This window comes from Heteronotia binoei, chromosome 2 (assembly GCF_032191835.1).
Source record: "Heteronotia binoei isolate CCM8104 ecotype False Entrance Well chromosome 2, APGP_CSIRO_Hbin_v1, whole genome shotgun sequence".
NCBI lineage: Eukaryota > Metazoa > Chordata > Lepidosauria > Squamata > Gekkonidae > Heteronotia > Heteronotia binoei.
The window spans coordinates 13,229,640-13,373,818 of NC_083224.1; the positions used below are offsets into that span (position 1 = coordinate 13,229,640).

The following is a 144,179-nucleotide window of genomic DNA, read 5'->3' on the forward strand; positions in this document are numbered from 1 at the left end:
TGTCTGGGGAGAGGCCAAGGCTAAGCAGCACAGCAGTTTCCAGGTTCAGCCCCTTTCGTCTCCAGTATGGGTCAGGTGATGTGAAAGACCTTTTTTCCTGAGACTCTGGAGAGCCACTGCCGGTCTGAGTAGATAAGACTGGCTTTGAAGAACCAAGGGTCCAAGTCAGCGTAAGGCAACTTCGTGTGTGTTCTAGTGAAGTGGAGATTCTGAGTCCAGTTAAAAGATTAGGTGAGGGGCCATGGTGCAGTGGAACAATCTCAGCTTTGCCTGTGGTAGGTCCCAGGTTCAAGCCCAGCATCTCCAGCTAAAAGAGACCAGGAAGCAGCGATATGACAGACCTCCATCACTGCTACTACTGCCAGTCTAATAGACAAGACTGATCTTGATGGACCGATGGTCTGATTCAGTATGGCAGCTTCATGCTTTCATGTGTCTCCCTCTCCCTTGATCTCCTTTAAGCCCCTCTGTGTCTGCACAGCTGCATGCAATCCATGAAAAGGATCAAAAACTGGATCGACAGTGAAAAGCCAGATGATTCTAGCAGCAGTATCCCCATTTATTGAAACAGATTGTTGCTTTTTGCAAGGATGTTAGACTCATGACAAAGGAAAATATAATCAAATAGATAAGATCTCTGGCATGCCCTAGACAGGGAAGTGATTGTGACCAGTGTTCCCTCTAAGCTGAGTTAGTGTGAGCTAGCTCACAGTTTTTTAGCCTCTGGCTCACACATTTTTGTCTTAGCTCAGGAAAAATGACCCCAAAGCAAATTAATTTATGCAGCAGCTCACAATTTTAATGCCAGGAGCTCACAAAGTAGAATTTTTGCTCTCAAGACTAAACAGCTTAGAGGGAGCATTGATTGTGACATCATCTAGAAAAAGTCAGTTATCCAAAGTGTAATGAAAGGGAGGGGGGATCAGTACAACACATTTTTTTCCTGAACTGACTTTTGGGTAGCAAAATCTTCCTGTGGCCCACCGCACAAAATATTAAACATCATCCATACAAACACAGGTTTATAATAATATATATAAAGTCAGTATAATATAGAATATTTTCAGCCAATAATAACAATGTTCAAACACAATCCTTTTCTTTTTGACTGCCTCGGTTTCTTTAATAGACAGGTTTAAAAGCATGTTGAAAAATAAATATATATATATATGTGAAAGTACATACTCGCACATGCGTACGCGCCCCACACAGCACCCTTACTATGAAGGAAATTTTTTAAAAAACAACGGCAGAAGTCCAAAACCACACAAGAAAAGAGAATCTAAAACTTCTTTAAAAATCCATTAAATATGGCTTAAAAGTCGCACATGTCACAGAATGAGCCTTTAAATAAGGTTATATTGCAAAAAAAGGTATTCCAGTTTTTGTATTTTTTCCCCCTTGAATTAAAAAAAAAATTAAATAAGGAAGATGTGCAATGTTGGAAACACGGAAAGGGTGGCCAGCCCAAGATCTGGCTGTGTATTGCCTGAGTTACGAATCCAAATGGAACACAAGAGTCCTATAATCCAGTGCAAAGCTCCCCCTCTGCCCACACTCCCTCAAAATTGGGGAGTCGTGCTACATTCTTGCATACGTGACAGCCTTGGGTAGAAGACTGCAGGAGTGAGTGGCCTGCGTGGATTTCTCTTCTTGATGCAGAAGACGACGACTACAGATTTATACCCTGCCCTTCTCTCTGAATCAGATACTCTAAACGACTTACAATCTCCTATATCTTCTCCCCCCACAACAGGTGGGACTGAGAGGGCTCTCACAGCAGCTGCCCTTTCAAGGACAATTCTGCGAGAGCTATGGCTGACCCAAGGCCATTCCAGCAGGTGCAAGCGGAGGAGTGGGGAATCAAACCCGGTTCTCCCAGATAAGAGTCCGCACACTTCACCACTACACCAAACTGGCTCTCTGTATAACTGCTACAGCTTGGAACCTCCCATTGGCCTGAAAGGAGGGGGGATGGAGAGAGAGTTCAGCAGCTTCTACAGAGTCTTACTGCCGGAGATGCATGAAGGTAGCACTGGTTAAAGTGTGTCTGAGTGAGAAGGGGGGCAGCCGCAGACCACTGGGAGTGTTGCGAGGGAGTTGCTCGGTTTAGTGGTGGAGCGTCTGGTTAGCATGCAGAGGGTGCCAGGTTCAGTCCCCGGTGTTTCCCTCTGTGGGAAGGAACAGACCTTTCTCTTCCTAAGCACCGGAGAACTGCCACAGTTCAGTAGGGCAGTGCTGACCTAGAGAGACTGTAGGGTTTGATTTCGTCAAGGCCACTAGGGTTGCCAGCTCTGGGTTGGGGAATTCCTGGAGATTTGGGGGTGGGGTCTGGGGAGGGGCCTCAGAGAGCCCATCCTCCAAAGCAACTGTTTACTCCAGGCCAGGTGTAACTGGCTTAATATAAGAGCCACACAGAATGAACATCCGATGTTTGAGAGCCAGAAAGGCAGGCAAATGGATAGGAGAGAGAGGTGGAAAGAAAGCAACTTTAAAATGTATTCCCCAATCATGTCACAGTGAAAATGTAAACCTGGGGTCTTCCTATTTCAAAATTCTTATCGCTCTAACCATTACATTACCCAGCTTCTTGAAGGGCCTTTCAACAAATACAAACACATTAAAGCAGAATCTTTTTTGTCATTGAGAATCACTAAAAACAAAGCAGTGGTCAAATGAAGGAAAGGATATTAAAAGTAAACCCTATAATGATGTTAAATCCCTGATTTGTCTGTTTTAACAAACAGAAATAAGAACTTCTAGCTGTTCCTTCTTGGCAACACTGAACACAAGTCTTCAGGGTAGGAAGGAGATGTAAAATCTGCAGTAAAGCAAACCATGGACTTCATGTGCAGGAAAGCGCCAGTTCAGTTGTGGAAACTTCCCCCAGAAGAGAGTTCCTAACCAGAAGAGACAGCGCAGGCCTTAATGGATTCAGGATAAGGCAGATTCATATATTAACAAACAAAAAACCAGAAATAAGGTTTTTTTTTAAATGGGGGGGGGGGGGCAACAAGATGAAATGTGGGGGAAAAAACCCCTCCCAGATTGCCTAGCATGGTTTAAAAAGACTGAAAAAAACTGATAGAAATGCCGGGTTGCAAACAGGCCCAAGTTTTAGCTTTCTTGGCAATGCTGAAAATCAACAGCATTTTTAAAAAATGAACTGCTAATTGACTAATTATCTGAGTGAAGCATGTGGGCTTCAAGAGACACCTGCAGAGTTTTGACGACAAAGAGGGTTATACCTTTCACATGTCTCTGGAAGAATTGGGCACCCAAGTCACAGGTGATAATGGAGGGATAAGAAGAGAAAGAAGAGCAGAGGAAGAATTGGTGCGTGGACAACCTGATCCACCCTAGAGACAGCCTTTGAATCACATCAGACCACTGAGGCACCCCACTAGCATCTGATCCTTCTCCAGGTCTTTTGTTGTAGCTCAAAGTGGCTGACAGGTACTGGTTTGGAGGCCATGGCTCTGAGGTAGAGTGTCTGGGTGGCTTGCAGAAGGTCCCAGCTTCAATCCCACTCAAAAGGGCCAGGAAGCAGGTGATACAAAAGACCTCCCATACAATCTCAAGCCGGAAGGGTGGAGAAATGGTAAAACATGCCTCAGAACCAGCTGGCTTCTTAGGCACAATTTTTGTAAAGAAAAAAAACCTCTTCAAAACAAAGTGAAGCACCCAGGAGAAAATATACAAAATCAACTTTAGCTAAGAAGATTCAGCAGCAAGGGAGGGGTGGGGGTGGAAATCAATAAAGGTCAAACTGTACTTCTGTTTTCAACTAGAATATTAAAGAAGATGATGATATTGGATTTGTATCTCGCCCTTCACTCTGAGTTTCAGACTGGCTCACAATCTCCTTTATCTTCCTCCCCCACAACAGACACCCTGTGAGGTGGGTGGGGCTGAGAGAGCACTGCCATAAGCTGCCCTTTCAAGGATCTCCAGTGAGAGCTATGGCTGACCCAAGGCCATTCCAGCAGCTGCAAGTGAGGAGTGGGGAATCAAACCTGGTTCTCCCAGATAAGGGTCCGCACACTTAACCACTACACCAAACTGGCTCTCAAGAAGATGGAAGATTTATACCCCACCCTCCACTTTGAATCTAGAGTCTCAGAATGGCTCACAATCTCCTTTACCTTCCTCACCCACAACAGACACCCTGTGAGGTGGGTGGGGCTGAGAGGGCTCTCACAGCAGCTGCCTTTTCAAGGACAACCTCTGCAAGAGCCATGGCTGACCCAAGGCCATTTCAGCAGCTGCAAGTGGAGGAGTGGGGAATCAAACCCAGTTCTCCCAGATAAGAGTGCACACTTAACTACTACGCCCAACTGGCTCTCACCAAGCCTCATCTACATTTTAGAACAGGATCAAGAAATTTAGATGGGCTTCCGACCTCTGGAAACTGCAGGTACTTGCGCCGCCAGTGGCCTCTCTGTCTCCCCTACATGCCACAATACAGGCGTGAACACTGTTCCAGGAAAGGGCACGGCCAGTTTTACAGGCTGGGCAGGGAAGAGAAAAAGAGGGCCAGAAAGACTTGTGGTTGAGAGATAACAGGCCGAACAGAGCGCAGAATCTAACGGTCCAGTGCATGAAGGACGGAAAGGAAGCCGAATGTTTTAGAAAAGAGCATTTCCTCCCCCCTCCTTTTCAATAGCTGTTAAACGTCAAGCTGCCAGGATTTTCAAAACTTGACGCATTTGGTGCCAGACCAGAGGGGATGTGCGGAAGGAGAGCAAAGAAAAAGCCTCAGCTCCGGAATTTGCAGCGTCAATCAGCGTGTTGCCATTTCAAGAGGCAAAGGCAACCAAACTGGGATTCAAGACACTTTGCATCCTGCCTTTTTTTTTTGCTATGATCGCAGCCAGACTTAAGGCACCCCATCCGTAAGGTTTTTGAGGCAAGAGACATTCAGAGGTTGTTTGCCACTGCCTGCCTCTGCACAGGAGACCCTGGGCTTAGGTGGTAGTCTCCCATCCAAATACTAACCAAAAACTGACCCTTGCTTAGCTTCTGAGATCTGATGAGAGCAGGCTAGCTTGGGCCCTCCAGGTCAGGTCAAACAGAGGTGGTTTGTCATTGCTTGGCTTTGCATAGCAACCTTGGACTTCCTCGGTTGGTTTCCCCATCCAAGGACTAACCAGGGCCGATCCTGGTTAGTTTCCAAGATCTGACGAGATCAGGGATTGTGTCCGTTCCTCCTGCACCAAAGGAAAGCACTTTGAGGTCCAGTCTTACAACTCGGTTTTCTAATTTCAGTACATTAAAGTTGGATAATCATGGTCAAACGCAATAAAACCTGTCTGAAGACTGGTAAAAATGACCCCCTCTCCTCCACGCCTGGCGAGCCAGTCATTCTCTTGATCGGGCTAAACAAAACGACTGCACTTTTTCAAGGGTGTTTTTAGCCTAAACTAATGGCGCAGCACACCACTATCATGTCAGGTAGCCAACTCTGGGTTGGAAGATCAGTTGGAATTCTGGGAGATTCCTGGAGATCAGTTGGAATTCTGGGAGATCTCCGGAGAGGAGGAGATCCCTGGCCCCTTTTACCAGTTAAATTGCACGTTCTTTGAGAATTGCGTTTTTCTGCAGGCTGCGTATAGCATAGTGGTTGACAACTCTACCACCATGGGATAAAGCCTCTGTCAGTGCTAATTCGGTGCCCAATAAACTGGAGTGTGGAGTGACTTCTGGAAAAACAGTATGGGCCCATGACCCTGGCTAGAAGTGAGTTCTGAGTGGCAGGAAGTGCAACAGTCTCTGTGGGATGCAGACAACAACTGGGAGGAAATACCACGTGGATGAAGTGAGGGGACAGGCAAATTGATGCATGCTTCTCCCCATTCCTTTTTTGGGGATAAATTCTACAACCAGGAAAGCGAAAGGTGCAAACCTAAAACAATGCTCTGATTCTCTTTGTAAAGCACTGGACATCATTTAGATTTCATTAAAGTGACAAACTTTACTCAAGTAAAGCCCTTTAGTTGGCTGCCAAGCCTAGAGGCCCCCTGCCATCTCCCTTAGATCTGGGAAAGTTCTTTTAGGAGAGAAGGACACTGGCCCCTTTTACAGATTAAATTGCACACCCTTTGAGAATTCCATTTTTCTGCAGGCTGTGTACAGAAGGTGTCTTTTCAGAGAATCCCAAGCAGTATTGTCCAGCCCCCCAGCGGTCACAATATAGGTTCGTGTTTCTGCCCCATTCCCCAGCAGCCTATTGATTTTTGATTTCCCAGAAGCCATGTTTCTGTAATGCTTCAGGGGCACATCTAGCACCGAGTAGTTTGAACAACAAATAAGGCATGTGTACTTTTTGGTGTGGCTGAGGCAGGCACCTATTGGACAATGACCGTGGCGAGCAGCACCACTATTTCCATACCCCTAGATCAGTGAACCCAGTTTTTAAAAAGTTGTTTGGGGAGTATATTAAATGAGTGCTTATCCCTGTGGCTGCACATACACCCATTCAGTTTTTTTTTTAAAGACAGTACAAGATTATCTGGCAGCAAGACTCTGAAATTCTTTTAGGAATAAATTGATGACGGAGGTTTTTGCTTGCTAATCCCTCCCCTGACTGATGGAGGCATTGCCTGCAATCCATACACCCTTCCTCCCTTCTCTGTGATGTCTCTGCCCTCTGTGTTAGCACAGTTACCGAGACATCACTGCTGGATTGAGGCAAATGCCACAGTAGGCTTTAGTGGGAAGACACACTGCAGAGAAATAATCGTCGGTACACAGCTTTGGAGACTGTTAGCAGCAGTGTTCCCTCTAAACTGAGTTAGTGCAAGCTAGCTCACAGTTTCTGAGCTCACAAATTTTTGCCTTAACTCAGGAAAAATGGCCCCAGAGCAAACTAATTTGTACAGCAGCCAATGGCTCACTCACAACTTTAATGTCAGTAGCTCACAAAGCAGAATTTCTGCTCTCAAGACTCCACAGTTTAGAGGGAGCATTGGTTAGCAGTGCTACATTTTTTGTTTGTTTGTTTTAAAGCACCTTTTGATATGCGACTCCCTAGGTCTGGCAGGACTCAAGCCTGAATCTCGAGCACCTGTGTCCTGTATAAAAACTTGTTCCACAGCACAGAACACTGATTTGGGGAATTTTTCCACCTACAGGCATGGGAAGCTGAGAGAAAATATAGGGATTGGTGGACTGTTTTAGGATCCCCCTAGGAAAGCAAGAGCCCCGTGGCACAGAGTGGTAAAGCTGCAGTACTCCAGTCGGAGCCCTCTGCTCAGGACCTGAGTTCGACCCCAGAGGAAGCTGGTTCAGGTAGCCGGCTCCAGGTTCTCAGCCTTCCATCCTTCCGAGGTCGGTCAAATGAGTCCCCAGCTTGCTGGGGAGGAAGTGTAGATGACTGGGGAAGGCAATGGCAAACCACCCTGTAAAAAGTCTGCCGTGGAAACGGGAAAGCAACGTCACCCCAGAGTCGAAAACGACTGGTACTTGCACCTTTACCTTTACGAAAGCAAGAGCAGCCAGCTGTAAGCCAAATGTTCCTAGCATCAAGACCCCAAACGCTTCTCTGTCAACGCTGGGAGAAATAAAGGGCTCAGGTTGACTCAGCCTTCCATCCTTCCGAGGTCGGTCAAATGAGTCCCCAGCTTGCTGGGGGGGGGGGGGGGGAGATGACTGGGGAAGGCAATGGCAAACCACCCCGTAAAAAAGTCTGCCGTGAAAACGTCGCGATGCGACGTCACTCCAGAGTCGGAAACAACTGGTGCTTGCACAGGGGACCTTTCCTTTCCTCCACTACGTGAAGGAGTCTCAGAGCGGCTTACAAATCTCCTTTTCCTTCCCCCTCCCCACAACAGACATCCTGTGAGGTAGGCAGGGCCTGTGGAGAGGCCTCCCTCGTTGCTTCTCCATGTTTATGGCAGGAGTCCCCAGTGGGGCACTCTGATGCCCACCAAGTGTTTTTAGGAAGTAGGGAGGGCTGTTGTCCAGCAAGGCTTCTGATTGGCTACTGGGTATTTGATTGGTTGTGCATATTTTTTTTACTGCCGCCACAGTACAAGGATCTATACTAGGGGTGGCCAAACTTGCTTAGCATAACAGCCACATGGAATAAATGTCAGATGTTTGAGAGCCAGAAGACATGAACATCTGACGTTTGAGAGCTGGGAGGGAGGGAGGCAAATAGATGGGGGAGGGAGGGAGAGGTGGAAAGAAAGCAACTTTGGCTTTAAATGCATTCTCCAAGTTGCTGGCTGGCTTGGAGAAGTTAGACAAATGCCTTCTCCACGCTGGCCAAAGGGGTGGTGGAGGCTTCAAAAGCCACACAGTATGTGTGAAAGAGCCACATGTGGCTCCCAAGCCACAGTTTGGCCACCCCTGATTTATTCTGTGTTTCTTGGTTTCTCACTATTCAGGGGCTGCATATGTCAGGGGTGGCCAACGGTAGCTCTCCAGATGTTTTTTGCCCACAACTCCCATCAGCCCCAGCCATTGGCCATGCTGGCTGGGGCTGATGGGAGTTGTAGACAAAAAAAAAATATCTGGAGAGCTACCGTTGGCCACCCCTGGCATATACCACTGCACAAGTGTGTGGGGGGGGACAGATATGCAGTTCTGTAGTGTGGCCACAAGGGGGTACGTCTGCATTAGAGAAATCCCTGCATCTTTAAGACACACTCAAGAGAGCTGAACAGATCAAGGAGCTTCCAGGAAGAGAAATTCCCTGTTGTTCTGGAGGCTGAAAAAGCTATTTGACTGCACTGGCTTATTGAAAAAAACGTAGCATTCTGAAAAGGAAAGTCCTCGAATGCTGACTGTGTCCAGCGGCACAAAAAAGCTTATACCAAGAGTAAAACTTTTGTGGGACTCAAAATTTGTTCTGCGGGTTCAGGTTGTTACTCTTGCAACTGAGACTCAAATAATTTGGGGGAGAGGGGAGACTGATTTTCAATTTGGGGGGGGGGAGTTAGCAGACAGCTGATCTACAAGGCTGCTGACGTCTAGGAGGTATCTGAATTGACTGGCCCCTGAAGGGCTGGGCAGAGGCGTTGTGGCTCCCTCGGACTGTAGCAACTATGCGCAGAAGTACACAGTACATCCAGTATGTGCCTGCTCATGGGTTTGTGACCAGTCTCACAGACGTACTTACATTGTGGGAAATCCCCCTTTTAAAATGCTCATTCTCTCAGCCCTAGGAGGGACAGGTGGAACTGGAGGAAAGGGGAGGGGGGAGTCCCTCCCACCACCTTTTCTGCTGGCAAAAGCAGGCTGGGAGGGAAACTGGAATCTCCTTCTCCCCCCCCCCCCCCGCAACAGCGCTCCCTCACAATGCCTAGCAAATGAGCTCTTTTTAAGAGGAATCCCCCACAACACCCATCCGACTGTAAGTCTGGTCGTGCTCCCATGACCTGGTGCATCATGTAGTAATGTCCTATGACAACAGGGGTCAGTAGTGAGCTTCTGCCTATCGTGCTGATTGTTGTAGTCGCTACAGCCCAGGGAAATCCTTAGCTGGCTTCAGGGCTGGGTTTAACGCTCCAGCTTGCTCCATTCTTTGAGAAGTGAGAAAAGTTGCTTGTCTTTCCCAGGGATAGCGGGAAAACGTTTCAGGGAGGATGCTCCAAGTTGTCAGCCTGCAGTCTGGCTCCGGTAGCGAAACAAAGGCCTTTCTTTTTTGTTCAGGGCCACAGGAAGGGCAAAGGGCAGGGAATGATGGTACCATGGGGAAAACGTTTACAAACACAGACTCTGGCTGAAAAGATAAAGAATTTGTTTGCTTAACAAAAAAAATCCTGCACGCATGAGACGTTTTTGCTCCTTGGGACAAGTGGCCAGGTGGGCTGAGCTCCTCCAACAGGAGCTTCCGGTCCCGGCGTTGTCCCCCCAAAAAGCTGGGAGAGAAACAGAACATCCCCTAAGAAATCCAAGTGAAGTCCTTGTCGTTTCCCCCCAAGTTTTCATGCTCCGGCGGGGAGTCGACACCGCCATCTTTGTCGTCGTCCAAGTTCAAGTCGTCTTGAGAAATCTCGATATCGTCTTTCCACTTGAGGTCGTCGTCGTCCCCCATGTCTTCCTCCCCTTCCCCTTTGAGGCCGTCGGGATCTTCCATGTACGGGCCTTCTGCGCCGTACAACTCGTCCGGTGACCCCTCGCCTCCATTCGTGTCCAGGTGGCCGCCCATGCCTTGGCCAGAACAATCCATGCAGATGCCATGGCGACGGGAGCCATGTTTGATCCCCACGCTGGCAGCCGACATGAACACGCGGTTACATACTTTACAGACGTATTTTTTGTCTTTGCTGTGAACCTTGGGGAAGGGGGTGGGGTGGGGAGGAGAGAAGGCATAGTTAATGCGGGTTAAGGTGGTCGAAGCGAAGGTTTCAAGGCTCCAACGCAGCAACAGCAGGACAGTTTTAAGCACCTGTGGCTAATTATCCATCCTCCTCAAGCAGACTTTCTTTTACTAGGAACAAAGGTGTAAAAGGAAGTACAATTTTCACACAGTGCGTGGTTGAATTGTGGAACTCACTACCACAGGGTGTGCTGATGACCACCTACTTGGAAGCCTTTAAAACAGGGGTGTCAAACTCATTTGTTATGAGCGCTGGATCTGACATAAATGAGACCTTGTTGGGCCGGGCCATATCAAGGTGGGCCATGCGTGTTCCTATTTAAGATTAGGTAATAGGTAATAAACTTTATAAAGGACACAGACAAACACAATTTAAAACTTTAAAAAAACCCTTAAAACATTAGCACTCATTAGTCTCTCCCCACATGAACCCCAGAAAGCACTGAGGTCAGCAGGGAAGAACCTGCTGACTATCCCCGAGGCCAAAAGAAGTAAAACTTCAAAGTACCCGTAACCGGGCTTTTTCTGTTGTGGCCCCACAGCTGTGGAACCAACTTCCTGAAGAAACACGAGCCCTGCGGGATCTTGAGCAATTCCGCAGGGCTTGTAAGACCAGTTTGTTTCGAAAGGCCTTCGCAGACTAGAACCGTTAATTAAGGCCGCCACCTAGACAATAGCGCAATTCAATTTTACTGTTTTAGAATTTTAATAGTTTTAATTAATTATGATTTAAAATGTTGTTTTGTATTATGTATATTTGAACTTTGTTGTTAGCCGCCCTGAGCCTGCTTCGGCGGGGAGGGCGGGATATAAATAAAAGGTATTATTATTATTATTAGTCTTAAAGGTGCTTTCTTTGTATTTCTCCCATGGGATCCAGGGAACGGGGCAAAGGGAGCTCTGGCTCTTTCCTTCCTTCCCCTGGAGACTGGGGGAGGGGGGAGGAGCCTCAACCAATAGAAGTAGGAGACAGCTGGCTCAGTAGCTCTGCTGTGCTATTGAGAGAGCCCGGCAAAGCAAGCTCTGCTTGCCCCCCTTCCTCCCCAAGGGAGGAGCCTCAGCCAATGGAGAAAACAGAGGTTTTGTTCTGTAGCGCCTGTGCTATTGAGCAAGCATTAAAAAGCAAGCTGCTATGCAGAAGGAAGCAAGAAAGAGGGAGAAGGAAGCAAATGACAGCCAGTTGCTCGGGGGGCCTGATAGGAGCCTTCCAGAGGCCTCATTTGGCCCCTGGGCTGCATGTTTGACACCCCTGCTTTAAAAGAATGGACAAACTCGTGACAGAGAGGGCTACCAACAGCTACAAGTCATGATGGATATCTACTCCCTCTAGTATGCTTCTTCAAATCAGTTGCTAGGGAGCAACGGGCGGGAAGGTGCTGTTGCTGCCATCCTGTTCATGGGCTTTCTAGAGGCTGCTGGTTGGCCACTGTGTGAACAGAACGCTGGATCTGATGGGCCTGGGGTCTGATCCAGCAGGGCTCTAGTATTGTTCTTAAGATATTGGATTTATATCCCGCCCTCCACTCCGAAGAGTCTCAGAGCGGCTCACAATCTCCTTTGCCTTCCTCCCCCACAACAGACACCCTGTGAGGTGGGTGGGGCTGAGAGGGCTCTCCCAGCAGCTGCCCTTTCAAGGACAACCTCTGCCAGAGCTAAGGCTGACCCAAGGCCATTCCAGCAGGTGCAAGTGGAGGAGTGGGGAATCAAACCCGGTTCTCCCAGATAAGAGTCGGCACACTTAACCACTACACCAAACTGGCTCTGGCTTAAAAGCACAAAGGCAGAGAACTCTTTCCTGTTCCTTACCGAGAAGGGCATGCCCTTCACAAAGTGTGTTTTGCTTTTAGTTATCCTTGCGCAGACCACGCTAACTATTCTTTATCTGATGCATTATCTGGAAGAACTGGGTTTGATTCCCCACTTCTTCACATGCACCTGCTGGTGTGACCTTGAGTCAGTCACAAGTTCTCGCAGTGCTGTTCCTCTCAAAAGCAGTTTCTGTTAGATCTCTCTCAGCCCCACCTGCCTCACAGGGTGTATGTTGTGGGGAAGGGAAGGGAAAGAGAGCCAGTCTGGTGTAGCGGTTAAGTGCGCAGACTCTTATCTGGGAGAACCAGGTTTGATTCCCCACTCCTCCATGTGCAGCTGCTGGAATGGCCTTGGGTTAGCCATAGCTCTCACAGAGCTGTCCATGAAATGGCAGTTTCTGTCAGAGCTCTCTCAGCCCCACCTACCTCACAGGGTGTTTGTGGTGGGGGAGCTAGATTGTAGTCACTCTGAAACCCTGAGATTCAGAGTGGAGGGCGGGGTATAAATCCAATACCTTCATCTTTTTTATCCCACCTTTCCTACCTTAATGCAACTCAGGATGGTCTACCTGCCGCTGTATCCTTGTAAGCAGGTTAGGCTGAGATTGTGTGATTGGTCCAAGGTCACCGAGTGAGCTGCCATGACAGAGTGGGGGATCAATGCTGGTAAGTGTCTGATGATGCACACCAGGACAAAAAAATCCCGAGTTCAAGTCTTGCTGAGACTGAGAGGGGGAAAGATCTTGGGGTCATAGTGGACAGCTCAATGAAAGTCCTGACCCAGTGCGCTGCAGCAGTGGAAAAGGCAAACCGAATGGGAGGGATTATTAGTAAGGGATCGAAAATATAAAACGGTCTATGTTGTGATGCCCCTGTAGAGAACTATGGCGCAACCTCATTTGGAACGCTGTGTACGGTTCCGGTCACCGTGTCTCCAAAAGAGCATTGCAAAAGCTGGGAAAAGAGGAGGGCAACCAAAGATGATTAGGCTGAAGAGTCTAGGGCTGTTCAGTTTAGAAAAGAGACAACTAAGGGGGGGCATGCTAGAGCAGAGGGGGGTCACATATGCGGCCCGAGGGCTGAATCAGGCCCCTGGAGGGCTCCTATCAGGCCCGCGAGCAAGTCTGCTTCCTTCTCCCTCTCTCTTGCTTCCTTCAGTTATTAGAGACTTTCAGGGTTTTGTAGAAAAAGCCCAGCAGGAACTCATTGGCATATTAGGTCATGCCCCCTGATGTCACCATTGTTTCGCATAAGGCTTTTTTTGTAGACAAAGCCCAGCAGAAACCCGTTGGCATATTAGGCCATGCCCCCTGAAACAAAGCCAGCCGGAATTGCGTTCCTGTGCATTCCTGCTCAGAAGAAGAAGAAGAAGAAGAAATTGGATTTATATCCCGCCCTCCAGTCCGAAGAGTCTCAGAGCGGCTCACAATCTCCTTTCCCTTCCTCCCCCACAACAGAAACCCTGTGAGGTAGATGAAGATATTGGATTTATATCCCACTCTCCACTCCGAAGAGTCTCAGAGCGGCTCACAATCTCCTTTCCCTTCCTCCCCCACAACAGACACCCTGTGAGGTAGATGAAGATATTGGATTTATATCCCACTCTCCACTCCGAAGAGTCTCAGAGCGGCTCACAATCTCCTTTCCCTTCCTCCCCCACAACAGACACCCTGTGAGGTGGGTGAGGCTGAGCGGGCTCTCACAGCAGCTGCCCTTTCAAGGACAGAGAGTGGCCTACAATCTCCTTTCCCTTCCTCCCCCACAACAGACACCCTGTGAGGTGGGTGGGGCTGAGCGGGCTCTCCCAGCAGCTGCCCTTTCAAGGACAGAGAGTGGCCTACAATCTCCTTTCCCTTCCTCCCCCACAACAGACACCCTGTGAGGTGGGTGGGGCTGGAGAGGGCTCTCCCAGCAGCTGTCCTTCAAGGACAGAGAGCGGCCTACAATCTCCTTTCCCTTCCTCCCCCACAGCAGACACCCTGTGAGGTAGATGAAGATATTGGATTTATATCCCGCCCTCCACTCCGAAGAGTTTCAGAGCGGTTCACAATCTCCTTTCCCTTCCTCCCTCACAACAGACACCCCGTGAGGTGGGTGGGGCTGGAGAGGGCTCTCACAGCAGCTGCCCTTTCAAGGACAACTCTCGCGAGAGCTATGGCTGACCCAAGGCCATGCAGCAGGTGCAAGTGGAGGAGTGGGGAATCAAACCCCATTCTCCCAGATAAGAGTCCGCACACTTAACCACTACACCAAACTGGCTCTCGGAGACTTAAAATAAAATACTGCAAGAGTGCTAATTTTTAAAGCATGTTTTATTTAAAGTTTTTTTTTTCAAAAAAAACGTTTGTTTTTGTTTGTCTGTGTCTCTGCTACCTGGCATTATATTTTATGACACACATGGCTTGGCCTGACAAGGTCTCATTTACGTCAGATCCAGCCCTCATAAACCCTTGTGTTAGAGGTTTATAAAATTATACATGGGATGGAGAGAGTTGACGCACAGAGATTTTTTCTCCCTCTCTCAAATGACAAGAACTTGAGGACTTCCAGTGAAAACGACGGGTAGTAGGTCCAGGAAGGAAATACCACTTTACACAGAAAGTGATTAAAATGTGGACTTCACTGCCAGAGGACGCAATGATGGCCACGGGCAGCTTTAAAAGGGTATTAGACAGATTCATGGAGGAGAAATCTTTCAGTGGTTAATAACCACAGTGACTGAGGGGAACCTTCCACATTCAGAGCCCCTAAGTTTCTGAATCTTGGGGCCAAGAGGCAATATCAGGAGAAGGCCTCGGCCTCTCTGCCCATTGGCCCTCCAGAGGAACTGGCTGGCCACTGTGTAAGACAGGATGCTGGACCAGATAGACTACAGTTAATCTTTTTTGTTAAACAGCATACTTCAGTGTTGCAAGCACATCTGTGCCTCATGTATGTTCTTTTGTGTTACGCAGGGCTTTTTTGGGGGTAGGAACGCAGTTCCAGCTAGCCTAGTGTCAGGGGGTGTGGTTTAATATGCAAACAGGTTCCTGCTGTAGAAAAAAGCCCTTTGTGAAACAATGGTGATGTCATAGAGTGTGGCCTAATATGTGAATGAGTTCCTGCTCGGCTTTTTTTTTTGTTACAAAAAAAGCCCTGGTGTTATGCAGTGTTCCCTCTAAGCTGCAGAGTCTTGTGAGCAAAAATTCTACTTTGTGAGCTGCTACTGGCATTAAAGTTGTGAGCATTAAAGTTGTGATTTACTGCATAAATTATTGTGCTCTGGGGCCATTTTTCCTGAGCTAAGACAAAAATGTGTGAGCTGTCGGCTCTGTGAGCTATCTGTGAGCTCACTCATGCTAACTCAGTTTAGGGGGAACACTGGTGTTATGTATCAGCTGATACACTCTGCAATTTGAGAGAGAGTAAAAAAGGAGAACAGGCCCTGGGGCATGCATGTCCGTGTGAGAGCAGAGGTGGATTAAGCGCTGGATCTACCCAATGACACAGGATTAGCTCAGCCCAAAGGATGCAAATTGAGAGACATCTCCGGGAGCAGCTAGTCCCAAAAGCAGATGGCTGGGCACTCATCCGGATGGCCCCAAGTACTCATGGAAGGAAGGAAAAGGCAGCGGGGCTCTGGATGCTATGGCAACAGATAACAGAAGCCCCTTCAACGGCCCCGGGAAGTAGCACGGGCTCGCTGCCCGCCTCATCTAGAAAGGCCGACATTTGGCAAGGCCAAGATGCGGTGCTTGCACCTGCCGCCGACAGACGGTTGCTGGCCAACTTACTGTGGAACAAAACCTCCCCCACCACCAAAAAAGGGAAGAAGACCATTTTGGGAGGCAGTTGCGGGGGCAAGGAGGAGAGAGACGGGGCCTTTCTGCGACACAAGCTCCTTGAGGCGAGTTTTCCAGATTTGGGCTGTGGTGGAAAGTGATACTTTCACATCACAAACCAGTTACCTAAGAATTTCTTGCTTCCTGGTACTGAGAGGTACTAGAAATGGAATATTCCTTTGTTTTAAACTGTTGTACAACACTGTGAACCTGCTCTGCAGGGAGGGTGTATAGAAGTTTAATAAATAAACAAATAAAAGCACATAAACAGGACTAGGAGGAAGGCTAATAACCATTGTTGGGTGTATGCCAGATAAAACACGGAGGTCTTTACCTTCGGTGCAGGGAAGGAGCTCACGGCAACACTAGTGGAATGCATCTTTAGCACTCAGTCAGTATTAATGGATGCTCCCTTCTCTCACAGAGCATTAGCGGGAAACTTTATGGATGATAGGAAACTATTCACGATGGTGAAAACCAAGGTGGATTGTGAAGAGCCCAAGGAAGAAGAGAAGAGATTGGATTTATGCCCCACCCTTTACTACCCAAAGGAGTCTCAGAGCAGCTTACAGTCTCCTTCCCCTTCCCACAACAAACAAGCTGTGAGGTAGGTGGGGCTGAGAGAGCCCTGACAGAAACTGCTCTTAAGCAGAACAGCTCTGAGAATTTGTGACTGACTCAAGGTCACATCAGCAGGTGGATGTGGAGGAGTGGGGAATCAAACCCGGTTCTCCCAGATATGAGTCCACGCACTTAACCACTACGCCAAACTGGCTCTCCGGAGGATCTAAATGAGGGGAATGATCAATGAAGTTCAAGGTAGGTAAGAATAAGCTGGAATAAGCTGCATTCTGGAACAACCCCCACTCCTGATTCAAGTATAAGTGAACGGGGTCTGCACTTGCTGAGACCGAGAGGGGAAAAGATCTTGGGGTTATAGTGGATAGCTCAATAAAAGTGTCAGCCCGGTGTAATGCAGTGAAAAAGGCAAACTCCATGCTGGGGATTTACTAGGAAAGGAATTTTTTCAAACAAAAACCCTGCCAATGTGGTAATGCCTCTGAATAGAACAATGGTGAGGCCTCATTTGGAGCACTTTGTCCCGTTTCGGTAACTCTACTGCAAAAGGATATCGAAATACCAGAAAGAAGAATTGCAGATTTATATCCCGCCCTTCTCTCTGAATCAGACTCAGCAGCTTACAATCTCCTGTATCTTCTCCCCCCACAACAGACACCCTGTGAGGTGGGTGGGGCTGAGAGAGCTCTCCCAGAAGCTGCCCTTTCAAGGACAGCTTTGTGAGAGCTATGGCTGACCCAGGGCCATTCCAGCAGATGCAAGTGGAAGAGTGGGGAATCAAACCCGGTTCTTCCAGATAAGAGTCTGCACACTTAACCACTACACCAAAGGGTATGGAAGAGAGCAAGCAAGACGATGCAGTGTTTCGAGCACCTTTTTCTACAAAGAACGTCTGGTTTAGGAAGAAAGGCAACCGGGAGGTAGGATGGGACATGATAGAAATTTATATAATTACGTATGGAGAGAAAAGCGGGGATAGAGAGGACTTTTTCTCTCCCTCCCATAATATTAGCACTTAGGGACACCTTTTTAAAAATGCATGTAAACAAAGAAAACCTAATCATGTCATTCTGCCTCAGCTTTCTTTTGTCCAAGCTGGATTGGACCCACAACCCTTCATCACCCTCATTGCTATTTATTATTTTATTTATTTATTTATTACTTTGCATTTATATCCCGCCCTCTCCGCAAGCGGACTCAGGGCGGCTAAGTTTCACTTTTCAGGAACTGGAATCCATTTTGGGTACCAGATTTTAAGGAAGATATAGACAAGCTGGAACTGGTCTAGAGGAGGGCAACAAAGATGGTGAGGGGTCTGGAGACCGAGTCCTGTGAGGAAAGGTTGAAGGAGCTGGATATGTTTAGCCTGGAGAGGAGGAGGTGGCTGAGAGGTGATATGATCACCATCTTCAAGTACTTGAAGGGCTGTCCTATAGAGGATGGTGTGGAATTGTTTTCTGTGGCCCCAGAAGGTAGGACCAGAACCAACGGGTTGAAATTAAATCAGAAGAGTTTCTGGCTCCACATTAGGAAGAACTTCCTGACAGAGCGGTTCCTCAGTGGAACAGGCTTCCTTGGGAGGTGGTAGCCTCTCCTTCCTTGGAGGTTTTTAAAAGGAGACTAGATGGCCATGTGACAGCAATGCAGAGCCTGTGAATTTAGGGGGTGGTATCTGTGAAGTTCCTGCATTGTGCAGGGGGTTGGACTAGATGACCTGTTAGGTCCCTTCCAACTCTGATTCTGTGATTCATAGTATCTGATGAAGCGTCAAGCCTTTGAAAGCTGACACTTCGGTCGTTTTCGCACTCACCTTCCGCCGGCGCGACCCCCCTCTTCACCGCGCAGGATCTGCGCAGATTTCGCACTAAACGCTGCGGAGCAGCCAGAAAAGCCGGAAGCTCCCGTCGCAAAAGCCGCGCAAACGCCAAACTGCTTTTTGGCGGTTTCAGTTTGAGCGGCTTTTGCACCGGGAGCTTCCGGCTTTTCTGGCTGCTCCGCAGCGTTTAGTGCGAAATCCCAGAAGAGGGGGGTCGCGCCGGCGGAAGGTGAGTGCGAAAACGACCTTCAAGAAATCTGCTAAGTCCTTCTTGAGACCTCTGGACTCTTTTTTATTCCCATCGCACATCCATCTTGAAGTGGTTACTTCTCTCTGTACAACACCTGCAAAAGCCTTGGCACTGCTGGACAGATCCACCCCCCTGTCATGCTGCGCAAAGCCAACGTCCAGTCCAGCCATGTCCCACCTTCTCAACTGGAGGAGTGAACGTCTCCCCCCCGCCCCCGCAATACACACTCCCAACGGCTCCAACTTACCAAAGTGTGCCGTTTCATGTGCTCTCGGCGGGTGAATTTCTTTCCGCAGATTTCACAAGGGTAGGGTCTTTCTCCAGTGTGGGACCGCATGTGCCTCTTCAAGATGCACTGGTGCATGGCTGAGAAGCTACAGTAGGGACACTTGAACTTTTTCCTTATCACCGTGAACTCGTTCACTGGAAGAGAAGCACAAGGCAGCCCAAGGTTATTACAGTGGAAGCCGCCTCTTGTTCATTAAGACAAAGACGGCTTAACTAAGTGATCATCTCTCAAGGGGGTTTTTCCCACCAAGGGAAATTGGGCGCACTGTGTGCTAGTGTTCATACACTTTCTTTGCACACCCTTACTGCAAGTGTCCACGACTGTCCGGGTAATCCAAATGTTGCATTAAGGGATACATGAGAGAAGGACAGTGAATCGCACACCACCGGCTTTTCTTTAATCCCACGGAAAGTGTCTTATTAAACTAGGGCTCCGAGAAAACATTGAGAAACTACAGACTGGTTGCACCTGACTATCTTGTGCATTGCTTTGGGTATTTGATAGAGAAGCAACAGATGAACACTGCAAATAATAAAATGTTACAAATGCACACTTTTTTGGTTCAAGTTAACCAGTCTTCTCCATCTGGAAGAGGATCACCTCCATCTGAGGTGATATGACCATCATCTTGTAGTATTTTGAAGAGCTGTCCTATAGAGGATGGTGTGGAATTGTTTTCTGTGGCCCCAGAAGGTAGGATCAGAACCAACGGATTGAAATTAAATCAGAAGAGTTTCTGGCTCGACATTAGGAAGAACCCCCTGACTGTTAGAGTGGTTCCTCAGTGGAACAAGCTTCCTCGGGAGGTGGTGGGCTTTCCTTCCTTGGAGGTTTTTAAACAGAGGCTAGATGGCCATCTGATAGCGATGCTGATCCCGTGGAGGTGTTTGTGAGTTTCCTGCATTGTGCAGGGGGTTGGACTAGATGACCCCGGAGGTCCCTTCCAGCTCTATGATTCTATGATCTTTGTGAAGCTTAGTCACCCCCTGAAGAAAACAGGCTATAGGCTATCTCACCCACTCATAGAATCATAGAGCTGGAAGGGACCTCCAGGGTCATCTAGTCCAACCCTCTGCACAAGGCAGGAAACTCACAAAGACCTCCCCCTACATTCACAGGATCCTCATTGCTGTCAGATGGCCCTGTAGCCTCTGTTTAAAAACCTCCAAGGAAGGAGAGCCCACCACCTCCCGAGGAGGAAGCCTGTTCCACTGAGGAACCGCTCCAGAACACTCAATGAGGTCTGGAGTACTGAGCTCATATATATGATATCAGGTCTTATTCACAAGGATGTAATGCTGCATCTGTCTTCTTGGGGTTATAAAACATCCCATTACAGGGATCTGAGGAAAATGGGGTCACTTCTTGGTATTGCTGAAGCATATGGGAGAATTCGTATTTACTTTACAGGCCCCTTTATTAGCAGAATAATAACGTAAGGAAATGTCTTAATTTCTTTTATGCTAGCAGTAACATCCTCGATGTGCAAGAAGTCCCTCAAGATCTTGTAAGTGACCCTATAAAAGGATTCATGCGGGTAACTGTTGGTCTGAAGCTACAGAACAAAGTTGGAGTCCAGTGGCACCTTTAAGACCAACAAAGTTTTATTCTAAGTAGAGTTTTCATAGGACTTTTAGATGGTGCTTTGAACAGGGCTTCTAATAAGGGTGTTGAGTTTGGGATTGTTGGCTGTCTAGAGGAACTGGTTGGCTGCTGTGTGAGACAGGATGCTGCACTGGATGGACCATTGGCCCGATCCAGCAGGGCTCTTCTGATGTTCTTATGAAGGCCTTGGCCTCTTTGCCCTATTGTTGGCCCTCCAGAGGAACTGGTTGGCCACTGTGTGAGACAGGAGGCTGGACTAGATGGACCCTCACTGGTCTGATCCAGCAGGGCTCTTCTGATGTCCTTATGAAGGCCTCGGCCTCTCTGCCCTGTTGTTGGCCCCTCAGAGGAACTGGCTGGCCACTGTGTGAGACAGGAGGCTGGACTAGATGGACCCTCACTGGTCTGATCCAGCAGGGCTCTTCTGATGTCCTTATGAAGGCCTCGGCCTCTCTGCCCTGTTGTTGGCCCCTCAGAGGAACTGGCTGGCCACTGTGTGAGACAGGAGGCTGGACTAGATGAACGCACACTGGTCTGATCCAGCAGGGTTCTTCCTGTGTTCTTATGAAGGCCTCGGCCTCTCTGCCCTCTTGTTGGCCCTTCAGAGGAACTGGTTGGCCACTGCGTGAGGCAGGATGCTGGACTAGATGGCGCACTGGTCTGATCCCGCAGGGCTCTTCTGAAGGCCTCGGCTTTTCTGCCCTGTTGTCAGCCCTCCGGAGGAACTGGCTGGCCACTATATGAAACAGAATGCTGGACTACATGAGCCACTGGTCTGATCCAGCAGAACTCTTCTTATGCTCTTGTTTTATTGCAACACTGACAGCCTTGTATGTGCTGTTGGGGCACACCAAACTACTCAGTGTGCTCAAGAGAGGTTCCGATTCTACGGATGTCTTTAACTGAAGCCTTGTCGAATTGTGGATCAAGGCAATGAAGTATGGCAGTGCTTCATCAGCACATTACAGAAGCCTACAAGCTATTAGAAAGCTTATCAGGGCTTCCTCAGCAAGAAGGCCAGATTATTGCAAAAGTAATTCCATGTCTATGCAGAAGCAGCTGAGGAACATTTTAAAATATTTTAATTTATTTATTTCTGAGATTTATATCCTCCCGCCGAAGCAGGCTCAGGGCGGCTAGCAGACAGGATTCCATGCAAAAATATGGCAGACAGGATTCTATGCAAAAAAGATTCCAGCCTGTCCTCCATGACCAATCTTCCTCTACAACAGATCCAGGGGAGTGTTGGATGTACTCTTGAGTTGTACCTTTGGTCAGGCAGAAGGGAAGACCCCACTAATCTGGAGGAAAAATTTTCAGGGCTTTTTCAGTCCTAGCCCCCCAACCTGGTAGAATCAGCTCCCTATTGAGATCCGGGTCCTACCTGGCTTATTAGCCTTCCGTAGAGCCTGTAAAATACAGCTGTTCCCTCAGGCTTTTAGCTGAGGCTGCGGGCGTCTATTCTTGATCCGGTTGGCCTCCCCAGCCAGCACTGTCATCTGTACTAGGAACTGGAATAAAAACTGCCATCCCTATGAGCTATCACGATGTGAGATGGCTAGGCTGGGCAATATGTGATGTCATGGTAATCTGAGTGCTTTGAGTTCTGTTTATAAAATGTTTTTATTGTACTGTATTGTTTTATTATATGTTGTACTCCGCCCTGAGCCCTACGAGGAATGGGCGAAATAGAAATTTACTAAAATAAATAAATAAAATAAAATAAACGGCACGGTCATCTGGTTTGAAACCCCGAACAAACCCCAAGTGGGCTCGAGCTGCGTCGGCTTCTTAACTCTCCCGCCACGTCAGTGCGGATAAAAATACCAAGTGGTTTAATTAGAAAAGGAATCCCTGTTGTTAAAAGTTGTCGAATATCTTGCCGCAGATGAAGAATCAATCAATATGTCCAAGGTCTGCTGAGGCACTAATAAAAAGAACAATCTGCTCAAGCACGTCTGATGGCTTGTCCTCTGTGCAGATGGCTGCCAATCAGGAATGGCTCACCTCGTCTTTGCTCCGATGTATGGAAGCAGGCCAGTAGTTTAACATGCTGTGAGCTAGAGAGCAGCAAATGCAAATGAACACTGAATTTCAGGGCCTTTTTTTTTGGTGTTGAGGTGGAGCGCACAGGAATGCAGTTCTTGGTGCCAGGGGGAGTGGCCTAATATGCAAATGAGCCCCTGCTGGGCTTTTTCTACAATAAAAGCCCTGCTGAACTTCATTTTATGGTACTGAACTAGCCCAAGAAGAAGACTTGCAGATTTATACCCCGCCCTTCTCCCTGAATCAGAGACTCAGAGAGGCTTACAATCTCCTATGTCTTCTCCCCCCACAACAGACACCCTGTGAGGTGGGTGGGGCTGAGAGAGCTCTCACAGCAGCTGCCCTTTCAAGGACAACCTCTGCCAGAGCTATGGCTGACCCAAGGCCATTCCAGCAGGTGCAAGGGGAGGAGTGGGGAATCAAACCTGGTTCTCCCTGATAAGAGTCTGCGCACTCAACCACTACACCAAACTGGCGCTCTCTGCTAAAACATCAGCCATTTAACTGCTACGTTTACCCTGAAATGGAGAGGACTTTGGTCCATGTAATTCAAGGATAATGAATGCATGCATTTCAGGGGCAGGGGTGAAAGATCAAGTTGAGGATCTTGAGCCACTGAAACGCTCCTGCCATTCCTGATACGTCAATGGGGGGAACACACATTTAGGGATGAAGAAAACAAGCAGTTTTGTGGCCAATATCCTCTTCTATCGCAGCCTTCTGCCGATTGGTGAAGACTGTTTTTTCATCTGGACTGATTTCACACTCACCTTAAGCCACTCTCATGTTCGTCTTCTCAGTGCAGCTATCTTCCAATTTCCCACTATCTGCCCCGGGGTTGCAGCAAGGATCGGCGTTTTTGCACAGCAAACAGAAACTGGTTTTTAGCGGTTTCTGTTTGCTGTGCAAAAATGACGATCCTTGCTGCAGCCCCAAGGCAGATAGTGGGAAATTGGAAGAAAGCCGCACTGAGAAGACGAACGTGAGAGCAGCGTAAGGTGAGTGTGAAATCGGTCCTGGTCTTCCTTCCATAATCCCTCTGTTTCCCCTTATGTTTTATATAAGGCAATGTTTCATTAGGCACCTTGGTGGCCCTGACGAGGCAGAAAGGCAGGGTATAAATACGCTCTTCTGCGAAACAAATCAAGAAACCCAAATTTTGTTCAGTTTTGTAAAAATTGAATTGTACAACAGACTTCAGCAGCAGCAAGGATACGGAAAAACCCGTGTGGACGGCGGCACGATGGGCCGACGTGGCAGGACGGCAGAGAATAGAAGCCACAGGCCATACTACACAAATTATAGATGAAAAGTGTACAGAGCTCTTTTTTTTTTTAGCAGGAATGCAGTTCCGGCTGGCTTGGTGTCAGGAGGTGTGGCCTAACATGCAATTGAGTTTCTGCGGGGCTTTTTCTACCAAAAAAAAAAAAAGCCCTGAAAGTGTTCATGAAGCAAGTAGATTTATTCTGCCATTAAACTTCCATGTCAGCCCACAACCGTTTCTTCTCAATGTTATATGTTTGGTTGTCTGGAGATTAAAACCAAGTAACTAAAACGGTAACGCAGCAAACTCCAAGGGGCAACAGCAACGAACATCAGCAAAAGATCAACATAAGGTCAGACAACCGTAATACGCTGCACGTTGGTCCCCCGTCAGTCAGTTCAGAAACTTTAGTTGCTGCAGAACACTGCACCTTGACTCTTAACGGAACCTAGATGACGCACACACATCACGCCCATTCGGCAGATTGTCCAGTGGTTGCCCATCAGTTACACGGTTCAGTTTAAAGTACATCGGCTGTCACATGCCAAAAAGAATAAGAAGAAGACTGCAGATTTATAGCCCGCCCTTCTCTCTGAATCAGAGACTCAGAGCGGCTTACAATCTCCTATATCTTCTCCCCCACAACAGACCCCCTGTGAGGTGGGTGGGGCTGGGGAGGGCTCTCACAGCAGCTGCCCTTTCAAGGACAGAGTCTCAGAGCGGCCTACAATCTCCTTTACCTTCCTCCCCCACAACAGACACCCTGTGAGGTGGGTGGGGCTGAGAGGGCTCTCTCAGCAGCTGCCCTTTCAAGGACAGAGAACGGCCTACAATCTCCTTTCCCTTCCTCCCCCACAACAGACACCCTGTGAGGTGGGTGGGGCTGAGAGGGCTCTCACAGCAGCTGCCCTTTCAAGGACAGAGAGCGGCCTACAATCTCCTTTCCCTTCCTCCCCCACAACAGACACCCTGTGAGGTGGGTGGGGCTGAGAGGGCTCTCACAGCAGCTGCCCTTTCAAGGACAGAGAACGGCCTACAATCTCCTTTCCCTTCCACCCCCCCCCCCACAACAGACACCCTGTGAGGTGGGTGGGGCTGAGAGGGCTCTCTCAGCAGCTGCCCTTTCAAGGACAGAGAGCGGCCTACAATCTCCTTTCTCTTCCTCCACAACAGACACCCTGTGAGGTGGGTGGGGCTGGAGTGGGCTCTCACAGCAGCTGCCCTTTCAAGGACAACCTCTGCCAGGGCTATGGCTGACCCAAGACCATTCCAGCAGGTGCAAGTGGAGGAGTGGGGAATCAAACCCGGTTCTCCCAGATAAGAGTCCGCACACTTCACCACTACAGCAAACTGGCCAAGCCCTTTGTGGTCTTGAATCGTGATCCCTGACAGCTTTGCTCATCCGAGCAAAGCCTTCTGCAGGTGCCAACCTGCAAATGGGCAAAACCCACAATGGTCCATGCAGGAACAGCCTGCCTGAGAAGGTCAGGATTAGGCTCCCGCTTGCCTGGCTTTCTGCAACCTATGCCAAGCTGAATTATTCAAGAGGGCTTTTCTCCACAAGGCAACAGGGTAGCACTGTACAAAAGGCTTCATGAAGTCACTCGGATAAATTGGGGACTACAATCTACAGTACTATACACATGCTAGATGAAAAGCATACAGGGCTTTTTTTTTTCAATATTGTTCACTCTACATTGGATCCTATTGTGTAATTTTGCATCATTTAATGTGTCACGTTAATTCTTATGCTTTGCTCCAATTCTGTTATTTAGACTTCTGGTTGGTTCCACAGCCCGATTTCTATTTCATTGTTGACGGTCCCATCTTGATTATATTGGCTCATTCTGGGTAATCCGCCTTGAGTCCCTGTGAGGAGGACTATAAATAATCTAAGTAAATATATCAATAAATGTGGAGGTGGACTAGACTAGGGCGTCAAACATGTAGCCCGGGGGCCAAATTAGGCCCACGGATGGCTCCTATCAGGCCCTCGAGCAACTGGCTGTCATCTCCTTCCTTCTCTCTCTCTCTCGCTTCCTTCTGCATAACAGCTTGCTTTGCAAGGCTTTCTCAACCACACAGGAGCTACAGAGCAAAACCTCTACTTTCTCCATTGGCTGAGGCTCCTCCCTTGGGGAGGAATAGCTCGATTTGCCAGGCTCTCTCAATTATACAGCAGAACTACTGAGCCAAGCCTCTCTTCCTTCTATTGGCTGAGGCTCCCGCCCGCCCCCTCCCCATTCCCCTGGGGAAGGAAGGAAAGAGCCAGAGCTTCCTTTGCCTAGTTCCCAGAATCCCATGGGAGAAATACAAAGAAAGCACCTTTCAGAACAATGAGTGCTAATATCTTAAATGTTTTAAGCTTTTTTGTAAAAATAAAAATAAAAAAATATTTAATTGTGTTAGTGTCCTTTATAAAGGTTATATCTCTGCTATCTAATCTAAAATAGGAACATAAGAGAACATAAGAGAAGCCATGTTAGATCAAGCCAATGGCCCATCCAGTCCAACACTCTGTGTCACACAGTGGCAAAAAATGTTATATACACACATACACTGTGGCTAATAGCCACTGATGGACCTCTGCTCCATATTTTTATCTAAACCCCTCTTGAAGCTGGCTATGCTTGTGGCCGCCACCACCTCCTGTGGCAGTGAATTCCACACATTAATCACCCTTTGGGTGAAGACGTACCTTCTTTTATCTGTCTGCTCAGCAATTTCATCGAATGCCCACGAGTTCTTGTATTGTGAGAAAGGGAGAAAAGTACCTCTTTCTCTACTTTCTCCATCCCATGCATTATCTTGTAAACCTCTATCATGTCACCCCGCAGTCGATGTTTCTCCAAGCTAAAGAGCCCCAAGCGTTTCAACCTTTCTTCATAGGGAAAGTGTTCCAGCCCTTTAATCGTTCTAGTTGCCCTTTTCTGGACTTTCTCCAATGCTATAATATCCTTTTTGAGGTGCGGCGACCAGAACTGCACACAGTACTCCAAATGAGACCACACCATCGATTTATACAGGGGCATTATGATACTGGCTGATTTGTTTTCCGTTCCCTTCCTAATAATTCCCAGCATGGCGTTGGCCTTTTTTTATTGCAAACGCACACTGTCTTGACCACACATGGCCCGGCCTGACAAGGCCTCATTTATGTCAAATCTATCCCGCATAACAAATGAATTCGACACCCCTTGCCTCGAGTGCAAGAGTTTCCCTCAGGCACTGATCAAGATGGGTCACAGTGTTAGTCCGTCTGCAGCAGCAGCAGCAGCAGAAAAGTGCAAGAGACCAAGAGCACCTTAAAGACTAACAAAATCTGCAGGACAAAGTTTGAGTCCAGTGGCACCTTTAAGACCCACAAGGTTTTATTCGGGGTATCAGCTTTTGTGTGCGCACGTCTCTGAAGAAGTGTCCACGTGCGTGAAAGCTTATACCTCGAATAAAACTTTTGTGGTCTTAAAGGTGCCCCTGGCCTGAATCCATTTGACCAGAGACATCAGCGAAAATTAAGAGTGGCAATGGGGATTCTAATGGTACCAACCTCATTTAGGTCTGCCGAGCTCCCATTGGGGGTGGGATTTCCCCTGGTTTGGAGGCTCTCAACCTGCCAGCACAGAGTGGACCGCTGGGGGGGGGGTCCCTTCCCCCAAAGAGCTCCGTTGTCATGCAATGTGCCCAGCACGATGACATCACCCAGAAGTGACATCATCGCACTGGGCATATTGTGCCAGGAACGCCCTAGCATTCGGGTTACAACTCTATGAATTTTTACCCCGATTTTTTACCCCTGACCTCGATCAGTTCCGCAGGGCCTGCAAAACTGCCCTCTTCCAAGAAGCCTTCAAGACGTGACCAGACTGAATACAACGCTGCCTGGATAAATAGAGACTGTAGCACCACCGTATTGTTTCAGCTTTTTAACATTAATTTATGTTTGTATTTGTATTTATATCATGAATTGATTTTACCTGTATTGTTATTTCATGATATCACATCATGTCTTGGTAAGCCGCCCTGAGCCTGCCCCGGCGGGGAGGGCGAGATATATATATATAAAAAAAGAATGCTAGAGCATCCCTGGCGCAACGTGCCCAGCGTGATGACATCTAGCCCCACTAGTGGACCTCCTGATGGCACTTGGGGTTTTTTGGCCACTGTGTGACACAAGAGTGTTGGACTGGAGGGGCCACTGGCCTGATCCAACATGTCTTCTCTCATGTTCTTATGTGACTCAGTGTTGGACTGGATGGGCCATTAGCCTGATCCAACAGGGCTTCTCTTATGTTCTTATGTGACACAGAGTGTTGGACTGGATGGGCCATTGGCCTGATCCAACAGGGCTTCTCTTATGTTCTTATGTGACACAGAGTGTTGGACTGGATGGGCCATTGACCTGATCCAACAGGGCTTCTCTTATGTTCTTCTGTGACACAGAGTGTTGGACTGGATGGGCCACTGGCCTGATCCAGCATGGCTTCTCTTATGTTCTTATGTGACACAGAGTGTTGGACTGGATGGGTCACTGGCCTGATCCAACAGGGCTTCTCTTATGTTCTTCTGTGACACAGAGTGTTGGACTGGAGGGGCCACTGGCCTGACCCAACATGCCTTCTCTTATGTTCTTATGTGACTCAGTGTTGGACTGGATGGGCCATTAGCCTGATCCAACAGGGCTTCTCTTATGTTCTTATGTGACTCAGAGTGTTGGACTGGAGGGGCCACTGGCCTGATCCAACATGGCTTCTCTTATGTTCTTATATGACACAGAGTGTTGGACTGGAGGGGCCACTGGCCTGATCCAACAGGGCTTCTCTTACGTTCTTATGTGACACAGAGTGTTGGACTGGAGGGGCCACTGGCCTGATCCAACACGGTTTCTCTTATGTTCTCTTATGACATCACTTTCAGGTGACATCATCAACCGTGATGCAAAGATTGATCCCCTGCCGGAGTCAAGGTAAGACTTGGCAACCCTAACTTCATTGCCTACCTTTAGTTCAATGTCTGGGGCTGCTGAAACCATTTTTTTTTTTTAGCAGACAGTACTCCTAGGATGGAATTCACATGATCTTCCACACTCCACAAGTAAAGACTCTGCCACCTCCAATGGTCTTCAGGTGCAAGAGAAAACACTGCTCAGCCAACAGGTTTTTCCCATAGCTGGTTTAACGCTATCAGAGCTGAGCTCAAACTGAGGGAAACCCCCACAACAAAGAGGTGCGCCACAAATGCGGCCCCACCCAGGAGCGCACAGCTGCAAAGGTCTGACGGGGATCTTAAGCATCCAGACAAATGACGCCTTCCAGGCTGCACATGCTGTAGGTTTCAGCTCCAGAAAAACAGATCAACAGAAAATAATGAACCGCCTAATGTTATATTGGCTTGGGCAATTCCGATGCTTTGGCCGTTCTATCATTTGCCTCCACATCAGCTAGAATATTTCCCCTTGATTTAGACAAACTTGCGAAGAAGAGACAGCGCATTCATTTTTTGGAGTTAAAATTTTATTTAAAACCTATTCCCCGCAAAATACAGTACTTACAGTCTGAACTCTGTAAAACAGAGTAGCGCTACAAATTATATTCCACAGCTTGCTTCCAAGTTTCACAGTAGAAAAAACCTACACACCAGGTAGGGTTGCCGGCTCTGGATTGGGAAACACCTGGAGATTTTGGAGGTGGAGCCTGAGAAGGGCATGGACTTCAATGCGGTAATAATGCCAGACAGCCCACCCACCAAAGAGGTCATTTTCTCCAAGGGAACTGATCTCTATCTCCTGGAATCAGTTGTAACGGCTGGCAATCCGAATGCCAGGGTGCATTTGATTGTTTAGGCTTTTATCACATACCTTTTTTCTCTCTTAACAGAGACAACTACACTCTACACTAAGTATCTGAACTAAAAAAAAAGGGCAAGTAATAACATGGGGAGGGGGGAGCAAAAGAGAAGCAGGATCTGTGCTCTGTGATTGATCCCGATCAGCACAGGGATGAAAGACAGACATAATTCGTTTTCGCACTCACCTTAATCAGCAGCGACGACCCTCTTCACCGCGCAGGATCTGCGCGGATTTCGCACTAATTGCCGCGGAGCACCCAGAAGAGCCGGAAAGTCCCGGCGCTTTTGCGGCGCAAACGGAAACCGCCAAAAACCAGTTTCCGTTTGCGCTGCAAAAGCGCCGGGACTTTCCGGCTCTTCTGGGTGCTCCGCGGCAATTAGTGCGAAATCCGCGCAGATCCTGCGCGGTGAAGAGGGTCGTCGCTGCTGATTAAGGTGAGTGCGAAAACGACCAATGTCTTTTGAGCTGTGAGCAGAACTTGGACGCACCATCACCCAAACTCTGCTCACGACCTGGGTTTGATCCTGGTGGAAGCTGGGTTCAGGTAGCCAGCTCGAGGTTGACTCAGCCTTCCATCCTTCTGAGGTCAGTAAATGAGTACCCGGGGCGGGGGGAGAGTAGATGACTGGGGAAGGCAATGGCAAACCACCCCGTAAAAAGTCTGCCATGAAAGCTTTGTGATGTGACATCACCCTAGATTCAGAAATGACTGGTGCTTGCACAGGGGACTACCTTTACCTTTTTAAACCTTTTTAGCATACATCATCCAACTTGCAAATGACCTCTGTCTTCAGACAAGGTTAACCCCCTCCCCTGAAACCCTAAATGAGGCTGTAAAAGAGAAAAAAGGCATTTCAAGGGAGTTTTATACAAGAGAGAGTGCTGTTACAGTGCATCCCAAGTAGAATACAAGGATAATTACTAGCGACACTATAGTCAAATGATGACACGAACAAGATTTCACAAAGAATAGCACCTACACAAACTTCTGTTTGCTGGTAATGCTGAACTTTAAAAGGTCTTATAAATCATATAATCTGCAGATAAATTCAAATAGAATGTTTGTTTTTCATAGGAAATTCTTCTAGTTATCAAAAGGAAGAACTGCTACCTGATCAAGTAAAATTTTAGAGGTACTGTTGGCTTTAACTTTAATACAATCATCTCTTTGGTAGAAAAAAATAGCACATTTTAGCATATTCCTATATAGTATAGAGCGTTATATTTTTTAAAAAAGTATTTTGCTGTTGTCTTTATTGCACAATTTTTTTATTTTTTAAAAAGTATTTTGCTGTTGTCTTTATTGCACAAATTTTAGCCCAACCCCCAATGAAGCTCACTCCTAGAGCAGAAATAGAAAAGAGCAAGAATTTAGCAGCACCTTAAAGACTAACATTTGTGGCAGGGCGTGAAGCTCGCGTGAGTCACTGCTCATGAAAGCTGATATCAAATTTAATAGAATTTGTGGCAGGATATTTGATTGAGAGCCAGCCTGGTGTAATAGTTCAGAGTGGTGGACTCTGATCTGGAGAACCGGGTTTGATCCCCCACTCCCCGCCCCACAAGAAGCCAGCTGGGTGGCCTTGGGCCAGTCACAGTTCTCTCAGAGCTCTCTCAGCCCCATCTGCCTCACAGAGTGAGTTCAGAGTTCAATTTTATTATGGTCAGTGACCAGATCCGACTGACAAGAGCCTTCACAGGGCGTCTGTTGTGGGGAGAAGCAGGGAAGGCAATCGCAAGCCACTCTGAGACGCCTTTGGGTAGTGAAGAGTGGGGTACTACTTTAAGGGGCTGCTAGATACTCTTACTCTTTTCTGCTGCTACAGACAGACTAACATGGCTATTCGTCTTGATCTACAGCGGCAAAACAGCCTTCTGTCCCCTCAAGGGGACCTAAACGCAAAAAGCCCTTTACAATTCGACTGCCAGACATGGGTTGGGAAATGCCTGAAGATTTTGGGGGGTGGAGCCTGGGGAGGGGAGGGACTTCAACAGGGCATAAATGCCACAGACTCCACCCCTCCAAAGCTGCCATTTCTCCTAGGGAATTGATCTCTGCAGACTGGAGGTGAGCTGTCATGCTGACTTCCTAGACTGTCTGGCACCCTAGGAAGGCTAACTTCTTGTGCCCCACCCCTGCATAGATAATGTCACCGAGTCACATGGGTGTGCCCAATTTGGTGCCCCCAGAAGGCCAGCGCCCTAGGCAATCACCTACTCTGCCTAGCGACAGGGCTGGCTGTGCACCTGGAAGGCGGCAACCATTTATACTACACAGTAGTCACAGCTGATACACGTTTATTAAAATGCATACTCTTACTGCATGAGCAGAAGCATAGTTTCTGGCATGAGACATGTACAGCCTTTGCTCAAGAGCGACAATGCTCTTATTTGCAAAGCACGCTTGCTTCACGGACTGAGGGAAGTGTGCCCTCAACCCGTCTGGGTTTACTGTTGTGAAGTAAGTCTTTTCTCTAACCTCGGGTACACAAAGGACACCCAAGGAACAGGTTCAGTCTACTGAGTTTCTCAGCCCCTTTCTGCCCACACTGGACTCAATAAATCCTTTCCAGTAGATAGTTTCAGAGGGAAGCAGTAGAAAAATGAGATTCGAACCCAGTAGCACCTTAGAGACCAGCAAGATTTTCCCTGCAGGAGTTTTGGAGAGCCCAGTATGAATGGAATTTCCTGAGTCCTTATTTTGGCAAAGAAGGGAGTCAGAATGAAGAGGTACAATGCAAATGCAATCCATTAGCATTTCTCCCCTGCTGCAATCGAATTGGTTATATTTTGCATGGTACCTCTGCATCCCAACTAGGTTTGGCAGGTCTGACTCAAGAAATATCTGGGGACTTTGGGGGTGGAGTCAGGAGACTGGGGGTGGAGCCAGGAGTCTGACAAGCACAAGTGAACTCCAAAGGGAGTTCCGGCAATCACATTTCAAGGGACTGTGTGCCTTTTAAACGCCTTCTCTCCCTTTGGAAACAATGACGCATAGGGGCACTTTCTTTTGGGGCTCATAGAACTGGACCTTTTTGAAACTTGGAGGGTGTTTTGAGGAGAGACCTGATGCTATGCTGAAAATTTGGTGCCTCTACCTCAAAAAAACAGCCCCCCCCCTAGAGTCCCAGATACCTGCAGATCAATTCTCCATAATACCCTGTCTTCATAGGAAATAAGAACATAAGAACATAAGAGAAGCCATGTTGGATCAGGCCAACGGCCCATCCAGTCCAACACTCTGTGTCACACAGTGGCAAAAAAATTTATATATACACACACACTGTGGCTAATAGCCACTGATGGACCTGTGCTCCATATTTTTATCTAAACCCCTCTTGAAGGTGGCTATACTTGTGGCCGCCAGCACCTCCTGCGGCAGTGAATTCCACATGTTAATCACCCTTTGGGTGAAGAAGTACTTCCTTTTATCCGTTTTAACCTGTCTGCTCAGCAATTTCATCGAATGCCCACGAGTTCTTGTATTGTGAGAAAGGGAGAAAAGTAATGAAACGCCCAGCAGACATCCCCTCCTGGCTTTCTGATAACCCTGAAGTTGGGGGCAGGGCCCCCAAACCGGGGGATCCCCTACCCCCAACTGGGGATTGGCAACCCTAAGAGAGTCAGAATGAAGAGATAACAATGCAAAACATAACCCATTAGTCTTTCTCCCCTGCTGCAATCCATCTGATTATATTTTGCATCCCAACTCCTTTCTTTGCAACACCCCTCCCACCCTCTGACTGAGATATAAGGACTGAAAGGCCTCCATTCCTGCTTGTATCCGATGAAGGGATCTTTGACTCTCGAAAGCTCATGCCCCGAGAATCTTGTCGCTACTGGACTCGAATCCAGGCTTTGCCGCAGAGGAACTCCAGCAGTTACGTACTTCGGCACCAAAAATCCACCCCACATACAACACTAAATGAACAGACCTGTCATCAAGCCCACAACAGGGAATCTACTTTGTCAGTTATTGATCACATAAGCATTATTTCGACTGATAATCAACAATCAGTGTCCCAAGTCACACACTTGTTCCAGTATTTACAGTGATAGGGACTGAAGCGGGAAATGTAGTGGCTGGAGCAATACTCCCTTTAGGTGATTGAATCTTGTAAGCAAAAATTCTACTTTGTGAGCTACTGCACAAATCAGTTTGTTCAGGGGCTATTTTCTCTGAGCTAAGACAAAAATGGGTGAGGTAGAGGCTAAAAAACTGTGAGCTAGCTCATACTCTAACTCAGCTAAGAGGGAACACTGCTTGTGAGTGGAAGAAATCGTTTTGGCTTCAGCCAGCTCGCTGTGGAAAGGCTCGTTGTACTATTTGGAACATGCACACAAAAGAACATTAAATCTAAATGGTACGAGCATCCTGGCACCTTGGCTTCAACTCACTAAAGGCATTGAGCTAGCTTTTGAGGTTTGCAAAACTTCTGAGATGAAAGGAATGGGGAGTGGGAAGATATTACTGTTAACTTTCATGTCCCATTATGCTCTTGGCAACCTCTGATCTTTCATACAAGGCACAAGCTAACTTAGTTTGCAAAGAGCATCCTGAATTACTGCTTTAATTGCCTCCTAATTGCAACCAGGTCTCCTTCCACACTCCATAAACATTTCCCCCTGCCTCCCAGTTTGTTTCTAGAGAAAGAGTTCTATGAAACTCACACCAACATCTCACTGTATTAGAAGGACCCACGGAATTCACGGGAAAAGATGTTACAATACAGCTTCTGTTGTGTGTTTCCCTCCCCTCATGGACCACTATGGTTACCTGCATTAGCAATAAATTAGCAATGATTTATTAATCTCTGAAGCTGTAAAGCCAAGGGAAAAAAGAATAACCTTTTCTCATTAAAACCACTCCTTTAATTACGCCTTAAATACACCTTGTGTGTTTCTTTCCTGGGACATATACTGCCTGATTACACTGCAATAAAGTCCAACCAGTGCTGATTGCTTCAAAAACTTATAGCGAAATTCTTTCCTAATATGCCATAATTAAACAGTTGTTCAATGGAAGCGCACGTCAGTGCAGAGAGGAACATGTGAAGCTGCCATCCCATGCTTAATCTTGTAAACTTCCATCATGTCACCCCGCAGTCGACATTTCTCCAAGCTAAAGAGCCCCAAGCGTTTTAACCTTTCTTCATAGGGAAAGTGTTCCAAACCTTTAATCATTATAGTTGCCCTTTTCTGGACTTTCTCCAATGCTATAATAATCTTTTTGAGGTGCGGTGACCAGAATTGCACACAGTATTCCAAATGAGACCGCACCATCCATTTATACAGGGGCATTCTGATACTGGCTGATTTGTTTTCAATTCCCTTCCTAATAATTCCCAGCATGGCGTTGGCCTTTTTTATTGCAATCGCACACTGTCTTGACATTTTCAGTGAGTTATCTACCACGACCCCAAGATCTCTCTCTTGGTCAGTCTCTGCCAGTTCACACCCCATCAACTGCTTGCCAGCACTGAAATTCAGAGGTCTGCTGCTTCTGTATATGGAAGCCCCCTTCAGCCATCATGGCTAATAGCCACAAGATACTGAATCTTGTGGGAAAAACCCAATGAGAGACTCAGGCAGGGCTTTTTATGCAGCAGGAACTCCTTTGCATATTAGGCCACACACACCCTGAGGTAGCCAATCCTCCAAGAGCTTACAGGGCTCTTTGTACAGGGCCTACTGCAAGCTCCAGGAGGATTGGCTACGTCAGGGGTGTGTGGCCTAATATGCAAAGGAGTTCCTGCTACAAAAAAAAAAAAAGCCCCAGGAGACTTATTCAAGTCCACAATTTGCTGAATTTCTCTTATGGATTGCCATTATCCTGTTACCTTCAGAATGGGCAAAGCAGAATACTAGACTTTGAGAGGAGTGAGCAGGGTTCAATACCCACTCAGCCACCCAACCTCAGAGCCCACACTCTCAGCCTAACTACCTTGCAGGGTTGTTGGCAAAGCAACACAAAGATGAAAGGCAAGGGTGGCCAAACTCGCTTAACATAAAAGCCACACAGAATAAACATCAGATGTTTGAGAACTGCAAGAAAGGGAGAGAGGGAGGAAGGAAGGAAAACAGATGGAGGGAGGGAGAGGTAGAAAGAAAGCAACTTTCACTTTAAATGTATTCTCCAAGCCACCAGCTGGCTTGGTTTGGCTTAGTAATTTAAAGAGAGAAATGCCTTCTCCAAGCCAGCCAACAGGACAGTGAGGGCTTCAAGAGCCACACAATATGTGTGAAAGAGCCACGCTTATGTAAGGAACCCGCACACAGAATTCCTTGAAAGAATAATGAGACAGAGGTGTGGCAAAGAGTTAAAAGATAATGCCATTCCTGCAGGGGGCAGAGGGAGTCCTTTTCTCCCTTTTCTTTGCTGATCTTTACCCTTCTCACTGTGCTTTCTTCTTCCCTCACCTACTGTTCCTCAAAGAGCAGAGTAAATTATTTAGCGGCTGGCAGATTGTAAAATGGCAGACTGGCTGTGCTAATTAGGGGAAGCGCTGAGGTTATTTGCCTGCATGCCCGCTTATCTCCAAACACAAAATTCTGCTAGTCAACAAAGAGGGCAATGTCGCTGAAGGGTGGTGGTGGTGGGGGGGTTTGCTATTCAAAAGGCAAAAAGTTCCCAAAGGCAGGATGTTTTCAGCTGCCTTGTGGATCTTGTCCACAGATAGCAAGAGCTCACGAGGGTTGGAGGAGGTCAGTGTCTGCCTCGGGCTTGGAGTTCTAAAGCAGGAGTGGCCAAATTTGCTTAAATAAGAACCACATAGAATAAACATCAGATGTTTGAGAGAAGGCAGGAAAATAGATGGGAGGAGGGAGGGGAAGGTAAAAAGAAAGCAACTTTAACTACAAATGCATTCTCCAAACCGCTGGATGGCTTGGCGACGTGATTTAAAGCCAGCCAATGGGGTTCTGAGGGCTTCGAGAGCCACACCATATGTGCAAAAGAGCCACATGTGGCTCCTGAGCCACAGTTTGGCCATCCCTGTTCTAAAGGAATCTTTATTAATGATTATGAAGAAGCAGCGGAAACAGAATTCTGCCTTACTCATCTTCTGCCCACATGAGCACCTGAAGCCACAGCAGAGACGACTGAAATGTCCGAAAGAGTCATTTTTATCACTTTCCGTATAAACAAGTGTGTCTGTACGATGGATCTTCTCCATCAACGTTTCTGAATTCTCCTGGGCAGCTGTGTTTGGTCTGAAGCAACAGAACCAAGTTTCAGAACCAGGGTCACCTTTAAGACCCAACAAAGTTTAATGCTGGGTATAAGCTTTTCGTGCGCATGCACACTTCTTCAGATACACTGGAACAAACTTCCGCACAACCATTACATATAGGTAGAGTTACTGATGCACCTTGACTCTTAACTAGCCCTTCCTGGCAACTACCCCACCTGCTGCTGTGCCAGAAGGAAGCCCCCGACGTGCTTTTAGAATATCACTCTGCTATTAGCAGAGGTACAGTACTTCACGTTAAGCCCCCGTCTGCATCATATCACAAACATAAAAAAAAACTCTCAAAATTCATAGCTGAAATTTCTATTACCGCCACCTCTCATCTCAACAGCCTTGAACCTATGAGCACTGGAGTCAAAGCGTATGTCCCTCAGTCCCTAGAAGCAGAAGAAGAAGATGATGATGATATTGGATTTATATCCCACCCTCCACTCCAAAGAGTCTCAGAGCGGCTCACAATCTCCTTTCCCTTCCTCCCCCACAACAGACACCCTGTGAGGTGGGTGGGGCTGAGAGGGCTCTCACAGCAGCTACCCTTTCAAGGACAACCTCTGCCAGGGCTATGGCTGACCCAAGGCCATGCTAGCAGGAGCAAGTGGAGGAGTGGGGAATCAAACCCGGTTCTCCCAGATAAGAGTCCGCACACTTAACCACTACACCAAACTGGCTCTCCACACACCAAACTGGCTCTCCACACTGCCACTGCCAGCCACCTAGCCTACCTAATTACACTCATGTAGGGAGAAATAGACCCTGACCTGGATGGCCCAGGCTAGCTTGATCTGATCAGATCTCAGAAGCTAAAGAGAGCCAGTTTGGCGTAGTGGTTAAGTGTGCGGACTCTTATCTGGGAAAACCGGGTTTGATTCCCCACTCCTCCACTTGCACCTGCTGGAATGGCCTTGAGTCAGCCATAGCTCTCTTATCTGGGAGAACCCGGTTGGATTCCCCACTCCTCAACTTGCACCTGCTGGAATGGCCTTGGGTCAGCCATAGCTCTCATGGGAGTTGTCCTTGAAAGGGCAGCTTCTGGGAGAGCTCTCTCAGCCCCACCCACCTCACAGGGTGTCTGTTGTGGGGGAGGAAGGGAAAGGAGATTGTGAACGCGCTGAGATTCAGAGTATAGGGTGGGATATAAACCCACAATATCACCACCATCTTCTTCTAAGCGGGATCAGCCTTGGTCAGTATTTGGATGGGAGACCACCAAGGAAGTCCAGGGCCACCATGCAGAGGAAGGCAATGGCAGACTACCTTTGGACATCTCTTGTCTTTACCTGGATAGTACAGGCTAGCCTGATCTCGTCAGATCTCAGAAGCTAAGCAGGATTGGCTCTGGTCAATATTTGGATGGGAGCCCACCAGGGTCGCTACACAGAGGCTGGCAATGGCAAACCACCTCTGAACATCTCTTGCCCCGAAAACTACAGCGAGGGTCCCGAACCCCCGGGCCGTGGACTGGTACCGTTTCTTGGCCTGTTAGCAACCAGGCTGTGAGTTGTATAATTATGTCATTATTTATTTTGTCGAGTCCGACTCTTTGCAACCCCATGGACAAAGACATGCCGGGCCCTCCCGTCTTCCACCATCCTCCGAAGTCTGCTCAAATTCGTGTTTGTTACAGCAGTCACGCTGTCCAGCCATCTCCTCTTTTGCCATCCCCTTCTTCTTTTGCCTTCTGTCTTTCCCAGCATCATGGTCTTCTTCTCCAGTGAGTGCTCCCTTCTCATTGGGTGGCCAAAGAATTTGAGCTTCTGCTTCAGCATCTGGCCTTCCAGGGAACAGTCAGGGTTGATTTCCCTTAGGGCTGACTGATTGGATCTTCTTGCAGTCCAAGGGACTCTCAAGAGTCTTCTCCAGCACCACAGCTCAAAAGCATCTATTCTTCTGCGCTCGGCCTTCCTTATGGTCCAGCTCTCACAGCCATACATTACTACTGGGAATACCATCGCTTTGACTATTCGGACTTTTGTTGGCAGGGTGATGTCTCTACTTTTTATTATACTGTCCAGGTTTGCCATAGCTGTCCTCCCAAGGAGCAAATGTCTTTTAATTTCATGGCTACAGTCACCATCTGCATTGATCTTGGATCCCAGAAACGTGACGATGACATTGGATTTATATCCTGTCCTCCACTCCAAATTTCAGAGTCTCAGAGTGGCTCACAATCTCCTTTATCTTCCTCCCCCACAACCCTGTATGGTAGGTGGGGCTGAGAGAGCTCTCTCAGAAGCTGCCCTTTCAAGGACAACTCTGCAAGAGCTATGGTTGACCCAAGGCCATTCCAGCAGCTGCGAGTGGAGGAGTGGGGAATCAGACCTGGTTCTCCTAGATAAGAGTCTGCACATTTAACCACCACACTAAACTAACAGAAATAAAGTGCACAATTGTATCATCCCGAAACCATTCCCACCCCCCAAGTCTCTGGAAAAATTGTCTTCCATAAGACCAGTCCCTGGTGCCAAAAAGGTTGGGGACCACTGCTCTACGGGGTCGCCATGAGTGAGCTGCAATTTGACGACACATTAAACACGCACAGGGAGGAAGAGGGGAAGACAGAAAGAACCTCACTGACATCGGAATGCTGGTTTTCATCTCTAAAACTGGCCTTTTCAGAACACCCAGAGTTCAAATGAAAACTACCGCTGTGTTCTCAAAGGAAGGAAGCTGTCTGGCCTTGTGAGGAAGTCCCTGTTTGGGGAGGAAGTGGTCAACACCGGTCCCACCTTCCGTCATCCCAGAGTGAGGGATTTCCCACGAGCCCAAGCCGCTGTTCTGCTCTTGAGGAAGTATTAACTTTTTCCTGAGTTGCTGCCAATGCAAAAAGAAAAGGGAGAGATCAGTGACCTGAGAAATCATTTTCGCTAAGGTTTTCTTAGCTCTGATACAAGGAAGATATTGGCCTCCACACACCACAAAATATTTAAAGCTTTACATTGATTTCTCTGGCCATTTTTAATTTGAATAATAAGTGATTTTCTGACCATTTTTAATTTGAACAGTAAATCTTGAGAGTTTAGTTAAGACGGGTAGCCATGTTAGCCTGTCTGTAGCAGTATAAGAAGACGAAGATATTGGATTTCTACTGCCCTCCACTCCGAATCTCAGAGCGACTTACAATCTCTTTTACCTTCTTCCCCCACAAGAGACACCCTATGAAGTGGATGGGGGTGAGAGAGCTCTGACAGAAGCTGCCCTTTCAAGGACAACTCCTACGAGAGCTGTGGCTGACCCAAGGCCATTCCAGCAGCTGCAAGTGGAGGAGTGGGGAATCAAACCTAGTTCTCCCAGATTAGAGTCCGCGCACTTCACCACTACACCAAACTGGCTCTCTTATAAAAGAGCATGAGTCCAGTAGCACCTTAAAGATTAACAACATTTGTGGCAGGGTATCTGCTTTCGTGCGTCACTGCTCACTTCTTCACAAAAACTCATCCCTGCCACAATTTTGTGAAGTCTTCAAGGTGCTACTTGAAGAAGAATGCAGATTTATACCCCGCCCTTCTCTCTGAATCAAAGTCTCAGAGCGGCTTATCTCCTTTATCTCCTTCCGCCACAACAGACACCCTGTGAGGTGGATGGGGCTGAGAGAGCTCTCCCAGAAGCTACCCTTTCAGGGATAACTCCTACAAGAGCTAACCCAACGCCATTCCAGCAGGTGCAAGTGGAGGAGTGGGGAATCAAACCTGGTTCTCTCAGATAAGAGTCCGCACACTTAGCCACTACACCAAACTGGCTCTCTTGTTCTTTTCTACTGCTGGAGAACAGGTTAACACATTTCTCAGGCATCACATTGCAGTTATCTTTAAGATATTTCTAGCCTCCCCAGCCCCCACTCCAGACGGCATCAGCCCCCCTCCAAATAAATAGCGCACAATCTCTCTGCGGCCTTCGTTTCATCCCTCGTCAGCTCAGGATTTCACACCTTCCTTGTAGAGAATCCAGGCTCCTTTTTACCAAGCGGCTATCTAGTGCACAGTAAGAGCCCTGTAACGCAGTGTGGTAAAGCTGCAGTACTGCAGTCGAAGCCCTCTGCTCATGACCTGAGTTTGTTTCCAGCGGAAGCTGGTTCAGGTAGCCGGCTCGAGGTTGACTCAGCCTTCCATCCTTCCGAAGTCGGCCAAATGAGTACCCAGCTTGCTGTGGAGGGGGAAAGTGTAATGACTGGGGAAGGCAATGGCAAACCACCCCGCAAAAAGGTCTGCTGTGAAAGCAACGTCACCCCAGAGTCGGAAACGACTGGTGCTTGCTCAGGGGACCTTTCCTTTCCTAAAGTTGGTTTCATCTTTTTAAAGGACCACATCAAGATAATGGGAAATTAGTGGGCTTACCATTTTGATCACCCAATGGGCTAGCCTTTGCTAACACATTTGCCTGTGTAGTGGTTAAGTATGCGGACTCTTATCTGGGAGAACCGGGTTTGATTCCCCACTCCTCCACTTGCACCTGCTAGCATGGCCTTGGGTCAGCCATAGCTCTGGCAGAGGTTGTCCATGAAAGGGCAGCTGCTGTGAGAGCCTTTTCCAGCCCCACCCACCTCACAGGGTGCCTGTTGTGGGGGAGGAAGGGAAAGGAGATTGTGAGCCGCTCTGAGACTCTTCGGAGTGGAGGGCGGGATATAAATCCAATGTCTTCATCTACCTCACAGGGTGTCTGTTGTGGGGGGGGGGAAGGTAAAGGAGATTGTGAGCCGCTCTGAGACTCTTCGGAGTGGAGGGCGGGATATAAATCCAATATCTTCATCTACCTCACAGGGTGTCTGTTGTGGGGGAGGAAGGGAAAGGAGATTGTGAGCCGCTCTGAGACCCTTCGGAGTGGAGGGCGGGATATAAATCCAATATCTTCATCTACCTCACAGGGTGTCTGTTGTGGGGGGGGGGAAGGTAAAGGAGATTGTGAGCCGCTCTGAGACTCTTCGGAGTGGAGGGCGGGATATAAATCCAACATCTTCTTCTACCTCACAGGGTGTCTGTTGTGGGGGAGGAAGGGAAAGGAGATTGTGAGCCGCTCTGAGACCCTTCGGAGTGGAGGGCGGGATATAAACCCAATATCTTCTTCTTCTTGCCTGGCTGTATTGTATTGTATTTATTTAATGAGGGCTTTTTTTTTTTTGGTAGCATGACCTTTGCATATTAGGCCACACAGCCCTGATGTAGCCAATTCACCTGGAGCTTAGAGGGCTCTTAGTACAAGGCCTACTATAAACTCTTAGGTGATTGGCTACATCAGGGCGTTGTAGCCTAATATGCAAAGGAGTTCCTGCTACAAAAAAGCCCTGCATTTAATCCATTTGCAGCCTGCCTTTCCCCCCAGAGAGGATCCAGAGAGGCTTCTGTTATTCTCCTTTTCTCCGTTTTATCCTCAGAACAACCCTGTAAGGTAGGCTAGGCTGAGAGAGCATGGCTGACCCAAGAGGAGCAGAGGTAGTTTGCCGCTACCTTCTTTGGTTGTCTCCCTGCCAAGTACTGATTGCCTTAACCCTACTTAGTTCCCAAGCCATGAGGAGCTCTGGACAAACTAGGTTAATTGGACTGCCAGCAATCCTTTTAAGCCCAGTGACTTCAAATGAACTTTGGGAGGCGGGGGTGGAGCTCTGTCGAGGAGATCACTAAAAACAACAGTAACCAGTTCGGCCCCTGCGCCCAAAACCTCTTTGCATCGCCCGGAATTCCCTTGATCAGAAAATAACTTCGTCGCAGGCTTGCCAGCAAACAAATGCCCTTTCTAGGATTTACCGCAAGCTTATGCTACATGGAAGAATACCTAATAGGCGAGCTTTTATTACTGCAATCATCCAGGTGACCTTCAGGAAAAGCTCTGCAGTTACAGGGAGCTTGTTAAGTAGCTCTCCCGGACGAGGGCAAGAGGAATAAGCCGCTCAGCGTGGCTGTTGTTAAGCTCTCCTTCTGTTGCTGCGACGACTTTGACTAGCCTTTCCCATCAGCACAGCTGAACGTAGCAAAATTGATTGTCGCAGCGCTCTAGGAAAGAGGCGGCACGAGGTGCGACAGGTTTACACCAACGCTAGGAAGCAACAAAGGTCTTTATAACCCTCAACGAGTACACGTCTGAACTGCACTGAATCCTGAGATCACTTTTGCTTGCTGTACTTAGGGCTTAATAGACTCTCTGTCTTCTGCATCAGGCTTTAAAGTTAAAGCAAATCCCTGGCCGAGAATACAACTCTCCGTTAATGCAGAAATGCGTGACTACTAACATTCACAGTGCCGACTGCGATGGGAGAATTCTCTCTTTGTAACAGCTTTGCAAATAATCGTTCCAGGTTGACTGCTCTCCTCTGGGTTTGCCTCCTTCCATCTCAAAGCTGCACAACAGACCGACCTCGCTCTACTTTAGCGTCACACGGCTAAAAGCTCTTCGGTTCCACAAAACAGCACGGCAGTCCAGCAGCAGAGCACACGATTTTGCGACCCAAAAGGTGCCAGGCCCAACCTGCTCAAGATACAAGGACCTTTCTCTGAACAAGAACCTGCAGAACAGACAATGCTGAGCTAGATGGGCCAGTTTAAAGAGTCAAACCGTGTGGGAAATCACTTAAGGGTTATATTGTGTTGGACGCAGGACACCACACATAAGACATAAGAACATAAGAGAAGCCATGTTGGATCAGGCCAATGGCCCATCCAGTCCAACACTCTGTGTCACACAGTGGCCAAAACCCCCCAAGTGCCATCAGGAGGTCCACCAGTGGGGCTAGCAGCCCTCCCACTGTGCGCCCCCCCGCAAGCACCCAGAATACAGAGCATCACTGCCCCAGACAGAGTTCCAACAATACGCTGTGACTAAGAGCCACTGATGGACCCCTGCTCCAGATGCTTATCCACGGCTAACAGCATGGAGTTATATCCAGGTAGGCAGCCTGTTCTTCTGAAGCAGCAGAACAAAGCAGATGTCCAGTAGCACCTTTAAGACCAACAAAGTTTTATTCAGAATGTAAGCTTTCGTGTGCATGCACACTTCTTCAGACGAGGAATGAAGTACAGTAAGCAGAGCTACGTACAGCTGGTGGGGTTTAGAATGCAAAGTGGCACAAAGTTAAAATCCAACAGCGGAATAGTAAAATTAACAAATTCAGAAACCCTTTGATCTGGGTTCCATTGGCGTGAGAAACCAATAAAAATCATTTATAATTGTTAGCAATTATTGACGACAGAATAATTAACAGACATCTTCAAATTGACATGTTACTGCTTTATTGGTTTCCCACGCTGATGCAATCTGGATCAAAGTTTTACTGGATTTGTTAATTTTTTTATTCTGCTATTGGATTTTAACTTTGTGCCACTTTGCATTCTAAACCTCACCAGCTATATGTAGCTCTGCTCACTGGACCTCATTCCTCGTCTGAAGAAGTGTGCATGCACACGAAAGCTTACGTTTCTAAATAAATCCTTGTTGGGCTTAAAGGAGCAGCATGGAGTTATTTTCTGTCTAGCCCAGGGATCCCCGAAGGGTTACAAGGTCCCCACTTGCCACTGGCAGGGGTTGGGGGGGGGGGGTAGGGTTGCTAAATCCAGGTCGGGAAATTCCTGGAGATTTGGGGGTGGAGCCTGGGGAGGACAGGGACCTCAGTGCAGTAATGCCCTAGAGTCAACCCTTTATTGTTGCTGTTCAGTCGCACAGTCGAGTCCGACTCTTTGCAACCCCATGGATCGAGTCACGCCAGGCCCTCCTGTCTTCCACCATCCTCTGAAGTCTGCTCAAATTCGTGTTCGTTACATCAGTAACGCTGCCCAGCCGTCTCATCTTTTGCCGTCCCCTTCTTCTTTGGCCTTCTGTCTTTCCCAGCACCAGGGTCTTCTCCAGGGAGTGCTCCCTTCTCATTGGGTGGCCAAAGCACTGGAGCTTCAGCTTCAGCATCTGACCTTCCAGGGAACAGTCTGGGTTGATTTCCCAAAGGACTGACTGATTGGATCTTCTTGCAGTCCAAGGGACTCAAGACTCTTCTCCAGTGAGTGCTCCCTTCTCATTTGGTGGCCAAAGTATTTCAGCTTCAGCATCTGACCTTCCAGGGAACAATCAGGGTTGATTTCCCTTAGGACTGACTGACTGGATCTTCTTGCAGTCCAAGGGACTCTCAAGAGTCTTCTCCAGCACCACAGCTCAAAAGCATCTCTTCTCCTGCACTCGGCTTTCCTTATGGTCCAGCTCTCACAGCCATACATTACTACTGGGAATACCATCGCTTTGACTATACAGACTTTTGTTGGCAGGGTGATGTCTTTCCCAGCATCAGGGTCTTCTCCAGTGAGTGCTCCCTTCTCATTGGGTGGCCAAAGTATTGGAGCTTCAGCTCCAGCATCTGACCTTCCGGGGAACAGTCTGGGTGATTTCCCTTAGGACTGACTGATTGGATCTTCTTGCAGTCCAAGGGACTCTCAAGAGTCTTCTCCAGCACCACAGCTCGAAAGCATCTATTCTTCTGTGCTTGGCCTTCCTTATGGTCCAGCTCTCACAGCCATACATTACCACTGGGAATACCATCGCTTTGACTATACGGACTTTTGATGGCAAGGTGATGTCTCTACTTTTTATTATACTGCCCAGGTTCACCATTTTCTCCAGGGAAACTGATCTCTGTCATCTGATGGTGAACTATAATTCCAGAGGATCCCCAGGTCGGCATCCCTAGATCCCCAGTCCAACGCCTTTGGCCACTATGGTGCCCATCCTTCCTGGTGCCCACCAAGTGCCGAGGTGGGGCCTTCCCCAGCAAGCGTTCTGATGGTGCAGATTTTAAACTTTGGCGGCAGCTGCCGCCACAGCACAAGGATCTTTGTTGTGCGACTGACGCTAACCCGCAGCAGCCACTTTGCAGCTGGCGCGCCTCCTGCGGCAGCCGTTTCGTGGCTGCGCCCACCACGCTGCGTCACAATTCCCAGGGTTCCCACAGGCTCACAAACTGTTGGGGAGCCCCGGTCAAGCCTTAAAGAGCAGCCCTTTCATACAGCTGCCCAAGCACGGTGTCAAAGCGACTCAGTGCCACGCTGCCCGCACGTGTAGTTCTCCAGAGAGAGAACAAGAACACATACAGCAATGCCCCTCATAAGCAGGTCAGATTTGCTACTCAGGTGCTCACAAATGCTACCTGCCCCAGATCACCAAAACATAAGTTTGCTTTGTAGCCAGGGTTTTTTTTTTTTGTAGCAGGAGCTCCTTTGCATATTAGGCCACACACCTCTGATGTAGCCAATCCTCCTGGAACTTACAGTAGGCCCTGTACTAAGAGCCCTGTAAGCTCTTGTAGGATTGGCTACATCAGGGGTGTGTGGCCCAGGGGTGGAATTCTAGCAGAAGCGCCTTTGCATATTAGGCCACACCCCCCTGATGTAGCCAATCCTCCTGGAACTTACAGTAGGCCCTGTACTAAGAGCCCCGTAAGCTCTTGTAGGATTGGCTACATCAGGGATGTGTGGCCCAGGGGGGGAATTCTAGCAGAAGCGCCTTTGCATATTAGGCCACACACCCCTGATGTAGCCAATCCTCCTGGAGCTTACAGTAGGCCCTGTACTAAGAGCCCCGTAAGCTCTTGTAGGATTGGCTACATCAGGGGTGTGTGGCCCAGGGGTGGAATTCTAGCAGAAGCGCCTTTGCATATTAGGCCACACACCCCTGATGTAGCCAATCATCCTGGAACTTACAGTAGGCCCTGTACTAAGAGCCCCGTAAGCTCTTGTAGGATTGGCTACATCAGGGATGTGTGGCCCAGGGGTGGAATTCTAGCAGAAGCTCCTTTGCATATTAGGCCACACACCCCTGATGTAGCCAATCCTCCTGGAACTTACAGTAGGCCCTGTACTAAGAGCCCTGTAAGCTCTTGGAGGATTGGCTACATCAGGGATGTGTGGCCTAATATGCAATAAGGAGTATGCAATATGCCTAATAAGGAGTTCCTGCTACAAAAAACGCCCTGTTCGTAGTAAATTGCACCTAAACATTACCTCTAAGTGCAGATAAATGGCATGGTGAATTTCTAGATCTTCTGAAGCTACCATTAAAATCCACAAGTATATATGTTAGCAACAGACTCTGCAGCTCAGAGCTACAGTAAGATGCAGGAATACCTACAGTACGCAGCTGTAAATTTCTACGTTAGCCATCTTTAAAAAAATAAAAAGACTACAAAGATATTTTAAGATGCTTCACTTAAGACCGTTATCCCTGAGTTAATAAAATTCTACAAGGTCCTGAGGCTCGCATTTATATAGCTTTGAATGCATATACACAAGTAATCAAAACAGTAAAATCTCACAGTGCAGTATCAATACCTTAGTGGCAGTAACAAACTGGCGTAACAAATTACCCGCGACTGCATACAATGATGCTTTAATACTTGAGTTACATAGGCTTGGGTCCACAGAATTGCCTGAACTTGCGCAAAGGGCTTGTACAAGCCAGGTGGAATTCTTAACATTATTTTTAAAAAGTGTCAGCAGGCGACACCCATGCTGTAATTTTTTTTAAAAAAATTCTTAAACCTCTACCAGTTTTTTTTAAAAAATGGTTTATCATGTAACATGGGAGCAATGTTGTGCAAGAAAAATCTGAAGTCACCTTCATTTCACATCTCTTTGGATACTGGCCCCAGAACCAGAGATATGGAGAATTGTGGTTTGGATCCTGCGGAGTGCGTGCATACAGGGACCGAACTGATGCTGGAGTCTGTGGGACCGTGCAAACAAAATCCATGCAGCCCAGGGGGCAAACGGGAGCCCACACCCTGCTCCCAAACCCAACGGCATTTACGCTGATGAAAACAGTCTGGTTTCCACCTCCACAGACCCCTGAGCTGGGTAACTTTTTGCCTCTACAAGTTCCACAACCTCCAGCATCAGTGTTTTGGAGGGCGCAAGGGACTGTCGGGTGAAGGACAGGAAAGGAACGCATCCTTGTGTGCGGAATCCGTTGGATACAAATCTATGGCTCTTTCCCACCACCTAGCAATTGTCCTGAGGTCTGGGATTGCTGTCATAAGCAGGTCTAGGGGTTTGGACACAACCCCTTATGAATTTGATCCCGCTATCAAAGAGGTCACCATCCATCTTATTCAGGGGTGGAATTCTACCAGGAGCTCCTTTGCATATTAGGCCACACACCCCTGATGTAGCCAATCCTCCAAGAGCTTACAAGGCTCTTTGGCTAAATCATGGGGGCGTGGCCTAATATGCAAAGGAGCTCCGGCTAGAATTCCACCCCTGGTCCTATTCCTCATCAGATTCCTGATCCTGATCAAGATTATTCAAAAGCTCTTCAGCGACCGGCTGCACTGAACCCAGGTAGCAAAGTTTCATGTGAGTGGCGAGGTTCTTCTGCGTGCCAAAGCCCTTCCCGCAGAAGAGACAGGCGAACGAGCGTTCCCGGGAGTGCACGGACATCAGGTGCCGGTTCAAGTCTGTCTTGTCTCGGAAGAGTTTGAGGCAGCGAGGGCACTGCATCTTCTTCCGGTTGAAGTGGATCGTCTTTTCGTGCCGGTCCATGTTGGATTTGAGCGTGAAGCTCGCAGGGCATTTCGGACACTGGAAACGGGGGAATTGACCGGGAGTCAGATGCTCTGCTAGGTCAGCCAGAAGGGGCCGGGGATAGTCGACATCCAAAGGGACGATCGTGGGGAAAGAATGCTCGTGAATGTGTTCCTTTAGCTTCTCCAGACATACAAACGTTTTCCTGCAGAAAGCGCAAGTCAGCCTTCTGGGGACGGGAGAATTCGAGAGGAAACCCTCGTGGCTCAAGTCCATGTCTTCAGAGGGGGAAGCGTTCATATCTAAAACTGGAATGTACATAAATTAATGATCAGTAGCTTTAAAAAAAAATCAAACTGATGGTCAATATTTCAGTTCCGCCCCTCCTCATTTACCTGTGTCGGAGCTGTCTAATTGCCACAACGCTAAAAATCCATCATACGTGACCTGAAAAGGGAAAGCAGAATTAACTCAAATACTCGGGGATTACTTCTACATTCTAGAGTGAGCTCTCGCACGCTTTACCATCAAAACCTCCGCTTTAATGGTAGTACGGGGCAGAAGCTCATTATAAGTTTTCCTTCTGTTCACTTCTATTACGCTACAGAAAAGGCATGAAAGTGGCAGCAATCCCATGCAATGGCTCCGGCAGCGTAACCATATGAAGTGCTCAACATGTGGAACGCCCCTCGTTTTTTCAAGACAGGAACAGTGAATAGCGGTGCAGAAGCAGCTGCCTTCACTGCTGCTCTGCACGGGAAACAGTTGCCGATTTGGGTTATGCAGAGCCCTGCAAGGGACACTCAGTTCAGATAAGGTCCACGGTGGCATCAGCCCACCCTTCCACGCCACCACCAACTGCCGCTGGTGTGGGACAAGTTAGCAGGCGAGTTGACTCCCCACCACCGCCATCCTGGTTGCCAAATGATTTGGAACATTTGGAACATATGAACATATGAAGCTGCCTTAAACTGAATCAGACCCTCGGTCCATCGAAGTCAGTATTGCCTAAGACTGGCAGTGGCTCTCTAGGGTCTCAAGCTGATGTTTTTCTCACCTATTTGTCTGGACCCTTTTTAGTTGGAGATGCTGGGGATTGAACCTGGGACCTTCTGCTTCCCAAGCAGATGCTCTACCACTGAGCCACCGTCCCTCCCCTGCTCTCCAGGGTCTCAAGCGGAGGTTTTTCACACCTATTTGCCTGGTCCCTTTTTTGGAGATGCCGGGGATTAAACCTGGGACCTTCTGCTTACCAAGCAGATGCTCTACCACTGAGCCACCGTCCCTCCTACATATGAAGCTGCCTTATACTGAATCAGACCCTGGGTCCATCAAAGTCAGTATTGTCTTCTCAGACTGGCAGCGGCTCAAGCTGAGGTTTTTCACGCCTATTTGCCTGGACCCTTTTTTGGAGATGCCAGGGATTAAACCTGGGACCTTCTGCTTCCCAAGCAGATGCTCTACCACTGAGCCACCGTCCCTCCCTCTTACCCAACTAGCCCCCACATCAGTGGCAGACAGGCTACAGCTTGTAGCTGCTTGGCCCTGGCTACCAGTGATCCTCCGAAGGGAGCAGCCTGACTGGGGAACTTTTCCTGTAAGCTAAATGGGAATTTTGGCCCAGTTCTTCTCTACGGGACAAGGCTGAGTCAGGTTTTCTCATTTGGGTGGGCAAGGAGAAGCATCTATCCCAGAGAGCTTTCAGCAAAAGGGGCTGCAAAGAAATGGCTGTCTTCTCCTACTTTTTAAAGGGAACCAAAGTTTTAGTTTAAAAAACTCCAGCAAACCACCCTGTATTATTTTAAGCTACATCCTACGGCGTCAGAAACATTTAACACCAGGGAAAGCCATTCCCTGCAATGCTCTCCCACATTTAGAATGGTAATAAAACCAGGACTAGAAGCATTCCTGAATATCAGATAATGGTGTCGTCAAGAATCTCTGCATTCAGTATAAGGTCGACTCTGAATAACGAAAGAAACTGAGCCGTTTTTCTAGCCTGAAACAGCAAGTGCCTTTATGTCCGGCTGTATTAAAATACTTCAGGAAAGATTCACTGTATGCTTGGGCTGGAGATGACCTGAAGATCATCTTGTCCAGTTACTGAGCCGCTGTAGGAATCGCACGATACATTTACACAGACATGCGGTGGTGGAATGTGTCATCAAGTTACAGCCACCTTACGGCAACCCTGTAGGTTTCCAAAGAGTCTAAGAGAGGTGAGCTTGCCATTGCCTGCCTCTGCGTAGCAACCCTGAACTTCCTTGGTGGTCTCCCATCCAAGTTCTAACTAGGCCAACCCTGCTTAGCTTCTGAGAGAGGGCTGTCCCTGCCACTGGGCGATTGCCTAGGGCGTCGGCCTTCTGAGGGGCGCCAAATTGGGTGCCCCCCCCCCCCGAGACTCAGTGACTTGGGCTATCCAGGGCAGTGAGCAATTTCAAGTTTTGTGCTTTTCATTCTTCCCACAATTCATCTGTTTTTGAAAATCGGTTTTCAGTGCGGAAGGGGGCGCCTTGCCTAAGGTGACAGATAGTCCAGGGCCAGTCCTGTTCTGAGATCTGATGAGATTACGCTAGCCTGGGCCGTCCAGGTCAAGGCAGAAGAACAGGGGTGGTGTGCCACTGCCTGCCTCTGCATAGCAACCCTGGACTTCCTTGGTGGTCTCCCACCCAAGTATTAACCAGGGCTGACCCTGCTTAGCTTCCAAAATCTGACAAGATCAGGCTAGCCTGGGCCATTCACGTGACATGTAGGCAGGCACGAACAGAGAAGGTAGGGAAGGGTGACAAAGATGGTGAAGGGTCTGGAGACCAAGTCCTCTGAAGAAAGGTTGAAGGAGCTGGGCATGTTTAGCCTGGAGAGGAGGTGGCTGAGAGGTGATAGGATCACCATCTTCAAGTACGTGAAGGGCTGTCCTAGAGAGGATGGTGTGGAATTGTCTTCTGTGGCCCCAGAAGGTAGGACCAGAACTAGCGGGTTGAAATTAAATACTTCAGGAAAGAGTTTCCAGCTCAACATTAGCAAGAACTTCCTGACCGTTAGAGGGGTTCCTGAGTGGAACAGGCTTCCTCCTCGGAAGATGGTGGGCTCTCCTTCCTTGGAGGTTTTTAAACAGAGGCTATATGGCCATCTGACAGCAATGAGGATCCTGTGAATTTAGGGGAAGGTATTTGTGGGGGAAGGTATTTGTGAGTTTCTTGCATTGTGCAGGGGGTTGGACTCGATGACCCTGGAGGTCCCTTCCAGCTCTATGATTCTCTGTACAGTAAACATGTAGGCAGGCACAAACAGAGAAGGATAAGCAAAACAGGGCTACAGCATTATTAAACATACAAACAGTTCTGAATTCTCCTATGTGCCGAGCATACATGAATTGAGCGAGCAGGATACAGGCTTAAGTTTCCTTCAAAACATTTCTCTCCCCTCCCTCCCCCCACAACAGCTCCTGATAACAACTAGCAATATCTACTCCGTGCTGTGCTCTTACCTGAGTCGAAGACGCTCTCTGGGAGGTGTCTGGCGATGTATCGCCAGAAGAGGTGATGAGGGCGTGGGGGCTCAGAGTGGCAAGGTGTGATGAAGGCAGCAGGGGAGGGGGGGCTTCCACTTTGCCATCACATTCGCCCCTTGGACGGCTCAAGCTGCTGCCGGGCCCTGAGGAACACAGGAAACGAGTCTCACCCACGTGAACTAGCACCGCCCGCCGGCTTTACACAAAGGCCCTGCAAAAGGCAGGGGAAACGGACAGTCCTGGCTTAATCAGCGGTCAGTGAGGGGGGGGGGAGATGCTGTGGTGCAGAAATTCCAGGCTCTTTTCTTTTTGGTTTTTAAACAGCCTCCTCACCCAAAAGCGGGGCAGCGACCGTATCACATGGCAGCCAAATGGGCACTGAAGGAGGTCAAACAGGAAAAGGGAAAAAAAACAACAACACAAAAACTCAAGAGCAAGATTTGAGAAGTACGATGCTTTGGTCAATTGTATTTGACTAATCCACAGTCCCTTCTTCCCTCGAGCATATGGGATCATCATTTTAGTTCGCGTCTAAAGCGATTTTCCAAGCGTTTCAAAAGTTTAAAAAGGTCCAAATTATAAGAACGTCAGCTCTCAGATATCACACGTTCACATACTGCTCCTTGGGCACGAGGAGCAAACAAATCTTGACAAACGGAAATAACAGATGTAGAATCCCTATTAAAGTGCACCCCTTTAATACAAAATAGCCGCACTTAGAAATTTGCAATCGTTTAATTGTCCGCTGACTCAAAAACCAGGCAGGGTTTGCAACGCGCAGACTCGTCCCTTTGCTTTCGTTGTAACAGCAGCTCCGATTGCAGCGGCAGAAACTCTTCCACGCGGTCGTGTGGTGGGATCACTCGGCACATGTGGGATTCTATTCATAACGTGAACGAAAAGGAGCGAAACAGAAATCGCATCAATGCAACCGGGGGAAGTAGCAAAAAGCACGACACGCACCAAGCTTAAATTTCATGTACAGCGAACTTAGGGACCTCAGCAGCATATCATGCCATAGATTCCGTTTTTCAAAACAGCCATTTTCTCCAGGGGAACTGATCTCTGCAGTCTGGGGGCTAGATGGAATTCCGAGAGATGGCCAGGCCTCACGTGGAGGTTGACAACTCTATGCAAGGTATTTGTGACATACGTAAACTGATTACAAATCAGCCACTCAGGCTGCGTCTCCTACTTGCCAAGCAACAGTTTATACCTTGGAGAAAGATTAGTCTAGTTAACGGAAGAGAGGATTCAAAGGGTAACATCTTGCAATGTGTTCCAGTAGAAACCCCCACTGCTCTGGATTGATTCACAGAAGTCTGGGCAAATTCACAAAACAGCAAATCCTGTTGTGTTAAGAGAACTGCAACCCCAGGTGTCAAAAACAAACACACCGAAAAGGCACAACCTTTCAAGAAACTACACAGCGACTTATTTCCAAACACCTGCAGGGGATCACTTTTTTGTGAACAATTTCAGAGAGTCAGACACACGTGACGGAACGCAGAGTGCTACGAGATCTGACCAAAATGTTTTGAGAGGCTTCTTATGGCTCGTTACCAAGATCTGCAATGCCCACCAAGGCAAGGCACGAACTTATTCAGGGATGCCATTTCAGGTGTCTAGAGCAGGGGTGCCAAACTTGCAGTTCGGGGGCCAAATCAGGCCCCCAAGCAACTGGCTCTTGTCTGCTTCCTTCTCCTTTTTTCTTTCTGCATCGCAGCTTGCTTTGCGAGGCTTGCTCAATCGCACAGGAGCTACAGAGCGAAACCTTGATTTTCTCCATTGGTTGAGGGAAAGAGCCAAAGCTTCTTTTGCCCAGTTCCCTGGATCCCATGGGAGAAATACAAAGAAAGCACCTTTAAGACCAACAAGTGTTAATGTTTTAAGCATGTTTTATTTTGAGAATTTTTTTTAAAAAAAAATCTTTAGTCATGATTGTGTCCTTTAAAAAGTTTATAAACTTGCTACCTAATCTTAAAAAGGTACACGCATGGTCTGGCCCAACACGGCCCGACAAGGTCTCATTCGGGTCAGATCCGTCCCTCATAACAAATGAGTTCGACACCCCAGGTCTAGAGAGTGGGGTAGATGCCCAAAAGGAAAACCGCAAAAAGAAGCAAGAAAGATCTGGGCTTGGGGCATGCCTGCAGCGCAAATGAGCCCATTTAACCGCTGAGTTGCTCAGTATCTAGAATAAGCAAGCAGCTGGCCAGCAAAGACAGAAGAATAATCCCCCGTGAGCTGAAACCCAACTACCCTCTTCCTTGCCTAATTGGAGCTCCTGTGTAGGGCTAAGTCGCAGGCAGACAGTTCCGCCGATGCAAATATTTAAGGATGGGTGTCAGGATTCCCCCCAAAGTTAACCCTTCTGGATTTGAGCGGTGTATTCGGAGCACTAACCACAGTACCTCTGGTTCCAGAGACCAGCAGAAACAGGAACAGGTCAAGACTCCCCCTCTCGGTATCCCACTGAACAACGTAACAAAATATAATCACGAAAGAAGAAAATATAGCACACCAGTATGTGGGACGGATGTGAATGCTGCCGATTGGCTAACGACAGGTAAGTGGTTACCTCCAGCTGTGAGCAACATCACATTCAACTTCAACTATCGTTTTGAACCCGCGAGCTGCTTGCACCTTTGGTAATTCTGACACAAGTGTGCTGGACGCAGCCACAAAACGGCTGCCGCAGGAGGTGGGGCCAGTTACAAAATGGCCACCGCGGGTTAGCTGCAGTCATATAGCGAAGATTCTTGCATCGTGGTGGCAGCTGCTGCCAAAGCAATGGGTGTTTTTTTTAAAATCCGCACAGCCAATCAAATCTCCAACAGCCAATCAGAAGCCTTGCTGGGCAAAACCCCCACCTGGCTGGGCACCATGTTGGGTTTGGAGACCCCTGTAAGAGGTGGCAATGGTTAGGAAGATGTGTACATGTCTGCGGAAGAGCAGAAACCAGCATACAGTGGCACAGCTGTGTTCCAATTGTTTATGGTGAACAAATCATAGCGCTGGCTGCACTGCCCCACAATGGCAAAATATGAATCACAGAATCCTAGAGTTGGAAGGGACCTCCAGGGTCATCTAGTCCAACCCCCTGCACAATGCAGGAAACTCACAAACACCTCCCCCTAAATTCACAGGATCTTCATTGCTGTCAGATGGCCATCCAGCCTCTGTTTAAAAACCTCCAAGGAAGGAGAGCCTACCACCTCCCTAGGAGGAAGCCTGTTCCACTCAGGAACCGCTCTAACGGTCAGGAAGTTCTTCCTAATGCTGAGCCGGAAACTCTTTTGATATCATTTCAACCTACCTTCTGGGGCCACAGAAAACAATTCCGCACCATCCTCTCTATGACAGCCCTTCAAGTACTTGAAGATGGTGATCTTCACCTCTCAGCCGCCTCCTCTCCAGGCTAAACATCCCCAGCTCCTTCAACCTTTCCTCACAGGACTTAGTCTCCAGACCCCTCACCATCTTCGTCGCTCTCTTCTGGACCCCTTCCAGCTTGTCTATATCCTTCTTAAAATGTGGTGCCCAAAACTGAACACAAGACTCCAGGTGAGGTCTTACCAGAGCAGAGTAAAGCGATACCATCACATCACGTGATCTGAACATTATACTTCTGTTGATACAGCCCAAAATTGTATTTGCCTTTTCAGCCACCGCATCACACTGTTGACTCATGTTCAGTGTATTATCCACTAAGACCCCTAGATCCTTTTTGCACATACTACGGCTAAGACAAGTCTCCCCCATCCTATAACCATGCATTGGATTTTTCCTACCTAAATGCAGAATTTTACATTTATCCCTGTTAAAATTCATTTTATTGATTTTAGCCCAGTTTTCCAGCCTGTCAAGGTCATCCTAAATCCTGTTTCTGTCTTCTTCTGTGTTTGCAACCCCTCCCAATTTAGTATCATCTGCTATGGAAATGAACGGTGTCAGCACCAGTATTGCCTCTAAGCTGCGTTAGCATGAGTTAGCGCACAAATTTTTAGCCTCCAGCTAACACGTTTTTGACTTAGCTCAGGAAAAATGGCCCGGAGCACAATAGTTTATGCAGTAACTCACAAAATATAATTTTTGCTCACAAGACTGCAGCTTAGAGAGAACACTGGTCAGCACCTGGTACTGGGTTTTTTTTCCTACACAAGATAATACCAAACAGGCACTGTACTGAGTGTATCAGTTTTAAAGTGTACCTAGTTGAAGTTTTTCATCTTTTGCAGTTTTGAAATTGACCAGAAGACTGCAAATTACACTCTGTGGGATGAAAGTTCCCTCTGGTGACATTTTGTTTTGAAAACAGATGAAAGCAGGTTTTAAAATTCTGGTCACCGCACCTCAAAAAGCGTATTATAGCACTGGAAAAAGTGCAGAAAAGGCAAAATGATTTAAGGTTTGGAACACTTTCCCTATGAAGAAAGGTTAAAACTCTTGGGGCTCTTTAGCTTGGAGAAACATCGACTATGGGATGACATGATAGATGTTTACAAGATTATGCATGGGATGGAGAAAGTAGAAAAAGAAGTCCTTTTATCCCTTTCTCACAATACAAGAACTCGTGGGCATTCAATGAAATTGCTGAGCAGTCAGGTTAAAACAGATAAAAGGAAGTACTTCTTCACCCAAAGGGTGATTAACATGTGGAATTCACTGCCACAGGAGGTGGTGGCGGCTACAAGCACAGCCAGCTTTAAGTGGGGATTGGATAAAAATATGGAGCAGAGGTCCATCAGTGGCTATTAGCCACAGTATATATATATATATATAGACATATGTGTGTGTGTGTGTATACACACACATATTGGTCACTGTGTGACACAGAGTGCTGGACTGGATGAGCCATTGGCCTGATCCAATATGGCTTCTCTTATGTTCTTAAAAGAGGTTGTTACCAACTAGGATGTTAGGATGCTAATCAGCAGAAAGTTTTCTGTCCTAATGTGAGAAAGAAACGTCATTTCCTTTTGACTGTATAGAACTATGCCATCGAAGTAACACACACAGAACGAGAATTAAAAGTTTAAACATTTGACTCCAGGGTTGTGGGGGGGGAGCATAGAGGAAAGGATAAGATGTGAGTGCCAACAAATGTTAAACAGCAAAAGTACTTGAGATGTTTAAAAGCTATTCGTTCATAGCATATAGCTTTGAAACTGCACTGGTAAAAGCAGATCTGGAAAGCATCTTTGCACTTGAATCGTGGTTTCCAAACTATGAACATATAAAAGCTGCCTTAGACCCCTTGGTCCATCAAACTCAGTATTGTCTACTCAGACTGGCAGCAGCTCTCCAGGGTCTCAAGCTGAGGTTTTTCACGCCTACTTGCCTGGACCCTTTTGAGTTGGAGATGCCGGGGACTGAACCTGGAACCTTCTGCTTACCAAGAAGAGGCTCCACCACTGAGCCACCATCCCTCCCCTGCTCTCCAGAGTCTCAAGCTGAGGTTTTTCACGCCTACTTGCCTGGACCCTTTTGAGTTGGAGATGCCGGGGACTGAACCTGGAACCTTCTGCTTACCAAGAAGAGGCTCCACCACTGAGCCACCATCCCTCCCCTGCTCTCCAGAGTCTCAAGCTGAGGTTTTTCACACCTACTTGCCTGGACCCTTTTTAGCTGGAGATGCCAGGGATTGAACCTGGGACCTTCTGTTTACCAAGCAGATGCTCTACCACGGAGCCACCATCCCTCCCCTGTTCTCCAAGGTCTCAAGATGAGGTTTTTCACACCTATTTGCCTGGACCCTTTTTAGTTGGAGATGCCGGGGACTGAACCTGGGACCTTCTGCTTACCAAGCAAATGCTCTACCACGGAGCCACCATCCCTCCCCTGTTCTCCAAGGTCTCAAGATGAGGTTTTTCACACCTATTTGCCTGGACTCTTTTTTTAGTTGGAGATGCCGGGGATTGAACCTGGGTCCTTCTGCTTACCAAGCAGATGCTCTGCCACTGAGCCACCATCCCTCCATCTCCATCACCTACTGCCTGAGCCCTTTTTAGTTGGGAGATGCCAGGGACTGAACCTGGGACCTTCTGCTTCCCAAGCAGATGCTCTGCCACTGAGCCACCGTCCCTCCCTTGGGATTCCCTGGAAGCTAATCAGGGGCTTCTGCATGAGAAGATAAAGATGAAGATGAAAGGCTGAGAATACATACTGGGCAACCCTAAACAGAGTTATGCCCTTGCAAGCCTATTAACGTCAGGGAGGCAGCTCTGTTCAGGATTGCAGTAATGGTGTAGGAACTAGGGTTGCCCCACTCCAGGTTCAGAACTGCCTGGAAATTTGAAGGTGGAGCCTGGGAGAATTGGGTTTAGGAAGGGGAAGGACTTTGGTGATGCACAATGCCATGCAGTTCACCTTCCAAAGCAGCCGTTTTCTCCAGGAAGAGTGGAATAAATGTTTTAAATTAATAAATACATAAGTCATTTATGTAGCCTAGAACCAGCTCCCCTGGTGGAGCCAGGAGTACCCCTCAGGGGACCCCCCACCACCAATCAGCTGACCAGTGGAGAGACTTAACAGAAGGGAAGGCCAAGGCGACATCACTTTCAGCATGCACAGGAAGTGATGTCATCACACGTGTGACATATGGGTGGTGCTCTGATATTTGGACAACAACTATTCTAGAAGCTATTTTTTACCATAGAGTTTTTGCCCAAATACCAGACAGACGCTGACATGTCGCATCTTGATGGCATCATTGCCGGTGTGTGTGTGAGAAGTGATGTCTCCATGTTGCCTGGGCCTTTCTCTCTCTCCTGGGAAGTCCCCCCCCTCCCCATTAACCGCCAGTTGCCAAGAGGAGAAGGGCGGTAACACTACCTGGAGGTTGAGAGCCTCAGCAGGAACCCAGCCTAATAATTAAAAACAAAAAGCCTCTTGAAATGTGTGTACTCCCTTCCCGAGGCAGGAAAGGAACTGGAGGAGGAAGCTACTACTCCCTACTGCTAGGGACAGGAAGCTGAAGTGCAGCCTTCTTCCTGTCCAGATGGAAACCATTGTCCTGTACCAAAGGAAGACACCATGTCAGCTTATCTACATCAGGGGGAGGGGGAAACAGGTTTTTGCTTAACCTGTGTTAGCAAGTTGCTGCTCCCTCAGGGAGAGCAGCAGCCCCCATTCCCTACACACCCATGGTCAAAGCAATGTGCCTTGCAGCCTTCTCTCCTTTACCCTTTAAGGGCTACCTGGTCGTTGTGCAGAATGCACAGAGTGACACGGTGGCATCCTTCTACAGTTCTCTCTGTGCTTCTCCCTCCCATGCTCGAGTTACAATTTGTAAGGCTTCCATGTCCGAGAACAAGATTAGAAACCAAGGCAATTTAAATCAGAAAGTTTCATTAGTTTGATTAGGGGTGTCAAACATGGGGCCCGGGGGGCCAAATCAGGCCCCCGGAAGGCTCCTATCAGGCGCCCGAGCAACTGGCTGTCATCTGCTTCCTTCTCCCTCTCTCTTGCTTCCTTCTGCATCACAGCTTGCTTTGCCAGGCTTGCTCAATCGCACAGGAGCTACAGTGCAAAAGCCTCTATTTTCTCCATTGGCTGAGCCTCCTCCCTCGGGGAGGAAGTGGGGGAGGCAGAGCTTGGTTTGCCAGGCCACTCAATTGCACAGCAGAACTACTGTGCCAAGCTTCCCTTCCTTTTATTGGCTGAGGCTCCTCCCCCTCCTGGTCCGCTGGGGAAGGAAGGAAAGGACCAAGAAAGCACCTTTAAAACCAACGAGTTCTAATGTTTTAAGGTTTTTGATAAAAAAAAAATTAACTGTGGTTGTGTGTGTGCTTTATAAAGTATATATCTCTGCTGCTCGGCATTATATTTTATGACAGAAATGGCCCAGCCCAACAAGGTCTCATTTATGTCAGATCTGGTCATCATAACAAACAAGTTCAACACCCCTGACTTAGATACTTAAAAAAAAAAAGTGCATGCTAATATTTTGCTAAAACCATACAAACGTATTCATTCATTTACATTATTTGCTGTCCACCTTTCTCACACGGACTCAAGAGAATTACACAAAGCGAGTCAGTGCGATCGACACAATGGGACATTCAACATTCAGCGCACTGGGATTTCAGAAGGCTAGAACCATCGGAAAGAACTGAAGTACAGCAAAGGTAGTCTCATGACACAATAAGTGGTACAGGAATTACACAAACAGGATCCTACTTACAGTAAGATACACACAGCAGTATACACCACAGTCCCTAAAATCCAAGCAAGTTTGTAAAACTACTTTGTGCAGTGTAACTCTATCACCTGCAGAGAAAAGCCCTTGTGAAAAGTTCAGTTTTGCATAGTTCGTGGAAAGCCAAAAGGAGTGGGAAAGTTCCTGACCTCCTTGGGCAGGCTGTTCCACGAGGCAGGAGCCGTAACAGAGAAGACCACGCGTACAGGCAGTTGCTGATTTCACCGATTTGCAGGTTGGCACTTAAATTCAAACTAAATAGCCATTATTCCGTTTTCTCAGAGCACACAATAAATAGCTTAAATATTTAATGTTTTTACTGTCTTGACAGGATGATATAAAAGGCGATATTTATTCTTATGTCTCTTCATTCCAAGACCTCTGATAGGGCCCCTTTTACAGCCTACAGTCGTGGCGGGGATTTTTTGCGGACAGTCGATGGCTCAAGTCAATCCCAGAAGCTGGTTCGTAAGTGGGTCATATTTGCATAAAAGTCACATTTCATTCTAAGCCAGGCTATTTTTAAAAGAGAAACTGACTACAATTGAAACTGTAAAAGCATGTCAACCTATTTTTAATGTTATTTATTTTATTTTACCATATTTATACCCTGCCCTCCCCCGGCACGCTGAGGGCAACTTTTAGAAGTTTTTTTTTTTTAATCCCCGACTGATTCTGCCTTGTAAAAAAGAAAAAAAAAGATGAAGCAAAAAATTCCCTTCTTGAACACGATAACAGATATTTATTTTATTAATATATTTATATGCCACATTTCCTCTCGGTTTGAGGCTGCTTAAAATGAAGAGGAAGAAGAAGAAGAATTGCAGATTTATACCCCGCCCTTCCCTCTGAATCAGAGCGGCTTACAATTTCCTTTATCTTCTCCCCCCACAGCAGACACCCTGTGAGGTGGGTGGGGCTGGAGAGGGCTCTCCCAGCAGCTGCCATTTCAAGGACAGAGAGTGGCCTACAATCTCCTTTCCCTTCCTCCCCCACAACAGACACCCTGTGAGGTGGGTGGGGCTGGAGAGGGCTCTCCCAGCAGCTGCCCTTTCAAGGACAGAGAGCAGCCTACAATCTCCTTTCCCTTCCTCCCCCACAACAGACACCCTGTGAGGTGGGTGGGGCTGGAGAGGGCTCTCCCAGCAGCTGCCCTTTCAAGGACAGAAAGCAGCCTACAATCTCCTTTCCCTTCCTCCCCCACAACAGACCCCCTGTGAGGTGGGTGGGGCTGGAGAGGGCTCTCCCAGCAGCTGCCCTTTCAAGGACAGAGAGCAGCCTACAATCTCCTTTCCCTTCCTCCCCCACAACAGACACCCTGTGAGGTGGGTGGGGCTGGAGAGGGCTCTCCCAGCAGCTGCCCTTTCAAGGACAGAGAGTGGCCTACAATCTCCTTTCCCTTCCTCCCCCACAACAGGCACCCTGTGAGGTGGGTGGGGCTGGAGAGGGCTCTCCCTGCAGCTGCCCTTTCAAGGACAACCTCTGCCAGAGCTATGACTGACCTAAGGCCATTCCAGCAGGTGCAAGTGGAGGAGTGGGGAATCAAACCTGGTTCTCCCAGATAAGAGTCTGCATACTTCACAGTATGCACAGCAGCCAAGAAGGTCTGAGCGCCTGCTCTGAGCAGGTCTGAGCGCCTGCTCCGGCTGCAACACCACTGAGGATGTTCTCCGCAGCTGAGAACGAAACATCTGGAAGGAAAACTTTCTCCAGTAGAACACGGCACATGATCCCGAAAGATTCTACAAACCCTAATGATGTTACCAGCCGTGAAAACCTGAAATCTTTGATAATCAAACAGATAAACAATAAAACGGTTGAACGGTTAAAACAGATTAAAAATTAAAAGAGTTAAACCACAGCTCAGAATTAATTTAAGGCAGCTTGGATGGTGTGGACACATCGATTAAGGCATCCTTGCCACAGCTTAGGTATCCAAAAGATGTCAACTGTATCGGCCCAATTTTGAGCAATCAGTGCAGGGAGGCGAATTAGATGGTGTAATAGGATAAGGACGTCTGCCTGCCTCAGCCATATGCCTGGTGGAACAGCTCCGTCTTACAGGCCCTCCGGAACGGCAACAAATCCGGTAGGGCCCGAACCTCCATGAGAAGCTGATTCCACCAGGTCAGGGCCAGGGCCAAAAACCAGGGCATAACCAACAGAAGGCTGCTGAAGGATTGTGGCTGGTGCTAGGGTTGCTAATACATCAAAAAGGAATTGACACACACGACAAAGCATGAATTGTCATCCGAACTCTATTTCGAGCAGACCTTGGCGGGGGTGGGGAGGCTCTGTGCTTTGAATCGGTGACTGTTTCAAAACTGAACAAACAGGATAACGCCGAAATGGTCTGATTAAGTTTTACTTGAAATGGAGTCTGGCTACCAACCCGTGGTTCATCATGTATTTTATTTATATTTTTTCTGTTTCCTGCATATTTACACGATTATTGGTACGCTGGATCGTCTTTCAATTGCACGGTTGTCACGTCGTGCGGTTTCAGGTGGTGTCTTCGGTTTGCAGTTTCCACAGTGCGTTTGTGTTAAACGCCAGCAGTCGCTTCCGACTTAATGGTGACCCTCTGATTTAATGTCCTCCAAAACATCGTATCATTAACAGCCTTGCTCAAGTCTTGCAAATTGAGGGCTTCTTTTTTAAATTTGATTCGATTTTTATCCCACCCTCCCTGCCAAGCAGGCTCACGGCGGGTTCCATCAAAAAGCAAACAATTAAAACAATCAGAACAGATTAAAATTACAATAAAATCAGTCAAAAATGCAGCTAAACTTCACTGAGTCAATCCATCTCCTGGTGCGTCTTACTCTTTTCCTGCTGCCTTCCACTTTTTTGACCATGATGGTCTTTTTCCAGTGAGTCTTGCCTTCTCGTGTGACCAAATCAGAGTAGCCTTGGTGTAGTCATTTTAGCTTCCATAAGAACATAAGAGAAGCCCTGTTGGATCAGGCCAGTGGCCCCTCCAGTCCAACACTCTGTGTCACATAAGAACATAAGAGAAGCCCTGTTGGATCAGGCCAGTGGCCCCTCCAGTCCAACACTCTGTGTCACATAAGAACATAAGAGAAGCCCTGTTGGATCAGGCCAGTGGCCCCTCCAGTCCAACTCTCTGTGTCACATAAGAACATAAGAGAAGCCCTGTTGGATCAGGCCAGTGGCCCCTCCAGTCCAACACTCTGTGTCACATAAGAATATAAGAGAAGCCCTGTTGGATCAGGCCAGTGGCCCCTCCAGTCCAACTCTCTGTGTCACATAAGAACATAAGAGAAGCCCTGTTGGATCAGGCCAGTGGCCCCTCCAGTCCAACACTCTGTGTCACATAAGAACATAAGAGAAGCCATGATGGATCAGGCCAATGGCCCATCCAGTCCAACACTCTGCGTCACATAAGAACATAAGAGAAGCCATGTTGGATCAGGCCAGTGGCCCCTCCAGTCCAACACTCTGTGTCACATAAGAACATAAGAGAAGCTCTGTTGGATCATGCCAATGGCCCATCCAGTCCAACACTCTGTGTCACATAAGAACATAAGAGAAGCCCTGTTGGATCAGGCCAGTGGCCCATCCAGTCCAACTCTCTGTGTCACATAAGAACATAAGAGAAGCCCTGTTGGATCAGGCCAGTGGCCCCTCCAGTCCAACTCTCTGTGTCACATAAGAACATAAGAGAAGCCCTGTTGGATCAGGCCAATGGCCCATCCAGTCCAGCACTCTGTGTGACATAAAAACATAAGAGAAGCCCTGTTGGATCAGGCCAGTGGCCCCTCCAGTCCAACTCTCTGTGTCACATAAGAACATAAGAGAAGCCCTGTTGGATCAGGCCAGTGGCCCCTCCAGTCCAACTCTCTGTGTCACATAAGAACATAAGAGAAGCCCTGTTGGATCAGGCCAGTGGCCCCTCCAGTCCAACTCTCTGTGTCACATAAGAACATAAGAGAAGCCCTGTTGGATCAGGCCAATGGCCCCTCCAGTCCAACACTCTGTGTCACATAAGAACATAAGAGAAGCCATGTTGGATCAGGCCAATGGCCCATCCAGTCCAACACTCTGTGTCACATAAGAACAGAAGAGAAGCCATGTTGGATCAGGCCAATGGCCCCTCCAGTCCAACACTCTGTGTCACATAAGAACATAAGAGAAGCCCTGTTGGATCAGGCCAGTGGCCCCTCCAGTCCAACACTCTGTGTCACATAAGAACATAAGAGAAGCCCTGTTGGATCAGGCCAGTGGCCCCTCCAGTCCAATACTCTGTGTCACATAAGAACAGAAGAGAAGCCCTGTTGGATCAGGCCAGTGGCCCATCCAGTCCAACACTTTGTGTCACATAAGAACATAAGAGAAGCCCTGTTGGATCAGGCCAGTGGCCCCTCCAGTCCAACACTCTGTGTCACATAAGAACATAAGAGAAGCCCTGTTGGATCAGGCCAATGGCCCCTCCAGTCCAACACTCTGTGTCACATAAGAACATAAGAGAAGCCCTGTTGGATCAGGCCAGTGGCCCATCCAGTCCAACACTCCGTGTCATACAGCGGCCAAAAAAACCCAGGCACCATCAAGAGGTCCATCAGTGGGGCCAGGACACTAGAAGCCCTTCCACTGTGCACCCCCCAGCACCAAGAATATAGAGCATCATTCCAAGGCTTGTTTTGATCTAGAACCCAGTAATTTGTCTTTTTGACACTCGTAAGAGCCATGTTGGATCAGGCCATTGGCCCACCTAGTCCAACACTCTGTGTCACACAGTGGCTAAAAAAACCCCAGGCGCCATCAGAAGGTCCATCAGTGGGGCTAGGACACTAGAAGTGCTCACATGGTTAACCTTCCCACGCACCAAGAATACAGAGCATCACTTGCCACAGACAGAGAGTTGCAACAATACGCTGTGGCTAACAGCCACTGATGGACCTCTGCTCCATATGCTTATCCAATCCCCTCTTGAAGCTGGCTATGCTTGCAGCTGCCATCACCTCCTGTGGCAGTGAATTCCACATGTTAATCACCCTTTGGGTGAAGAAGTACTTCCTTTTATCCATTCTAACCTGACTGCTCAGTCCGTGGTGTTTGTAAAACTCCCCTCCGACACCAAATTTCAAAGGAATCAGCCTTCTTCCTGTCAACTATCTTTATCCAACTTCCACATGAATACATGAATTTGATCTTGGTCTAGGACTTCCCTGTTTTTGATATATCTACTGTCAACTTCCCCATATTGTCCCACTCAACGCTTAACACTTTCTTTAGTCCTTCTAGTAGTCCAGGTATGTTCAACAGGTAGATCGTGATCTACCAGTAGATCGTGGAGGGGTCAGAGGTAGATCAGCAGCCCCACTTGGTCTCATGGTTTGCTGGACAGGTGTTTGGGGTTTTTTTTTATGATTGTTTGGTGTGGTGGTATTTGATTATTGGTGCCAGTATGATGAATTCTTATTTTTACTTTTAGAACTGCATGTGTGGTTTTGGCATCATCCAGAGGTCTTAAGTTCCTGTTGATCTTTAATACTTTGGGACAGTGACAGTTTTGGACCAGATTCGGCCAGTGTTAACTTAGCACCCCAGTATAACGAAGATGAGTGTTCCAAAGAAGAGCAAAACCTACCACTTTCATGATGAATGGGAAATGGACTACTTCTTCATCATGGCGAAAGACAAATGTTGTTGTCTACTTTGTAACGCCGCTGTATCCTTGCCCAAAAAGGGTAATCTGGAGCGTCATTATAAGGCTCTGCATAGCAATAAGTTTGATGCTGATTTTCCACCCAAAAGTGAAATTCGTAAACTGAAGCTCAAAGAACTTCAATCTAAATTGGCTGCACAGCCAACAGTTGATGGCGAAGCCAAGGTCACATTCGGTCAATGCAACCATGGCACCCTTCAAGGTCAGCAACCTGATCGCAAAGAAATGCAAACCTTTCAATGAAGGAGAATTTGTAAAAGATTGTTTTCTTGAAGCAGCGGACAATCTTTTTGAAGGATTTAAGAATAGGAAAGAGATCATAGCTGCTGTTCAAGATGTACAATTGTCAAGGAACACCGTCGTGCGGCGAATAGAAAAGATGTGTACAGACTCAACTGAACAATTGTTGGAGGATGTTTCAGTTTGTGTTGCTTTCTCACTCCAACTGGATGAATCTAGAGACATAAGAGACATAGCCCAGTTACTAGTCTTTATCCGGATGGTTTTTGAAACTTCAGTGTTAAAGAACTACTTGGAATGATTTCTTTAAAAGGGAGAACTACCGGTCAGGAAATATTCAACTCTTTCCATTATTTTGTGACGAAGTGTAATCTTCCACTGCATAAACTTGTTTCCATCACTACTGATGGAGCAAGAGCAATGACAGGTTAACGGTTTCATAGGCCTCTGTAGACAGCATGACGACTTTCCAGGTTTCCTTTCTTACCACTGCATCATTCGCCAGCACGTTTTGGCAAGCAAGAGACTCAAGACAAAGACTGTCATGGACATCACTTTCAAAACTGTAAATTTTCAATCCTACTCTTGATGAAGGGGCAGCGGAAATCATTTTGCACACAGACGTAAGGTGGCTAAATAGGCACAAATTTCTGCAAAGATTTCGTGACTTGCTGAATGAAATAAGGTTTTTGAAGGAGAGGGGAGATGACAAAGCAGAGTTGGATGATGGGGAATGGTTATGTGGTGGCAGCTACAAGCATAGCCAGCTTCAAGAGGGGGTTAGATAAAAATATGGAGCAGAGGTCCATCAGTGGCTATTAGCCACAGTGTGTGTGTGTGTGTATTTGGCCACTGTGTGAAACAGAGTGTTGGACTGGATGGGCCACTGGCCTGATCCAACATGGCTTCTCTTATGTTCTTAAGTGACACAGAGTGTTGGACTGGATGGGCCATTGGCCTGATCCAACATGGCTTCTCTTATGTTCTTCTGTGACACAGAGTGTTGGACTGGATGGGCCATTGGCCTGATCCAACATGGCTTCTCTTATGTTCTTATGTGATCTGGCAGTTCTCACTGACTTTACAGGGGAACTAAGTGATATGAATATTGAACTACAAGGTAAAAACAAATGCATTGGCGAGATGATGAGTACAGTTTCATCCTACAAGAGCACATTTGAGCTAATGATGACTGACCTTGCAAACAACACTTTTGATCATTTTCGTAATATGCATGACCACCTGGAACAATATCCAAATTTTGTTTTTCAGAACGAGAAGTATGTGACAGAAATCTGCTCTGTTATCCAGGAATTCGGGAAAAAAGATTCTGTGACTTCCAAAGAATTGAAAAAGTCATGGAGTACTTGTCAGACCCATTCAAAGCAGATATGGACATTAAGGAAACTGCAGCTGCTATCAGTAAAAATTACTCATTGAACAAGGCATCTTTTAAAAACGAAATAGTAATCCTTAAAAATGACATTTTTCTCAGGACCCGTGCAGAGCAAGAATCGTTTTGGCGGCTAGTGCCTAGAGACAAATTTCTCAACTTGAGAAGATGCAGTGAAGCTGTACACTCCTGTTTTGGTTCAATTTATTTGTGTGAATCTGCGTTTCCCCATCTGAAAATGACAAAGAGTACACAGCGTTCTAACATGACAGATGAACATCTCCAGGATTCCCTGAGACTAGCCCTCACGCAATATTCACCCAACTTCAAAAAGCTGGTGAATGAAATGCAGGCTCAGACGTCTCACTAATTCGCAAGAGCGAAGTTTTAAAGATTGCGCAAGATCAGCCTGGATCAATACTTGACCTACATTTAACACAAATTACTCAATAAAAGTTAAAGAAAGTTATTAAGACAGTTAAAGAAAGTTATAACATTAGTGTTTGAAGAATCTTTCGGGCTCAAGTGCCGTGTTCTACTGGAGAAAGTTTTTCTTCCAGACGTTTCGTTCTCAGCTGCGGAGAACATCCTCAGTGGCGTTGCAGCCGGAGCAGGCGCTCTGACCTTCTTGGCTGCTGTGCATTGAGAAATCTTTGATAAAGTTATAACAATTAAAATTTAAGAAAAACTGTTCGCAGTTCTTTCTGGATCTTCGTCTCTCTGTTTTGTTTTTGCTTATTTTGCTTACCAGTAAATGACAGAAGGTGCATTGTAAATGGGGGGGGGGGGGTGGAACTCAACTTTGGTGGGTTAAAATCTAATTCGAAACTAATTCGAAACTTAATTTTCATGGTGGTAGATCACCAGCACTTTTGTCCGGAAAAAATAGATCACGACCTGTTCGAAGTTGGACATGCCTATAGCAGCCTATTGTGTCACCTGGAGTTCCCTTGAGAGAGCCACAATGAAAACACCAACAAGAAAGTAGCCGCTTTCACAATCAAATGTTTGAGTTGATTATGTTATGAAAATAAATTCCATTTTGGTGGGTTTTGTGCATCAGGAACAACAACAATAAAATGCTGATAGGCTGCTAATTTCCAAAGCCCGCAAGTCAAGAAAGGTGACCTTCTTCCCTTAAGGAGTGCTGCCACAGGGAAAGATAGGTGAGTAGGCTTACTGAGGGCTTTTTTTGTAGTAGAAACTCCTTTGCATATTAGGCCACACATCCCTCATGTAGCCAATCCTCCAAGAGCTTACAGGGAACTCCTTTGCATATTAGGCCACACACCCCTGATGCAGCCAATCCTCCGAGAGCTTACAGGGCTCCTCATACAGGGCCTACTGTAAGCTCCAGGAGGATTGGCTACATCAGGGGTGTGTGGCCTAATATGTGAAGAAGTTCCTGTTTTTTTAAAAAAAGCCCAGAGCCTTCTCTCATAATGAGAATAAGTCAGTTCCTTCATTGCTTTGGCACAAAGCGGAGATCAGTAATTCAGGAAACAAACACACTCAGCCGTCTTAATCTCTGTTGTGTCTTTATGCCCTTAGTTTATGATACCAAATTCAAGAGTATTAAAGGTACAAGGCCATAATATGGGATGCTGTTAAAAATGTCACTGCGTTCAGAATGAGCATCCACTTAATCGGCTAACAAACAGGCTGCTGTATACCAACTGCACAGCCTTTTATTAACACTCAAAATTCTAGACTACTGGGTAGATCTAGACTAAAACTCATAGATCTAGATTATTCAGAGTGGAAAGATGCAGCAGAGCAGTCCAAGCTCTGCTCACGACCTGAGTTCGTTCCTGGCAGACGCTGGGTCAGGTAGCTGGCTCAAGGTTGACTCAGCCTTCCATCCTTCCGAGGTCAGTAAAAGGAGCACCCAGCTTGCTGGGGGGAAAGTGTAGATGACTGGGGAAGGCAATGGCAAACCACCCCATAACAAAAAGTCTGCCATGAAAACTTCATGATGCGACATCACCCCAGAGTCAGAAACGACTGGTGATTACACAAGGACTACCATTACCTTTAAGGGAGACAAAGCCAAATAATTGCTCACTGTATTATTATTATTTTTTTGTAATACCTCAAATTAGGTACCTGGAGAGTCTGCCAAAAAGCACAATATAAACGCTGTTATATGAACTCTTTCTCAAGGCCAGTGGTGCTGATTCTGATGAAGCCATTTGATACAAAAAAACCTGCTGATGTGACCTTGAGTCAGTCACAAGTTCTTGCAGAGCTGTACCTCGCAAGAGCAGTTTGTCAGAGCTCTCAGCTCCACCTACCTCACAGGATGTCTGTTGTGGGGAGGGGAAGGGAAAGGAGATTGCAAGCCGCTCTGAGACTCCTTCAGGTAATGAAGGGCAGGATATAGATCCAATCAGGGCTCCTTTTGTAGAAGAAATCCAGCAGGAATCATTTGCATAATAGGCCACACCCTCTGACAACTGGGTTCCTGCTCAAAAAAAGCCCTGGATCCAATTAAAACCCCCCACAAAGGTCATTTTTAGTGCAAATGTAATTCTCGGTCAGTCAGTCATGTTATTTATAGTCCTCCCTTTCTCACTTGGACACAAGGGGGAGTACACAAAGTGAGCTGACACTCCATCAACAAAGAAATAGGATTTGGGTTGTAGAACCAACCAGAAGTCTAAAAAAGCATAACTGAAACAAAGAGTTAAAAGTGTTAACATTACATAATAAATGAAGCAACTTATACAGCAGGATCCAACCCACAGCAAGCTATACAGAGGATTGCAGACCACAGTCTTCAATACTTTATGAAGCCTTTTGTACATACCGCTTACATAGAAAAACCCTCTTGAATAATTCAGTTTTGCATAGTCAGCAGAAAGCCAGGCGAGTGGGATCTTCCCTGGCCAGTTCTCCACAGGCTATTTAAATACTACATTACGATCACACCTTCTGCCATTCTAATCAAGGTCCAAGAGATAAAGATGGCAGGAATATACAGTGACCCAGTTCTTACTAGCATCCACACAGAACGACAGACAATGTGTTACACCTGCAGCTGGACTTCAGACTCCTGGTGAGGGCTCACAAGATTGGAGAGATTAAAAAGCCCTAGATCGGGGTGGCCAAACTGGCTCTTTCACACATATGGTGTGGCTCTTGAAGCCCCAGCGTCCTGTTGGCCAGCTTGGAGGAGGCATTTCTCTCTTTAAAATTACTTCTCCCAAGTCAAGCCAGCTGGCAGCCTGGAGAATGCATTTAAAGTTGCTTTCTTTCCACCTCTCCTCCCCATCTATTTTCCTTCCTTCCTTCCTTCCTTCCTTCCTTCCTTCCTTCCTTCCTTCCTTCCTTCCTTCCTTCCTTCCTTCCCTCCCTCCCTCCCCTTGCGTTCATGTCGTATGGCTCTTAAGTTAAGCAAGTTTGGCTACCCCTGCTATAGGGTTTTCAAGGCAGATGAGCAGAGGTGGTTTGCTGTCCCTGCCTCTGTCCTGCAACCCTGGTCTCCCTTGGTGGTCTCCCATCCAAACACTAACCAGAGAGATTGGAGTTATATCCTGCCCTATGCTCTGAATCTCAGAGCAGCTCACAATCTCCTTTTACCTCCCCTGCCCCCACAACAGACACCCTGTGAGGTGGGTGGGGCTGAGAGAGCTATCCCAGCAGCTGCCTTTTCAAGGACAACTCCCACAAGAGCTATGGCTGATCCAAGGCCATTCCATTTATTTTATTCCATTTATTTCCTTTATTATGCTTTCTTCCCTCAATTTCATTTCCCTTTCTTCCTCCCATTTCTTAACTCCTTCCTTCCTTCCTTCCTTCCTTCCTTCCTCCCCCCCCCCGCCCCGACATTCATGTCTTGCAGCTCTCAAACTTGTGACATTTATTCTACGTGGATCCTATGTTAAGCAAGTTTGGCCACCCCTGCCCTAGACGCCAGAGACAGGCTAGCTAAGACTCTTCTCTTCAACATCTGGCCTTCTTTGTCTACAGGTTTTTCTTTTTTCTGTACGGAACTAGGCTTGGCGTTCCAGCCAAATAAGCCCCTCGCTAAAGAATGAGAGGTGACATTACTGCAGGAGGCACCGTACACAAACACAATGATGCAGTGATAAATCTAGAGCGACCCGAACGTTATTGCTTGGTAACTTCCTTTATGAACGCCATTAACCTTTCAGCAAAAGTACGCAAGAAAAGCGACTTACAAGACAGCGAGTGTGTGCCTTTGGGCAAGTACTCGAAGAGCAAAGAACTCTCCTCTCCCAGCATGTCGGCTTTCAGGGACAACAAACTGTTCTTGCTCATCAAAGCCGCCCGCAGGTTCGCCACCGCCACGGCCTGGAGCGCCTCCTCTTTCTCTGGGGTCAGAGGCTGAGAGAGATAGCTGGCTTCACCTGCCAGGAGTGCTTCGTCGACGCTGGCGTAGAGGTCCACTCTCTCTATTCTGCCGTCAGAGCTGCCGGGCTCCGTCTCTGTAAGATCGACACCTGAATGAAACAAACGTTGGTCAGCATATGAGTATGGAGATCGGTCAAACATATCGACATTTGTGTGTTTCCCCTGCACTCCCTGCAAATTAACATCGGCGTGCTGACTGAAGAGGAAGGACTATTTCTTTGCGTCCTGTGAACATAAGAGGAGCCATGTTGGATCAGGCCAATGGTCCATCCAGTCCAACACTCTGTTGTCACACAGTGGCCAAAACAAATAAACAAACCAGGTGCCATCAGGAGGTCCATCAGTGGGGCCAGGACACCAGAAGCCCTCACCCTGTTGCCCCCCCCCCCAGCACCAAGAATACAGAGCATCACGGCCCCAGACAGAGAGTTCCAACAATAGGCTGTGGCTAATAGCTACTGATGGACCTCTGCTCCATATGTTTCTCCAATCCCCTCTTGAAGCTGGCTATGCTTGCAGCTGCCACCACCTCCTGTGGCAGTGAATTCCATGAGTTAATCACCCTTTGGGTGAAGAAGTACTTCCTTTGGGTGAAGAACTACTGTGTGTTGATTCCATGGCACAGTGATCGACTGAATGTGGCCTTGTGGCTACAGCACAATAACACGTGAAGCTCTGTTATACCGAATCAGACCTTTTGGTCCATCAAGGTCTGTACTGTCTGCTTCAGGAATGTCAAGCTCATTTGTTATGAGGGCCGAATCTGAAATAAATGAGATCTTGTCGGGCTAGGCCATGTGCATACCTATTTAAGATTAGGTAGCAGAAATATAAACCTTATAAAGGACATAAACACAAATAGGTTTTTTTTAAACAAACTTAAAGCATCCTTAAAACATTAGCACTCAGTCTTAAAGGTGCTTTTTTGGTATTTCTCCCATGGGAGTCAGGCAACTGGGCAAAGGAAGCTCTGGCTCTTTCCTTCCTTCCTCAGGGGACCAGGAGGGGGAGGAGTCTCAGCCAATAGAAGGAAGAGAGGCTTGGCTCAGTAACTGCTGTGTGATTGAGTAAGCCTTGCAAAGCAAGCTGTTATGCAGAAGGAAGCAAGAGAGAGGGAGAAGGAAGAAGATGACAGCCAGTTGCTTGGGGGCCTCATTCGGGCCCCGGGCCACATGTTTAACACCCCTGGTCTACTCAGACTGGCAGTGGCTCTCCAGAACCTCATGAAGTCTTTTACATCACCTACTACCTGGTTCTTGTAACAGGAGATGCTGAGGATTGAACCTAGGACCTTCTGCATGCCAAACAGATGCTCTACTACTGAGCCATGGCCCCTCTCCAAAAGAATGCATGAAGTTGCCTTATACTAAATCAGGCCCTTGGTCCATCAAGGTCAGTATTGTCTACTCACACTAGCAGTGGCTCTCTGGGGATTCTTTTAGCTAGAGATGTGGGGGATTGAACCCAGGACCTTCTGCAAGCTAAGCAGATGCTCTACCACTTAACCACTGCTCCTCTCCAACAGCACTTGCTTCTTAGGTGGCTATCAAGGCTCCCTGTATCACCACACACTAAGAACAGCCCTGCTGAATCAGACCAATGAAGGTCCATCTAGTCCAGCATCCTGTCTCACACAGTAGCCAACTGGTTCCTCTGGAGGGCCAGCAACAGGGCAGAGAGACTGAGGCCTTCATAAGAACATCAGAAGAGCCTTGCTGGATCAGACCAGTGAGGGTCCATCTAGTCCAGCCTCCTGTCTTACACAGTGGCCAACCGGTTCCTCTGGAGGGCCAAGAACAGGGCAGAAAGGGCGAGGCCTTCATAAGAACATCAGGAGAGCGCTGCTGGATCAGACCAGTGATGGTCCATCTAGTCCAGCATCCTGCTTCACACAGTGGCCAACCGGTTCCTCTGGAGGGCCAAGAACAGGGCAGAGAGGCTGAGGCCTTCATAAGAACGTCAGAAGAGCCCTGCTGGGTCAGACCAGTGATGGTCCATCTAATCCAGCAACCTGCTTCACACAGTGGCCAACCGGTTCCTCTGGAGGGCCAAGAACAGGGCAGAGAGGCCGAGGCCTTCATAAGAACATAAGAAGAGCCCTGGTGGGTCAGACCAATGAGGGTCCATCTAATCCAGCATCCTGCTTCACACAGTGCCCAACCAGTTCCTCTGAGGGGCTGACAACAGGGCCTAGAGGCTGAGGCCTTCCCCTGATGTTGCCTCCTGGCTCTGGGATTCAGAGGCTTAGTGTTATCCTGTGAAACATCATACACTTATTCAGACAGAATATGCTGCTCCCTTAACATCAGTTGCTCAACTACATTTTAGTAAAAAAATAATAATAATAATAATCGCCTCTGATTTGCAGGATTCCGCCCTGTTACCTTTAAAGCATTGCATTCCCCCCCACACTCACTGTAGAGTTACAGCAAAGGCACTCTAATAGAGAAGATGTCTCTCTAATACAAACATGTTACTTCACTTTGTAAATCTGAAGTATAACAACTTCTAAACATGTTCCCCAGAGGGTACTGAGGTCTGGGACTCAAAACCTTCTCACCATCCCCGGGTCTAAGGAAGTCCGTCTCAAGACAACCAGAGACAGGGCCTTCTCTACAATGGCCCCCACATGGTGGAACCAGCTGCCGGAAGAGGTGAGGGCCCTGCGGGATCTTACTCAGTTCCGCAGGGCCTGTAAGACAACCCTCTTCCGGTTAGCCTACGCCTGACTAGATAAAGGTAGCCTATCAGATTTCAGTGAAATATACTGTATAGTTTAATGTTAAGATTTTAAGGTTTTTAGATTTTTAAATGCTTTGACTTTTTAAATGTAATAATTCTGGACTTTGTTTTATTGTTTATCATTTGCTGTGAGCTGCCCTGAGCCATTTTATAATAATAATAATAATAATAATAATAATAATAATAATAATAATAATAATAATAATAATAATAATAATAATAATAAACTTTTATTTATACCCCGCCCTCCCCGTCGAGGCAGGCTCAGGGCGGCTAACAGGACATGGTGAAAACCATGATACAAATAGACAATAAATAATACAGTTAATAATTTCCTTTATGGGAAGAGCGGGATATAAGTTATAGAATAAATAAATAAATAATAAAAAATAAACATCAGATAGTGAAATGTTGTGTTTCCTTTTTTTGTTTTCCAATCACAGTGCTGACAGTTTCCAGAAGAAGTTTTTGCACGCTGAACACAAGTAATAAAAATATCAAGCATGCAGATAAGCCACAAACAAGCGTTCCTCAAAAGTCCAGTTTAGTGAAAGTCTGTTAAATATGCGTTGGACAGTTCCCAGTATTTATGGCTGCAGTAACTTCTGTTCAAAATGGCCCACTGAAATCGAATGGGGGCATTCAAGTCCAAAACACTGGCTTACGTAATTCTGATTTTCGTAAAGGTGATTGCCCTTATAGACAGATCTGTCTTGCACTTATGACAGATCTGTATAACACAACATCGGGGGGCGGCCAAACTTTCTTAACGTAGGAGCCACACAGAATAAACGTGAAATGTTTGAAAGCCACAAGTCAAGGAGGGAGGGAGGGAGGGGGGAGAGGTGGAAAGAAACCAACTTTTACTTTAAACGCAAGCTGCTGGTTGGCTTAGCTTAGAGAAGTAATTTCGAGAGAGAAATGCCTTCTCCAGGCTGGCCAACAGGCTGGGCGGGGCTTCAAGAGCCACGCAATATGTGCAAAAGAGTTGCAAGTGGCTCTCAAGCCCCAGTTTGGCCACCCCGCCAAAGGTTATACCTGGCTTGGCCCTCTCCTAATTTATCCGATTATATCAACCACCTATTTCTATCAAGCACAATTCAACAATGCACTTTGTTAGAGCAAGGAGAAGAGAGAGCTGCCCATTTTCTTTAGACACAGAAGGTCTTTCAGTTTTCTACAGCAACAGCAGAAAAATGATAGATTCAGGAACTTCAGAGAGATTTACAGACTTTGAAGAATACAGAAAGGATGAGCTAACAACCCTTTTCTCTCATTCTCTCTCTCCCCCCCCCCCCCAAATTTAAATTACCTCTCATTACAATTAGTCCTGGCCAGGGGTGGAATTCTAGCAGGAGCTCCTTTGCATATTAGACCACACCCCGCTGATGTAGCCAATCCTCCAAGAGCTTACAAAAAAGAGCCTTGTCAGCTCTTGGAGGATTAGCTACATCAGGGTGTATGTGTATGCAAAGGAGCTCCTGCTAGAATTCCACCCCTGGTCCTGGCAGTGGCAAAAAGTGTCATCAAGTCGCAGCCGACTAACATCAACCCCTTGGGATTTTCAAGGCAAGAGATTTTCAAGTGCAGAGGCGGTTTGCCATCACAACCCTGGACTTCCTTCATGATCTCTCATGCAAGTACTAACCTGCTTAGCTTCTGAGATCTGATGAGAATGGGCTAGCCTGGGCCATCCAGGTGAGGGCAGACAAAAGAAAGGTGGGCTTGCCATTGCCTGCCACTGCGTAGCAACCTTGAACTTCCTTGGTGGTCTCCCATCCAAGTACTAACCAGGGCCGACCCTGCTTGGCTTCTGAGATCTGATGAGATCAGGCTAGTCTTGGCCATCCAGGTCAGGGCAGACAAAAGAGAGGTGGGCTTGCCATTGCCTGCCTCTGCGTAGCAACCTTGAACTTCCTTGGTGGTCTCCCATCCAAGTACTAACCAGGGCTGACCCTGCTTGGCTTCTGAGATCTGATGAGATCAGGCTAGTCTTGGCCATCCAGGTCAGGGCAGACAAAAGAGAGGTGGGCTTGCCATTGCCTGCCTCTGCGTAGCAACCTTGAACTTCCTTGGTGGTCTCCCATCCAAGTACTAACCAGGGCTAACCCTGTTTAGCTTCTGAGATCTGATGAGAATGGGCTAGCCTGGGCCATCCAGGTCAGGGCAGACAGAAGAGAAGTGGGCTTGCCATTGCCTGCCTCTGCATAGCAACCTTGAACTTCCTTGGTGGTCTCCCATCCAAGTACTAACCAGGGCTGACCCTGCTTGGCTTCTGAGATCTGATGAGATCAGGCTAGTCTTGGCCATCCAGGTCAAGGCAGAAGAACAGAGGTGGTTTGCCACTGCCTGCCTCTGCGTAGCAACCCCAGATTTCCTCGGGGGGATCTCCCATCCAAGTACTAACCAGGACTGACCCTGCTAAGCTTCCAAGACCTTAACAAGATTGGGCTAGCTAGCCTGTTCAGAGCAGATGAACAGTGATGGTTTGCTGTCGCCTGCCTCTGCACAGCGACCCTGGACTTTCTTGGTGGTTTCCCACTCAGGTACTAAACCAGGGCCAACTCTGCTAGCTTTCTAGATCTTATGAGATTGGGCTAGCCTGAACCGTCAAGGCCAGGGCAGATGAGCAGAGGTGGTTTGCCATTCCCTGCCTCTGCGAAGCAACCCTGCTTCCCCGATGGCCTCCCACCCAAGTAGTAACCGGGGCTGATCTTGCTCAGCTTCTGAGATCTGATGAGATCAAGGTAGCCTGGACCATCCAGGTCAGGGCAAATGAACAGAGGTGGTTTGCCATTGCCTGCCTCTGCGTAGCAACTTTGCTTCCCCGATGGCCTCCCACCCAAGTAGTAACCGGGGCTGATCTTGCTCAGCTTCTGAGATTTGATGAGATCAAGCTAGCCTGGGCCATCAAGGTCAGGGCAAATGAACAGAGGTGGTTTGCCATTGCCTGCCTCTGCGTAGCAACTTTGCTTCCCCGGTGGTCTCCTACCCAAGTACTGAGCAGGGCTGACCTTGCTTAGCTTCTGAGTTCTGATGAGAATGGGCTAGCCTGGGCCATCAAGGTCAGGGCAAGCGAACAGAGGTGGTTTGCCATTGCCTGCCTCTGCGTAGCAACTTTGCTTCCCTGGTGGTCTCCTACCCAAGTACTAACCGGGGCTGACCTTGCTCAGCTTCTGAGATTTGATGAGATCAAGCTAGCCTGGGCCATCAAGGTCAGGGCAAATGAACAGAGGTGGTTTGCCATTGCCTGCCTCTGCGTAGCAACTTTGCTTCCCCGGTGGTCTCCTACCCAAGTACTGAGCAGGGCTGACCTTGCTTAGCTTCTGAGTTCTGATGAGAATGGGCTAGCCTGGGCCATCCAGGTCAGGGCAAATGAACAGAGGTGGTTTGCCATTGCCTGCCTCTGCGTAGCAACTTTGCTTCCCTGGTGGTCTCCTACCCAAGTACTAACCGGGGCTGACCTTGCTCAGCTTCCGATATCTGATGAGATCAACCTAGCCTGGGGCATCCAGATCAGCGCACGTTTAGCCCTACGGTGCTGTGTGTGTGTGTGTGAGAATAGACAGCAATTTTTTTCTGTTTCATGCAGCTAATTGTCACTTTTGGGGAAGGGTGACTGAAATGAGGGGAAAGCCACAAGAGCAGAGGAACTCGACCTGGTTGAAACCTTTAGCCACTCGTGGAATTTCGACAAGAGGTGATGTGTGCCACAATAAAACGGTGGCCGGGAGCCTGATGGTACAATCGTAAAACGCTGGGATGTTCCACAAAAGGTCAGGCTGCTTTTTCCAGCAGAGGTAGACTCTCTGCAGACACAGAAGCGATACTACTGGAGCTCATCTGAAGCACATCCGACTCCATTGAAATGAAAGAAACCCAAGGCTTTGCAGGAGAAGATGCTCCGAGGAAGAAGGAAGTGGGTTCCAGGCAGGAGTGGAATTCTAGCAGGAGCTGCTTTGCATATTAGGCCACCCCCTCCCGACGTAGCCAATCCTTCAAGGGCTTATAGAAAAGAGCCTTGTAAGCTCTCGGAGGATTGGCTACATCAGGGGTGTGTGGCCTAATATGCAAAGCAGCTCCTGTTAGAATTCCACTCCTGGTTCCAGGTAACGCACGGGTGGGCATCACGGCGTGTCTGACATCGGGGGACCGCTGCATAAGAGGAGAGGGGTTAACCTCCTCCCCCTTCCTCCAGCAACATTTCTTCATAGCAAGTGCATGGGGCTGCTAATTGGTTTTTAAAACACCCCGTGCCCACTTTGTCCCTCAGTGAAACGTGCCAGTCATATCACTGCTGGAATCCATCTCAAAAGCCAGCAGGACAGGACGCCTAACTTGCTGTGGGCATTACCAGTTCTTCTGGATTGATTTGTCCGATTTCCATTTAAAGCTAAGATCCATATGAGTTATCTGAGATTCATGAGGTCCTCATGGCATCACATGGCCTAAATTTTCACAAGTTCATTGTGTGTTGTGCGTGAACAGATATTTTCTTTTGTCTTCCCTCAGTTTACTGCCCTTCAGTTCCAATGGATGCCCCTGAATTCTAATGTTTTGGGAGATGGAAAATAAGATCATCTACTTTCCCCGCACCATGCATAATTTTATAGTTCTCTATCATCTTTCTTGTGAACTGAAAATCTCCACAGGGAAGATGCTTTTGGTTGCTTGTGAGCAAAAGTTCTACTTTGTGAGCTTCTGGCATTAAAGCTGTGAGCTACTACATAACTTGAGTTTGCTCTGGGGCCATTTTTCCTGAGTTAAGACAAAAATGTGTGAGCCAGAGATTAAAAAAATGTGAGCTAGTTCACACTAACTCAGAGGGAACACCGCTCCAAACCCCTCACCATCTTTGTTGCCCTCCTCTGAACACACTCCAGCTCGTCTATATCCCTCTTAGAGAGCAAGTTTGGTGTAGTGGTTAAGTGCACGGACTCTTATCTGGGAGAACCGAGTTTGATTCCCCACTCCTCCACTTGCAGCTGCTAGAATGGCCTTTGGTTAGCCATAGCTATCACAGGAATTGTCCTTGAAAGGGCAGCTTCTGGGAGAGCCCTCTCAGCCCCACCCACCTCATAGGGTGTCTGTTGTGGGGGAAGGAGATCAAGGAGATTGTAAGCCACTCTGAGTCTCTGATTCAGAGAGAAGTGCGGGGTATAAAGCTACAATCCTTCTTCATCTTAAATTGTGGTGTAGCATCACTGGTGCCCAAACCTGAACACAATAAGTGAGATCTAACCACAGCAGAGTACAGCGATACCACCACTTTGCATGATCTGGACACTCTACTTCTGTGGATAACGCAACCAAAAACTGCATTGGCCTTTTTAGCTACCGCATCACAGTGCTGAGTTGTATATGTTCCACTCGGTTTGGTGAAGGATTGGGGGGAGGGGAGAGTCTTTGGGGAAGTCCAAGCTTGTAATGTCTAATTTACATGCACACCACTCCTCCTGAAGAAGTCAGTCCCACATGCTGGTGAGTGGGGTGGGCGGCACAGCTGCCGACAGCTAAATTGCTTTCAGGTTTTTGTTATCCTGTGTCAGCGTTCATCTTCCACACCCACACCGCGGAGCCGATGAACCAAGGACTGTACTGTCCGAGATTAAATCGAATGCCCGCAATATGCAGAAGGGCGAGCCCGTGAACTATGATACAAGGCTGACAGAGGTTGACACAGATAAATGAAAAACTTAATTAAATTGTGGGAGCCGTATCGGAGACACGGCAGGCATATGAATTGAAAACCCTCCTCCGTCTGCTTTCAATGAGGAGCGCCGGGCAGTTATTAACCGGAAGCTCAGATTTAATAACCTTAAAATGAGGTTCCATTTTTAAAAATGGGCCGCCTGGAAAATTGTATTTCTGCTTACTACCAAATTAAAACAGATTAATATGACAACATAAAGAAAGAACATTTATTTACAAGATGTTTCTCTCTGGCGCTGGACGTCCATTATGGCTCACTGCAACATTACAGAATACTCCCCTCCACTGCAAGGTGATTAGTGAAAACCATTCCCAGCTAGGCCTCTCCAACGGGACAGCGGCCACGTTCTCTTTTAGGGCTTATGGCTGCTTATTTAACCACTGCTTATTTCTTCGGTTGTTTGACCTGCTTCACAACCAATTATATTTCCTCTGTTTGTTTGTTTTTAATTATAGTGCTTCAGGCATCTCAATACAGAAAAGCGGTTTAAAATTCTTATAAACGCGCACGAAACAAAAAATACACAGGGGTCTAATGAGAATAGATCTGCTGCGACTCAGTGGTACTTTACGCACACAAAACAGGTTTAGAGGGGTTTAATGCCGCTTGGGAGGACTGCACTGTTGGGTCTCTTTAAAAGCTACACACCACCCACATTTCACATTCTTTACTGCATCACTTTACTCTCTGACCTCTTCATGGGCGAATATATTCTATGAGAACTGTACACTTTGTTTTAAACATTTCTACGACACCTTTTGACACAAGTCAAAAGATGAGTGCTTTGAACATTTTAAAAAATTGAAAATATTTAAAGCAATTAAATACAACAGGCTTGTATTTAAAGCAATTAAATACAATATTTAAAGCAATTAAATACAACAGCCTCCAGGTGGGGGACCCTCCGAATCTGCAGGCTCCTCTCCCCCGGCCAGCTGGCCAGCGGTGGGGAAGACCTGACCCAACAACCATGATGTGCCTTTAAATCTCAGCAGGACAAACACTGCATGGGAGAGGGAGGGGAGCAAGCAGAACCACGGGGCTCTTTCCAGTGAGTGTGTGAGCAAGGAAAAGAGCATAGCCCCTCTGCTTTGCATTTATTTCCAAAGTCATGTGTACAGTAAAAAAAAAATGGATAGTAAAGAGTTAACTAGAACCTGATTATGGGATGGAGGAAAACTGCATCCTCTAGATGTTTGTTTTCCTGTGTTAGCCTGAAGAAGTTGGTTGAAATAAAGCAGATTGTTACATTCAGCAACTCCCATGAGTAAAGCGACTTATATCATTGTCCCTGTGAAATGACAAAAGCAAAGGGCCGAACAAGGGGTAGGCCAAGTCACGCGTTCTCAAAGAAAGAATGTGCAGCTTGGCCTACCCCATGCCCGGCCCTCTCCCGCTTCAAAGGGAGCTGGGAAGAGACCACCTCCTCCTTTCTTGCGAAGAAAAAAAGAGGCGGCCTCTTCCTGGCTCCCTTTGAAGTGGGAAAGGGCAGGGCACGGGGTGAGCTGAGCGTTCATTCTTCACACACCCCAAGGATGTAACTTCCGGTGACTTCATCGGGCTGTGCATGCTTTGCACACAAGAGTAGAGTTCTTTGGGGGGGGTTGTTCCGCTTGGGGCACCAGATCCCCTAACATCGGGGCTGTATGTGAGACAGGATACTGGACTAGGTAGACCACTGGTCTGATCCAGCAGGGCTGTACTTACGTTCTTAACATGGGAAGTACAAACGTTTTTAAAAGATGACATTAACATCTGTTAAAAAATTAGTAATTGCGAGATGCTACAATTAGGAAGAACTGTTGGATTCCAAAGATAAGAATAGATAGCAACAGTTGTTTTTTTTTAAAGGGAACATACAGAATGGTATAATCTCCAGCTCCAGAAAATAATTAAAGCCAGTGAGATAGACACTCAAAATATAGAGGGGAAGTGAGCTCCAATATATAGAGTAAAGGAGATTATAGCAGGAAAGGCTGTTTCTATGGGGAGACGATAGCGCTGGAGCCTGGGGAAAATGGAATGCAGGGTGGGAAAGGAAAACAGACCCATAGTTATAAACCGGGTTTGGGTGTAGCTGTTTTAAAACCAGGGTGTAGCCGGGGAGAAGTCTGTTTCAGGCAATCAATTAAACTTCCTGGGACTTTTTAAAAATAACCTGACCTAACCCTTTAATAAAAGAACCTCAAAAACACCATGTTTCCCATAATCTCACGGCTTTCGTAGACCTGTAACTGCTTCACAGAACCTGAATCGTTATAGCCCACCAAGCTTTCTGTGTAACTACCTTGGAGAGCACAATTCGTTTCGCTATGTCTAAAACTGGGGCCCCCAACCTTTTGGGGCCTGTGGGCACCTTTGGAATTCAGACAAAGAACGATGGGCATTATAGGGTTGCCATTCCCCTGATCTGGAGGCCCTCCCCGCCCCCCACTTCAGGGTCATCAGAAAGCCGGGGTGTGTGTCTGAGGGAAATGTCTGCTGAGCACTCCATTATTGCCTCTGGAGATTGATTCCCATAGGATATAATGGAGAATTGATCTGCAGATATCTGGGGCTCAGGGGGGCGGGGCTGTCGTTTGAGCTAGATGCACCAAATTTTCAGCATAGCATCCAGCGCCTCTCCTCAAAACACCTTCCAAGTTTCCAAAAGACTGGACCAGGGGGCCCAGTTCTATGAGCCCCCCAAAGAAGGTGCTCTTATCCTTCATTATTCCCAGCGGAGGGAAGGCACTGAAAAGGTGTGCGGTCCCTTTAAATGTGATGGCCAGAACTCCCTTTGGAGTTCAATGATGCATGTCACAACCTTGCTCCTGGCCCCACCCCCAAAGTCTCCTGGCTCCACCCCCAAGTCCCCAGATATTTTTTGCATTGGACTTGGCAACCCTAATGGGCAAAGCCACAAAATGGATGCCACAGGAGGCAGAACCAGCCATAAAAGGACTGCTATGGCGTAGCTTCAGTCAGACAGTGAAGATCCTTGCAATGTGCTGGCCATCAAAGCAACAATTAAAAAAAATCTGCACAGCCAGTCAAATCTCCAATGGCCAATCAGAAGCCCTGCTGGGCAAAGCCCTGCCTACTTTCTAAAGACGGGGGGGGGGGGGGTGACAGGAATGGTGACAGCAGGCAAACTACTGTGCCCACAGTCACCCTGCTGGGGACCTCTGGTCTTGAACATGTTTAGTGTGCATTTTCTTAGAATCACAGAATCATAGAGTTGGAAGGGACCTGCAGGGTCATCTAGTCCAACCCCCTGCACAATGCAGGAAACTCACAGACGCCTCCCCCTAAATTCACAGGATCTTCATTGCTATCAGATAGCCATCTAGCCTCTGTTTAAAAACCTCCAAGGAAAGAGGTTCAGTTCTCTATTATACCCTATGGGAAGAGTTGGAAGGGACCTCTAGGGTTATCTAGTCCAACCCCCTGCACAATGCAGGAAATTAAAAAAACAACAACACAACCCCTCCAGGATCCCTGGCCAAACTGGCCTGGAGGAAACTGCTTCTTACTTTCTTCATCTAAATATTGCATACACGGAAGAGTCTTAAATCAAACTTCAAAAGTCTCTTTAAAACTTTAAAAGCCATCTTCTGGACACGGAGCAGGGGTCGCTGGGGATGTATGTGCGTGTGTGGGGGGGAGGTTTGTGAATTTGTTGGACTAGGTGACCCTGAAGGACCCTTATAACTCTATGATTCCATTTATATTCTGCTTTTCTTTCTCATAGCAGCTTATATTGATTTTTCTCCCACTATCACAGAACCGAAGAATTGGAAGGGGTCCTGAAGGCCATTTAGTCCAACCCCTGACAAATGTTCATCCAGTGACTACTTAAAAACTGCCAGTGAGGGGGAGCTCACCTTGGTAGCCGATTCCACTGCTGAACGACTCTTACTGTAAATAAGTTTTTCCTAATAGCCAACCGGTACCTTCCTGCCAAAAGAGCCCCGTGGCGCAGAGTGGTAAAGCTGCAGTACTGCAGTCGAAGCCCTCTGCTCATGACCTGAGTTCGATCCCAGCAGAAGCTGGGTTCAGGTCACCGGCTCAAGGTCGACTCAGCCTTCCGTCCTTCCGAGGTCGGTAAAATGAGTCCCCAGCTTGCTCGGGGGAAAGTGTAGATGACTGGGGAAGGCAATGGCAAACCACCCCGTAAAAAACGTCTGCCGTGAAAACGTCTTGATGCGACCTCACCCCAGAGTCGGAAACGAGTATGATGCTCCTACAAGTATGAGGAAAACTGCCATTTGGATGCTGCGACAGCTACACGGAGAACTGTCTCCATGTGGAAGATCAACAAAATTTTATTCGAGGTATGAGGAAGCGTGCATGCACATGAAAGCTCATAGCTTCAATTAAACTTTGTTGGTCTTAAAGGTGTCGCTGGACTCTAACTTCGGTTCTGCTGCTTCTGGCCAACACGGCTACCCACCTGGATCTATTAAAATTTGCAGTTTACTGGAAGAGCTTAAGAGGCAAAGCAAAGCTGTCCAGGAAACGTAACTAGGAAAGGGGTGTCTTTTCCAGATGAAGTTACTTGATAAGACTGTACAAATTCTGGAATGCAGATTAAGACTCTTCCTTTTGAAAGTTCTCTGCCCATGTAGAAAGGCCTCCCCCCACCCTAGTTCTTCCAGTATGTGGAGACAGAGTGTCACTTTACGGTTGCTACCTCAGCACCAGTGTACATATAACGGCAAGATGGACTTTTTTTATTACTAGCTGGAGATGCCCTTGGCCAGAACCGTGTAGAATTATTGGGGAAGCAATTAGTATGCAAAACAAACTCTGCCAAAAACCAACAGACCCTGTGGAAGGGTTTGCTAATGAGACAAGGAAGAATTGGATATTATGCAGCCACCCTACGAGGCAAACCGAACGGTAAACAAAGCAGAGAGCTGGTTTCATTCAGCTTGCGAAGCGCTGAGCCTTAGAAGAATCATGCTAGAATGGAGCAGAGGCCTATTTAGTCCACCATCCTGCTTCTTTAGGTAATGGAGAGCCATTTTGGTGTCGTGGTTAAGTGTGTGGACTCATCTGGGAGAACCGGGTCTGATTCCCCACTCTTCCACTTAGAGCTGCTGGAATGGGCTTGGGTCAGCCATAGCTCTCGTAGGAGTTGTCCTTGAAAGGGCAGCTGCTGTGAGAGCCCTCTCAGCCCCATCCACCACACAGGATGTCTGTTGTGGGGGAGGAAGGTAAAGGAGACTGTGAGCTGCTCTGAGACTCTGATTCGGAGTGGAGGGCAGGGTATAAATCCAACATCATCATCATCTTCTTCTCTGAGAAAATAATAAGAGCGGACAATGCAGGACTGCCCTCCTGGTGCTCCATGAGCTCCTTTGCTGGCTCCTTCCTGCTTGCACTCCCCCCACCCCCACCCCCCCACCCCCCCAGCAAGGCAGAAACCCACCAGGATCAGCCTTCTGGGTTATCTTGCTGCCTGCAGGTGTCTTCAGCCTCCCATTGGTTGCCCACTTTCCTTCTCCTCTTTGGTTGGCTTCACAGGCTCTCCTTTTGCCTGCCCCTCCAATCCAAACTCCTCCCCTTCCTGCTTTTCCCCATCCAATCCCCTTGAGCCAAAACTATTGTGTTAAATTGTACTGTGTACAATTCTGGTCACCACACCTCAAAAAGGATACTGCAGCATTGGAAAAAGTGCAGAAAAGGGCAACTAGAATGATTGAAAGGTTGGAACACTTTCCCTATGAAGAAAGGTTAAAACGCTTGGGGCTCTTTAGCTTGGAGAAACGTCGACTACGGGGTGACATGATAAAGGTTTACAAGATTATGTATGGGATGGAGAAGGTAGAGAAAGAAGTACTTTTCTCCCTTTCTCACAATACAAGAACTCGTGGGCACTCCATGAAATTGCTGAGCTGTTGCGTTAAAACAGATGGAGGTACTTCTTCACCCAAAGGATTGGCAACAGCTACAAGCATGGACAGCTTCAAGAGGGGACTGGATCAACATATGGAGCAGAGCTCCATCAGCGGCTATTAGCCACAAGGTGTAAATGGAACTCTCTGTCTGGGGCAGTGATGCTTTGTATTCTTGATGCTGGGGGCGGGGCAACAGTGGGAGGGCTTCTAGTGTCCTGGCCCCACTGATGGACCTTCTGATGGCACCTTGTTTTTTGGCCACTGTGTGACAAGTGTGTGTGACAACACTGTGGTTTTTTGTGACAACAGAGTGTTGGGAGTGGATGGGTCACTGGTCTGATCCAACATGGCTTCTCTGATGTTCTTAAATGTAATCATCATCATCGCCTTGGAAGCATAGGCACTTCTTTACAGTATCCCTGATTCTCCATGTTTCCAGGTTATGGGGAAAATGCTGTTCAAACCAGTTACAAAGACGATCTGACTCCGGTGGTAACAAGAGAAAGAAATTTTACTTACAAAAACTGAAGCACATATGTATTTATTTCAGTTTGTATCCCACATTCCCTTCAAAGCAAGCTCGGGGGGAGGGGGGCACAACAAAATTCTGCAAAACCATTGTAACAGTCTTGGCAATAAATACTTAAAACACTCTAAAAAGGAAGGTACTGCATTAAAAAGCCTAGGCAATCTGAAATAGCAGGGAGCAGCTAGGTCAGACCAAAAACAGTCAAGATCTTATCCATGTGGGTGACGAAAGCATCAGTACAGGAGACCAAAATAGTTGGGCACCGGCCACCTCAACCAAAGGCCTGGCAGAAGAGCTCAGTTTTACAGGCCCTGCAGAACTGTAGTAAAAGGTTAACTTGCTACAGCTCCAAGCCCAGGTAAGATAGAGAAGAATAGATGAAACAGAAGGCAAGCAGTGGCCAAAGAGGTTCAACATCTAGCCCATGAGGGGGTGAGGCCAGAATGGGAAAATGTGGTTTGTTCATGAACTGAACCATGGTTTGTGGTCTCCACAAACCCTGTTGAAAGAGACCACAGTTTGCAGAAATTCCAAAGACAGCTGCTTTGGGCGATCTTGTCTGCTCCCTTTAAAGTTTAAGACAGTCTGAAAACAGCTGTGTAGCAGGGAGCAACCTCCCAGCTGCTCAGCTGTTTTCCTGGCTGCCTTCTACAAGACAGCCTGAAACAGCAGACGGGTGGGGAGCGCCTCCCTGCCGCTCAGCTGTTTTTGTAGTTTTTGCAGGGAACAGAAAGCAGGGGTTTAAAGGAAGTCCGTTTGAACCCCTGCTTTCTGCTCCATCCGTGATCTGCTCTAAACATTTATGGAAGCTTGTGACGGTAAATCCATCACGGTCTTCTGTTCGCGAACCACGAACACCAAAATTCACGACCACTTTTGCTTCGTGGTTCGCTTCATCCCCATCTCTACTCACGATACCTTAACATCGAGAGTTCTTGGGGGTATATTTCTCTTTCTCAAGATACCTTAAGATGACCATGAGATTTTGGCTGTCCTTCCTACCCTTCTGCTCTCAGTGTAAGCTAAAAGCTTTTGGGGGTAAACGCTTTATTGGTCTCAAAGGGGGCGAGCAGACTACACAACAGAACCATTTCAAGCTCTGCTTTGCAAAACTTGGTATGAGTGAGATCGTTCACAGAAATTAACTCCTGGAGTATACCTGAACACACTGTCCATCTGTTTTGTAACTGTTCCAGTTCTTCCTGTGAAGGTAATTGAGCTCTGCGAGGCCAAACTTTAATACCACCAAATCCTACAGCCCAGAGAGTCAAGTCTCTACTTAATCCTATAAAACAATATTCCTAACCAAACTGAATGACCGGAGGAGAAAAATACGCTAATAAATGCCCTTATTCCAGCAGTTCCAAATCCTTACTTTCGTGCAAACCAATCATGCAAAAAAAAAAAAAAAGATAGTTTCATGTCTTTGTTAAAGCTGAAAAGTAGACTAAAATGGAAGCGAAAAACAATCCAGTTAAATCCTTGATTTGATTCCTGGCCTCTCTTTATGAAAACTTTTACTCTGTTAAGCAACCTACTGTATGGGCCTACAAATTTTATTACAGAGACCATACAAAAAACACTCTTTTTCAGGAATCATTGCATGCTGACCCAAACATTAACAGACTAATATATTAATCTGCTAACACCTAGTGATGATGATCTATCTGCACGGTTACCACGCAGCATATTTCTACCCACAGCATACCAAGTATGGTTGCCAGCTCTGGGTTGTGAAATACCTGGAAATTTTGGGACTGGAGGCTGAGGAGGACAAGTTTTGGGGAGGGGAGGGAAGGAACTTCAATGCAATATAATTGAAATAGGGCTTTTTTTTTAGCAGGAACGGACAGGAACACAGTTCCGGCTGGCTCTGCATCAGGGGGTGTGGCCTAGTATGCAAATGAGTTCCTGCTGGGCTTTTTCTACAGAAAAGTCCTGTGTGAAACAATGGCGCTATCGAGGTGTGGCCTAATATGCTAATGAGCTCCTGCTGGGCTTTTACTAGCCGCTTTACAAAAAAGCTTGCACAAAGAATGATGTTTTAGTACAGCCTCTTTGAAAATGGAAAAATGACTTTGAAAAATCCAAACTGACTGCATGCGAAATACTCTTGGCACTGGCACTTTAATTAACCCGCGGAGTCGGCCGAATGGTTTACAAGAGGACGATTATAATATGATGGAGGGATTAAAGATAGCGGCTAAACGTAAAAACTGTGTCGTAATAGGTGATTTTAACTACCCGCAGATTGATTGGGTCAATATGTGTTCTGGTCGAGAGAAAGAGATTGAGTTTCTTGATGCTCTCAATGACTGTGCTATGGAGCAGATGGTCTCAGAACCTACCAGGGGTGGGGCGATCCTGGATCTGGTCCTAAGTAATGCCCAAGACTTGGTGAGAGACGTAAAAGTGATTGCGCCGCTTGGGAACAGTGACCATAATGTTATTGATTTCACCATTTGTATAAATAGGGAGTTGCCCAAAAAGACCGCCACAACCACATTTAACTTTAAAAGGGGTAAATTCTCTGAGATGAGGAGGCATGTGAGGAGGAAACTGAAAGGAAAGGTAAATACGGTCAAAACCCTTGGGGAAGCTTGGAGACTATTTAAAACTATAATCCTAGAAGCTCAGATAAAATACATACCACAAGTTAGGAAAGGCACAAACAGGTATAAGAAGAGGCCAGCATGGTTAACAAACAAAGTAATGGAAGCTGTAAAAGGTAAGAAGGACTCCTTTAAGCGGTGGGAAACCAGTCCAAGTGAGATTAATAAAAGGGAACACAGGCAGTGGCAAATCAAATGCAAGACTGTGATCAGGCAGGCAAAAAGGGACTATGAGGAGCATATTGCAAAAAACATAAAGACCAACAATAAAAATTTCTTCAAATATATTAGAAGTAGGAAACCAGCCAGGGAAGCAGTGGGGCCCTTGGATGACCATGGGGTAAAAGGATTACTGAAGGAGGATGGGGAAATGGCTGAGAAGCTGAATGCATTTTTTGCCTCCGTCTTCACCGTGGAAGATGAGAAGTGTTTGCCCGCCCCAGAACCACTAATATTGGAAGGGGTGTTGAAAGACCTGAGTCAGATTGAGGTGACAAAAGAGGAGGTCCTACAACTGATAGACAAATTAAAAACTAATAAGTCACCGGGTCCGGATGGCATACATCCGAGAGTTCTGAAAGAACTCAAAGTTGAACTTGTGGATCTTCTAACAAAAATCTGTAATCTTTCATTGAAATCTGCCTCCGTTCCTGAGGACTGGAAGGTAGCAAATGTCATCCCCATCTTTAAAAAGGGTTCCAGAGGAGATCCGGGAAATTACAGGCCAGTCAGTCTGACTTCAATACCGGGAAAGTTGGTAGAAACCATTATCAAGGACAGAATGAGTAGGCACATTGATGAACACGGGTTATTGAGGAAGACTCAGCATGGGTTCTGCAAGGGAAGATCTTGCCTCACTAACCTGTTACATTTCTTTGAGGGGGTGAACAAACATGTGGACAAAGGAGACCCGATAGATGTTGTTTACCTTGACTTCCAGAAAGCTTTTGATAAAGTTCCTCATCAAAGGCTCCTTAGAAAGCTTGAGAGTCATGGAGTAAAAGGACAGGTCCTCTTGTGGATCAAAAACTGGCTGAGTAATAGGAAGCAGAGAGTGAGTATAAATGGGCAGTCTTCGCAGTGGAGGACGGTAAGCAGTGGGGTGCCGCAGGGCTCGGTACTGGGTCCCATCCTCTTTAACTTGTTCATAAATGATTTAGAGTTGGGAGTGAGCAGTGAAGTGGCCAAATTTGCAGATGACACTAAATTGTTCAGGGTGGTGAGAACCAGAGAGGATTGTGAGGAACTCCAAAGGGATCTGTTGAGGCTGGGTGAGTGGGCGTCAACGTGGCAGATGCGGTTCAATGTGGCCAAGTGCAAAGTAATGCACATTGGGGCCAGGAATCCCAGCTACAAATACAAGTTGATGGGGTGTGAACTGGCAGAGACAGACCAAGAGAGAGATCTTGGGGTCATGGTAGATAATTCACTGAAAATGTCAAGACAGTGTGCGTTTGCAATAAAAAAGGCCAACGCCATGCTGGGAATTATTAGGAAGGGAATTGAAAACAAATCAGCCAGTATCATAATGCCTCTGTATAAATCGATGGTGCGGTCTCATTTGGAGTACTGTGTGCAGTTCTGGTCGCCGCACCTCAAAAAGGATATTATAGCATTGGAGAAAGTTCAGAAAAGGGCAACTAAAATGATTAAAGGGCTGGAACACCTTCCCTATGAAGAAAGGTTGAAACGCTTAGGGCTCTTTAGCTTGGAGAAACGTCGACTGAGGGGTGACATGATAGAAGTTTACAAGATAATGCATGGGATGGAGAAAGTAGAGAAAGAAGTACTTTTCTCCCTTTCTCACAATACAAGAACTCGTGGGCATTCGATGAAATTGCTGAGCAGACAGGTTAAAACGGATAAAAGGAAGTACTTTTTCACCCAAAGGGTGATTAACATGTGGAATTCACTGCCACAGGAGGTGGTGGCGTCCACAAGCATAGCCACCTTCAAGAAGGGGTTAGATAAAAATATGGAGCAGAGGTCCATCAGTGGCTATTAGCCACAGTGTGTGTGTGTGTGTGTATATATATATATTTGGCCGCTGTGTGACACAGAATGTTGGACTGGATGGGCCATTGGCCTGATCTAACATGGCTTCTCTTATGTTCTTATGTTCTTAAGAGCTTTAAGTCGGAAATTGACATGAATGGCAAATAACCTTTTAAATTTATTCCTCGCGCATCAACCTTTGTATTCATGAATTGATGTATATTGAGAAATGATATGGTTTTGTGAAATGTCTTCTGAATAATTAACTCACATTTATAAATTTATTTTCAGTATCTATTCGTTAATCATCCACAGTTTTGTTGGTCTTTATACAAATCTGCTTTGCGCTGTGGGACTCTCGGTTTTACTACCGCCTGGAGGTTGGCAACCCTTAAGCACAACAACACTGAGCCACTATGGAGTTCAACAGTTATTTTTCCAAGCTGCTCTCCTTCCAAGTGAAATCTTGCAGTTTTATCATATTTGTCCGGCTTACTTGCTGGGAAAGCACGAGTACATTTTGAAACCAACCTACATTCACGTGCATTCTCTGTTCTGCAGACAGAAGGTCTAAAAAGTTAGGCTTGGCTCAGTAGCCAAGCTTTTATTTCTGGTTGGCATCCATCTGGTTGGGGAGGGACGGTGGCTCAGTGGTAGAGCATCTGCTTGGGAAGCAGAAGGTCCCAGGTTCAATCCCTGGCATCTCCAAAAAAGGGTCCAGGCAAATAGGTGTGAAAAACCTCAGCTCGAGACCCTGGAGAGCCGCTGCCAGTCTGAGAAGACAATACTGACTTTGATGGACCATGGGTCTGATTCAGTATAAGGCAGCTTCATATGTTCATATGTTCATCTCCTCCCCCCCCCACCCCCAACAACAGACACACATATTGAGGGGCTGGGAGGTTCCTTAAGTCCCACTGGACTTCAGGGAAGTACAAATGACTCACTTCTGCCAATTCTAAAACCCATGAGGGATATAAGTCAGTTCTCCCAATTGTCTTCCCTCCCCCAGCACTTTGTATACGTATGACAAACAGAAGAAGAAGGGAAAGTAGTATAGAGCTTTGGAACACAGAGAGCTACATCCAACGCCAGTTGCGTCTGACAAAGAGAGCTGTGTTTCTTGAAAGCTTATGCTACAATAAAAGGTGTTAATCTTAAAGGTGCTACTGGACTCTTTATTATTTTGCGGTAACAGACTAACACGGCTAACTCCTCTGGATCCAACTCCAGCAATCAACATCAGATGCTGGAAACACAATTTTGAGTTGTCAAGCAACAGGAACAACAGTACTACCTCCACAACTTCTGGAGGAAGAGGAAGCCCAAGTGGGAACTGTCATACAGCTAACTGTGTGAGCCCAGAAGCCCCTGGTTCCAATCTCTCAATAGCCTGAAGGCCAAAACAGACATATTGTGGGGGTGATATGTCAGTATGTGCTGACTTGCAAGGCTTTGAGTATCAAGTTCCAGAATTCAGGCAATGCAGGGTCATTCAGTCCAGGGTCAGGGGTTCAGAAAGAAGGCAAGGCAGAGTTGGTGGCTTAATATCTATCATACTTGTTGCATCCATGCCTAACAGCCTCTCTTGGCTGGGTTTTATAGCCCCATGCCTTAAGGTCATGCTTGCAGCCAGCTGCTCAGAAGCGATCTTGCAACTGTTCATATTTGTTATCAGCAAATAGCTGGAATCGGACCAGGAAGTGTGCACTTTGCTGCATTGTCTGTAGCTCTGTTCTCAGCCTCCGCCTGCAGAGTTCTAACAATATGGGGGATATTGGTGGGCTGAGAATGGCCAACTGAAGTTCACCTGCTGAATCAGGGCTGGAGGGTGCCCAGCTTGCTGGCTATGAATCCTGACAAGCCTGAAGCTCATTTTCCTGCTGGTCAACTTCTATTAAGGCCGGCTACACGGGGATCCCCTCTTCCCCTGAGGACTCCTTGCCATTGCTGAGCCCTGGATGACCCATGGCACAGTAGTTCCCCTGACATCTTTTATTTTTAAACTCGTTTTACAACTGTACGATTGGGAACTCCAGTTTTAATCGGTTCAGCAATGCTGGTGTGGGATGACGCTGATATATTGTTAAGTATGCCCTAGAAGGTGCAGAGAGAGTTAATTCTCTTCCCCTTGCACTACTGTTCCAGCACTTTTTAAAATGTCAAGAGAGCCAAAACACAGATCTTCCTTGAATTGCCAACCTCCAGGTGGAGCCTGGAGATATTCTGGAATTACAACTGATCTCTACACCACTGAGATCAATTCACCTGGAGAAAACAGCTGCTTTGGAGGGTGGACTCGATGGCACTGAATCAGACTCCTGGCTCATCAAAGTCAGTCTTGTCTACTCAGACTGGCAGCGGCTCTCCAGGGTCTCAAGCAGAAGTTTTTCATGCCTATTTGCCTGGAAGCTTTTTAGTTGGAGATGCTGGGGATTGAACCTGGGACCTTCTGCTTACCAAGCAGATGCTGTAGCACTGAGCCACCGTCCCTCCCCTGCTCTCCAGGGTCTCAAGCTGAGGTTTTTCACACCTATTTGCCTGGACCCTTTTCAGATGCCGGAGATTGAACCTGGGACCTCCTGCTTACCAAGCAGATGCTCTGCCACTGAGCCACAGCCCCTCCCCTGCTCTCCAGGGTCTCAAGCTGAGGTTTTTCACGCCTACTTGCCTGGACCCTTTTTAATTGGAGATGCTGGGGATTGAACCTGGGACCTTCTGCTTACCAAGCAGATGCTCTACCACTGAGCCACCGTCCCATTATACCCTGCTGAGGACCTTGTCCCCTCCCTCAAACCCCTCCTTCCCTGGGCTCCACATTCCAAATCTCCAAGGATTTCCCATCCTGGAGCTAGCAACCCTACATCAAGACTATTAAGTCCACCTCCAAACCTCTTATTCAGATCTATTAAAACATGCTAATATTGATGCAATTTAAACTAGAAGAAGACTGCAGATTTATACCCCACCTTGCTCTCTGAATCGGAGTCTCAGAGCGGCTTACAATCTCCTTTATCTCCTTCCTCCACAGCAGACATCCTGTGAGGTGGGTGGGGCTGGAGAGGGCTCTCACAGCAGCTGCCCTTTCAAGGACAGAGTCTCAGAACAGCCTACAATCTCCTCTACCTTCCTCCCCCACAACAGACACCCTGTGCGGTGGGTGTTGCTGGAGAGGGCTCTCACAGCAGCTGCCCTTTCAAGGACAGAGTCTCAGAACAGCCTACAATCTCCTCTACCTTCCTCCCCCACAACAGACACCCTGTGAGGTGGGTGGGGCTGGAGAGGGCTCTCACAGCTGCTGCCCTTTCAAGGACAGAGTCTCAGAATGGCCTACAATCTCCTTTCCCTTCCTCCCCCACAACAGACACCCCGTGAGGTGGGTGGGGCTAGAGAGCTCTCGCAAGGAGCTGCCCTTTCAAGGACAACTCCCGCGAGAGCTATGGCTGACCCAACGCCATTCCAGCAGGTGCAAGTGGAAGAGTGAGGAATCAAACTTGGTTCTCCCAGGTAAGAGTCCATGCACTTCACCACTACACCAAACTGGCTCTCTAAGACAGATAGCTGTGAAGATAATGAGAACTGCTTTGAACACTCAAAGAGCTCTATATATTTTCTAAGAAAGGATATTATTGAGTTCATGTTTCTGTGCAACATATCTAGCTGTAGCTCATACATCGGCACTGCAAGAAGAGGAATGAGACCAACTTGGACAATGAAGAAAGCTGACAGGAAAGTCAATTAATAAGAGATGTGGCGTTGGAGTTTTATGGATATAGGGTTGCCAAGTCCAATTCAAGAAATATCTGGGGACTTTAGGGGTAGAGCCAGGAGACTTTGGGGGTGGAGCCAGGAGACATTAGGGGTGGAGTCAAGATCAAGGCTGTGATAAGCATAATCGAACTCCAAAGGGAGTTCTGGCCATTACATTTAAAGGGACAGCTCACCTTTTCAATGCCTTCCTTCCATAGGAAATAATGAAGGATAGGGGCACCTTCTTTTAGGGCTCATAGAATTGGACCCCCTAGTCCAATCTTTTTGAAACTTGGGGGGTATTTTGGGGAGAGGTACTAGATGCTATACTGAAAATTTGGTGCCTCTACCCCCCAAAACAGCCCCCCCAGAACCCCAGATACCCACAGATCAATTCTCCATGATTTTCTATGGGAATAAATCTCCATAGGGAACAATAGAGTTCCCAGCAGACATTTCCCTCCCCTCCCCCCGCTTTCTGACGACCCTGAAGAGGGGGGAGGGTCTCCAAACCGGGGGATCCCCTGACCCCACCTGGGGTTTGGCAACCCTATATGGATACCACCAGGACTCAGATTCAGCAGGAGCTCACAGGAGCACAGCTCCTGAACCTTTCTGAGGGTTCCCCCTCTTCCTCTCCACCTACTTCGTCCATTAAATAGGTGCAGCTGCATAACAATCCCTGGATTAGGAGAAGGGGCAGCCAGCCAGCCACCAGGGGCTTTGCCACACCGCCAGCAGGCCTCATTAACCCCTGGAGAAGCCCACACTGCCCTTTCTCCACTTCTTATGTGATTTTGAATGGCAGGTAGCTTGCTGGTCTTTTGACTGGGGGAGGGTGGCCCTGGAGAGCTCCAGGCGAGTGAGGCCTGCTTGGGCTGGCTGGATCTCTAGTCAGCCCAAGCAGGCCTCGCTCGCCTGGGGCTCTCCTTTCTTTCATCAGGTTGCTTTTGGCTGGGGGGGGGGCGTTATGCTAATGAGCACCACCTATTTTTCTACAAAACGACCCCTGGATACCACTGACTGTCGAAAAGACAGCTCAGCGGGTTCTGGATCGAAGCAAGCCTGAAATCTCCCTAGATGACTAAACTGAGGCTGTCAGACTTTGGCTGCATTATGAGAAGACCAGGGTCACCGGAGAAGAACCCATGGTGCGAGGAAAAATTAAAGATGGCAGGAAAAGAAGAACTTGAAGTCGACTGGCTCCATCGAGAAGGCCACAGCCTTCGGTTTACAAGACCTGAGGCAGGGCTGCTAATGACAGGACATTTGGGAAGTCGTTAACTGATAGGGTCACAATAAATCGGGAGCGACCTGACAGCATTTAGCATGCACACTGAACCTCAGCATAGCAGATACACCAAGGTTAATTGACAATGCTATTAGTAATTGCATTTGAAGTCACTCTTGCCTGGACGACAGGGAGGAAGGCCTTGTTTTGTAACAGCTAATTCGGGAATTAGGATCTTTAGCCCTATTCATCTCTAGGGATTCCACAGTATTTACCGTTTGGAGGAACACCTTTTCCTCCTGCTTTAGGTGAAGCTTAAGGGAGCATCTTACAACGTGGGGATGCTTTTGCAAATGCAAAATTCCATCAAGGAGCACAGGCCAAATTTTAATATTTTATTTATTTATTCCCTTTCTATTTATATCCCGCCCATTCCAAACGGACTCAGGGTGGCTAACGATCAAAATAAAACCAGCGTCTCAGTTTCAGATATAAAACGGTAAGACATAATAATTTACAATTTAAAACAATATAAAACAAAATTGGTGCTTTACAACATATTAAAAGCTTAGGAGGCTCAGATTGTACTAGGCCTTCCATTTATCTGTTGGTGATCCTTCTGGCGGAGTTGCCCAGCAGCATTCTCCCCTAGTTGTTATAGGCTTGTTTAAAAAGTTTGGTTTTACAGGCCCTGTGGAATTGGGAGAGGTCCTGCAGGGCTCTTATGGCCTCGGGGAGAGCATTCCACAGCATTGGTGCTACCACTGAGAAGGCCCTGGTCCATATAGAGCCCAGTCTTGCCTCCCTTGGTCTAGGGATGGACAGTAGATTTTGAATTCCCAAATGCAGTGCTCTCTGGGGAACATATGGGGAAAGGCGGTCCCTTAGATATACAGGTTCTCAGCCATATAGGGCTTTAAAGGTCAATACCAGCACTTTGAAATGGACTTGGTACACAATAGGCAGCCAGTGCAGCTCTTTCAACACTGGTTGAATGTGCTCCCAATGAGGGAGCCCCATCAAGAACCGTGCCACAGCATTCTGCACTAGCTGCAGTCTCCGAGTCAGAGTCAAGGGCAGCCCCATGTAGAGGGCATTACAGTAGTCTATTCTCGAGGTGACCATAGCATGGATGGATAAGTCTCCAAAATAGAATTTGTTTCTTTCAAGTCCAAAAGAGACAAGATATCTACATCTTGTGCTCATGAAGCAGCAGCAAAAACACTGGTAGAATGGAAGGGCAGTTCACACTAATTAGGGTTGCCAACTTACACAGCGCCAGCTGTTGTGTGAATAGCGCCCTAGGCAGGCGCCTCCCCCAGCACCGCGCTCCACTTGCTCCCCCCTCCCCCGAAGCTCACCGGGACTAAAACTGAGCTCTACCAGCTTCGCGCAGCCCACGCCTGCGCATTTGGTTAAGAGACGGATGGAGGAGGTATCTCCCTCCACCTTTTTCGAATGGGAAGTGACAGGGGAGCAAGTTCAAAGCACAGGTGCAGGCTGTGCACAGCCGGTAGACTAGCTCAGTTTTAGTCATGGCGAGCTTCAGGGGGGGCAAGCGAGCAGAGCGCAGGGGCGAGCGAGCAGAGCACCGTGGCGGGCCAAAGGGGGCTGGCGCCGGCTGTGGCAGCAACAGCAGGGGGGTGGGAGGGAAGCAAACTAGGCAGTTGTCTTGGGCACTGGGGGGGGGAGCCCAATTTGGCACCCCTCACCTCTCAGCACCCTAGGTGAGTTTGCTTAGTGGGCAAGCCGGCCCTGAACCTACATGTGGAAACTGGAGATTTCCTGGGATTACAACCGATCTCCAGGTGATAAGAGATCAGTTCCCTTGGAGAAAGTGGAAAGGAAAGGAAAGGTCCCCTGTGCAAGCACCAGTCGTTTCTGACTCTGGGGTGACGTTGCTTTCACAACATTTTCACGCCAAACTTTTTATGAGGTGGTTTGCCCTTGCCTTCCCCAATCATCTACACTTTCCCCCCAGCAAGCTGGGTGCTCATTTGACCGACCTCGGAAGGATGGAAGGCTGAGTCAACCTCGAGCTGACTACCTGAAAACCCAGCTTCCGCCGGGGATCGAACTCAGGTCGTGAGCAGAGCAGAGAGGTACTGCAGCTTTAACACTCTGCGCCACGGGGCTCTTTTGGAAAGTGGACTCTGTGGCATAATACCCTGTTGAAATTCCTCCCCTTCCCAAGTCCTGCCTCCATTAGGCTCCATCCCCCAAAATTTTCCAGTATTTCCCAATTCAGAGCTGGCAACCGTAGGGCTAATGCAGTGTTTTGTGGAGAAGCGATCGCACGAAATCGCTTCACAGCAGCAGCAGCAAAGAATAGCCCCCGTTCAAATTGATGCTGTTGAAATAACCCTTGTGGGGATTCTTCCCCTTGATAAGAACGGAAAAATCTAAAAGCCCTCCCCTGGTAATTATCTGTAAACCAACCTGGAACAACAAGTAATGATACTGGTAGGATAAGGGAGCTTTTTCTTTTTTTTTTAAGACCTTGCATCGTAATTAAAGTAATAAATTCAAAGCAAGAGTGTTTGAAGCGTTATTATAATGGAATTATACACATAACGGCTATTAGCAGAGGGCACGGTGTGTTCGCGGTAAAAATAATCTGCACGTGCTTTCAAAATTACATCTTCCAGCCTGGGTCCTGTTTTCATTATGCCACTGAACAGCCGAGCCATTCATCATTTAACAAACCGTGCTTTCCGACGGGGAGAGCGTGAAACCTGCGACAGCTACAAAAGGGCTGAACTCACCTGTTTGGAAACATCCCAGTAAGTTATCTCCGTTGCTATTTGAGAGAGACAGACTATTAGATCTTTTATGATCCGGAAATCTTGTTGGCCTTTTAAAGTGCTAGCGGACTGGAATCTTGCTCTTTTACGACAGATCGACATGGCTACCTACCTGAAACAAGATCATCGGAAGCAGACCCGTAGCCACAGGAGGGCCCGGGGGGGGGCAGCATCCCCACCAAACCCCCCTTGGACCTGTACGGCCCCTCCTGGCAGCCCCACTCTCCCCGCAGCTCTCGCAGCCCTGCTCTCTCCGCCCCCACTGCGCTTGCGCCCCGATTTCCCCGCCACTCTGGTGACCCCCGCTCCCCTCCGCGGGAAGGAAGCAGCCAAGGTGGCAGGCACTTTTTCAGCAGCTTGCTGGTCCGGAGAGCGCCTGAAGGCCAGCATAGGAGCACCGGCCTCGGCGTGGCTTTTCCTGCCAAGCAGCTGATTGGCGGGGGGGGGAGGGGCCTTGAAAGAGCCCCAGGAGCCAACGCTTCACCAGGTGGGTGGGAGGGAGGGGAGAGGCACGGCAAAGGGAGGCGGGGGCTGTCTGAGCAAGGGGGGCTGCCAGAGCGGGGTGCTCCTCCAACAGAAATTTTATTCCGTGGGCCCCCCCCGCCTAAAATTTTCAGGCTACGGGCCTGATCAGAAGGCAGCTTTGACTCTCGAAAGCTCATACTCTGAAAATCCAGTTGGTCTCTACAGTGCCACCTGACTCTAATCCAGGAGCGTCAAACTCCTTCGTTATGAGGGATGGATCTGACATAAATGAGACCTTGCTGGGCCAGGCCATGTGTTTCATAAAATGTAAATCGAGGTAGTGGAGATATAAGCTTTATAAAGGACACAGACAAACACAAGTAAAGATTTTGTATCTCTCCTGTGTGATCGAGGGAACTGGGCAAAGGAAGCTCTGGTTCTTTCCCTCCCTCCCCAAGGAATGAGGAAAGGACAGAGCCTCAGCCAACAGAAAGAAAAGAGGCTTGGCTCAATAGCTCTGCTGTACAATTGAGAGCGCCTGGCGAAGCAAGCTCTCCAAGGGAGGAGCCTCAGCCACTGGAAAAAATAGAGGTTTTGCTCTGTAGCTCCTGTGCGATTGAGCAAGCCTGGCAAAGCAAGCTGCGACGCAGAAGGAAGCAAGAGAAAGGGAGAAGAAAGCAGACATGCCCACGGGCCTGATAGGAACCCCCCCAGGGGCCTCATCCAGCCTCCGGGCTGCATGTTTGACACCCCTGCTCTAATCTACTTCTACTACACCTCGACATGGCTACCCATCTCGAACTATCTTTATTACCTGGGACGGTGTATGGTGGGGATTAATGGGCAAAGCTGAAACTACTAAATAAATAAATAAATAAATAAATAAATAAATAAATAAATAAATAAATACCACATACATGCCAAAACATTTTAACGCAGACATTAAGTGGCTAAGCTAGGTGCTGTTCATGCATTTTAATCCATGAATTGCCCAAGCACAACAAAACTGAAGAAGCACAGACACGAACAGTGGCGGACTGGGTCTAAAAATATTGGTTGCCAAGAGACATAGGGGGCGCACTTACAACTATAGGACTATTATTTAATTTTTGTAAGAAATAAATAAAATTTTCAAAAAATACACGTGGAAAAAACGTACAAGTAAAACTTTTGCGAAATAAATATTTTCGCAATTACAGCATATATATATATATATACACACACACACACCATATTTTTCGGACCATAAGACGCACTTTTTTGCCCAAAAAAGTGGGGGGGAAAGTGTGTGCGTCTTATGGTCCAAAGGTACGTACCTTGGCGGGGGGCGATCCGCTGCCTCTGCCTCCGATCCGGCGCTTCCCCCGCGCCTGCCTGCCTATCTCCATCTTCTTCAGGCAAGCGCTGGGATCGCTCCACGTGGCCCCACCGCAAACCCAGCGCTTCGCAAGCGCCGGCTGCGGAGGGGGCAGCGTGCTTCCTCCTTGTCTGTCTGCCTGGCTCCACCTCTGATGCTTAAAGCAAGCGCTGGGATCGCTCCCTCCGCCCTCCGATCCCAGCGCTTGCTTTAAACATCAGAGGTGGAGCCAGGCAGACAGACAAGGAGGAAGCACGCTGCCCTCTCCACAGCCGGCGCTCGCGAAGCGCTGGGTTTGCAGAGGGGGCGGGTGTTTCCTCCTTGCCTGTGTGCCTGGCTTCAGCTGTGATGTTTAAAGCAAGCGCTGGGATTGGAGAGTGGAGGGAGCAATCCCAGCGCTTGCTTTAAGCATCAGAGGTGGAGCCAGGCAGACAGACAAGGAGGAAGCACGCTGCGCCCTCTGCAGCCGGTGCTTGCGAAGCGCTGGGTTTGCGGTGGGGCCATGTGGAGCGATCCCAGCGCTTGCCTGAAGAAGATGGAGCCAGGCAGGCAGGTGCGATGAAAGCGCCGGATCGGAGGCAGAGGCAGAGGCAGCGGATTGCCCCCCAGGAGGAAGGTGCGTACTATGGTCCGGAGCACCTTATGGACCGAAAAATACGGTATATATTGTACATATTACCGGCAGTATGCAGTAAATACTAAATGCAAATACAGGTGGCATTTTCTCCAGGGGAGCTGATCTCTGCCAGCTGGAGATCAGCCGTGAAAGCGGGAGATCCCCAGGCCTCACCTGGAGGCTGGTGAAATAAATAAATTTTAGTTGCGTTACAGTAACAATACCGGAACTCCAATTATATTTTCAAGCTACTAAAAGGTCATTAACATCTTTAACGTATTGCCTAATGTTCAAGGGGACGCACTTGCCATTGGGCAAGCTGACCCCCCGGCCAGTCCGCCACGGGACACAAGTACATGGCACAGCGTTCAAAGGACTCGTATCTGATTGAAGGGAGCTTTAACTGTTAACAGCTCATACCCTTAAAAATTTTGTTGGTCTCTAAGGTACCACTGGACTCGAATCCAGTGTTCCTTCTAAGCCGTGTGAGAGCGGCCGCTCGTTAAGGCAGGATACTCCGCTCAGCGGCGATCCGGAGCCCCGCGGTGTCCTGCACTGCCCCTTGCCCATCTGAAGATTACAGCAATCATATTCTGCTCAGGATGCCAACCGCTCTGCTCAGTAGGGGTGGAAATTAGAGGGGACATTGCAAGCTGAATCTAGCTGTTCGCCTGCAGAGCGACAAGGCTGCTCTCTGAAACTTTGAAGGAAATCTTTAATAATGTGAGATGCTGACCACAAAGCGGTTGGGGAATGTGCCCTTAACTGTATACAAATGGCTTTTCACATGCAAAAAAAAAAAATTCTCATTACTATTACCACTTCTAAGACTATGAAATAAAGCTTTTTTTCCCTGGTACTTCAGAGCTGGACTTTTGAGTCCCTTCTTTATTTGTCAGAGCCTGTTTTACAGAATATTTTCATAAGCTTTCATTAAAAGCTGTCCGGGCCGAGGTGTCCCGGCCTCTCCCGACGCTGCGGCAACCACCCAAGCTCAGTCACCCACCACGGAGGCGCAGGGTCCGCTAGAGCGCCTGGAGTCGGCGCCCGCGCAGCAAGGGCTGCTCCCTACCTCTGCTGCTGGCGGTGGGCTCGCTGGGGCCCCAACACGTCAGTGGGAGGTGGTGGGGGTAGCTTCGAGGCCGAAGCCCCTCAGGCCCGGCTGGTCCCTGCCGTGGCCCATCCCCAAACTCCTGGGACGGCCGAAGACACTGGTGGCGCTGGGAGAAGAGGCGGCTGCCGATTGGCTGGGAAGGATAGAGAGGCAAAGGAGGGCAGAAACGTGCCCAGCCATGGGGTGGGGAGAGCCGACAGAGAAGGAGACACAGGCCAACAGGGGGAAGGGGAGGCTGAGTGACAGGGGGCTAGACAAGTGGAGATGGGGAGGGGTGAAGGGGATAAAAGGGGAAAGCACGCTGCGGCTAGTCGGGAAGAGGTGGAGAGGGTTGCACCCAGAGAGAGAGAAGCTGAACCCTACTCCACAGGAGGCGTTAGAGTGGTGCACTTAATCGCTGTACCCTCAATTTCTGAGGCCACAAGTGACCCCTCCCCCTTGTAGAGCCACGGAGGCAGCATCCCCGGTGGGGGAGGGCACAGACGAGCCTCACACAAGCATCAGAGTTCTTGTGGGTTTTTAACAACACAAAGCCTCAAGGTCAGCGCTTCGGTTCAAAGCAAGCCACAATCTGCTCCTACCCCAATGAACCCAAAAGAATTTAAGACTCAAGAGGCAAACGATACTGTACGTTTAACTCCTTGGGTCCGGGAAAGCAGAGGGGTGAATGAGGCGGAGCTCGCCTGCTCTGCACACTCCAACCCTGATCCAAATCGAGCCCCGCAAACTTAAGAACTGTGTTTCCTGCAGCTGGTGTGAAACTGCAGGTAGAACAAGTTCGGTACAGACAGCCATGACCCAACTCATTAAAAAGTGGCACATCATCTGACCAGTCATGTGATTCCTCCTTGCCTTGTGCAACACAAAAATGAAAACGGCAAGCTTCATTGTCCTTGGCCCGCTAATCTGGACTCCAATCATCCAACTACTTCCCACTCAAAATCCTAGGTGACAGGGCAAGCACAAGCTTAGGGCTGCAAAACTCCCGGAAGGGGTGGGGGTTCTCCCATTTTGGGGGTCCCCAACCTGCCAGCCCATAGTTGGCTGGCAGGGGGATCCCCACGCAACGTCGCTGGCGCGATGACATCACCCAGTAGTAACATCATCTTGCTGGCGACGTCACACGCCGGCCGCTCTGCGAGTTTCCGAGAAGACGCTACGGTTTTCGTACGATACCACAGAGTTTTCCTCCCAAAGTGCTAGAGCGTCTGGGGAAACAATAGAGTTTCCCTGGAAGTGGTCAGAGCGGCCGGCGCGTGACGTCACCAGCATGATGACATCACTTCCAGGTGATGTCACTGTCCCCCGCCGGAGGCTGCAGGAGACAATCCTACACAAGCTACAGAATACTAGCTAGGAAACTACTAGTGTTTCTCATCATACACGAAGGGAGGGAGGGAAGCAAGGATCACTTGAGCAGAGCCCAAGCCGCCTCTGGGCATGTTGCAACGCCTAATGATTTATTTTGTTGTCTGGCCCAAGACAACCGGCAGGATTCACGCGCCTCGCTTCCCAAAGCATTTCCTTATCAGATTTTAATCCTGCCCACAATTACTAGGCATCTTTGATTTACAGTCCGTATTACAGGAAGAGCTTCCTGAAGGTTAGGGCAGCTCCTCAGTGGAACAGGCTTCCTTCCGGAGATGGCGGGGTCTCCTCCTTTGGTGGTTTTTAAGCAGAGGCTCGATGGCCATCTGACAGCAATGCTGATCTGGTTGACTCAGGCAGACCGTAAGAGGAAGGGCAGGAAGGCAGTATCAGTGCTTTGTTCTTGTAGCCCTTTCTCATATGCCCAGGGAAATGCCGACTGCCACTTTTGGAGCCAGGAAGGAAATTTTCTCCAGGCTAGACTGGCCCAGGAACCAGTTTGGTGTAGTGGTTAACTGTGCGGACTCTTATCTGGGAGAACCGGGTTTGATTCCCCACTCCTCCACTTGCACCTGCTGGCATGGCCTTGGGTCAGCCATAGCTCTGGCAGAGGTTGTCCTTGAAAGGGCAGCCGCTGTGAGAGCCCTCTCCAGCCCCTCCCACCTCACAGGGTGTCTGTTGTGCGGGAGGAAGGGAAAGGAGATTGTAGGCCGCTCTCTGTCCTTGAAAGGGCAGCTGCTGTGAGAGCCCTCTCAGCCCCACCCACCTCACAGGGTGTCTGTTGTGCGGGAGGAAGGGAAAGGAGATTGTAGGCCGCTCTCTGTCCTTGAAAGGGCAGCTGCTGTGAGAGCCCTCTCCAGCCCCACCCACCTCACAGGGTGTCTGTTGTGGGGGAGGAAGGGAAAGGAGATTGTAGGCCACTCTCTGTCCTTGAAAGGGCAGCTGCTGGGAGAGCCCTCTCCAGCCCCACCCAGCTCACAGGGTTTCTGTTGTGGGGGAGGAAGGGAAAGGAGATTGTAGGCCGCTCTCTGTCCTTGAAAGGGCAGCTGCTGTGAGAGCCCTCTCCAGCCCCACCCAGCTCACAGGGTGTCTGTTGTGGGGGAGGAAGGGAAAGGAGATTGTAGGCCGCTCTCTGTCCTTGAAAGGGCAGCTGCTGTGAGAGCCCTCTCCAGCCCCACCCACTTCACAGGGCGTCTGTTGTGGGGGAGGAAGGGAAAGGAGATTGTAGGCCGCTCTCTGTCCTTGAAAGGGCAGCTGCTGTGAGAGCCCTCTCCAGCCCCACCCACCTCACAGGGTGTCTGTTGTGAGGGAGGAAGGGAAAGGAGATTGTAGGCCACTCTCTGTCCTTGAAAGGGCAGCTGCTGTGAGAGCCCGCTCCAGCCCCACCCACCTCACAGGGTGTCTGTTGTGGGGGAGGAAGGGAAAGGAGATTGTAGGCCGCTCTCTGTCCTTGAAAGGGCAGCTGCTGGGAGAGCCCTCTCCAGCCCCACCCAGCTCACAGGGTGTCTGTTGTGGGGGAGGAAGGGAAAGGAGATTGTAGGCCGCTCTCTGTCCTTGAAAGGGCAGCTGCTGTGAGAGCCCTCTCCAGCCCCACCCACCTTACAGGGTGTCTGTTGTGGGGGAGGAAGGGAAAGGAGATTGTGAGCCGCTCTGAGACTCTGTTCTTGAAAGGGCTGCTGCTGTGAGAGCCCTCTCCAGCCCCACCCACCTCGCAGGGTGTCTGTTGTGAGGGAGGAAGGGAAAGGAGATTTTGAGCTGCTCTGAGACTCTTCGGAGTGGAGGGCGGGATATAAATCCAATATCTTCTTCAATATCTTCTTGGAGGTTTTATGCCTTCATCTGGGCATACAGCAGGGGACGCTGTGGGGGGGGGGGAGGGAGGGGAAGACAGTTGTGGATTGTCTGCACTGTGCGAAGGGTTGGACTAGATGACCCTTGAAGTCCCTTCCAGCTCTATGTTGTTATAGTGCCATTGTGTCTGCTCTATGATCATGGAATCATAGAATCACAGAGTTGGAAAGGGCCAGACAGGCCATCTAGCCCAACCCCCTGTTCAGTGCAGGATCAGCCTAGAGCAGAGGTGTCGAACTCATTTGCTATGAGGGCCGGATCTGACATAAATGAGACCTTGTTGGGCCGGGCCATGTGGGTATCGATTTAAGATTAGGTAGCAGAGATATGAATTTTACAAAGAACACAGACAAGCACAAATATTTTTTTAAAAACTTAAAACATGCTTAAAACTTCAGCGTTCATTGGTCTTAAAGATGCTTTCTTTGTATTTCTCCCATGGGATCCAGGGAACTGGGCAAAGGAAGCTCTGGCTCTTTCCTTCCTTCCCCAGGGGACTGGGGGGGTGGGAAGTCTCAGCCAATAGAAGGAAGAGGGGCTTGGCTCAGTAGCTCTGCTGTGCAATTGAGAGAGCCTGGTAAAGCAAGCTGTTCCTTCCTTCTTCTTCCCCAAGGGAGGAGTCTCAGCCAATGGAGAAAACAGAGGCTTTGCAATCAAGCAAGCCTTGCAAAGCAAGCTATTATGCAGAAGGAAGCAAGATATAGGGAGAAGGAAGTAGATAACAACCAGTTGCTTGGGGGCCTGATAGGAGCCCTCCAGGGGCCTAATTCGAGCCCCGAACTGCATGTTTGATACCCCTGGCTTAGAGTATATAAGGGAGGTTTTATGGAATGTTTGTCATCTTAACCTTACAATTATTTGCTGGCAATGTGAAACCTTGGCTGCAAGAAAATGAGAAGTATAGCATGGATGAGAAAGAGGAACATGAATAAGCCAGGTTGAAGGATGCCTCTAGCTCCTTTGTTCCCCTTGCTGTACACATACCCAAACAGAAACGATGAGCTTTTTTAAGCTGCAGTACCCAGCATAGAAGCTGGGTAAGCTGCAGTACTGCAGTTCAAGTTCTGCTCACAACCTGAGTTCGATCCCAGAAGAAACTGGGTTCAAGTAGACAGCTCAAGGTTGACTCAGCCTTCCATCCTTCCAAGGTCGGTAAAATGAGTACTCAGCTTGTTGGGGAGGGACGGTGGCTCAGTGATAGAGCATCTGCTTGGGAAGCAGAAGGTCCCAGGTTCAATCCCCGGCATCTCCAACTCAAAAGGGTCCAGGCAAGTAGGCGTGAAACACCTCAGCTTGAGACCCTGGAGAGCAGGGGAGGGGCGGTGGCTCAGAGGTAGAGCATCTGCTTGGGAAGCAGAAGGTCCCAGGTTCAGTCCCTGGCATCTCCAACTCAAAAAGGTCCAGGCAAAGAGGTGTGAAAAACATCCGCTTGAGACCCTGGAGAGCAGGGGAGGGACGATGGCTCAGAGGTAGAGCATCTGCTTGGAAAGCAGAAGGTCCCAGGTTCAATCCCCGGCATCTCCAACTCAAAAGGGTCCAGGCAAGTAGGCATGAAAAACCTTAACTTGAGACCCAGTAAAAAGTCTTCCAAGAAAACATCATGATATGACATCCCCTCATGGGTCGGTAATGACTCACTGCTTGCGCAGGGGACTACCTTGACCTTTAACCTAGCATAGAAAATGTTATATTCACACAGTAAAAAGACCATATCACCTATGGGTCCCCAGTTCTGGAATTCTGACCGAGTATAGTGAGCACAGCTGCAAAATGGCTGCCACAGAATGTCAACAGCAGGAAGGAGAGGCAAGTCACAAAACGGCTGCTGCAGCTTACCTTCAGTTACACAGTGAAGACCCTTGTGCAGTGGTGGCAGCCGCTGCCAAAACCAACACTTTTAAAAATTTGCGCAGGAAATCAAATCTCCAATGGCCTATCAGAAGGCTCGCTGGCCAAACGACCCGCACACTTTCTAAAAAACGCTTGGCAGGCAGCAGGAAAGGGGTCAGATTTGCCATAGAGCTCGCGGGTCGCTAAGCTGGGGAGCCTCGATAATTAACAGTGCAAAATACAAGTTTCTCCAGTTTCTACAGAGGCCGAGGTCACAGCAGTTGCACGATCTGCCTTTTGCCATCTTCGGCAGGCCAAGCAACTAGCGCCCTATCTGGCTCCTCAGGACTTAGCTACGGTGATCCATGCAACGGTCACTTCCAGGCTGGACTACTGTAACTTGCTCTATGCAGGCTTGCCCTTGGGGCTGATCCAGAAATTCCAGCTGGTGCAGAATGCAGCAGCATGACTGCTGACTGAATTGCCTTTATGGGCAAGCAGTCAGCCGACGCTGTGCAGTTTGCACTGGCTACCAATTGAGTACCAGATCCGCTTCAAGGTTCTAGTACTGACGTTTAAAGCCTTACAAGGCCCGGGACCGACATATCTGCGGGACAGTTTCTCCCCATATAATACTCGGAGATCATTACGATCAGCTAACCAACATCTACTGACTCTCCCTGGCCCAAGGGACGTCCGGCTTGCCTTTTTGGCCCTGGCCCCGACCTAGTGGAATCAGCTCCCTGTGGAGATTTGGGCCCTACCGGACTTACTACCATTCCGGAGGGTCTGTAAAACAGAGCTATTCTGCCAGGCCTTTGGTTGAGGCAGGCGGGTGTTCTTATTTCATTCATTCTTTAGTGATTACACCATCTAACTGACCTCCCTGCACTGATTTACCATCCTGATTACTAGAGATTGGGCTGACATTGCTGACATCTTTGACATCTCAGACACCGATGATATTTAGATCCAAGAGGGCAGCCGTGTTGGTCTGAAGCGAAACATTCCCATGATTCCACACTGCCCACTTACATTAAGAATTGCTGCTTGCCATTCCCATTTTGTCTGATGAAGTCTGCTTAAGGACACACGAAAGCTTACATTCTAAATAAAACTTAGTTGGTCTTCAAGGTGAATTTGTCTACTGTTTTGTTCTATTGCTTCAGGCCAATACGGCTACCTACTGAGATCTATCAACAATAAAATAGTTAAGCAATTAAAACCATAAAACCATTAAATAGAGCTTAAACAGAGACAGCGTGGATGGTGTAAACATATTTCACAGGCTGAAACATAAATATCATAGGCTGAACGAAGCAGGAGTCAAGTTGCAGCTTTAAGACCAACCAAGTTTTATTGAGAACGTAAGCTTTCATGTGCTCTCTTAGCACACTTCATAAGACGAGATGGTAGGACCCGAATCTCCACAGGGAGCTGTTCAATACCTGATCCCCTCATCTGATGAAGTGTGCTTAGAGAGCACACGAAAGCTTACGTTCTCAATAAAACTTGGTTGGTCTTAAAGGTGCAACTTGACTCCTGCTTCGTTCAACCTACGATCTTTGTGTTTCAACCTGCAAAATATGTTTACACCATCCACGCTGCCTCTGCTTAAGCTCTATTTAATGGTTTTATGGTTTTAATTGCTTAACTATTTTATTGCTGATAGATCCCAGTAGCCAGCCGTGTTGGTCTGAAGCAATAGAACAAAGCCGTAGACAATTGCACCTTTAAGACCAACTAAGTTTTATTTAGAATGTAAGCTTTCGTATGCGCTTAAGCAGGCTTCATCAGACAAAATGGGAATGGCAAGCAGCAATTCTTAATATAAGTGGGCAGTGTGGAATCATGGAAATGTTTTTAGCAGATTAAAAGAATCACAAATAGGGATCTTGAGAAACCATGCCCTCTATTTAAACTAAGAAAGCCAGAATGTTAACTAGATTTATGGCACTTCGCACCTACAACAGCAGTCTTTTTATCACTCTCCAATGTTTTTTCAACCCTGTTTTGCCCTACACTAACAAACACAGATCCCTATTTGTGATTCTTTTAATCTGCTAAAAACATAAGAACATAAGAGAAGCCATGTTGGATCAGGCCAACGGCCCATCAAGTCCAACACTCTGTGTCACACAGTGGCAAAAAATGTTATATACACACATACACTGTGGCTAATAGCCACTGATGGACCTCTGCTCCATATTTTTATCTAAACCCCTCTTGAAGGTGGCTATACTTGTGGCCGCCACCACCTCCTGTGGCAGTGAATTCCACATGTTAATCACCCTTTGGGTGAAGAAGTACTTCCTTTTATCCGTTTTAACCTGTCTGCTCAGCAATTTCATCGAATGCCCACGAGTTCTTGTATTGTGAGAAAGGGAGAAAAGTACTTCTTTCTCTACTTTCTCCATTCCATGCATTATCTTGTAAACCTCTATCATGTCACCCCGCAGTCGACGTTTCTCCAAGCTAAAGAGTCCCAAGCGTTTCAACCTTTCTTCATAGGGAAAGTGCTCCAGCCCTTTAATCATTCTAGTTGCCCTTCTCTAAAGCTATAATATCCTTTTTGAGGTGCGGCGACCAGAACTGCACACAGTACTCCAAATGAGACCGCACCATCGATTTATACAGGGGCATTATGATACTGGCTGATTTGTTTTCAATTCCCTTCCTAATAATTCCCAGCATGGCATTGGCCTTTTTTATTGCAAACGCACACTGTCTTGACACTTTCAGTGAGTTATCTATCATGACCCCAAGATCTCTCTCTTGATCAGTCTCTGCCAGTTCACACCCCATCAACTTGTATTTGTAGCTGGGATTCTTAGCCCCAATGTGCATTACTTTGCACTTGGCCACATTGAACCGCATCTGCCACGTTGACGCCCACTCACCCCGCCTCAACAGATCCCTTTGGAGTTCCTCACAATCCTCTCTGGTTCTCACCACCCTGAACAATTTAGTGTCATCCGCAAACTTGGCCACTTCACTGCTCACTCCCAACTCTAAATCATTTATGAACAAGTTAAAGAGCATGGGACCCAGTACCGAGCCCTGTGGCACCCCACTGCTTACCGTCCTCCACTGCGAAGACTGCCCATTTATACTCACTCTCTGCTTCCTATTACTCAGCCAGTTTTTGATCCACAAGAGGACCTGTCCTTTTACTCCATGATTCTCAAGCTTTCTAAGGAGCCTTTGATGAGGAACTTTATCAAAAGCTTTCTGGAAGTCAAGGTAAACAACATCTATCGGGTCTCCTTTGTCCACATGTTTGTTCACCCCCTCAAAGAAATGCAACAGGTTAGTGAGGCAAGATCTTCCCTTGCAGAACCCATGCTGAGTCTTCCTCAATAACCCGTGTTCATCAATGTGCCTACTCATTCTGTCCTTGATAATGGTTTCTACCAACTTTCCCGGTATTGAAGTCAGACTGACTGGCCTGTAATTTCCCGGATCTCCTCTGGAACCTTTTTTAAAGATGGGGGTGACATTTGCTACCTTCCAGTCCTCAGGAATGGAGGCAGATTTCAATGAAAGATTACAGATTTTTGTTAGAAGATCCACAAGTTCAACTTTGAGTTCCTTCAGAACTCAAAGTTGAACTTGTGGATCTTCTAACAAAAATTCCCAATATTCCACACTGCCCACTTATATTAAGAATTGCTGCTTGCCATTCCCATTTTGTCTGATGAAGTGTGCTTAAGAGCATACGAAAGCTTACATTCTGAATAAAACTTAGTCGGTCTTAAAGGAGCACTTGTCTACTGCTTTGTTTTATTGTTGGTTTTTTTAAACTGTATTATTATGTTGTAATCTGCCCTGAGCCCATTATGGGAAAGGGCAGACTATAAATCCATAAAATAAAAAAATTAAATTAAATTCTTACTTGCTTCTTGACTACTGAACGGCCACTCTGAGGCAGAAAGGAAAGACGGCACTGGAGATCTTGTCCTCTCATCAGTCCCCAATTGTGGTGTGATATGCCGCACAGTGTCCTTGTTTTTCCTATTCTTCCTGCGCCCTGTAGGCTGCCAACCATCAGTCGCGCCTTGTCCTGAGAAAGAATTCTGTATTGCACTGTCTTTGGCGGACTCATTCCCTCCATAATGAGGCGGAGAGATCTGCTCTTCTTTGATGCGCAAGGAGCCATAGCCGATATCGCTGGGCCAAAGAGACTGGGACGAAATATCTTCGTGATTATCTGTTTTGGGTTCTTGATCCTCTTTCCCATACGTGCTTCCTCCTTCGTGACAGCTAGCGATGGCCGAATCGCCAGAAGAGTTGGCGGGGCTCGTCCTCCGGGCCAGCCAGGGAGATATGCTCCGGCCAGCCGCCACGGCTGAGATCAAAGCATCCGCGCTGCTGTTGGAAGCGGCCCCGAGTTCGTAGTCGATAAGATCGTCCGACGTGTCGGACTTTATGCTGATGTTGAGAGCGGCCTTTATGAAGTTGTGACAAGCTTGCACAATGTCGGTCATCTGGAGATAGCTGGCGGCCGACATCACCTCGATAACGTTCCTGCTCGTCAGCGCGAGGTGCGCCGAGTACATGAAGTCAATGATGGCTTTGAAGCCCTGCGCCGTTACGATATCTAAGTGAGTGACCGTGGCTTGGTCGGAAGTCTTCTGCACCTGGCAGTACAATGTCTTGAAGTAGCGGCTGCTCCCGAGGAGGACGTTTTTGTGCGCCTTGAAGATCTTCCCCTCCACTATAATGCAAACGTCACAGAGGATGCCGTGCTGCCTCTGTTCGTTGAGCTCCTGGAGAAGGTGACGATAGTGGGAGGCAATCTCCATGTCTTCTTTTCGGTTATTCATTGATGGATGCTTGTGCGACCCGTTCCACACGCTCTGAGGAGGAAACAGAGGGCCATTACCGTATTTTGCGGAATGCTGGCATCCCAATGTACAAATGCAAACTACAGTGCCTTCTTAAAAGGCCAGTTATCTTCCCGACAGTAGAGTTCCTCCAAACAAGACAATACTTATAAGACAGCGGGTTTATTCCTTGTGTAATATGCCCTTCCCTGATAACTGGAGAAGACAATCCACAATGAATAGGTTAAGTTTGGCTCTTGAGTATTCAATAGCTCGTAAAAAGGGCAAGTGCTGTAATAGCTCATTAACAGTCAGATAATTTATTCTGAATCTAGGGTTTGTAGAATCTTTCGGGATCAAGTGCCGTGTTCTACTGGAGAAAGTTTTCCTTCCAGACGTTTCGTTCTCAGCTGCGGGGAACATCCTCAGTGGTGTTGCAGCCGGAGCAGGCGCTCAGACCTTCTTGGCTGCTGTGCATTGAGTCACAATGCACTGCTCCGGCTGCAACGCCACTGAGGATGTTCCCCGCAGCTGAGAACGAAACGTCTGGAAGGAAAACTTTCTCCAGTAGAACACGGCACTTGATCCCGAAAGATTCTACAAACCCTAATGATGTTACCAGCCGTGAAAACCTGAAATCTTTGATATTCTGAATCTTTCCCAGCATACACCTGGAACACGCACACACATATGCGCTATAGCAGGGGTGGCCAAACTGTGGCTCCCTCACACATATTGTGTGGCTCTTGAAGCCCTCACCACCCCATTGGCCAACTTGGAGAAGACATTTTTCTCTTGTCTCCAAGACAAGCCAGCCAGCAGTTTGGAGAACACATTTAAAGTTGCTTTCTTTCCTCTTCTCCCTCCCCCCGCATCTATCCGCCTTCCTTCCTTCCTGTCTTGTGGCTCTCAAACATCTGACATTCATGTGCAGCTCTCAAACACCTGATGTTTATTCCGTGTGGCTCTTACATTAAGCAAGTTTGGCCACCCCTGCTCTATAGACACACACACACAACAAATATTATTAAAACCTTGAATTTTCTGGTAGTTAACTCAGGTCTACCCTCACCTGATCAGCCCAGTCTAGCCTGATCCCGTTCGATCTGGGAAGCTAAGCAGGTTTACCTCTGGTTAGTATCTGGATGGGAGACCGCTAAGAAAGCCCAGGGTTCAGATCCAGAAACGGGCAATGGCAAACCACTTCTGAACGTCTCTTGTGTTGGAAACTCCATAAGTCTGCTGTTACTTGATGGCAAAACCCCCAAACCCTCAGATCTGCATATTTTGAAGGCGAGGAGGTAGGGGGAAAGAAATAAAAGGTAAAGTTGCCGAAACAGAACACAGAGGGTAATTTATAAAGAATATATAAAAACAAATTTATTATACGGTCAAAGATGAAGAGCCCCGCGGCGCAGAGTGGTAAAGCTGCAGTACTGCAGTCGGAGCCCTCTGCTCAAGACCTGAGTTCGATCCCAGCGGAAGCTGGTTCAGGTAGCCGGCTCCAGGTCGACTCAGCCTTCCATCCTTCCGAGGTCGGTCAAATGAGTCCCCAGCTTGCTGGGGGGAAAGTGTAGATGACTGGGGAAAGCAATGGCAAACCACCCCGTAAAAAGTTTGCCGTGAAAACGCTGTGAAAGCAACGTCACCCCACAGTCGTAAAGGGGACTACCTTTATCTTTTACAAAGATAAAATACTACAGAAAACCACAAGGTTAAGATTAGTAAAAAAAATAGCTCAAAATTAAAATAGACAATAATATAAACAGAGAGTAATATAAATGGGTGACATTTTTTTAAAAAGGTAAATGTAGTCCCCTGTGCAAGCACCAGTCGTTTCCGACTCTGGGGTTATGTCACATCACGACATTTTCACGTGGTTTGCCATTGCCTTCCCCAGTCATCTACACTTCCCCCCCCCCCCACAAGCTGGGTACTCATTTTACCGACCTCGGAAGGATGGAAGGCTGAGTCAACCTTGAGCTGGCTACCTGAATCCAGCTTCTGCCAGGATTGAACTCAGGTCATAAGCAGAGAGTTCGAACTGCAGTACTGCAGCTTTACCACTCTGCGCCACGGGGTATTTACTTAAATATAAAAATATAAAGAAAAGGGGTTTTTTTCCCTCGATGAAACCTTTAAAGATAACATGGTTGTAATATTAGAGTTGGATCTTACAAAAACAACTTGGGGGGGGGGGGGAGGAAGTTGGAACGTTATAGTTCTATGATGTTGAGTGCTTAACATCAGATCAAGTCAGCACTGAAGCTGCATTTAAATGCAGCACATTTAACTATAGCAACTGTTCTCCAGGAAATAAACTAAGCGCAGACTGCAAGGGAGAATTCCTGAGTCCTGAGAGGCCAGCCCTTGTGTTCGCTTCAACCTCAATTAGTGCACAGACTGAAGATGCAATATAAGAGGTGAATCAGAGGTCGTAACAAGAGTTAGCCGCTCGGACAACGATTAGATCACCTCTTTAAACCCAAAGCAAGCAATGATTATTTATTGCTAATTTCTCCCACGCATTCCCAACGATCGCAGGGCTAACCTTCAACCGTAAGTAACAAGAAGGAGAGGGAGACGCTAAAAAGCAGTAACGTGTATCACCAAATTCAACATACATAAGAAGAAAGCACCAGCTTGCCTGATAGATCTCAGATTGTTCTGCATACCCATTGTTATCAACTTGGTTACATGTGTTTCTTGTGTGTAACTCTACCAACATGATAAATAGTGTCTCTCCTGCACCGTTCCGTTATACTACAGACAAACGAAGCTCACGCAGCAGAGCATAGTAGGAGAGGTAATCTTAATGGTACATGGGTCCAAGATTGCAAAAGGCTTCACGGATGATGCCCAGTACCTTGAACTGAACCTGGTACCTAATAATGGATAACCAATGGAGCCATTGCAGAATGGTCATGATACCTTTAACTCCCATGAGTAATTATTCCCACCGTCACAGGACCTCGTAAAGGAATAGCTGCACTGATCACGGTGCTTCAAGGAGGAGAGGAAATTGGTCACTGCTATCACTTCTGTCGAGAGCCCTGTGGCGCAGAGTGCTAAACCTGCAGTACTGCAGTCGGAGCCCTCTGCTCACGACCTGAGTTCGATCCCAGCGGAAGCGGGTTCAGGTAGCCGGCTCCAGGTCGACTCAGCCTTCCATCCTTCCACGGTCGGTCAAATGAGTACCCAGTTTGCTGGGGGGTGGGGAGTGTAGATGACTGGGGAAGGCAATGGCAAACCACCCCGTAAAAAGTCTTTTGTGAAAATGTTGTGAAAGCAACGTCACCCCAGAGTCAAAAACAACTGGTGCTTGCATAGGGGACTACCTTTACCTTTTTATCACTTCTGACAGTGGAGTCATGCTTGAGGAATTTATTTATTTACTTTATTTATATCCCGCCTTTCTCACCAACAGGGACCCAAAGCAGCTTACCTTATTTCTCCTCTCCTCCATTTGCTCTTCACAACAACCTTGTGAGGAAGATTAGGCTGAGAGTATGTGACTGGCACAAGGTCACCCAGCCAGCTTCCACAGCAGAGTGAGGATTTGAACCTGGGGTTTCAGATTCTAGTCTGCCGTGGAAGCTGTGTCTCAAAAAAGGCATGAAAGAAGCACGTTCACTCCTTTCCCAGTAATTCTGCATGGAGAACATGATTTTTGGAATTATCTGAGCAATGCTGATCCTGTGAACTTAGGGGGAGGTATTTGTGAAGTTCCTGCACTGTGCAGGGGGTTGGACTAGATGACCCTGGGGGTCCCTTCCAACTCTATGATTCTACGAGATGGGAAGGGACTGCAGGAACAAAGAAAAATGTGGAGGGGGGAGAATCAGGGTTCCATGCATGCATGCATTGTTGGATACAGGACACATAAAAAAGAAACAGGGATTTTTAAAAAGAATAAGCAGGGGTGAAATTCTAGCAGGAGCTCCTTTGCGTATTAGGCCACACACCCCTGATGTAGCCAATCCTCCTGAAGCTTACAAGGCTCTTGTTTGTAAGCTCTTGAAGGATTGGCTAAATCAGGGGGCATGGCCTAATATGCAAAGGAGCTCCTGTTAGAATTCCACCCATGAGAATAAGTCTTGCCCAACTGAGAACAAAAGTGAGTTCAGACTCTGGCAACACTAATGCAAAGTGATAATAAAACCAGTGGCAGGGGGAACAATGTGAGACATAGGTTAAAAACTAAATCCATTCATCAGAAGTAGGGCGGACAGCCAGGGAGATGAAAACGGAGTGAATGGATTGTTTGGAGTATACAGAGAAATGACAGAATTCTTTTTGTGCTAAGTCTTCACTGCTGGGTCTTCAGATGGCCTCCCTGCTAAAAGCAATTCAAGTCAAATAGTGGTGACAAAATATTATAAGTGTGTTATGAAACAGCCAATGTAGCTACAAGTCTTCAGAACAGATCATAGGGGAACAAGGGGGGCAAGGAAATTACGAGCCAGTTAGCCTAGTGTCTGTTCAAGGAAAACCAGTAAGAAAGCAACACTAAAAACAGAAAAACAAGCCTTGCTGAAAAAAATAAGAAGCATGGCTTTTGCAAACAGAAATGCTCACTTCACCAATCTTCTTCGAACAACAGACAATTAATTTAAGAATTCCGTTCCACAATGGTATGGTGATGGTCAGTAGTTGCACATATTTAGGCAACCAACCGATTCAGGGAGGACAGCTCTATCAATGACCACTGGCTGTAATAGCTAAATGGTACCGTCATCTCCAAAGGCAGTCAGTCCACCACTGAATACCAGGTGCTGGGAGGAACAGGGAGTGAAGGGGTTATTGCCTTCATGCCCTGTCTGGGGGTACACATGAACACTTGAAGCTACCTTGTACTGAATCAGACCCTCAGTCCATCAAAGTCGGTACTGTCTACTTAGACTGGCAGCAGCCCTCCAGGGTCTTAGGCTGAAATCTTTCAAATCACCTCCTATCTAATCCCGTCAACTGGAGATGCCAAGGATTGAACCTGGGACCTTCTGCATGCCAAGCAGATGCTCTGCGAGTGAGCCACAAGTGTATCTATCTGGTTGGCCACTGTGGAAAGAGGATGCAGGATCAGAGAGACCTTTATTCTGACCTACCAAGGTTCTTGTATTACTAAATTCTCTGGAACTGCCGCTATCACGGCAATAGGGCTGCTTTCAACACAGCTACATTTACTGCCTTAGAATTCAACTCAAATTATCCTATCGATGGGCCACCACTGGAACCACTGCATTCACTAATCCTCTGTCTTCTGCCTTTCAAATTGTAAGTTAGTGGGGCAGAGCTCCTTGTGTTTTTCAAGTTGTGAAATATCTAGTTGGCAGACGCTGCCAGCAACAGTCTACAAAAAAACTATTGCTAAACCCCACCTCCACAGTTAAGCTAATTTCTGACAGAGAAAATCATGCTGAAATGCATTCCTAACTGCTAAATCTAGCAGCTGTTTTGCATAGCTATATATCGTAACTGTTCGGAACAGCAGCAAACATACAAACAACGTATTATTGTCAGATATCCTATACCTTATCACGGCTGTAAGTGCAATTTACTAGCTCCCACAAACAACGGCTTTATGATCTAATTTATTTTTCTATTACACTGCCATGAGTTACGCTTGCTATTAATTCAGCTTCCATCAGGGGTGCAGTGTCCTTCCAGTGTCTTCAGATAATTCTTTGTTGACATTAGGCTCATTATCTTAGCCTTCCTCTCCTCCCTGATCCTAGATACATTTTTTCCCCTTTAGAAACACAAAGTCAGCTAATCACACAATGCAATCATTTCCCTTCTCTCCACATTCACCTGGCAGGCATAATAAAACAACTCTTAGCTGAGCTAAAGCGTCAAACAAAAGTTGCACAAGAAAGGGCAGTCTCACAGGGTGGAATTCTAGCAGGAGCTCCTTTGCATATGAGGCCACACACCTCTGATGCAGCCAGTCCTCCAAGAGCTTACAAGGCTCTTTTTTGTAAGCTCTTGGAGGACTGGCTACATCAGGGGTGTGTGGCCTCATATGCAAAGGAGCTCCTGCTAGAATTCCACCCTGCTCACAGTTGCTTCTTCAGATATCCATTCCGCATTTAGATTTATTTAGACCCTTAATAATCAGGAGTTATGTCAGACCCAGCATAGTTCCTGGAGAAGCAAATTAAAGCAAAGAGCGCTCCCTTCCAACTCTGCTTAGCCTAGAAGATAGCCTCCCACTTAAGACTTGGCCAGTCTGGCAACCATGACACATGCTGCAGTATCCTTGAGCCAAAAACGACAGGGAGTGTGAATTCCAAACGAGCCAGTAACTAAACTCTGTGTCAATAATGATTGCAATATTGTTAGGAAATGTATGTATCACAATATAATCTATATATAATACAATTCATACAAATTCAACCGGTAGACACCGGTGTAAATAAACTTCAATATCCAAATATCAGTGACTAAAGTAATACAGAGCTTAGACATATAATTATTGTACGCCATTTGGCACAGCATTAGAGGAACAGGATGAACTACTGATATTATATGATTCTAATCCTTCGGGACCGCCTTTCCCCATATGCACCCCAGAGAGCACTACGTTCAGGGTCTCAAAATCTCCTTAAGATCCCTGGACCGAAAGAAGCTCGATTGACCAGCACTAGAGCCAGAGCCTTCTCGGTAATAGCCCCCGCTCTGTGGAATGCCCTCCCCGAAAACATCAGGGCCCTGCCACAGTTCCGCAGGGCCTGTAAGACCGAACTATTCAAACTCGCCTTTAATGGTTAGAGGGAGGTGGCTATCACCTTCAGCACCGACAATCTCACTGAACTAATAGAATGGAAATCAGAAGCTTGCCATCTTGGATTTTTAATACGTATGGGAATGTTTTTATGTATTTAATTTTAATAAGTTTGTAAATTGCTAATGTTTTTTAAACTGTTGTTAGCCGCCCTGAGTCTGTTGGGGGAGGGCGGGATATAAATCTGATAAATAAATAAATGGATAACTACTGAAGGAGCTTATTTCATTTGGAACTTGGCTACTGCTGTGAGATGATGATGATAATGATGATATTGGATTTACTATATCCCGCCCTCCACTCCCAAGAGTCTCAGAGTGGCTCACAATCTCCTTTATCTTCCTCCCCCACAACAGACACCCTGTGAGGTAGATGAAGATATTGGATTTATATCCCGCCCTCCACTCCGAAGAGTCCCAGAGCGGCTCACAATCTCCTTTACCTTCCCCTCCCCCACAACAGACACCCTGTGAGGTAGATGAAGATATTGGATTTATATCCCACCCTCCACTCCGAAGAGTCTCAGAGTGGCTCACAATCTCCTTTATCTTCCTCCCCCACAACAGACACCCTGTGAGGTGGATGGAGTTGAGAGGGCTCTCACAGCAGCTGCCCTTTCAAGGACAACCTCTGCCAGAGCTATGGCTGACCCAAGGCCATTCCAGCAGGTGCAAGTGAAGGAGTGGGGAATCAAACCCGGTTCTCCCAAATAAGAGCCTGCACACTTAACCACTACACCAAACTGGCTCTCTGAACAACATGAACAACATATGAAGCTGCCTTATACTGAATCAGACCCTTGGTCCATCAAAGTCAGTATTGTCTTCTCAGACTGGCAGCAGCTCTCCAGGGTCTCAAGCTGAGGTTTTTCACACCTATTTGCCTGGACCCTTTTTTTTTTTTGGAGATGCCAGGGATTGAACCTGGGACCTTCTGCTTCCCAAGCAGATGCTCTACCACTGAGCCACCGTCCCTCTGAGAACATGGTGGGGCAATAAAGAGGAACCCTACAAGTTCACTGGATTCTCAACAAGAATTATGAATTCATATTCCCCTGATGAAGCTACGAAACGGACTATGTAGACATAGAGGAATAATATTGTTGTTGTGCACTGCCTTTATCATATTTGGAAACTGAATGTTTCAATATTTGTAATAATTATATGTCTAAGCTCTGTATTTCTTTAGTCACTGATATTTGGATATTGATGTCATTTACACTGATGTCTACTGAATGAATCTGTATGAATTGTATATATAGATTTTATTTATTTATTTAGTAGGTTTATATTCCACCCTTTCCCGTAAACAGGCTGAGGGCGGATCACAACATAAGCTGGACAACAATAAAAACCTACAATTTAAAATTAAAACAATACAATAAAATTAGCAAACCAAAGAATAATAGAACAAAATAAGGTGCAACAAAGGCGGGAGGGCACATTTTACAGAATAAAGCAATTATCGGCCCAAAAAGAAAATGATGGTAATAATAAATAAGACAGCACCATAGTAAATAACACGATGTGATACATAAATTGCAATATTGCAATTACTATTGACACAGAGAGTTTAGTTACTAGCGGTATCACCGAGACCAGTCTACTGTAATGCACTACATAGGTCTGCCCCTGAAGTCATATGAACATATGAACACATGAAGCTGCCTTATACTGAATCAGACCCTCGGTCCATCAAAGTCAGTGTTGTCTTCTCAGACTGGCAGCGGCTCTCCAGGGTCTCAAGCTGAGGTTTTTCACGCCTACTCGCCTGGACCCTTTTTAGTTGGAGATGCCGGGGATTGAACCTGGGACCTTCTGCTTCCCAAGCAGAGGCTCTACCACTGAGCCACCATCCCTCCCCTGCTCTCCAGGGTCTCAAGCTGAGGTTTTTCACACCTATTTGCCTGGACCCTTTTTTGGAGATGCCAGGGATTGAACCTGGGACCTTCTGCTTCCCAAGCAGGTGCTCTACCACTGAGCCACCGTCTCTCCCCCAGAATTCAGAAATTGAGGCTGGTACACAATGTTGCAGCTTGGTTACTATTAGGAGCTAGGTGGAACATGCATATTACACATCCTTGGCAATCACTCCATTGGCTACTCATCAGCTACCAGGTTCAATTCAAAGTACCGGCTACTACATATAAAGCCCTTCATAGCTTTGTACTCTTACACAGGGCTTTCTTTGTAGAAAAAGCCAGCGGGACCTCATTTGCATATTAGGCCACACCCCCTGGCACCAAGCCAGCCGGAACTGTGTTCCTGTGCGTTTCTGTTTTTTAAAAAAGCCCCGCTCTTACAACAGTAGGACTGCATCTCTCACCATTCCCCGTCATGACAGCTTTGCTCATTTAAACAGGGCCTTCTACAGGTATCGTTAAAGAGCCCCATGGCACAGAATGTTAAAGCTGCAGTACTGCAGTCCTAAGCTCTGCTCGCAACCTGAGTTCGATTCCCGGTGGAAGCTGGATTTTCAGGTAGCCGGCTCAAGGTTGACTCAGCCTTCCATCCTTCCGAGGTCGGTAAAAATGAGCACCCAGCTTGCTGGGGGGAAAGTGTAGGTGACTGGGGAAGGCAATGGCAAACCACCCTGTAAAAAGGTGTGCCATGAAAACACTGTGGAAGCAATGTCACCCCAGAGTCAGAAATGACTGTATCACCTTACAAGTGGGTGAGATTAATACATACTTGCACATGCGCATTCTATGTTATGGCCCCACCATGCAAAATAGCCTGCCTGGGAATGTCAGAAAGATCCCCACACTTCTGACATTCCACAAACAATGTAGAACAGAATTGTTCGGTAGGGCATTTTTAATAAAAGCAACAGGAACAAATGACGATGCAATCGCTTAAGGTGTTTTGACAAAGGGAATAGAACTGTGGGCTCACAACCAGTGCCTTTGTTTGTAGAAAAAGCCCAGCCAGAGATCATATGCATATTAAGCCACACAGTCTAGCCTAAGAGCCCGTGGCTACTGCATGGCGGGTCGGGCCAGCCGGAGTCCTGGCCAGCCTAGGTGGAGCTCCACTCCTAAGAACATAAGAGAAGCCATGTTAGATCAGGCCAATGGCCCCTCCAGTCCAACACTCTGCGTCACACAGTGGCAAAAAAAAATTATACACACACACACACACACACTGTGGCTAATAGCCACTGATGGACCTCTGCTCCATATTTTTATCTAACCCCCTCTTGAAGGTGGCTATGCTTGTGGCCGCCACCACCTCCTGTGGCAGTGAATTCCACATGTTAATCACCCTTTGGGTGAAGAAGTACTTCCTTTTATCCGTTTTAACCTGTCTGCTCAGCAATTTCATCGAATGCCCACGAGTTCTTGTATTGTGAGAAAGGGAGAAAAGTACTTCTTTCTCTAGTTTCTCCATCCCATGCATTATCTTGTAAACCTCTATCATGTCACCCCGCAGTCGACGTTTCTCCAAGTTGACGCTTCTCTACTCCTGTGGGCTCCGGCAGGAAAGGTAAATAAATAAAAACCAAGCTTTGAGTCCTGTGGCACCTTAAGAGAGCCAGTTTGGTGTAGTGGTTAAGTGTGTGGACTCTTATCTGGAAGAACCGGGTTCAATTCACCATTCCTCCACTTGCACCTGCTGGAATGGCCTTGGGTTAGCCATAGCTCTGGCAGAGGTTGTCCTTGAAAGGGCAGCTTCTGGGAGAGCTCTCTCAGCCCCACCCACCTCACAGGGTGTCTGTTGTGGGGGGAGAAGATAAAGGAGATTGTAAGCTGCTCTGAGTCTCTGATTCAGAGAGAAGGGTGGGGTATAAATCTGCAATTCTTCTTCTTAAAGACCAATTAAGCTTTATTCTGGATATAAGCTTTCGTGTGCATGCAGACTTCATCAGATACCAGATCAGATCCGATGGAAGCGTGCATGTACATAAAAGTTTGCACCCCAAATTGGAGGTCTTGGAGGTGCCACTGGACTCAAACTTCATTCTAACAAAGTTTCTGTTAAGGTACAAGCTTTTGTGAGTCACTGCTTCAGATACGGCTTGAATTCTAGCTGTATCGGAAGAAGCAAACAGAGATTCACGAACGCTCGTCCCCTACCACAAATTTTGTTACTTTAAGTTGCTGTTGAACTCTTAAGTTGTATATTTTCATTGATGCAAATTGCCTTTTTACATAGCCTCTTTGTTGAATTCTTTCTCTGAGTTTTGCTGTGGTTGGCTCTCGCACTATAAACTGTTGCAACACCTGTTGTAAGATGTACACTGTGCGAATGGAAAAGCATAACATTGTAAGTAATTATATTCTGCTTTTCTCCCAAAGGACAGCTTGCGACAAGAAAAACAATGCATAAATAAGACAGAGCAAAGCAAGCAAATCAGAACAAACAAATGCATCTCGGGCTGGGCCTGGACTTTTCAGCTGCCTTGGATGAAGTCACAGATTGAAGATGATGATGATGATATTGGATTTATATCCCACCCTCCACTCTGAATCTCAGAGTGGTCACAATCTCCTTTACCTTCCTCCCCCACAACAGACACCCCGTGAGATAGGTGGGGCTAGGAGAGCTCTTACATCAGCTGCCCTTTCAAGGACAATTCCTACAAAAACTATGGCTGACCCAAGGCCATTCCAGCAGCTGCAAGTGGAGGAGTGGGGAATCAAACCCGGTTCTCCCAGATAAGAGTCCACTGTCTCCAAGGGCTCATACCTCTGCCCATGCCCAAGTTTTATAAGTCACTCAATAAAGGAACAGAAAAAGTTATCCTCAGCAAAGGTGTTAAAAAGTTGGCAAAGATTTCCTCCTTTTCTCTTCCCTTCCTGCTAAAGATCCTTTGGCCAAGTTGTATTTAACAAATGTGATGGAGTCAAGAGAAGAAGACGACTGCAGATTTATACCCCGCCCTTCTCTCTGAATCAGAGACTCAGAGTGGCTCCTATATCTTCTCCCTCCACAACAGACATCCTGTGAGGTGGGTAGGGCTGAGAGGGCTCTCAAAGCAGCTGCCCTTTCAAGGACAACTCCTGCAATAGCTATGGCTAACCCAACACCATTCCAGCAAGTTGCAAATGGAGGAGTGGGGAATCAAACCCGGTTCTCCCAGATAAGAGTCCGCACACTTAACCACTACACCAAACCACACGCTTAACCACTACACCAAGAAGAGGCACATACTTACTTCTTCACTCAAAGAGTCATTAATATGTGGAACTCACTGCCACAGGAAATGGTGAAAGCTTCAAAGAGGGGACTGGATAAACATATGGCGCAGAGGTCCATGAGTGGCTATTACGCACAAGGTATAGTCCTTTCAAGGTTGGTAAAATGAGTACCCAGCTTGCTGGGGGGAAAGCGTAGATGACTGGGGAAGGCAATGGCAAACCACCCCGTAAAAAGTCTACCATGAAAACGTTGTGAAAGCAACATCACCCCAGAGTTGGAAACGACAGGCACTTGCACATGGGACCTTTCCTTTTTCCTATAGCTGGAACTCCCTGCCTGGGGCGAATGCTCTGTATTCTTGGCGTGAAGAAGACTGAGGACTTACAAATACCTAGGTCAAGGGAGGATGATCCTCACAAAGCAAACTTTTAACAATAAGCCATTTCGTGTTACTCTCAAGGTCAGAAGAGTGGAAGATGCTTTACTGGCCCTGTAGAAATGTTTTATTCCAAAGTTAATTTTCGACAGTCATCATCTGCGTCAGTAGATGAAGCCCTTAAAAACATGTGTGTTCCATGAAAACGTTTAGCTTTGTTAAAACATTGCAGTGGTACAACTGAGATGGCAGAAAACAGCACATGCTGATTTCTTATACTACGGAGAAGATAAAAAAGCAATTTAAAGCACAGCATGCGTAGACCCAAACGGGATACTGAGCCCTACCTTCCTTCATCTGAAACAGCTGCTCCCTAGCCATCTCTCTCCACTTGGGTTTACTTCCTACGTTAAACCCATGCTGGAAGCAACACCGTTAGGGAGAAAAAGTTGGGGCATAGGTGGGAAAGGATTCAACGTTCATTCTTAGGATTGAGGCTCTGAGTGAGCAGAAAGGATTTGCTCAAATGAGAAGGCAAACATTTAAAAACCTTTAAAAAGGTAAAGGTAGTCCCCTAGGAAAGAGCCCCGTGGCGCAGAGTGGTAAAGCTGCAGTACTGCAGTCGGAGCCCTCTGCTCACGACCTGAGTTCGATCCCGGCAGAAGCTGGGTTCAGGTAGCCGACTCAAGGTTGACTCAGCCTTCCATCCCTCTGAGGTCAGTCAAATGAGTCCTCAGCTTGCTGAGAGGAAAGTGTAGATGACTGGGGAAGGCAATGGCAAGCCACCCTGTAAAAAGTCTGCCGTGAAAACGTCATGAAAGCAACGTCATCCCAGAGTCGGAAATGATTAATGTTTGCAAAGAGGACTATCTTTACCTTTTTAGTCCCCTATGCAAGCACCAGTCATTTCCGACACTGGGGTGATGTCACATCACGTTTTCGCAGCAGATTTTTTACATTTACTAGGACTAAAAAAAATGAAGTAATCATAAACACGTTTCATACAGGTTAATTATTATCCGGGGTGGAATTCTAGCAGGAGCTCCTTTGCATATCGGGCCACATACACTCCTGATGTAGCCAATACTCCAAAAATTTACAAGGCTCTTTTTTGTAAGCTCTTGGAGGACTGGCTACATCAGGGGGTGTGTGGCCTAATATGCAAAGGAGCTCCTGCTAGAATTCCACCCCCGATTATATAACCAAATTGATGGTGGAAAGTGCTACCCAGTCATAGCTGACTTATTTGTTTACTTTATTAGATTTTTATGCCACTCCTTCCCCAGAACGGGGCTCAGACAGCTAACACCACAACAAGACAGTAACAATAATAATAAAAAACATAATTTCAATACAAAGTAAGCTGATATACAAACAGTGGCACTGTGACTTCAGGGAATAATAGCCCAATGCGCAGAGTGGCAAGCTGCAGTACTGCAGTCCACGCTCTGCTCACGACCTGAGTTCGATCCCGACAGAAGCTGGGTTTAAGTAGCTGACTCAAGGTTGACTCAGCCTTCCATCGTTTCTGAGATCAGTAAAATGAGTACCCAGCTTGCTGGGGGGGAGAAGTGTAGATGACTGGGGAAGGCAATGGCAAACCACCCCAAAAAAAAGCCTGCCAAGAAAATGTCATAATGTGACGTCACCCCATGGGCCGGTGCTTTTATCTTTTTATTTAATTGGAAATATCTGACCATTCAACACACTGGCACGTGAGTGGTCTCAAGGAGAGCCAGTTTGGTATAGTGGTTAAGTGTACGGACTCTTATCTGGGAGAACCGGGTTTGATTCCCCACTCCTCCACTTGCACCTGCTAGCATGGCCTTGGGTCAGCCTTATCTCTGGTAGGAGTTGTCCTTGAAAGGGCAGCTGCTGTGAGAGCCCTCTCCAGCCCCACCCACCTCACAGGGTGTCTGTTGTGGGGGAGGAAGGGAAAGGAGATTGCAGGCCGCTCTCTGTCCTTGAAAGGGCAGCTGCTGTGAGAGCCCTCTCCAGCCCCACCCACCTCACAGGGTGTCTGTTGTGGGGGAGGAAGGGAAAGGAGATTGTAGGCCGCTCTCTGTCCTTGAAAGGGCAGCTGCTGTGAGAGCCCTCTCCAGCCCCACCCACCTCACAGGGTGTCTGTTGTAGGGGAGGAAGGGAAAGGAGATTGTGAGCCGCTCTGAGACTCTTCGGAGTGGAGGGCGGGATATAAATCCAATATCTTCTTATCTTCAATATCTTCTATCTGAAAGGCTATCACTTAGATGAAGACAGGGAGGTTCCTGTGGGCAGCAGAAGACAGGAGGACTTGCAATAATGGGTTTAAATTATGGGTGGAAAGGTACTGGCTGGATAGTTGGAATTTTTTTTTCCCAACAATGAGTAACTCAGCAGTGGGATGGGCTGCCAAGGGAGTTGGTAAGTTCCCTTCACTGGCCATGTTCAAGCAGCGGCTGGACAAAGACTTTTCAGGGATGCTTGAGGCTGACCCTGTATTGAACAGGGGGTGGGACTAGATCAGGGGTGTCAAATCCATTTGTTATGAGGGCTGGATCTGATATAAAAGAGGCCTTGCTGGGCCGAGCCATATCAGGTTGGGCCGGACCATATTGGGCCAGGCCATGTGTATACCCATTTAAGATCACGGAACAGAGATATAAACTTTACAAAGGACACAGACAAACACGATTAATTTAAAAAAAAAAAAAAACTTAAAACATGCTTTAAAGGTTAGCGCTCGGCCTTAAAGGTGCTTTCTTTGCATTTCTCCCATGGGATCCAGGGAACCGGACGAAGGAAGCTCTGGCTCTTTCCTTCCTTCCAAAGGAGGGGGAGGAGCCTCAGTCAATAGAAGGAAGAGAGGCTTGGCTCAGTAGCTCTGCTGTGCAATTCAGAAAGCCTGGAAAAACAAGCTCTGCCTCCCCCCAATGGAGAAATAGAGGTTTTGCTCTGTAGCTCTTGTGCGATTGAGCAAGCCTTGCAAAGCAAGCTGTTATGCAGAAGGAAGCAAGAAGATGATGATGATCATATTGGATTCATATCCCGCCCTCCACTTCGAAGAGTCTCAGAGCGGCTCGCAATCTCCTTTCCCTTCCCTCCCCACAACAGACACCCTGTGAGGTGGGTGGGGCTGGAGAGGGCTCTCACAGCAGCTGCCCTTTCAAGGACAACCTCTGCCAGAGCTATGGCTGACCCAAGGCCATGCTAGCAGGCACAAGTGGAGGAGTCGGGAATCAAACCCGGTTCTCCTAGATAAGAGTCCGCACACTTAACCACTACACCAAACTGGCTCTCCTTACAGAGGGAGAAGGAAGCAGATGACAGCCAGTTGCTCGAAGGCCTGATAGGAGCCCTCTGGGGGGCCTGATTCGGCCTCCGGGCCGCATGTTTGACACCCCTGGACTAGATGGTTCCTATCATGGCCCCTGCCAACTCTATCATTCTATGAATATACAACAATCCACCATGCAGACAGCGCTGGTGATAATTGAGATTTAGAGTATACTAAGGCTATACACAAGAGAGTCCCCAGAACTAGCACAATGACTTTGTTAGCAACTCTGTGTGCAGAAACCGTGCCATAATAACCTTTTGCGGAGAGACAGCTGAACCTGCCAAAGAGACCATGAGTGGCCCAATAGGGAATACAACCCACGTCCTGCAATCCTCGCTGGACGCAGCAACAAAATGTGACAAAATAACATTCAATTACAGGAGCCACTCACTCCCCCCACCCCAGATAGTAATTTGAAGACTACAGAGTTGAGATAAACTAGGCTTGCTAAACCTTTACTGCAAATTGCATCTAAATTTAGCAGAGGATACTGGATTAACTGGTTCTGTAGGGGTCTATACACCCCTAAAGTAAGTAAAGAACGCGTGATTAAAATCAGAGCCAACCTTCCACCAAAATAAGCCAGGCATACAGTCCATTTTTAGGTAGGTAGGTAAGATCAGGGGTCTCCAATCCCTGATCTGTGGACCGGTACCGGACCATGAGCTGTATAATTATTTCATTATATATTACAATGTAGTAATAATAAGACGACGACGACAACATTGGGTTTATACCCTGCCCTCCATTCGGAATATCAGAGTCTCAGAGTGGCTCACAATCTCCTTTACCTTCCTCTCCCGCAACAAACACCCTGTGAGGTGGATGGGGCTGAAAGAGCTCTCCCAGTAGCTGCCCTTTCAAGGACAACCTCTGCCAGAGCTATGGCTGGCCCAAGCCATTCCAGCAGCTGCAAATGGAGGAGGGGGGAATCAAACCCAGCCCTCCCAGATAAGAGTCCACGCACTTAACCACCACACCAAACTAATACAAATAAAGTGCACAATTGTATCATCCTGAAACCATCCCCCCCACACACACCAGTCCGTGGGAAAACTGTCTTCCACAAAACTGGTTCCTGGTACCAAAAAGGTTGGGGACTGCTGGGATAGAGGGATATTTGATATAGATAGACAGCAGATGATAGAAGGAAGGTTGATGATAGAAGATAGATAGATGACAGAAAGATAGATATTCACCCTAAGGACCATTTCATGGGAATCTGTTTAAGCTGCCAGATGCTTTACGTTACTTTTAATACTCTTATGCTGCTTTTAATGCTCATATGATCATTTTAAATATTCCCAAACAGTATTTTTACCAACTTCCTATGAAAGCTCTCTAGAGGGCTGGCACATAAATTTTCTAAATAGGTAAAAAGTAAAAAATTAAAGGCTTCTTCCTTTTGCTTGCCTCGACGCTCCTGCTATTCAATGTAGCTGAATGACCACAAGCTTAACTCACTCTCCCTAGCCCAGGGGTGTCAAACTCATTTGTTCTGAGGGCCAGATCTGACATAAATGAGACCTTGTCGGGCCTGGTCAGGCCATGTTGGGCCGAACCATGTGTGCACCTATTTAAGATTAGGTAGCAGAGATATAAACTTTTTAAAAGACACAGACAAACACGACTTTTTTTAAAAAAATAAAACATTCTTTAAACATTAGCACTCGTTGGTTTTAAACGTGCTTTCTTTGTATCTCTCCCATGGGATCCAGAGAACTGGGCAAAGGAAGCTCTGGCTCTTTCCTTCCTTCCCCAGGGGACCAGGAGGGGGAGGAGCCTCAGCCAATGGAGAAAATCGAGATTTTGCTCCATTGCTCTTGTGCGATTGAGCGAGTCTGGCAAAGCAAGCTGTGATGCAGAAGGAAGCAAGAGAGAGGGAGAAGGAAGCAGACAAAATCCAATTGCTCAGGGGCCTGAGAGAAGCCCTCCGGGGGCCTGATTTGACACCCCTGCCCTAGCCTCTCTCCAAATCATTTACAACATTCATAAAAATTTGAATACATCACTTTTACTTATCTTTTTAGAAATAAAAGATAAGAAGACCTGAGGACATTACCCTTTCCTTGTATTTTATTTTTATTATTTTACATTATCAGCCTGCCTTTCTCACTGATTTCAGAGTGTAAGTCTATAGGACAGGACATATTGTAAGCAATGTAATAGGGATAAAAAAAGGGTAAAAGGTAGTCCCCTGTGCAAGCACCAGTCATTTCCGACTTTGGGGTGACGTTGCTTTCACAGCGTTTTCACGGCAGACTTTTTACAGGGTGGTTTGCCATTGCCTTCCCCAGTCATCTACACTCCCCCCCCCCCCAGCAAGCTGGGTACTCCTTTTACCGACCTCGGAAGGATGGAAGGCTGAGTCAACCTCGAGCCGGCTACCTGAACCCAGCTTCTGCCAGGATTGAACTCATAAGAAGCTGAAAGAAAGTATAAGTTTTAACACAGCACATTAAACAATGCACACATTTTTCAGTCCCTTGATCATTTTGATTCTCCTTTTAAATGCCTTTTCCAATGCAAGGGCATGTGCTTTTTGAGGCCGAATGAACCAAACGGTACTGCAAGTGAGGCTGCGCCAAAGTTTTATACAAAGTTTTACACATGAACCGTCAATTTCTTTCCCCATAAACCACCAGCACAGAATCTATCTTGTTCAGTATCTCTGGGCATAAAAGTGAACTTTCGTTGCTACCTGTCAAAACCCTGACACCTCTTTCAGAGACAGTTTCCGTCAAGTTAGATTCCCCTCCGCCCCCTCAAGTTGCTCTGTATCTGAAGAATTTTTGCCTCTTTGTGTATCATTTTATATTTCCTTAAACGGAATCTACATGCGCCCCCTTGCCCAGATTACCCGGAGATATGGGTTGGGCTGTCACCAATATGCTGATGACACCCAACTCTAGCTACTGATGGACGGCCGGCCTGACTGTGTCCCAAAAAAACCTAGACCTGGAGTTGCAAGCTGTGGCAGGCTGGCTCAGGCTGAGTAGGTTGAAGTTGAACCCAGCGAAGACAGAGGTCCTTGGCCTGAGTCGCAGCGGTCTGGGCAGGGAAATCCCCCTATCAGCATTTGACAGTGCGCCATAGCAAATGGCACACAAGGTCAAGAGCTTGGGGGTGCTGCTGGAGCCTGCCCTGCCAATGGAGGCCCAGATAGCAGCCACTGCTAAATCTGCTTTTTTTCATCTTAGGCGGGTGAAGCAATTGGTCCCTTTCCTGGAGCGCGGCGACCTAGCAACAATGATCCATGCAACGGTCAACTCGAGGTTGGACTACTGTAATGCCCTCTGTGCCGAACCCAGAAACTGCAGCTAGTGCAAAATGCAGCAGCCAGGCTGTTATTGGGGCTCCCTAGATGGGAGCACATACAGACGGGGCTGCGGGAACTGCACTGGTTGCCAATAGTGTACCGGATTCGGTACAAGGTGCTGGTTATTACCTTTAAAGCCCTATGTGGCCAAGGACCTGCCTACCTTAGGGACCGTCTGTCCCCATATAATCCCCAGAGGGTACTGCGATCTGGTTCTCAAAATCTATTGACAATCCCCCGACCGAAGGCGGCCAAACTGAAAGGCACGAGAGAAAGGGCCTTCTCGATCTCAGCCCCCCAGTGGTGGAACCAACTGCCAGAAGAGGTGCGGGCCTTGTGGAGCCTCACTCAGTTCTGCAGGGCCTGCAAGACTGCTCTTTTTCAGCTGGCCTTTACTTAATGATCTTACAGCGTATTGTTGAATGAATACCGTCACCACAGAAAAACTGTACGATGTATAACACCAAGATTTTAATATTAATCTAATCTTAGAATGCTTTTTAATTACAATGATGATTAATTTTATAAACATTTGACTTATAATATATAAGTACATATAATATGTATCGTTTTCATTGCTGAAGTGCCTGTGTTGTGAGCTGCCCTGAGCCTGCTTCGGGGGGGAAGGGCAGGATACAAATTAAATATTTATTATTATTATTATTATTATTATTTTCGGAGTCTGCAGGCACATTTGGAATTCTGACATGGGTGGAATACTAGCTGGAGCTCCTTTGCATATTAGGCCACACACCCCTGATGTAGCCAATCCTGCAACAGCTTGCAAAAAAGAGCCTTGTAAGCTCCAGGAGGATTGGCTATATCAGGGGTGTGTGGCCTAATATGCAAAGGAGCTCCTGCTAGAATTCCACCCCTGGGGCTCAGTATCAAAATGGCTGCCACAAAATGGCTGCCATAAGAGGGGGAGCCAGCCACGAAAGGATTGTCACAGTTTAACTTCAGTAACACAGTGAAGATCTTCGTGCTTTGGCAGCAGCTGCCGAACCAACATTTTAGAAAACCTGCACAGCTGATCAAATCCCCGATCCAATCAGAAACCTTGTTGGGCAAAAACCCTACCTGGCCCCACCCACTCCCTAAAAACAAGAAATGACATTGGTGGTTGCCACGGTGCCCCTGGGCAACATGTTGAGGAATCCTCTTCTGAAGTCTTGCCATCCTAAATAATGCAATGTCTTCTGCAAACTTGGCCGCCTCACTGCTCACTACTCCAGTTCATTTCATTATTTCCTCCCCCTTCTGCACTCCATTATGTTCTCTACACAGAGTCTCACAACAAACCATCCCCTTCAGTTAATCACTATAGTTATTGTTGTTTAAGTCCAGGAAAAGTATCAGAAACATAGGGATTAAGGGATTTAAAAAAAGAGAGAATAGTTGTGCTTGGAAAGTGAGGTATAGCAGCATAGAATCATAGAATTGGAAGGGACCTCCAGGGTCATCTAGTCCAACCTCCTGCACAACGCAGGAAATTTACAAATACCTCCCCCTACATTCACAGGATCTTCATTGCTGTCAGATGGCTCTCTAGCCTCTGTTTAAAAACCTCCAAGGAAGGAGAGCCCACCACCTCCCGAGGAAGCCTGTTCCACTGAGGAACCGCTCTAACGGTCAGGAAGTTCTTCCTAATGTTGAGCCGGAAACTCTTTTGATTTAGTTTTTGATTTAGTTTGAACCCATTGGTTCTGGTCCTACCTTCCAGGGCCACAGAAAGCAATTCCACACCATCCTCTCTATGACAGCCCCAAGTACTTGAAGATGGTGATCATATCACCTCTCAGCTGCCTCCTCCCCAGGATAAGGAATTTAATTTTTTTTTCTCCTATGTCATTTTCTCCCATCTAGATCCCTCTCCTTACTGCCTCCCCCAAAAGGTTAGTCTTGCAGGGAGGGCAATGGAGACTACCTAGGAAGGAAAGACTTTGCAAGGAGGCAAGCCTTCAACTACTGTTAAGATGTGATTTTAATGAGACTACACCTTTTGATCAAAAGATCCTGAATGCAGCTTATAAAAGATTAAAGCAATAAAGCTACAGAAGATGTCCAAAATTAGCAGAAAAACAGACTCTACATAGTCGGACCCAACAACAAGGATTTAAGGAAACAAAGCAATGTTTAACCATTCCCAAATATCCTGACAGTGCTCATTATCCATGGGCTGTAGTTAACTTTAATAGGGGATTATACAGAATCACAGAGGATAGCTCCAGGGCTGGAATTCTAGCAGGAGCTTCTTTGCATATTAGGCCACACACTCCTGATGTAACCAATCCTTCAAGAGTTTACAAAAAAGAGCCTTGTAAGCTCTTGGAGAATTGGCTACTTCAAGAGGTATGGCCTAATATGCCAAGGAGCTCCTGCTAGAATTCTGCCCCTGGATAGGTCTATCAGTGGCCATGTTGACTAAAGGGAACCTTCTCATTCAGAGCCTGGAAACAACATCAGGTGAAGGCCTTGGCCTCCATGCCCTGTTGTTCACCATCCAGAGGAACTAGTTAGCCACTGTGAGAGACAGGATGCTGGACTAGATGGACCACTGGTCTGATCCAGCAGGGCTCTTCCGATGTTCTTCTGAAGGCCTCAGCCTCTCTGCCCTGTTGTTGGCCCTCTAGAGGAACTGGTTGGCCACTGTGTGAGACAGGATGCTAGACTAGATGGACCACTGGTCTGATCCAGCAAGGCTCTTCTGATGTTCTTACGAAGGCCTCCGCCTCTCTGCCCTGTTGTTGGCCCTTCATAGGAACTGACTGGCCACTGTGTGAGACAGGATGCTGGACTAGATGGACCCTCACTGGTCTGATCCAGCACAGTTTTTCTGATGTTCTTATGAAGGCCTCGGCCTCTCTGCCCTGTTGTTAGCCATCCAGAGAAACTGGTCAGCCCTGTGTGAGTCAGAATGCTGGACTAGATGAACCAGTGGTCTGATCCAGCAGGGCTCTTCTGAAGGTCTTATGTTCTAATAGGCAGACTAAGCAAAGCAGGGGGACATACAAAAAAGAATCTTTTAATTTGAACATACATGCAAGCTTTGTGTCATTTTAAAAAATATAAAACAGAATTACATATGGGGGCACCATAATCTTTTCAGTGCTTGGAGCCTCTAATGGTCTTAATCCAGCCCTGTATCTTGACCTGTTCCCAAGCTATTTAAAGTATGAAAAGTTGCAGCAATGTAGTGGTCAGAATGTTGTGCTTAGACCAATATGACCCAAGTTTAGAGAAGAAAAAAAGAGATTGGATTTACACCCTACCCTTCGCTAGCCAAAGCAGTCTTGGAGCAGTTTACAGCCTCCTTTCCCGTCCCTTCCCCACAACAGACACCCTGTGAGGTAGGTGGGGCTGAGAGAGCTCTTCCAGAACTGCTCTTGAGAGAACTTGTCGCTGACCCAAGGTCACATCAGCAGGTGTATGTGCAGGAGTGAGGAATCAAACGCGGTTCTCCCAGATAAAGAGTCAGCACGCTTAACCACTACACCAAACTGGCTCTCCCCACTAGCAATCCCCATTTGGGCCATGAAGTTCACTGGCTGATCATGGCGCTGGAATGTGCCATCAAGTCACACCCAACTTATGGCCACCCCACAGAGTTCTCAAGGCAAGAAACACAGAAAGGTGGTTTCCCACTTCATGTCTCTGCATAGGACTTCCCTGGTGGTCTCCCATCCAAGTGCCAACCACGGGCAGCTCTGCTTAGCTTCTGAAGTCTGATGAGATTCGACTATCCTGGGCCACCCAGGCTGACCACAATCCAGTCATTTCCTAGAATCATAGAGTTGGAAGGGACCTCCAGGGCCATCTAGTCCAACCCCCTGCACAAGGCAGGAAACTCATAAATACCTCCCCCTAAATTCACAGGATCTTCATTGCTGTTAGATGGCCATCTAGCCTCCGCTTAAAAACCTCCAAGGAAGGAGAGCCCACCACCTCCCGAGGAAGCCTGTTCCACTGAGGAACCGCTCTAACGGTCAAGAAGTTCTTCCTAAAGTTGAGCCGGAAACTCTTTTGATTTAATTTCAACCCATTGGTTCTGGTCCTACCTTCTGGGGCCACAGAAAACAATTCCACGCCATCCTCTAGATCAGGGATCCCCAACCGGTACCGGTCCATGGCCTGCTAGCAAGTGGGCCGCAGAATGAACAGAGCACCCCCGGACTAAAGAGGCAGCACATTCTCACTCCAAGGCTGCCTCCCCTTGCAGGGTCCCGAACCAGTAGAAGGGGCAGTGCTGCTGTGACCTTAGCCTACCCCTCATTTGTAGACTCTTTAAATGGGAGGGAGAGGCAGAAACAGTCCCAGTCTCTCCCCCAATCAGATCCGCGTGGGGGGCAAGGATCCGGCGTGGGTGGGAACCTGGGGTGGCAAAAACCCCAGCACCCCCCCATTGGTCCGTGGAAAAATTATCTTCCATAAAACCGGTCCCTGGTGCCAAAAAGGCTGGAGGCCACTGCTCTAGATGACAGCCCTTCAAGATGGTGATCATATCACCTCTCAGTCGCCTCCTCTCCAGGCTAAACATCCCCAGCTCCTTCAACCTTTCTTCGTAGGACTTGGTCTCCAGACCCCTCGCCATCTTCGTCGCCCTCCTCTGGACCCGTTCCAGCTTGTCTTTATCCTTCTTAAGATGTGGTGCCCAAAACTGAACACAATACTCCAGGTGAGGTCTTATCAGAGCAGAGTAAAGCGATACCATCACTTTACGTGATCTGGACACTAGACTTCTGCTGATGCAACCCAAAACTGTATTTGCTTTTTGCTTCTCAGTCTTATTTTGCCTCTCAACCTTATTTAATTCACTAGGACCAGCTCTACCTATGTGAGGAATAAGGTTTTACGGATCAAAACCTGTGATTGTGGCCAGAGAATGTGATGCAACAGAATTGAGAGAGCCAAAAAAGGGCACAGAAGCCAGCCCTGGCAAAGAGGCCAACCTCCACATTCTACAATAGCCAACCACGTCTTCTCAGTATATTTCCATTATAGATCATGTTACTGTAGTACCTAAATGTTAAGGCCTTTTCTTCTTGCAAAAGTCACAGCCCTGGATTTGCTTAGGGAGCCCTGACCCGGAGAGCCCAAGCAAACCTGATCTCATCAGATCTCGGAAGCTAAGTGGAGTTGACTTTGGCAAGTAATAAGATGGAAGACCTCCTAAGAATACCAGAGCCTGGAGGCAGAGGCGGGCTTTATTCAATCGCCTCTCTGAACATCCTCCATGACCCCAGTAGGGGTCAGTCGCGCCCAGGGCTTTTTTTGTAGCAGGAACTCCTTTGCATATTAGGTTACACCCACTTGATGCAGCCAATCCTCCAAGAGTTTACAGGCCTTTTCTTACAGGGCCTACTGTAAACTCTTGGAGGATTGGTTACATCAGGCGTTGTAGCCTAATATGCAAAGGAGTTCCTGCTACAAAAAAAGTCCTTGTCACGCCATGACTTCCAGGTGTACATACATAGTCACTTGCATGTAAAAACATACCCCGCCTCCTGCAAACCCCCCCCCCCCATGTGCTTAGGGAACCAAGGGAAGGGAGAGTATCACAGTCCCCCCCCCCCCCCAGCTATCATGCTCTTAACTCTTTCACTGACACCAGCAAATTCAGTCAATTTTTTTTGCATTGTTCTTATCTGCCACATTGGACTTTAATCAGCATTGTTTAGAAAATGTTTTCTTTGGTATGGTGAGTGACTAAAGTTTTAACAATTTGGTTTGAAGGTATCATCAGATATATCACATTTGTTTCCATCACATGGCGTGAGCGTTTTCCTTCTGTGGAATATAAACACAGCTGGCTGCAGCTGGCTAGCATTTAACTTTTCAGCTCATTTGTGTAATGGACCTTTTTAACTCTTTATTTTATTACTTGTTTTACTTATTTCTCACATGAACGAATCCGGTTTTAGCGCTGAGGAGCACCACTGTTGGGCTGTGCTTAGGGTATTAGTTGGCCTTAATCCAAAGACATTTCTGCCTACGCAAGGGGAAGGGGGTGATTCTGGCCACACAAAAAACCCCATCCCACCGCAGATTTCCACTTAACCACATCAGTTTGGTGTAGTGGAGAGTCAGTTTGGTGTAGTGGTTAAGTGCACGGACTCTTATCTCGGAGAACCGGGTTTGATTCCCCACTCCTCCACTTGCAGCTGCTGGAATGGCCTTCGGTCAGCCAGAGCTCTGGCAGAGGTTGTCCTTGAAAGGGCAGCTGCTGTGAGAGCCCTCTCCAGCCCCACCCACCTCACAGGTGTCTGTTGTGGGGGAGGAAGGGAAAGGAGATTGTAAGCTGCTCTGAGACTCTTTGGAGTGGAGGGCGGGATATAAATCCAATATCTTCTTCTTCTTCTTCTTCTTCATGCTATTTTAGAGATCCACTGACCCCAAGACTTTAAGGAGGAACATGGCAGGCTGCAGAGGGGAGGGAGGGCAGAAATCTCCCTTCTGTGAATGCTCTAGCGCAAAGGTGTCGAACTCATTCGTTATTGAGGGCTGAATCTGACATGAATGAGACCTTGTCGGGCTGGCCTGGGCCAGGCCGTGTGTGTTCCTGTTTAAGATTAGGTAGCAGAGATATAAACTTTTTAAAGGACACAGAAAAACATGACTAAAGTTTAAAAAAAAAAACCAACTCTAAAACATGCTTAAAACATCAGCACTCGTTGGTCATAAAGGTGCTTTCTTTGTATTTCTCCCATGGGATCCAGGGAACTGAGCAAAGGAATCTCTGGCTCTTTTCCTCCCTCCCCAGGGGACCAGGAGGGGGAGGAGCCTCAACCAATGGAGAAAATCGAAGTTCTGCTCTGTAGCTCCTGAGTGACTGAGCAAGCCTTGTAAAGCAAGCTGTAATGCAGAAGGAAGCAAGAAGAGAGGGAGAAGGAAGCAGACAGGAGCCAGTTGCTCGGGGGCCTGATTCGACCCCTGGGCCGCATGTTTGACACCCCTGCTCTAGTGCTCACATGACTTAAAATCCAAGCCAGTGTTACAAAGACATGAATGACCACTGTAATCCATCTTTCAGTTTGGGAAATAGCAATTATTAATTTCTTATTACTTATTAATTACTTATTTCTGATAACACTCTGAGCAAAAGAGTTAAGACTTCAAAGTCTGCTATCTGCATGCAGTTCAGAGAAGGAGCCAGTTTGGTGTAGTGGTTAAGCGTGCGGAGTCTTATCTGGGAGAACCGGATTTGATTCCCCACTCCTCCACTTGCAGCTGCTGGAATGGCCTTGGGTCAGCCATAGCTTTCGTAGGAGTTGTCCTTGAAAGGGCAGCTTCTAGGAGAGCTCTCTCAGCCCCACCCACCTCACAGGGTGTCCGTTGTGGGGGGGAGGAGATTGTAAGCCGCTCTGAGTCTCTGATTCAGAGAGAAGGGTGGGTATAAATCTGCAATTCTTCTTCTTCTCCTGCCACCTTCACAACCCAGATATTCAAACGCAGAGCAAAATCCAGGCGCAGTCAAGTTTACAAGACAAGTGACGAGACGTGACCAAACATATTTAGTAATTGAAGCCAGAAAAACTACTATCCATCCTTTAAAAAGATAAAGATAGCCCCCTGTGCAAGCACTGGGTCGTAACTGACCCATGGGCTGACGTCACATCATGATGTTTTCTTGGCAGACTTTTATAGGGCAGTTTGCCATTGCCTTCCCCAACTATCCATCCTCCGCTTTATCTAAACTAAATTTCAGCTGACTTCAGATTTTCCAAGCCACAACCACACCCAACAAACTCTATAGACAATTGTTATTGTACCAAAAGGATATGGTATACTAGGGCATTAACAAGTTACGGGTGCTACCTCACTCTGTAGCACTATATTGCACTCACTACACTCTCATATCCCTGCTGAAATAGGATAAAGATATAACTTTCAGGAAAGATGCACATACACACCCATACACCAACACTCTGTGTCACACAGTGGCCAAAAAACCAGGCACCATCAAGGAGGACCACCAGTGGGGCCAGGACACTAGAAGCTCTCCCACTGTTGCCCCCCCCCCCAAGCACCAAGAATACAGAGCATCACTGCCCCAGACAGAGAGTTCCACCAATAAGCTGTGGCTAATAGCCATTGATGGACCTCTGCTCTATTGGATTTATACCTCGCCCTTCACTACCCGAAGGCGTCTCAGAGTGGTTTACAATCTCATTTTCCTTCCTCTCCCCACAACAGACACCCTGTGAGGTAGGTGGAGCTCAGAGAGTTAATGTCAGGTCCCTGACAAAGACTGGCTTTAAGCTTGTGGTTTAGGGGACAGCCTATGGGTTTTCCTTATAGTATTGTCATTTTTGAGCGATCCAATTATTTCACGTATGCTCCTGTATCCATAGCTGTATTCTTGTATGTATTCACACATGTATCTATACACATACATTCATACCTGTACTAACTCATGTGCGATAACGTCAGTACATACCAACCCTAATATATATGGGTTTTGTATCCTGGTAAGGCTGTATATACTAAGAGCCCCCTGGTGCAGAGCGGTAAAGCTACACTACTGCAGTCCAAGCTCTGCTCACAACCTGAGTTCGATCCCGTGGAAGCTGGGTTCAGGTAGCCAGCTCAAGGTTGACTCAGCCTTCCATCCTTCCGAAGTCGGTAAAATGAGGACCCAGCTTGCTGGGGGGAAAGTGTAAATGACTGGGGAAGACAATGGCAAACCACTCCATTAAAAAAGTCTGCCGTGAAAACGTTGTGAAAGCAACGTCACCCCAGAGTCGGAAATGACTGGTGCTTGCACAGGGGACTACCTTTACCTTTAGTGGGCATTCAATGAAATTGCTGAGCGGTCAGGTTAAAATGGATAAAAGGAAGTACTTCTTCACCCGAAGAGTGATTAACATGTGGAATTCACTGCCACAGGAGGTGGTGGCGGCTACAAGCATAGACAGGTTCAAGAGGGGGTTAGATAAAAATATGGAGCAGAGGTCCATCAGTGGCTATTAGCCACAGTGTGTGTGTGTGTGTGTGTGTATATATATATATATATAATTTTTTTGGTCACTGTGTGACACAGAGTGTTGAACTGGATGGGCCATTGGCCTGATCCAACATGTCTTCTCTTATGTTCTTACCTTTAAGGCTGCATATAGAATAGTATCAAAGGAGGCCACCATGAAAGGTAAGATGCTGTGGGAAGCAGGAGCTTAATCTCATCTCCTTAGTAATGGTAGATAGGTACCAACAGATGTCTGTAAACTGGAATGCGACCTTAGTGTAATATCGCAGCCTGGGAAAGAATTCAAAGAGTAACACCGCAGCCTGAGAAAGAATTCAAAGACTTTTGAGTGGGAAGCATTTAGGTGGGAGGAATGATGGGCTGTTAACCTATAACCTATATATGGATTGTAAGTTTCGTTTTGCATCAGTCTGAAAAGGCCAGTAGCCTTGCTTATACATACTACAAGTGTTTGCTCTATGTTTCTTCATTAAAGTTTCTTCCGCATTTACTCAAAGAGCCTTGTGATAAATTCTGAGCAAAACCTTACAGTTCTGACAGAAACTACCCTTGAGAGGAACAGCTCTACAAGAACTTATGACTGACTCAAGGTCACATCAGCAGGTGTATGTGGAGGAGTGAGGAATCAAACCTGGTTCTCCCAGATAAGAGTCTGCACACTTAACCAAGGAAATCTAGGGTCGCTTTGCAGGAGCAAGCAACAGCAAACTACCTTTGTTCATCTCTTGTCTTGAAAGCCCCATGAAGGGTTGCTATAAGTCAGATGTAATTTGACAACATTTTCTCACAACCAGGGCTTTTTTTGTAGCAAGAACTCCTTTGCATAGCAGGCCACACCCCTCTGATGTAGCCAATCCTCCAATAGCTTACAGGGCTCTTCTCACAGGGGCTACTGTAAGCTCTTGGAGGATTGGCTACATCAGGGATGTGTGTGGCCTAATATGCAAAGGTGTTCCTGCTTCAAAAAAAGCCCTGCTCACAACCATTTTCTTTGTAGACTTCTTGGAGCACAGTTTTAAAGAACATATTTTTTAAAAAAATAAAACAAAGTCCAATGGAAAAAATCTACTGAGACCACTAAGGTACAATTTCTCCCCTTTAGCTACTAGTAATACAATGTCAACCATCTTCATATCAAATATGAGATTTCAGGGTATAAGCTATTGAGAACCAACATTCCCTTTCAGGGCCGGATGGGGGAGGGGGGGTGCTTGCTCTGGGCACCGATGGGAGGGGGTGCTCCAAATTGGGTATGAATTCTATTGTATTCTATGGGATCATAAGACAGAATGGCCCATAAGGGGGCGTCATTTTTTAATTTTACCCCCCCCCCTCAAAAAACATGTAGATCTCGGTCCTGTCCTTTACCAAAGGTCCTCGTATCAGAAGAAGAAGAAGAAGAAGAAGAAGAAGAAGAAGAAGAAGAAGAAGAAGAAGAAGAAGAAGAAGAAGAAGAAGAAGAAGAAGAAGAAGAAGAAGAAGAAGAAGAAGAAGAAGAAGAAGAAGAAGAAGAAGAAGAAGAAGAAGAAGAAGAAGAAGAAGAAGAAGAAGAAGAAGAAGAAGAAGAAGAAGAAGAAGAAGAAGAAGAAGAAGAAGAAGAAGAAGAAGAAGAAGAAGAAGAAGAAGAAGAAGAAGAAGAAGAAGAAGAAGAAGAAGAAGAAGAAGAAGAAGAAGAAGAAGAAGAAGAAGAAGAAGAAGAAGAAGAAGAAGAAGAAGAAGAAGAAGAAGAAGAAGAAGAAGAAGAGAAGAAGAAGAAGAAGAAGAAGAAGAAGAAGAAGAAGAAGAAGAAGAAGAAGAAGAAGAAGAAGAAGAAGAAGAAGAAGAAGAAGAAGAAGAAGAAGAAGAAGAAGAAGAAGAAGAAGAAGAAGAAGAAGAAGACGACTGCAGATTTATACCCCGCCCTTCTCTCTGAATCAGAAACTCAGAGCGGCTTACAATCTCCTATATCTTCTCCCCCCACAACAGACACCCTGTGAGGTGGGTGGAGCTAAGAGGGCTCTCACAGCAGCTGCCCTTTCAAGGACAACTCCTAAGAGAGCTATGGCTGACCCAAGGCCATTCCAGCAGGTGCAGGTGGAGGAGTGGGGAATCAAACCCGGTTCTTTTTCCAGATAAGAGTCCACGTACTTAACCACTACACCAAACTGGCTCTAAAGAAGGAGAGCTTTAACTCTTGAAAGCACACACTTTGGCAATCTCGTTGGTTTTTAAGGTGATACCAAACTCTGAAATCTTTTCTTTAACTTAATTCATGAGCCTCCTACAGGTTCACGATATGCATAGAAAGAACTTAGGGCCCTGTGAGAGCTCATACAGTTCCGCAGGCCTGTAAGGACGGCACTCTTCCACCAGATACTTGTAAACTAGACTGCTCGCCACTACAGTTTTTAGGCAACAAACGGACCACCCCTTATATAACAGCAGCAGCAGAGAGAACAGCCTAAGATCTGCCTTTACAGAGAATTATAAATCTGAAACTTAAGATCATACCACTGGAATGTTAATTATTCTATATATATTTATGTTTTATACTATTCTATGTTTTTATGGTTTTAACGTCACACCACTATGTCTACCCATGCATATTTATGTGTATGCAAGCCGCTCTGAGCCCGCCTTGGTGGGGAGGGCGGGGATATAAATGGAATAAAATAAATAAATAAATATGAACACCGATAGTAATAAAAATATTTTAATAAATTTATTTTAAAAATCAGATAATAAAAAAAACCTACGAAGCCTAGCCCATGAAAGGCAAGACACAAGACAAGCCTTGCGAGGGGCAGGGTGAGGCCTCATGGCCAGCATTGCTGGGGATGATGCCGTGTATTATACCCAAGCACCTTTCTGCATCTGTATGCAACGTCAATGGCAAACAGTTCACAAAAAAAGATATAGCTAAACCTCCCTTTTCCTAAGTTCATCCTCTAACATACAGTCACAAAGTCATAAGAATATAAGAGCTCTGACAGATCAGGCCAGGGGTCCATCTAGTCCAGCCTCCTGTCTCACACAGTGGCCAGCCAGTTCCTCTGGAGGGTCAACAACAAGGCAGAGAGGCCGAGGCCTTCATAAGAACATCGGAAGAGCCCTGCTTGATCAGACCAGGGGTACATCTAGTCTAGCATCCTGTCTCACACAATGGCCAGGGCCAACCAGTTCCTCTGGAGGCCAACAACAGGGCATAGAGGCCAAGGCCTTCATAAGAACATCAGAAGAGCCCTGCTGGATCAGACCAGTGAGGGTCCATCTAGTCAAGCATCCTGTCTCACACCGTTGCCAACTAGTTCCTCTGGAGGCCAACAACAGGGCATAGAGGCCAAGGCCATCATAAGAACATCAGAAGAGCCCTGCTGGATCAGACCAGTGAGGGTCCATCTAGTCCAGCCTCCTGTCTCACACAGTTGCCAACTAGTTCCTCTGGAGGGCCAACAACACGGCATAGAGGCTGAGGCCTTCGTAAGAACATCAGAAGAGCCCTGCTGGATCAGATCAGTGAGGGTCCATCTAGTTCAGCATTCTGCCTCACACAGTGGCCAACCAATTCCTCTGAAGGGTCAACAACAGGACACACAGAGACCGAGGCCTTCGAGTACTTGAACGGCTGTCATATAGAGGATGGTGTGGAATTGTTTTCTGTGGCCCCAGAAGGTAGGACCAGAACCAATGGGTTGAAATTAAATCAAAAGAGTTTCCGGCTCAACATTAGGAAGGACTTCCTGACCGTTAGAGCAATTCCTCAGTGGAACAGGCTTCCTCCTCGGGAGGTGGTG

The 144,179-nt window shown here is 47.4% G+C and overlaps 1 protein-coding gene across 2 annotated transcripts; it reads right to left on the reverse strand.

Annotated features, from left to right (window-relative positions):
- Positions 1-9,729: 9,729 nt before the first annotated feature.
- Positions 9,730-112,514, reverse strand: ZBTB46 (zinc finger and BTB domain containing 46). 2 transcript variants are annotated; one of them, XM_060230592.1, is made up of 5 exons: positions 111,554-112,514; positions 71,604-71,885; positions 51,868-52,034; positions 48,776-48,827; positions 47,107-48,682 (listed from the first exon to the last, which is right to left on the reverse strand). In XM_060230592.1, the coding sequence occupies exons 1-5, from the start codon at positions 112,482-112,484 to the stop codon at positions 48,123-48,125; spliced, it is 1,992 nt and encodes a 663-aa protein (XP_060086575.1). In that variant the 5' UTR covers positions 112,485-112,514; the 3' UTR covers positions 47,107-48,122. The 2 variants fall into 2 exon arrangements, with proteins under 2 accessions (XP_060086576.1, XP_060086575.1); XM_060230593.1 differs by lacking the exons at positions 47,107-48,682; positions 48,776-48,827; positions 51,868-52,034 and adding exons at positions 9,730-10,282; positions 18,849-19,024.
- Between the last annotated feature and the right edge of the window lie 31,665 nt (positions 112,515-144,179).

What these genes read in the sequence shown, in the direction of transcription:
- ZBTB46 (XM_060230592.1), bottom strand. Translation starts at nt 112,484, where the DNA reads ATGAATAACCGAAAAGAAGACATGGAGATTGCCTCCCACTATCGTCAC. An exon ending in GTTCAGTAGTCAAGAAGCAA is followed by an intron (nt 71,886 to 111,553) that starts GTAAGAATTTAA and finishes TGTTTCATTCAG; the next exon opens with GTGTCGATCTTACAGAGACG. An exon ending in AGGCACACACTCGCTGTCTT is followed by an intron (nt 52,035 to 71,603) that starts GTAAGTCGCTTT and finishes TGTGTTCCTCAG; the next exon opens with GGCCCGGCAGCAGCTTGAGC.